Source organism: Camellia sinensis, chromosome 5 (assembly GCF_055761805.1).
Source record: "Camellia sinensis isolate YWXY chromosome 5, ASM5576180v1, whole genome shotgun sequence".
NCBI classification, from domain to species: Eukaryota; Viridiplantae; Streptophyta; class Magnoliopsida; order Ericales; family Theaceae; genus Camellia; species Camellia sinensis.
The window spans coordinates 23,845,869-23,990,047 of NC_138965.1; the positions used below are offsets into that span (position 1 = coordinate 23,845,869).

A 144,179-nucleotide genomic window follows, 5' to 3' on the forward strand; every position below is an offset into this window, starting at 1 on the left:
ACATCGTTTAGAGGATTTCTAACTATGCAAAGTATTTTTCGTGCTTGTACAATTATCAAATACCCTTGTGACCACTCATCTCCCTTACTCCTTGCAGCTCCCCATCTCTCTTGCTCACATGCCAACCTTTTTCCAAAAATCTTTAAACCCCATTTCGAATATGATCAATAGTTAATAATTGTAAACTTCAAAACATTTTGAGAACACTACCCGTAGCCTTGATGCAAGTGAAGATTAACAACTTCACTGACTCACTCTATAAACTCAATTAATTCTTCTAATTAACTCTTGTTGACTCATCAATTCCGGCATAGTCTTAACAACTCGGCTTAGCTCAATAACTAACCTCCACTTAGAGATTAATTACTGAACTAAGCTAAGTAACTCATTTGTACTTGTATCAGATCCATCCTAAGAAAATATAGTATTTTACATATATATATGTGTGTGTGTGTGTGCATGCGTGTGTGTGTAAGTTTTTGAATAACTTGCTTAACACTTTTGTGGGAGGTTGTGGAATAGAAATGGATTTGGAGTGACTATTGGTTTAATCATAATGAGATAAGGTGATATTTGAAAGATTGGATTGCGGTTTAGGTTGTTGCCATTACAATTCAGGGAGGAGAAAGGGTTGTTGTGGGGAATGAGAGATAGGCTAGGGGTAGATCGATAATACTAGTGTGGAGAGGAGTGTGGAAGAACATAGTGTATGGTTTTTTTTTGGTAGGTAAGTCTTAAATTTTAGGGTTTAATTTATTTTACTCCATTATGGTTTGGAATAGAAGCACTTTACCCCTTATAGTTCAAATATGGCCAGAAAGTTCAAATGTGATTTTGTACTAAAGTGCCACCGTTAGATTTTCATTCAAACTAACAAAAGGTTTGGTTTTCTAAAAAAATAAATTGAAATCAATACAAAATAAAGATAATTTTACCCCAATTTTCTTCAAACTTAAAATTAGATTAATATGTTAATTAAAATAAAATAAAATAAAATAAAATATAATTAAGGATTGATCTAAAATATAAAATATAGTTAAGAATTTATTTAAAATGTAATTAAATAAAAATGTAAAATAAATAATATTTAAAAATTGATCTAAAATATGACCAAATTAAAATTAAATTAAAATGTTGAAAAAAATAATAAATAATTAAGAATTTAGAATTAATTGTGATATAAAATATAATTAGATTAAAATTAGATTAAAAAGTAAGGAATTACAATCAATAATTAAATATCTAGGATCAATTGTGATCTAAAATATAATTAAATTAAAATTAGAATAAAAATTTAAGAATTACAATAAATAATTAAAAATTTATAAGTTTTGTAATTTAATTGAACTAATGTTAGACATTACAAAATATGTGTATGAGAGAAGAGAGAGAGAAAAAATATCAAAAAAAAGTATAGGATTTGAGAGTATTATAATCTTTTCACATTTATAGTTAATGGTATCAACGGCTGCACTTTGATCCAAAATCATATAGGGGTCATTACAACATATAACAATTTTTAGAGACCAAATGTTTTGGTCTTTAAAAGTGAATTTTGTTGCAAAATACATTTAAGGACTAATTTCTATCGTCATGAGGACAGTCACTAAAAAATCGTCTCAAAAAGTCAAAAACAAGGCTTTTAGCGACAATTTTGAAAATGTCACTAATAAATAGACTTTTAGGGACAAAATAATTTAGTTTCAAAATGGTTTATTTTTTGAGGCAAAAAATTTGGTCGTAAAAGGCTAATAATTCATCACTAATGTCTAATTTTCGTTGTTAAAAATATAATAACGATACTTTTCGCAACAAAAATATTTGGTCCTTAAAAAATAATTTTGTCCCTAAATTTTGGTCTCTAAAACCTTTTGTTTTTTTGTAGTGGGTTTTCTAGCTATATTTGAACAATAGAGGGATAAAGTACTTTTGCCTCAAACCAAAAGGAGGAAAAATGAATTTTACCCTAAGTTTTACAGCAAAAAATTATATATTACAATGAAACTCATTACATGCCTAAAAGGCAACACACCCTTAAAGAGAGGGACAACACTCCTAACTACTAACACACAACAAAATCTACTGAATGGATTTAAATAAGTTCAGATATAGAATACAACACTTAGACAAAATAGATTGCATATAATGTACTGTCCAATCACTCATTCACTCCAATAACACCAGCCAAGGTTTTAGAAAGCTAGTCCATGGTTTTGCTAACACTTAGCATATCTGCAACACACAGCAGCAATGCAACAACGGCTCGTCGGAGCTTCGGGATTACATCTCCAGCAAAAACTCCAATGAATAAGACACTATCAAAAATCTCTCTGTCACGTTTTTGTTAAAAGTTTTTATTGGTCTGTCATGTCCCAGCCCCCGAACCAAAACATGGTTCACTTGCTACTGTAGACGCGCCCGAACGTCCTGGGAAAATTCCGTTTTGTTCATTGGCTTACTATAGTTTGGACTCAATGTCACGGTTCTTAATTTGATCTTGCAAAGTGCAATGCGAGATTGATAAATCACCAAAGAGTCCAAATCCGGCAAATCGTTTTGAAAAACTGATTTTTAGAAAGAAGTGTCAAACATGGACTGCTTTGCCAGATACAGAGTCGCCACCTAAATATTTTATTTTTGGGAAATTTAGGAAACCCTGACTCGTGCCTAAGGCCACGTGTCCGTCATCACCAAAGTTGTCTCGGCTTGGGAACTTTGGTATGAGAGGGGAAGGTCATGCAATGAGCACCCCCGCTCGCCCGATCAAAGATTGGCCTTTACTAACATGATATCTTGTTTTTGAACACACATGTGCTCTTATTCTGGTTATTAACCTAGAATTACTATGTGATGCGCACAGCATACAAGTATAGACTGGATCGCCTATGTTGGAACAAAACATCTCATGTTTGTTTTTGAAAGCAATTTGCTACTCGCAAGTAGGCTAAAATGCGGATTTTGCCACCCTCAAGTGGGCTTAGAAAACATGGTGATTTGCCACTCTCAAGTGGGCTTAAAACTCGCAATCAATGAATTGTTCCAATTCAAGTAATCCAACCTTCACCCACAGACATTCAGGCAGTTGTATCACATAAGCAGTTAGCCTCATGACAAGCATGCTATCATGGCAGTCACTCACACACATGTAAGGATGCCAAAGTATAAACACTTACCGAGTACTCCGTGCCAAAACAAAGAACTAGTTAGTAATCAATGCATGATCCTAGTTCATGTTAAGATGGCTAATGCAACACATGTGAAATGCAATTAGCAATAGGCTCGGCTATCCTAAGATGGCATATGAAATGCAACAGTTGATACATGTATTCAAGTCGGAATTGAAATACAATGCAGTTAGTATGATACGCCGAACTTGGTGCATGCAAAACAGATGAATGAATGCGAACATGCGAGCATAAGAATGCTAATCAAAACATGACCTAGAACTAACCATCAAAAGCAGGTAAGTAAAAAGGAGAAAGACGTGGGGATGGAAGACATGCACACACTCACGCACACTTACTACAAAATTCGCCCTCTCGACGGAGGGTCCGAATGAATAATACAAAACCAACTATCTAATCTAAGCTAATCTAATTAAACTAGTTATTACACAACAGAATGAATAACAAGCTACAGCTAATTATTACACAACTCTAACTAATTAACAAATTAACTAAGTTAGGAATTAAATAAGCATATAAACTATATGATGTAGGCTGCCTCAACTCTGTTTTGGATGACAAAGGACGCATGCATGCTCGAGTCGCCTTGTTTGGAAATCCCTCGCGACGCCCCGACTTGCCTCTGTTTGCAATTGATCTCAGAACACTGCACAAAGCTCCAGAAGGCTGAAACTCCACCAAAGGAACCTTTGGGAAGGCTGCCGACCAGCTGTTGGCTTTGGAGACCACCTGTTGACCACTTTTTGTGGTGAAAACCAGAAAAAGTGGTCAGCTTGCCACTTTATTTGGTCGGTCGACCGGTTTTTGCTGTTAGTTTCTGGTTTTCTGCAACAGAGGGCAAGAAAGGGGCATGGCAAAGTATTTGCAACACATATATGCGCGACCACCCTCCCTATCATTACATAAGCTCAAGGGAGTGTATGTCTCGACCTTCGGGCCACCAATCACACATCTCGATGCATGATGGCCGAGAGACTGAATTGCGCAACTCAATATGGAATGAATGCACATATAAACACCTAAAGCCTAGAACTTCGTCATGTATAGTCAAGAGTGTCGGCGACCGGGAATCGAGGTACGTCTCATCACTTCGAGTATGAAACGTGCCTCATTTTTCGTGTTTGGGCTAACTCTTATCCCAAACACACTGCAACAAACATGTCATGCACAATGCGACCTCAAGTATGCAACCTAATGCGATACCACTTAGACATGCAAACATGCAAGGGATGGACATGCAAACATGCAACTAGCATATACAATGCTATGAATTACATGGCTTGCACAATGCTCATGACGCTTGCATACACAATGCACATGATAACTAACATGCATAATGCAATGAAAATGGCATGCACAAGTGCAATGGTCAATCATGTAACAGCATGGCATGCTCAATGCTACGAACTACATGACATACTCAATGCACAATGGACTTAAACCGAAATGAATAGGCCTCAGCCACGTCTAAATCAGCGGCCATTGATGATGAAATCAAGGCACCAAAACACACACAAACATGCACAATGCAAGGGCCCAAGCCTAAGGCACAAAACACAACTTTCCAAAAGCATTGAAGGGTGCAACATGGAATACAATGGCATGTGTACTAGCACTGAAATGGCATACAAAATGACTTCGAATCATGCAAACAACTCACGCAACGCATGTTGAAAGGTTCAAGTATCAAGAGCTAGTGAAGCACATTACACTAGAGACATGCAAGGCGATACTCAAATGACCAAACCAACGCCAAACAAACCTTATGCAGTCCAAAACAGTAGCAATATGAGTTGGGATGGTGGCTTTGAAAGGCACAAAAATGGGGCTCGTGCAATGGCTCACAAATAGGGCATAAAAGCATAACTCTAAAGAGCACTCAAAGAGTGGAAAAATATGGAAGTATGGAAGCCCTACATGCTCTGAAATAACGTTCCCGATGATGTCAAAACATGCAAATATCTCGAGTTAAGTATGCAAGAGACCTCAAAACTCAAAGCTAGTCAAGGCTACTACACAACAAGCATGCATGGAAAGCATCATTTGACCAAGAGGCCTCAAAACAAAGCTAAGGCCGCCCAAAATATGAACAAAACCATGTTGGAGCGAAGCCAAAATGTGCTAGAATAAAGAGCCAAAACATCATGCGAACCAAGGTAGTAAACAAGATTTACACTACAAGCATATGGAGCATGTGAGAGGCCACTAAACTAGCCAAAAATAGAGCCATGATATGTCAAATGATGACAAAAAAATCCACTGAAATGGAGCTAAAACATGCTAGATTGACATGCTAGATTGATCAGCCATAAATGGGAATACACTACACATATGAGAAGCATGCCAAGGGTGACCAAACCAACCATGGAAAGAGTCTATGCAGGCCCTAAAAGTCACCAAAAAGTGCCTGAACCAGGCCTTGAAAGTATGAAAATGTATGCTCCTTTGATAGGCCAAAATTGCAAGTAAACAAGGCAACAAGAGAGGGGATCACCCCTCTCTGATTTAGGACCTCAAAACCACATACTAACCATTGAAAATCCACTGGATTTCAGTGGCTAAAAGGCCAAGCAAGAACTAGCTCAAAGGCTCTAAGGCATGGCACAAAACAAGGCCAAACAAGGCATGCAAAAGGGTAGGAGACCCTCAGCACCCAAAAGGCCTTAAACAAACATGTTAAGTGCTCAAAAATGAAACTTTTTTTAGTTGAAAACAAAGCTCAAATAAGCATGCAAGTATGGCTAAGAGAATGATCAAAACAAAGCTTAAAAGGGGAGAAAAGAGATTACCCTTGAAGCTCAGCAAAACCAGCAAGTTTCTCAGCCAAAAACCAGCTTTTCAACCTCCAAGAAAGGTTCTCTAGGAGCCTTAGTTCAATGGTGGGGTGTGTGGTTAAGAGTTGTAGTATAAAGGTGAAGAACAACACTCCTTAAGGCACCAAATATAGAAATATAGAGGGAGATATATGCTTATGCCTTAGGCAAAATTCAAAACCTCAACCAAGGAGAGGGAGGCCCTCTCTTATAGAAAAAAAAAGGGTTCAATCTTCTTGGAGAAGCTAAACTTGGATGCAATCCCTCCATACACATGTATGGAGGATACAGTCTGTGCCATCCAGCTGGCACAGCTGGCATCCATTCAGTCTGATAAAACAGAGGGAAAGCTGCCGACCAGAAAAGGTGGTCGGCCTACTACTTTAAGTGGTCGGCCGACCACCCAAAGTGGTTTCCCAGGCAAAAAGGTGGTCGGCCAGGGGAATTGGTGGTCTCCATACTGAAAGCAAGCCAATGGTGGGGTGAGAAACCAGAAAATGTGGCCCAAAGACCAAGAAAACCAGTTTCCCGACTAGAATACCGGCTGGCAGAGAGAAAAGTGGTCTCCAAGGAAAAAGCTGGTCTCCCACCCTTGTATTACTTCCCAAACAAGGAAAGTAAGGTTTGTACCCCAGACAAACCGAAACGGATGCAAGACGAGGGTTCGAGAGGCAAGACGCGCGGCCAAGAGCCCCGAAAACCAGCTGTCGAGCATCAAAAGTGGCGTACGACCGCAAAAGTGGTCTCTCGGACCACAGTGTCCCTCTAGACAGAGGAAACGAGGTGTGTTCCAAAAACCGTGCCAAACGGAGAATGTTAAGCGGCCCTAAGCCGAGGTGCACGGCCGACGACTCCGAAAATCGAAAACTAGTCTCCAAATGGGAACAGTAGTCTACAACCACGAAAAGTAGCCTGCAACCACTGAGAGATGGTCTACAAGACCTCTCCCTCCCTCCGGGAAGAGAAAACAAGACTTGGTCCGTGGATCGAGTCAAAGTACAAAGGGTCCCGAGGTCCGGAGGCGAGGCTCTCAGCCAAGAACTCCGAAACCTCGAAACAAGCACAACATGCGCAATCACCGAGCGCTCAGTCGGTGACGTCTGAGTCTTAAGGTCGGTAAAAAATGGGGTGTCTACAGTTGCCCCTCTTTGACAGAACTCGAAAGTCATAAGTGACGGGAGTGAATGTCAAAGCCCAGAGACGACCCATTTTTGACAAGGCCAAAGACTTAGACAAACAAGTGAGATAACAATGACACGTACCCGCAGACAGGGGCAAAATGCAAAAGACATGCACAATGCCGGACATAACTTACGATCATGCAAAGAAAACTATATGAAGCAATTATACATAATAAATGCGACAGCTTAAGCGAATGAAAACAAATTGAACTACATTACATGCAGAAAGAATGTAAGAGAATTACACAATTCCCGCTACATTTCACACGGAGAATACAACACCGTCCGGTTCGTTTGGTCGCACCAGCTTCAAATGAACCGTACATACAATATCGTGCCTGTAAAAGAAAGAAACTCAACAAGTATAATATTCGTTAGAGATAAGTGTGACGCATAACAATGCGAGAAGGGGTGCATAACAATGCAACCTAAGTGTGACACATAACAATGCGAGAAGGGGTGCATGACAATGCAACCTAAGTGTGACGCATAATAATGCGAGAAGGGGTGCATAACAATGCAATCTAATTGTGACGGATAACAATGCGAGAAGGGGTGCATAACAATACAACCTAAGTGTAACGCATAACAATGCGAGAAGGGGTGCATAACAATGCAACCTAAGTGTGACGCATAACAATGCGAGAAAAGTGCAACTTCAATAATATGTTTGAAACATAATGCCGAATAAGGAAATACAAGCCTTAACGTGAGTGATTTAATCGGAACCTCCGATTTACCTCCCGGAGGGATCACAACGTATTCAAAAAGGATACACCTTGTTCTTGACGAGAAACGATGAGCCACGTATCGAAGAATTGAATTTGAAGTTCCCGCGGAGACAATTTCGTGTCGGAAAGTGTACTTTCTCGAGAGCCGAGGACTCCAATCATCACCAAAATACACAGGGAAAACAAAGGGACCTTGGAGACCATCCAGGAGGATGGCCGACCACCTAGGCTAGTGGTCGACCAGTTTTTGCTCACCAAGGTGGTCGGCCAGCTTGAAAAAACTGGTCGGTCGACCAGTTTACATAATCCGGGGCAATTTTGTCTTTTAAGGTTCGGATCTTTAAGTTCACTCATCCAAATCACTTTTGCTCACACCTCCAAGGCCAAAATCAGCTCCTTTTGCTCCCTAGACCCTTTTCTCTCTCAGATCTTCACTTTATACGCGTTTTCCAACGCCCCACGCGAAGTTGTTTCGCAAAAACTTTCGATTCTCATCGTTTTGAATCGATTAAAATTTGATTTCGGAGCTTCTTTCTCCATTTTCAACACTTGAGGTATGTTTGTCTCGAACTTTGGCACATTTTCTCAGGGGTTGACTTTTGTTGACTTTTTTCTTTCCTGAGAGTTGACTTTTGTTGACTTTTTGCGATTTTGGCTCATTTTTGCAAATTCCTTCGGATGGCGGATCACTTTCATCATGACGGAGGCTCTCCATATGCCGAGGGCGAACCAGACATTATGTCATTGCCTCCGAGAATTCGGCCTTTCGACCCGGAGAGGTACCACCCTCAGGAGCACGTCCTACCTCCTACCACCTTCTATCATTTTACCGACTTCGCGCAGCAAGCACCTGCGGACCTACTGCTACGAGAGCCAGAGTCTCATCTATCTCACCAGGCACGAGAGGTACATACTTCCTTTTACGTTTTCTGCAATGTATTTTGCATTTCCTGCACATTTCATGCCTTTGCAATGTATTTTATCTGCTCGTTCTGAACTCATTCATATGCACAGTACTGTTGCTTATTCTGGCATACGGCTCGCAAATAGCACAATATTGATTTGGCACGCAGCTTATTTAGGATATGATGCTGACTTGGCACACAGCTCACAGCATAATATTCTGTTAATTTGGCATACAGCCTACTCTGAACACACGGTTCATCCTGACCACACAGTTTATCTCGGGCCCACAGCATATTTTCGGGCACACAGCTCATTCTTCGGGTACATAGCTCACTTTTCGGGCACACAGCTCATTCTTTGGGCACACAGCTCATTTTCTGGGCACACAGCTCATTTTTCGGGCACACGGCTTGCCTTTCTGTTTGAACACACAGCTCACACATTTTATTTGCACGCGGCTCGTACTGGACGCACAGTATTTGATTTAATTTGCACACAGCTCATGCATCCCACTTTGAACACGCAGTTCATACCTTTCAATTCTGAACACACAGTCTATTTACTTCATTTCTGAACACACAGTTCATTTGCTTCATTTCTGAACACAGAATTCATTTGCTTCATTTGCACGCAACTCATTTTCATTTCTGAACACACAGCTCATTCACTTCATTTGCACGCAGCTCATACATTTCATCATGAAACTGAATACATCTGTTCATTCTGAACGCAGGTATCTTCCCGTTCCACACGGGGTTATGGGTCGATCCTTGTTAGGGAGTGGTATACGGAGCTCCTAGATGCTGTACGTCACATCGTGGATGAGGCAGGATTTGGACCTTTCTGCGCGGGGATATCACGTTATCCGGCGAGTAGGACCCTCATGGAGGCGCTTGTGGAGAGATGGTGGGACACCACCAACTTGTTCCACTTTTGAGCTACTGAGGACATAACGATGACCCCGTATGTCTTCTCTATGTTGACGGGCCTTGACGTGGCCGGCCGACCTGTCCCCTATGAAGCAGACATGGGCGAGTGGGAGGCGGCTTGGATTTATCTACTGGGAGCTCGCCCGTTGATAGACAGATCATCAGGTAGAGTCAGGTACACCTGGTTTTTTGAGCGATTCAGGAGGACTATGCCTGAGACTGTCGAGGAGATAGAGCAGTATGCCCGAGGTTTTTTGATGTTCCTCATCGGGACCACTCTGTTCTCCGATAGGGGGAACACAGTTGGACTTTATTTGCTCAGTGTTTTGGTAGACCTATCACAAGTCAGCCAGTATGATTGGGGTGGCGTTAGCCTCGCTACCCTTTACTGTTATATGAGCGCGACCTCCCGCAGGCGAGGGAACATAGTAGGTGGCTACTGGAGAGCCTGGGAGGTACATTCTGCCCTCTTGATTTACATTTCCGCTTTTCATTATCTGTACACTGCACACACGGCACACATTACATTTTGTACTCTGTATTCTACACTCAGCATTCTGTATTTTTCATATTCACATTCTGTACTCGGCATTCAGTTTTTTCAATATGTTTTGTGTTTTGACAGTCGCTGTCTTACCTTTCACAGCTATGGGTTTATGTATACTTTCCGACGCTGGCCCCTGAGCTCGAGGTGGAGGCACCTCTTGAGATCCCCTACTCTCGCAGATTTAAGGGTCGGTGTCCGCCGAGGACTCAGGAGACTTTGCCCTATCTCCGACAGTTCTTTGATACTGTACGGCCGACAAAGGTAATCCAAAACTCTGAGTTCGTCATGTTTTCAGCTTTGGTTCATCTTGCATATTTATGACATCTAATCAGTTTATGCACTTGTTATCCACAGATCTCTTGGCAGCCCTGGGCACCCTTGTCAGGAAATGCCCGGTTCCAATTCCCTGGGGCGTGGGCCTCTTCTCGATACAGGACTTTATTTGAGGGGCCCGTTGGCACGGCCTGGTTTCTGGGGGATCACTTCATGCGTCAGACGATGGGCAACCCTAATCAGGGTATCCCCTCAGCACCTCCAGAGGACATGCGGTCCACTGAGAGACTCACTCCCCAGGAGGTCGAGGAGCTCATGTTGGGTATTGATGCAGCTCTGCTGCTGGAGGAGAGAGAGTACGTGACCTACCACCGTACATACTTGATGCCTCCGCTGTCAGATGTCCGTGCCCCCAGGAGGAGGGCTGCTGACGTGCCTTCCTCGAGTCGCACCTGAGCTAGAGACATTCCTTCGACCAGTGGAGCAGGCACATCGACGGGTGATGCCCTCTACTTGCCAGTATGCCGGATGGCCAGATCTTCCGACCGGGCTGGCAGGTTGAGAGTATGGGACACCATACCAGATCCCGCTAGAGCCTCCGCGGCCAGATCATCGATACGTCAGTGACCCTGACTCACTACCGGTATGCTTCACATTTTTCATTCACCATTCAGATATATACTTAGACATTCATTTATTCACTGATGACTTGAACTTGCGTCTACAGCCTCCCAGAGAGTACACTGATGGGTTGCTCGAAGTGGTGGCCTCGCTCGAGGGCATGGTCCTGAGGAGGGAGACACTGTTGTTCATTGCCGGCATTTTGGTACTTTTCAATTTTCTTGCATTTATCATACTTCTGATGACATACTGAAATTGAATATTTCACTGCATTGGTTGACTGCATGTGTAGAGTACATCTGACACACACCACATTCATATACTGTATCTGCATGCACACACTCTATGTAGCATTCTTGCATCTGCATATGATATACAGACTAGCTAATGCACTGAAACTGTTCCTTTCAGGTCCCACCACTACAGTCCGGGCCATCCAGGCCTTCTCGAGGGGCTGGGAGAGGGGACTCAACTCGCAGCCGAGACAGGCGTAGAGCACCTATCAGAGATGATGAGGAGTCCAGCCAGGAGGAGGAGTCTGCGCATCCTCAGTCGGAGACATCCGCAAGCAGAGAGGAGGACTCTGGCTCCGGTTCTGAGAGTGGAGGTGATGATGGGGAGGGTTCCGAGGATGGCAGCTTCGATTCAGATGGTGGTGCTGGTGGAGGTGGTGCAGAGGCTGCTCAGCCGAAGAGGATGAAGAGAGCCTTCCGATCTTGAGCCTGACAACACTGATGCATACGTTCTTGCTTTATTTTCTTTTCTTTTTTTACTAGTAGTTGTAGCACATCAGTTTTAGGCAGTTTTATTTTCTTTAAAACTTGTACCCTATTGTAAAATGTTGTAACAAAAGAAGCTATGATGGAATGAAACAATTTTTTGTTCAAAAGTGTTGAATTTTGAATTCTTAGCATCGCATCGCATCATTTTGCACGAAAATGAGATTGAATGGAAATCGAGCATTGTACATTGCCAAGTCAGGTAATGAGCCAACATAACAAACTAAACAGCTTAACTTACTAAGAAACAACAAAACCTCAGCAAGTTTACAACTCGATAAGCAAAACTTGACAAAATGATAATCGGAGAGAAACAACTCGATAAGTAAACTCAGCAACTCGATAAGCAAAACTTAACAACTCGATAAATAAAGAGCGACAACTCGATAAACAAATAGCAACAACTCGATAAACAAACGCATTTTGGACAAACGGGACGACGGAACGCATCCCGAACAAAGGTAAACTCAGACTTTCAACACTCCCAACACATGGAAGAACCAGGAGCTCTCTTCTAGAGACTAGGAAAAGGCCAAAAACCAGTTTTTCTCCATGGCCGACCACCAAAAGTGGCTAGCCGACCAGTTTTTTGCTCAGTATGCCAGTTATGTGGTTGCTCGACCAGAAAAAGTGGTCGGCCGACCAGTTGGCATGGTGACCCCCAGATTTTTGACACTTGTCCCCCAAACAGTGCCTTATCCTCCATAAAAGTTCCAGCTTCGTGGTTCTCTCATTCCATCTCAGTTTTACATCAAAATGGAGGCATTTCTCATCCCAAATCTCAAAACTTGGATTGCTACCTTAGACGGCTCGAAAAAGTTGAACTTCCAAGGCTTCGGCATAAATGCACTATTCACGCTGAGTCGCACTCCGCTGCACCTTCTATTTCTCCATGCCGCGGCAAGGTTTTGGAACCCGGTAACACATGTCTTTAGTTTTGGCGGGCAAGAGATGTGTCCTACCAAGCTTTGATGGAATCCGAGTGCAATAAACAAATCTTGCCCCAGCTTCGCTTCGGCTATGCCCAAGCCTTAGGACGAATGTGTGGGCTCATTATGCATGACGCTCGGTCATTGATTTGTGACGGAATACTAGGCATTCCGAGTTTGATTCATCGGTTTTCCGATGCCCGTGACCGTGGTGACCATCATTGGCAGGGCTTTCTGCGACATGCGCTTTGCTTATGCATGCTGTCCCATTTCTTGCTTGCCCCAGGCTTGGGAGGGTTTAGCACTCGTTTGATCGAAGTTACCCAAGGCTTAAAAGAGGGCAAGAGCTACATTGCCATGACACTAGCCGAGACATTGATGGGCTTGGACGCTTTCCATCGCCGAGAGATGACCAGATTCGTGGGGAGGCCACTACTACTGCAGGTAATGTTTACCACCCTGTCTCACATATATATTGCTCACATCACTTGGCCCTCGGGCTCGATTTTTCTCTCAAAACCCTTTTCTCACTTTTCTCTCAACGTACACCTCTCTATTCTTTATTCTCTCATTTTCCATCCCTCCCCAGGTGTGGTTGATAGACAAGTTGCAGGATGTGGACTCTTGCCCAGCGTACTCAGCTCGCGGCTACTTCTTCCAGCAACGTCTAGTCGATGCCCTTGATGTGGGATGGTGGTTCGACTAGATGTGCAGTTTGTCTGCAGACCGTATTGCTTGGCGTTGTCCTTGGCTCAATCTACCGGCAATGAGCTATAGCATGTCCCGGCAGACCGGGATTCAGTTGATTGGCCTGACACACTGCGTGTTCTACTTTCCTTTCCGATTCCAGCGCCAGTTCGGCCATGATCAGATTTTCCCGACGAAGGGGATAGAGTACCCAGCTGCATTTCTGGTCTGAGGCGCACAGCTAGCTCGGTATGCCACGGCATGGAGGACAAGAGAGCTTCTGGCCCCCGCTCCTATTTTCAGTTGCATCCTCTCTGATGAGTGCTTAGATTGGCTCAATGAAGAGGCACAGATCGGGCCCAACTTGGCATCAGAGGCTTCTACCAGCTCTGGGAGGGGACGCAGGAACACCTGACTATGCCCCAGATTTATTTGCTTTTAATAAGAACTTTCAAGTTTTCTTTATGAATGTAATGAAAAGTAACTTCAATTTTGTATTCAAGAACAGGAGGACTCTGTATTGAAATCAATAAAATTGAAGGTTGTGGGTACTGAAAATTTTCCGTTTGGTCCAAAAATGGTCTAAGTTGTAAAAAGATTAATTTGAGCAAAATCAACTTTTATTAAAACTTTTCAAAACCATTTTCGATATGGATCAGAACTGGACATGCCTGAGATCTGTCACTGAGATGCACAACCCCGGATCCCAGCAACTGAAAAGTTGCCCCAAGTCTGAATAGCACTGCACCGGAGATCACGACCGAGCTTTTGAATACTGAATAGATAAAGATGACCAAGATGATCACATGGACAAAGTTGATCGGGGAAGTGTTTATGGCTGGACTTCAGAATGAAGTTGCCTACGTATCCTAAAAATGGGAATCAAGCCTTACGTAGTTCGGCCCAGGTTGACTCGTGTATTAACCCTCACCTTTTACGCTCTAACTTTTGCCAAGGCTGCCCTTTGCGGGTTTTCAACCTTGCGAGCTCAATTTTTATAATTTCAAATTTTTCTATGCTCTAACTTTTGCCTAGGTCGCCCTTTCGGGTTTTCGGCCTAGCGAGCCACTCAAGGGTAATATTTCTTCAACTTGTCCATGTTGATCGGCTGTGAGAACTCTAGGCCATCTAAGTCCATTAGAACGACAACTTCACCCGACCAAATAGACTTAATGACTTAATGATGTAGGGACCAGTCCAATTGGGTCTGAACTTGCCCCTGGGGTCATGGATGGGAGCTCGGTTGTCTTTGAGCACCAAATCTCCTTCCTTCAAATTCCTGGACTTAACTTTCTTGTTGAAAGCCCTGGCAATTCGTCGTTGATAACCTTGAACATGGTACAGTGCTTTCAGCCTTCTCTCATCAAAGAGCATGAGTTGCTCGAATCTGCTCTGCTACCAATCTGCCTCAGCTATCTGACACTCAGCTAGTACTCGTAATGACGGAACTTCAATTTCGATAGGTAGAACGACCTCCATCCCATAAACCAATGAATACGGAGTCACTCCGGTAGAAGTTCTAATTGACGTCCGGTAGCCCCACAGAGCAAATGGCAGTTTATCTGGCCAGTCCTGGTAGGTTTCCACCATCTTCTGCAGAATGTGTTTGATGTTCTTGTTGGCGGCCTCAACTGCTCCGTTAGTCTGCGGCCGATATGTGGATGACTTATGAAAAGCACATTGTATTTTCCAACAAGTCAATCACTTCCTTCTTGAAGTGGGAATCGTTATCTGAAATAATCTCGTTTGGGACCCCGTAGCGACAGATGATGTTGTTCCTGATGAACTTCGCAACATGTGAAGCCTTCAACACCGCATAAGATTGGGCCTCAACCCACTTTGTGAAATAGTCTATCGCGACCAGAATGAACTCATGCCCATTGGACCCCTTCGGAGTGACAGCCCCGATCACATCGATTTCCCAAACTGAAAATGGCCATGGCAAAGTCATATTGTACAACTTCGACAGTGGGATGTTCATGCGGTTTGCATGGATCTGACATTTGTGGCATCGCCGAACAAAGCCGATACAATCATCCTCTATGGTGGACCAATAGTAACCCTGTTTGAGGATTTTCCGGGCTAGCATCACCCCATTCATGTGCACTCCGCACTCTCCTCCATGGATGGCCTCCATAAGGCGCTTCGACTCTTCAGCCTCAACACACAGCTTATGCATTCCCAGATAACCTCTCTTATACAGTTTACCTCCGCAGATGATGAACTGAGTAGCCATTCTTCTGATTGCCCTTTTATCCTTGGCATTTGCCCCTGGTGGATATGCTTCTTTCTCTTGGAAGTTCCATACATCGTGATACCAGAGATTCTCATCTTGAACCTCATCTATGGCAGCAATCAGCTCGTAAGCTGGCACAAATTTATGGTCAATGATGATCGGACGCATCCGGACTCCAAAAGGGATGTCTATCGTGGAAGATAGAGTTGCTAGTGAATCTGCGAACCTGTTGTTCTCTCTTAACAGATGAGCGAAGTTCAGCTTCTCAAACCGAGGAATCAACAAGTCCAAGGTCTGATGGTAGATTCTCATCTTTTCTTCTTTGACTTTCTAGTCTCCTTTAGCTTGAGATACAACCAGGTTCGAGTCCCCGATGACGTCCAACCATTTTGCCCCTAGTTCTAGGGCGACTTCTAAACCAGCAATGCATGTTTCATACTCTGCTTCATTGTTCGAGACTTTGAACCGGAGTTTGAATGCTAGAGGTATACGGGAATTGTTGGGCACTATCAGTAACACCCCTATCCCATACCCGTATTGGTTTGGCGCTCCGTCAAAGTACATCGTCCAAAACTCTTCTTCAACATGCAGAATGGCCTCGTCTGGGAATAGGTACTCAACTGCTTCATCCCCTTCAACTGGGTGATCGGCTAGGAACTTCACTACCGCTCTCCCCTTCACTGACTTGCGCGTCACATACTTCAAATCGAATTCGAAAAGCAGAAGCAACCAACGAGCTAGCTTACCCGTAAGTACCAGTTTCTCGAAGAGATATTTGATGGGATCTAATCTTGAAACCAACATTACAGAGTGAGCTAACAGGTAGTGTCGCAGCTTCCTGGTAGCCCATACCAAGGCCAGACAAGCCTTCTCCAGCAGAGTGTAGCAGGTCTCGTGTTCCAGCATCTTCTTGCTCAAGTAGTAGATAGCTCTCTCCACCTTGTCCTCGGACTCCTGTGCAAGCATGCAGCCCATTGTAGTTTCAGTTACTGAAAGGTAAAAAATCAACGGTTTCCCCAGCTCAAGTGGTGACAACACAGGTGGATTCTGTAAATATTGTTTGATCTGTTCAAAAGCAGCTTGGCATCGGCTGTCCCATTGGAATTTCTTTCCTTTCTTCAGGAGGCCAAAGAGTGGTTCACAAGTCAAGGTTAATTTAGAAATAAACCGTCTTATGAATTACACTTTACCCAGAAAGCCTTGCACCTCCTTTTCAGTCCTCGGTGGTGGCATTTCTAAGACGGCCTTGATTTTGGAAGGGTCGACTTCGATACCTCTCTATATAATCAAGAACCCCAGCATTTTCCCTGCTGTAACACCAAACGTACATTTCTGAGGATTCAGCCGCAACCGAAATTCTCTGATCCTTTGGAAAAACTTTTGCAAGGCTGTGTAGTGGCCCTCTCTTTCTTTGGACTTGACAATCATGTCGTCCACGTACCTCAACCTCCTTGTGGATCATGTCGTGCAATATTGTGGTCGCAGTCCATTGATATGTAGCTCCAACATTCTTCAGCCCAAACGGCATCACCCTATAACAGTATGTCCCCCACGGGGTGGTAAAAGCAGTTTTCTCCCGATCTTCGGGTGCCATCACAATCTGATTATAGCCTGAAAAGCCATCCATAAATGAGAGCAATGCATGCCCCGCTGTGAAGTCCACTAACTCATCGATATGCGACAGAGGAAAGTCGTCCTTCGGACTGGCTTTGTTCAAATCTCTGAAATCCACACATACCCGGATCCTGCCATCTTTCTTCGGCACCGGAACTATATTGGCCAGCCAAGTCGGGTACTCAGATACCAGGAGGAACCCTGCGTCAATTTGCTTGGTGACCTCTTCTTTAATCTTGAGAGCCCAATCCGAGTGAATCCTTTTGAGTTTCTGTTTAACGGGTCGGGCCTCTAGGTCAAGAGGGATCCGGTGCTGTACAATCTCAGGATTGATTCCAGGTATGTCTTCGTAGGACCACGCGAAAACATCTTTGAAATCTTTTAATAAAGCGACTAAGCGCTCGCGCTCCTCCGAAGACAACGTGGACCCGATCTGGACCAGCCGCGGGTCCTTCTCAGTACCAACATTAACTGTAGTGATTTCATCAACCAAGGGTTTAACAAATCTCTCCTGCTCTTGATCAATTAATCGTTGTAAAACCGGAGGAATTTCTTCCTCGTCGTTTTCATCAAAATTTTGAATGTCCTGATTAATATAATAAATCAAAGGTACAGAAAAGTACTCAGAAACCACAGCCATTCCATTCTCATTAATCACTTCTAAATCGTCTGATTCCTCTGTTACAACAGACTCAAAAGAGAAAAAAAAAGACGACCTAGACAGGACTATGGCATCCGGGTTGTCACCCCCAGGAATACCGGACTCAGACTCAGACGAGTTGGAACCTGATTCCGACTCCACAAACTCGGTGGAATCAGATTCCGGCTCACTACCTGACCCGGTGCTGCTTGATAAAAATCCCTCCTCGTACTGCCAGATGAAAGAGGGTGCGATGGATGCATCCAAAATGTTTGAAGGTGGGCTCGCAACTAATTCATTCCCAATCATGGACACCGAGAAGTTATCCCCCAAGCACTTCTGTACGATCAGAGGATCTGAAAGTAGACAAGCCAGTGCTACCCCCATTTCAATCTCGGTGTTCTCAAAATCCACTTTCCCACACTGCTCAATCTCAGCTAGTGGGTTTGTTTGCTCCTCGGCAACATCATCCCCAGATAACTGCAGGTCAAAGAATATCTCAAACCCTGGCAAGCGACGCTTCTCTGCGTTCAACCATGGCTCTGGGAAGTCGCAGAATAGAAAATCCTCCCCCTCCCGGACAAAGCAACCGTTTAGGATACCCTGGATGGGTCGGTGCATTAACTCATAAGGTTTCCCCGCCTGCTTTGCTCTGGCTCTCCTAGCCATCTCCTTGCCTTTCCTCACCCAGTCCTCTTTGGTGTGCAGATAACCCAAACCAAAGGTATGTGGGTTGTGCGGCACTTCGGCCGATACTGCAATGCCCTTCCGGCCACTTCTTCCTAGTCCCATCCCAAGGATGTGCTGGAGTTTGTTCATGAGGTATACTGACTGAGCGTTGACATACAACCCTTCATCAACAGCTAAGATGTTCTGTACAACCCGGGCCACGGCTAGGGTAAAACCCGATAGGAACACATCCTCCGTGCCATGCTCGATTTCCAAAACCGGTGTAGACACTTCTGGCGGTAGATGGATTGACGAATTCCCAAAAACTATAGCCACCCCCTTCCTGTGAGGGTATTTCAACATCTGATGAAGAGTGGAAGAGACTGCCTTCACCTGGTGCAGCCACGGCCGCCCCAGGAGTAGATTGAAGGTTGCGAGAACGTCCAAGACATGAAAGTCAATCTCGCATTGTCCTGGACCAACCTGAGTCTGAATTTTCACAGTCCCCATGACCTCTCTGCTTGTATTATCATATGCCTTTATCACCTGGGCTATTGGCACAAAGTCCGCGGGCTTCAACCCGATTGCATATGCCGTCTTTGACGGGCACACGTTAATAGCGGATCCCGTGTCGACAAGAACCACCGATATCCATTTGTTTCTACACTCCACAGAGATGTAGAGAGGTTTGTTATGATTCGCGCCCTCAGGCGGTAGTTCCTTGTCGAAAAAGGTCAACATCGAGGAAGCCCCTCCCGAAAAAACCAATCCCACCAGTTGTTCAGGCGTAGTGTCTATTGAGAGTTTGGCCTTGTCCATTGCCGATAGGACAGCTTGTCTATGAACACGTGAAGCCATAAGCAGTCCCCAGATGGAGATGTCTGCTTGTATCTTTTTCAACTGCTTCAGCACGGCCTCTTCTTCAAGTAGCTTCTCTTTCTGCTTCTCCGACTCCTTGTCCTTCCCGGACGCCTCTGGTTGATCTAGGTGTGGGGGCTTGAAATACCACCCACTCCTAGTCATATGGTCAACTTCACCAATATACCAGGTATTATCCGGTTGATTGCTTCCCCAATCCTCGTCGGTGTGGGCAAGACATAGATCATTGTCTTCCCACCACATTCCATCGACAGCTGACAGACACGTGTCTAGCTCCGTTACAACTGTCCTTGTACCCACAGTACCTTCCGTCTATGTGCTCGCAGCACGCTTTGTTCTTGTGCTCACAGCACGTTCAATCCCCATAGGGGCTTTGGCCTTTCTAGCTCTCTTAGAATTTTCGATCCCTTCCCGTTCAAACTGCTTCAGTGCAGCCTGTTGTTCAACATCTCCTGTACTCAAAATACCCAAATCCCGAGCAAAATTCTTGGCACCGGCACTCTCCTGCGATGCATTCTGATTCCCGGCCCTTCCGGCCACAGCTGATGTCCTTGTCTCTGACAGGCCCTATTCTGGCTGCAATTCTTTAACAACATCTGGTTTGTCATCAAGCCACCCTGCAACTTTTGCTGACCCATCAAAATCAAACCAGTTGACTGTCATGTCTCATGGATCTTGTTCGTTGAAAAACTGAAGGGTAGCAATGTCCTCTTCCAGATCCGCTAAGTCATCTAGCCTATGATCAAGTCCATCTTCCCGTACTATGCAAACCTCCGCCCCCATCGGCAATTCCACATTCGGCCTAACCTGGTCCACTGACGTAATGTAGCCACCCGGATTGTATACCTCCTCGACAAAGCTACCAAATTCCTCAAACCCTGAATGACTAGTCCCACTTTCCTCTGAAGTTATCCCTGTTCTATCTTTGATAGTCACCACTATTGGTTCAGGTTGGGTTCGGGAGATATCCAACATGCACAAGTCAGTGCTGTCAGGAATGAACACCTCTGGCTTGGATAGGTGAGACGGGGTGATGTATGTACTAGGGTCGTATGACACAATCCCAGTTTGGATTGAGTTGATGCGTTTGGGAGGTGGAGCTTGGTTGTGTGGTGGGAGAGGGTTGGTTGTGACATTCGGTTTCTCCGGAGGCACGATCACCCTATTGTCAACAAGATCCTGAATCTCATGACGCAATCTATAGCACTGGTCGGTGTCATGACCATACTGTTAGTGAAATGCACAGTATTTAGCTGGGTTGTGGGAGGGGAAAAGTTTTTCTGGCAACGGCCGCGGCTCTAGGGGCTTCAAGTGCCCTTTCCTGATCAAAACCCCCAAAGCCTTGGACAAAGACATGTATAGTGAGGTGAAGGTTCTTTGGCCTCGAGGTGGGTACTTGGTTGTTTGTGAGTTACTTCCGGACGCGCCGGTGAATGGTGTAGCTGCAAAGGTTCTTAGGGTGGTGGTGGTGACCATGCTCACATCTGAAGCTCTGGCAGCTGCAACACTGCTTGTGCGTGCATTCGTACTGCGGTTGAAAGTCCTCATGGGCTGCTCTCTGTCATTGTCAATCAGATCCTGTTTCAAGGCGTCCTCGATTTGCACCCCAATCTCATATAGATCTCCAAAAGTGAGGAGGGGGAGGACGATCATCTTTTGCATGAGCTTGGGCTGGAGGTTGCGCACAACCATCCGTATTTGATCTTTGTCAATCGGCCTAATGGTCATCATCGAGGCTTTGGCCCTCCAGCGAGTCACAAAATCAGAGAAACTCTCCTTCGGCTCATGCCTAGTCGTCTTAAGATCACGGGTTGTAATCTCGATCTGTGTATTGTAGGAGTATTGAGCCACGAAGGCCTCAGCCATCTCTTCCTAATTCCTTTTAACGGAGTCTTCCAGTTTTGCATACCAAATAGCCGCTACACCTAATAGGGTCCGGCCAAATAGGGAAAGCTTATGCAATCTGGAGAGGCCCATCGGCCTTAAGATATCTAAAAACAGCTGTAGGTGCACCATGGGATCCCCAGACCCATCGAAACGGTCTATGTGTGGCATTTTAAATCGGTCCGGCAGAGTCACGGCTGAGTCGGTGTACCCATCCTCAATGTCCGGAATGGACTTCACACCCTGAGATTTCTTGAACAACTTTTCAAGCTTGCTCACTTTTAGCGTCGTGGGGTCCACCTCGAACTCAAAGGGAGAATCCGGCAGGTTGGTCTGTGCTTTGGGTGGTTGGGGTAGAATTGGGGGCGGAGCCGGCCCTGTTGGAGCGTCCGTATCATCCTGGACGTGTATTGTCTCCCCAGGTATGGGAATTCTTGGTGGAGGAGGAACCTGGTGTGAAGTAGATGCTCCGGCTTGCTGTTGTAGCCTGGTAATTAACTCTGCCTGTTGGGCCATGACTTCGGCCTGTTGTTTGGCAAATTCTTCTTGGCGGACAGTGTCTTGCTGCATGGTTTTCATACTTTCCTAGAGCTGACGCATCATCTCTTCCATTCCTGCCATACTGCCCTGATCTAACTGAACCACTGGTATATCTATCTCTGCAGTAGACTCAGAAATCTCAACCTGACTACTCAAGGACCACTGATCTGGCAACCGCGGTATTGATACACTGCGCCTTACTGACCTTCGCCTAACAACCGGGGGTAATGAATGGAACACTGGTTGTTCGTCTATTAGATCCTCAGATCGATGGAGTCTGCGACCTCTAGTCCAGAGTGCTTGGGGAATATATGCTTGGCCGGAAGCAATTGTGCTAAATTACCTAGCAAAAAGATAAATAAAGCATAATAAGGAAATAAACAACCAGAAAAACGGACAACATAACGGCTTAAATAAACACAACACACAGTTGGTTATGGCAACACACGGTTGGCAAGCTGAATATACTATTCTCAACTACTGATCATTGTTTCCAAACCACTGCCCCAAATCTGAATCTGATACCCGCGGATATAACTGATTCTTAAAACACTGATGCCCGCAGGCCTGATACCCAGACTTGAAAACTAATACATGCAACTTGTAGAGACACACTCTAAAAAGCACATAGCAAGCAAGTGAGAGCCAAAATACCCCTATGGAGGGGTAGGGTTTTCCTGTCCTAGTTTCGTCAAGAACTAGGGTTTGAAAAGCACAATGCGATTTGTCGATTCTTAATCTGATCTTGCAAAGTACAATGCGAGATTGATAAATCACCAAAGAGTCCAAATCCGGCAAATCGTTTTGAAAAACTGATTTTTAGAAAGAAGTGTCAAACATGGACTGCTTTGCCAGATATAGAGTCGCCACCTAAATATTTTATTTTTGAAAAATTTAGGAAACCCTAACTCGTGCCTAAGGCCACGTGTTCGTCATCACCAAAGTTGCCTCGGCTCGGGAACTTGGGTACGAGAGGGGAAGGTCATGCAATGAGCACCCCTGCTCGCCCAATCAAAGATCGGCCTTTACTAACATGATATCCTGTTTTTGAACACACATGTGCTCTTATTCCGGTTATTAACCTAGAATTACTATGTGATGCGCACAGCATACAAGTATAGACTAGATCGCCTAAGTTGGAACAAAACATCTCATGTTTGTTTTTGAAAGCGGTTTGCTACTCACAAGTAGGCTAAAATGCGGATTTTGCCACCCTCAAGTGGGCTTAGAAAACATGGTGATTTGCCACTCTCAAGTGGGCTTAAAACTCGCAATCAATGAATTGTTCTAATTCAAGTAATCCAACCTTCACCCACATGTATTTAGACAGTTGTATCACATAAGCAGTTACCCTCATGGCAAGCATGCTATCATGGCAGTCACTCACACACATACAAGGATGCTAAAGTATAAACACTTACTAAGTACTCCGTGCCAAAACAAAGAACTAACTAGTAATCAATGCATGATCCTAGTTCATGTTAAGATGGCTAATGCAGCACATGCGAAATGCAATTAGAAATAAGCTCGGCTATCCTAAGATGGCATATGAAATGCAACAGTTGATACATGTATTCAAGTCGGAATTGAAATACAATGCAGTTAGTATGATGCGCTGAGCCCGGTGCATACAAAACAGATGAATGAATGCGAACATGCGAGCATAAGAATGCTAATCAAAACATGACCTAGAACTAACCATCAAAAGCAAGTAAGTAAAAAGAAGAAAGACATGGGGTTGAAAGACATGCACACACTCACGCACACTTATTACAAAATTTTCCCTCTCAACGGAGGGTCTGAATGAATAATACAGAACCAATAGCTAATCTAAGCTACTCTAATTAAACTAGTTATTACACAACAGAATGAATAACAAGCTACAGTTAATTATTACACAACTCTAACTAATTAACAAATTAACTAAGTTAGGAATTAAATAAGCATATAAACTATATGATGTAGGCTGCCTCAGCTCTGTTTTGGATGACAAAGGACGCATGCATGCTTGAGTCGCCTTGTTTGGAAATCCCTCGCGACGCCCAGACTTGCCTCTGTTTGCAATTGATCTCAGAACACTGCACAAAGCTCCAGAAGGTTGAAACTCCACCAAGGGAACCTTTGGGAAGGCTGCCGACCAGCTGTTGGCTTTGGAGACCACCTGCCGACCACTTTTTGTGGTGAAAACCAGAAAAAGTGGTTGGCCTGCCACTTTATCTGGTCGGTCGACCAGTTTTTGCTACTGGTTTCTGGTTTTCTGCAACAGAAGGCAAGAAAGGGGCATGGCAAAGTATTTGCAACACATGTATGCGCGACCACCCTCCCTATCATTACATAAGCTCAAGGGAGTGTAGGTCTCGACCTTCGGGCCACTAATCACGTATCTCGATGCATGATGGCCGAGGGGCCGAATTGCGCAACTCAATATGGAATGAATGCACATATAAACACCTAAAGCCTAGAACTCCGTCATATATAGTCAAGAGTGTCGGCGATCGGGAATCGAGGTATGTCTCATCACTTCGAGAATGAAACGTGCCTCGTTTCCCGTGTTTGGGCTAACTCTTATCCCAAACACACTGCAGCAAACATGTCATGCACAATACGACCTCAAGTATGCAACCTAATGCAATACCACTTAGACATGCAAACATGCAAGGGATGGACATGCAAACATGCAACTAGCATACACAATGCTATGAATTACATGGCTTGCACAATGCTCATGACGCTTGCATACACAATGCACATGATAACTAACATGCATAATACAATGAAAATGGCATGCACAAGTGCAATGGTCAATCATGTAACAACATGGCATGCTCAATGCTACGAACTACATGACATACTCAATGCACAATGGACTTAAACCGAAATGAATAGGCCTCAGCCATGTCCAAATCAGCGGCCATTGATGATGAAATCAAGGCACCAAAACACACAGAAACATGCACAATGCAAGGGCCCCAGCCTAAGGCACAAAACACTACTTTCCAAAAGAATTGAAAGGATGCAACATGGAATACAATGGCATGTGTACCAGCACTGAAATGGCATACAAAATGACTTCGAATCATGCAAACAACTCACGCAACGCATGTTGAAAGGTTCAAGTATCAAGAGCTAGTGAAGCACATTACACTAGAGACATGCAAGGCGATACTCAAATGACCAAACCAACCCCAAACAGACCCTATGCAGCCCAAAACAGTAGCAAAATGAGTTGGGATGGTGGCTTTGAAAGGCACAAAAATGGGGCTCGTGCAATGGCTCACAAATAGGGCATAAAAGCATAACTCTAAAGAGCACTCAAAGAGTGGAAAAATATGGAAGTATGGAAGCCCTACATGCTCTGAAATAACGTTCCCGATGATGCCAAAACATGTAAATATCTTGAGTTAAGCATGCAAGAGACCTCAAAACTCAAAGCTAGTCAAGGCTACTACACAACAAGCATGCATGGAAAGCATCATTCGACCAAGAGGCCTCAAAACAAAACTAAGGCAGCCCAAAATATGAACAAAACCATGTTGGAGCGAAGCCAAAATGTGCTAGAATAAAAAGCCAAAACATCATGCGAACCAAGCTAGTAAACAAGATTTACACTACAAGCATATGGAGCATGTGAGAGGATACTAAACTAGCCAAAAATAGAGCCATGATATGTCAAATGATGACCAAAAACCCACTGAAATGGAGCTAAAACATGCCAGATTGACATGCTACCTTGATGAGCCATAAATGGGAATACACTACACATATGAGAAGCATGCCAAGGGTGACCAAACCAACCATGGACAGAGTCTATGCAGGCCCTAAAAGTCACCAAAAAGTGCCTGAACCAGGCCTTGAAAGTATGAAAATGTATGCTCCTTTGATAGGCCAAAATTACAAGTAAACAAGGCAACAAGAGAGGGGATCACCCCTCTCTGATTCAGGACCTCAAAACCACATACTAACCATTAAAAATCCACTAGATTTCAGTAGCTAAAAGGCCAAGCAAGAACTAGCTCAAAGGCCCTAAGGCATGGCACAAAACAAGGCCAAACAAGGCATGCAAAAGGGTAGGAGACCCTCAGCACCCAAAAGGCCTTAAACAAACATGTTAAGTGCTCAAAAATGAAACTTTTTTTAGATGAAAACAAAGCTCAAATAAGCATGCAAGTATGGCTAAGAGAATGATCAAGACAAAGCTTAAAAGGGGAGAAAAGATATTACCCTTGAAGCTCAGCAAAACCAGCAAGTTTCTCAGCCAAAAACCAGCTTTTCAACCTCCAAGAAAGGTTCTCTAAGAGCCTTAGTTCAATGGTGGGGTGTGTGGTTAAGAGTTGTAGTATAAAGGTAAAGAACAACACTCCTTAAGGCACCAAATATAGAAATATAGAGGGAGATATATGCTTATGCCTTAGGCAAAATTCAAAACCTCAACCAAGGAGAGGGAGGCCCTCTCTTATAGAAAAAAAAAGGGTTCAATCTTCTTGGAGAAGCTAAACTTGGATGCAATCCCTCTATACACTATGGAGGATACAGTCTGTGCCCTCCAGCTGGCACAGCTGGCATCCATTCAGTCTGATAAAACAGAGGGAAAGCTGCCGACCAGAAAAGGTGCTCGGCCTGCTACTTTAAGTGGTCGGCCGACCACCCAAAGTGGTTTCCCAGGCAAAAAGGGGGTCGACCAGGAGAATTGGTGGTCTCCACACTGAAAGCAAGCCAATGGTGGGGTGGGAAACCAGAAAATGTGGCCCAAAGACCAAGAAAACCAGTTTCCTGACCAGAATACCGGCTAGCGGGGAGAAAAGTGGTCTCCAAGGAAAAAGCTGGTCTCCCACCCTTGTATTATTTCCCAAAAAAGGAAAGTAAGGTTTGTACCCCAGACAAACCGAAACGGATGCAAGACGAGGGTTCAGGAGGCAAGACGCAAAAGTGGCGTACGACCGCAAAAGTGGTCTCTCAGACCACAGTGTCCCTCTAGACAGAGGAAACGAAGTGTGTTCCAAAAACCGTGCCAAACGGAGAATATTAAGCGGCCCCGAGCTGAGGCGCACGGCCGATGGCTTCGAAAATCGAAAACTAGTCTCCAAATGGGAACAGTAGTCTACAACCATGAAAAGTAGCTTGCGACCACTGAGAGATGGTCTACAAGACCTCTCCCTCCCTCCGGGAAGAGAAAACAAGACTTGGTCCGCGGATCGAGTCAAAGTACAAAGGGTCTCGAGGTCCGGAGGCGAGGCTCTCAGCCAAGAACTCTGAAACCTCGAAACAAGCACAACATGCGCAATCACCGAGCGCTCAGTCGATGACATCTAAGTCTTAAGGTCAGTCAAAAATGGGGTGTCTATAGCTACTAACTTCAATCATTGTCACTCAAGTAGAAAATCTCAATATAGCTTAAGTTAAAGCAGATTTCCAAAAACCTAATACCACCGGAAGGGTTTACTAGCCTATAAATCATATATGTGAAGTTGCAATAAGCACTACCACCTACTTTTCATCTCATCCAAGCACCACACTAAACTATGATGGTGCCACGCATGACACGCTATTATAAATAGCATCAACACCATAAATCAGGATAACATAATGAAGGTAGAGATAGGAACCACTGACAGTTAACTCAACAAACAAGCCTTTAAGAACTATATACCCTACCTTCAGCCATGAAGAGATCCAAAGCTAAAGGATAACAAAAAACAAAACACCCTAAAAGATAGATATATAATTATGAAGGTAAACACAAAAACAAAATCTCCCAAAAGATATTCAATGAAGCTCAAGGAGGAGCAGTGGGTTCTTTAAGGGAGAAGATTGTATGTGAGGGTTCAAGAATATTGTTGGAAAATTCGAAGGTCGCCGGAAAATTCGCCGGAATCTTCGAATGTCTGCCGGAAAATTTGAATGTCGCCGGAAATTTCAAATCTTCTATAAATGGTGAGAGACTTAGATTCTTTAACGGTCACTATTAGAAACACAATATCAAGAGATGGTGGAGGTAAGATATTTGGTGAAGAAGAAGCAAAGTAGTTAGAAAGAGAATAATGGCAAGGCTCTCCCATAGATCTCTCATTTTCACTCTCAAGGTAGATAATTGAAGAGGGAAATTAGTTATCTCCCAAAAATTCTCTCTCCAAAATCCATCCCTTGTAAACCTATGAGTGGGTGCTATTTATAGGCACTTCATGATAAATGATGGAGCCCATGTGCAAGGTACATGGGGAATATTTCTTCTAACTACCCTGTTCGAGAAAGTGACCTCTCGGAGGATAAGGAAAATCCCGAAGAGGAGATTAACCTCTCGGTGAACCTTTCTTCTTAGTCACACCTAACCAATGATCCCCAATCATCCCAAAGGGTTAGGAATAGTCACAGGGGACGCCTTGCCGTAAAAGGGTCAGGGGTAGTTCAAGAGAATGCCCTGCCGCAAATATTGTCGAGTCTTAGGGACCCCCTAGATCGTGCCACCTCGACCCAGGTATAGGCTAGTTTAACCGAAAAGTGAATTTATCTCCACTCACAGTCCTCGGGATCGAGTCCTTTGTTCGGACTCCATCACACCCATGGTTCTGGTACATAGATCTCTGAAGGCTCCGAGCCTGCAAGTGTTATGGGACTCATTAACGAAGCGACTTCTAGTTTGCGTTCGAATCCATTCGAAGACAAGTGTTTCGGATCTCTAGGTTTGTAGATTCGAACCCTTTCGAGTCTGAGCTTCAATAGGTCTCTGGGTTCATGGATTCGAACCCTTTCGAGATTAGAGCAATCTGGCCCATTCAATGATGATATCTCTGGGCCCACTAATTATATGCTTTCTGATTGGGCTTAATCAATTAGATGGGCTTGAGTTAACCTCTCTTACAAAGATAAGCTTGAAAACATCCCTTTTCTCTTATGGCAAGGGGCCTTGGAAGAACTTTAGAGAGAGAAGCTCTCAACCCTAGAGAGAGAACTTCTTTTGCCAAGTTCTCTCAATTTAGTGTATAGTTCTAGGTTATAGGTTCAGCATAATGTCTCCACCTATTCCGGGATTCCCAGGATTACCATTCATTACTCTATTAATATTTAGTTTAAGGAGAGGAAAAAGTGGACATTTTCATGGATAGGGATGACATGTCCAAATTTTGTGGGACAGTTGATGAAGGTATCGAAATGTAATTGAAAATATGAAATTTAAATTGTTGAAATTGAAATTGAAGAATTAAAATTAAATTTTTTACAAATATATATACCTATATAGTAAGAGAAGGAGAGAGAAACAAAGTAAGCATTTTTTTGTCCCTAAATCATCGTGTCTCTCGATACTAATATAGTTATAACTATATTATTCCATGTGAGAATCTCGACATAATTTATTAACTATGAGTACTTTAAAATAAGAGAACAATTTAGAAACAAAAAATCAATATTAGAAATATGGTGTAATTTAGAAGAGGAAGAGAAAAAAATTCAAAATTCAAACACAATTTTATCAAACTTTTTATACATCTAATATGGAACAATAATAGAAAATTCTTGAGGTTCCGCCTAAACTTAAACCTAAACCCTTGGTTACCAATACCCAAGAGCGAATGGAGCATGGGCCATATCCTCTTCAACTTTATCAAATTTTATCATTTATTTTAAAATAATTACTCAATGTTTATACAGTTTTAGACTTATTGAACCGAGCTAAACAATCAATTAACTGTTTAAATTTGGTTTGAAAACTTTAATGAACTCTGAATGTGTTTAAGATTGATTTAGTTATTAACAAACTGAATTCAAACAAGTTTTTAATGAGTCAAACACAAGTCGAGCTTAAACTTTTTAGTTCGTTTATCACCCCTAGTGAGAAGATTAATAGTTTTTTTTTTTTAAAATGGCAAATTACACTAATAGTTTCTTCATTTTGTCTATTGTATCATTTTGGTCTTTACACTTTCAATTAACTCAATTTTGACTCTTAATTTTAGATTTTGTGTCAATTTGGTTCAATTGATAATGATACTAGTTTTTTTTTTTTTTAATATAAAAAATTATCACTGGATTGGTTTAAGTTAACTCAATGAGTTGATTAAGTTTGTGATTTTGCCCTAAAGCATGACATATGCCATTTATGTACATATTTTTCATTAAAGAACACTAAGAGTTGTAATCAATTGGATCAAAATGAAACAAATTCATAAATTTATTATCAAAATTGAGTCAATTACAAATACAGAGACTACCGTCAAGTAGGGATGAGTAGCGGATATACCGATCTGTCTAAACCAACCGCACCTTACCAATCCGCCGTATTTTGGACAGATGCGTAATGACAAGCGGATGGTTACAGATTGATTTTTTTTATCCGCCTAGTTTTGGACAGATGGCGGATTTAAGATTCCTTTGGCCGCAACCAAACCGCCAAATCACGAGCACCCTTAGTAAATTTTCAATTTATTTATATATTTAGTTTGTGTTTCAATTGAAAAAGAGTTTAAATATTCTGTTGAAAAAGAGTTTTCAACTTGAATATATATTTTTTAATTAAAAAAAATAAATGTATTATTTATCTATATTTTTTGGTTTTTAAATCTAACTCTAAAAATAATAACTAAAAAAGATGATATATGCTGGTTGGTTTTTGTTTTTAAAAACAGATATAGATATAACAATATATAGGCATACAATCTCTACTACTACTTTGTTCATGATTTTGGTGGTTTGAATTGTTTTTATATTTTAAGAATCACATATTGTAAAACTTTATGTAGATAAGGCATGCTATGATTGTAATATGTGGATGAGGCATGCAGTGATTGTAATATTCTAAAATTTCAGACTTTCTTTCTTTGAATGAGGCATGCAGTGATTCTAATTATTTTTTAAGTCATTAACTGTAATACTTTTCTTTTTTTTTGAGGAAGTGCACATGTTGAATTATGTTGACAATTTGTAAAATTTTAAACCGCCAAACCGATTCGCATCCATCCGCCAATCAACTCAATCCACATCTGCCGAATTGGCGAATGGATGCAAGTTGATTTTCTCCAATCCACTATTTTGGAAGATAGATAGCGATTTGGAGGTTCCATGGTCGCAACCGACCCGTGCCCACCCCTACCGTCAAGTCAAATTTGTTTTTTTTGGGTTGTTTTGTAGTTTATAGTTTGTGTGTAGGGTTTCTTGTTTACCCCTTTAAGCTTTGTTGTATTTTATTTTATTTTATATGATATTCATTTTTCTTTTGGAAAAAAATAGTGAAACATCATCTTCAACTTTGTATAGTAAGAGTGGTTGAAGATCTTTTTTTTATTAACTAAAATTCCTTGATGAAATTTTTCTGTGATCATACGAGAGTAATTTAGGAATTTGTTTGTGAAATCAGATAAATTTCTTTGTGAAAATTAAAATTTCTCTATATCGAGTCATGCTAAATTTCTCTGAGTCAAATTTTCTCTGTAAAAATGTTGAGTGACCTTAACTACTATGAAAATATTATATATATTTATCTTATAAAATCTTAATATTAGGGTCATTAAAAACAATTCCCTTTTTTTTACGCTCCGTTTGTTTGGACGAAAAATATTTTATATGTATTTTTTGGAGGTTGGTACAGTGAAAAATAAAAGTTAATGTGTGTCTCAATTTCTGACCGCACTGCCAATCAAGCACTCAGTTGAAGAACACTGGTAGAATAGATTAAACCCGAACAACCTGTCAGAGAAAGAAGAGATTTCGGCGATAGTTCGTCCACCCGGAGGCACTCCGACGATCAAGTCAGTTATCTCTCACAGATAGAAAAACTGCTTAACTCACTATTCAGAATATAAAAAGCATACCTTAGACCCATGAGGGTGCCTCTGTTTTATAGCTAACACATACCTAATCCCAATAGAAGCCTAACTTCAATGGACTTTAGGATTACTGATAATCTTAGACTCCCAGTAGGATTAGGATAAACTCTCTTAGAGTCTTTATCTTTACCCAAACTGAAGTCTTCTCCCATTTTAGGACTCTTATCCCTTATCTACTTATCCCGGATTTCGGTATCTTCGTAAATAACCTCGGCCTAGCAGAGATCATCTCGGGGTCATGACCAGGACACGTGGTACCTCGATTGGCACTTCAGTGACACCTTGGCCGGCACTTCGGTGACACCTCGGCCACGTGTTGTCATTCAAAAATTATGTCCCCACAACTGCCCCCTAGGTTCTATTACTTCAGCATCCTGAGGTGATGGAACCTATATCATTCCTTCCTTTAATCATAACCCCGGTTTAACTTCAGCTGGTAAATTTTTCTTAAAGTTTCAACAAGTGTTAAACATGACTTTGGTTTAACTTCAACTTGTAAATTTTTCTTAAATTTCAACAAGTGTTAAACATGACCTCAGTTTAATTTCAACTTGTAATTTTTTTTAAAAAAATTTTAACAAGTGTTAAACTGATCTTGGCTTGAAAATTCTAACTCCCAAGCATCATTCTCCAGCCCTCTACATGGCTTTCACCTACTCATTTGTGGACCTTATATAAAAAGTCTTTAACTTAGGCTGAGCTTTTCTCTTCTCGGACTTAATCATCTAGGCCGAGATCTTGTCTTCTGGGATTCACGCCCGACCTCCCGCGAAGGCCGGTGAGAATGTCCCTTGGTCCCGCCATGCTGAGGAACTGCAGGAACCGTTTTCTGCCCCCCTTTCTGGGCACCTTTCTTGGCCGCTAGAATCGGCATATCTTGCAGCGGGAACGATGGCTGCATGACGTTGTTCTACATCAAGAAATTAACGACCGTTTGTAGGTCTGCCAATTTGTCCGTCATTCCCTTTATCTCGTCGTCCCTCCGCAGGCATCTATCTTTCCATACCTGGAGGTCGTCCTCGTTATAATACCCGCTATGGTCCGATTTCTTCGGTACGCCGCCCTCCTGGCCGATGTCATTTCCTCCGTGATTCTTATCACAAGTCTCTTCGTTGCAGTTGTCTTCTTCGACGTCAAGGTCAATATGTTTCCCACTTTCAATAGGGATGCCGTCCCTAACCTTCTCTTTCTGTCTGTCGTTGGCCATCTATTCTCCTTTCGTTCCCACTAACGGCGCCAAATTGTGTGTGTCAATTCCTGACCACTGCCAATCAAGCACTCAGCTGGAGAACACTGGTAGAATTGATTAAACCCGAACAACCTGTCACAGAAAGAAGAGATTCCGGCAGTGGTTCGTCCACCCGGGGGCACTCTGACGATCAAGTCAGTTATCTCTCACAGATAGCAAAACTGCTTAACTCACTATTCAGAATATAAAAAGCATACCTTAGACCCATGGGGGTGCCTCTCTTTTATAGCCAACACTTACCTAATCCCAATAGAAGCCTAACTTCAATGGACTTTAGGATTACTGATAATCTTGGACTCCCAATAGAATTAGGATAAACTCTTTTAGAGTCTTTATCTTTACCCAAATTGAAGTCTTCTCCCATTCTAGGACTCTTGTCCCTTATCCGCTTATCCCGGATTCCAGTATCTTCGCAGATAACCTCGGCCTAGCCGAGATCATCTCGGCGTCATGACCAGGACACGTGGCACCTCGGTTGATACTTCGGTGACACCTCAGCCACGTGTTGTCATTCAAAAATTATGTCCCTACAGTTAACATAAAATATTTTTTATGGTGAACAAAAAGCTAGTCTATTTGAGCAAAAACTATTTTATTTTTAAAATGTGAAAAATATTTTCCAAATTAAAATTTTAGCAATGTCATCACACTACCACTACAACTATCACCTCCACTGCCGAACCATCACCACCACTGTCACCGCCACAATCACTATCACCATCATCACCAGACCACCACTCCATCACCACCGAACATATAAAAAAAAATCATAAAAAATGTTTCTATTATGCTATGTTTGGTTGAGAGATTTGAGCAGAGATTTGGAAAGGAAAAAGAAAAAATTAGGTGAAATGTGAATAAAATATACCTATATTTTACCTAATTTCACACACTTTTTCCTTTCTCTTCCCAAACCCCTCAATCAAACACAACATTAGAAAATAATTTTCGTCTAAACAGAGCATTAATATAATTACATTTGAACTTTTCTTAAAAATATATAATTAAAAACCCAAAACAACTGCCAGTTTCAAAGTCACATTTTCAGTTGAACTGCTTCACAATGCACAGCGTCATTCTCGTAATTTTGCAGGAAGCCTCCAATTGAGAGAGAGGCGTAGTTGCGTTTGGTGTGAAATTATCAATTCTCTCTCTCTCTCTCTCTCTCTCTCTCTCTCTCTGTAGAGAGAGATTGTTCGCTTCTGAAAGATTTGTGTATATATACCTAGTGTGTATATGTCGATATTAGCTGTATAGAATTTCCCATATATGTATATACCATACAATTGAAAACAACATATAACCCACTAATTTCTTGTTTCGCATTTCCGGAGTCGTTCAGGTACTTTTCTTTCTCTCTCTCTCTCGCTCTACAACTTTTTGGAATCCAATTCCAAAATTATTGTACCTGTCTTTGATTATTATCTGATTTATTGCTCTCATACGATTGGTAATGATGAACTTTCTCTATCTAGATTATCGAAATGGAATTTGAATCGAATTAATCTATATGCTTTTGGGTTGATGTTATTCGGTGGCAAATTCAATTGGTTTTTTTTTTTGTTTGATTCTGTATTGATGATTTCTTTATTACACCTTCAAAATTACGTGATTTAGGGTTTAGGGTTTGCTCTGTTTTTTCTGTTTGATGACACAGATCGATGATGAGGGGTGATTGGTTATTACTATTATTATTATTGTTATTATTTTGAATAAAGCTTAAACAAGAAATGAACAAATTATGGAATGTTGAGATTTATGTGTTTTAATTTCATTAGATTTGATGAGTTAGAGGGACTCTTAAATGGTTCAGTTTGATTGACTATTGGTACTGTTCTTGTTTTGTGTGCAAGAGAAGATGGGGAGGGGAGGGAAGGTTGGGAACAAGCAACTTGGTAAGAGAAGAATTGGGTCTAAAGACAAGGGATCTGATAAATCGGAATCAGATGACGATTACACAGTTGGAGCAGATGAAGAATTTGAAGATTCTGAGGAGTATTGCTCTTCTTTAGCTAGAGAGGAATCAGAAGAGAGTTTAGATGAATTTCAAAAAGAAGAAGAAAAAGAGGATGCGGAGGAGGAGGTGAGGGTGGTTGGTAGGTCAAGATGGAGAAAGAGTTTTCCAGGTGCGAAGAAAAATGTGGTTGGGAAGGAACGCAAGAAAAGAAGGGTGGTTTCATATAAAGAAGAAAATGATGAGGATTACGAAGTTGAGGATGATGATGATGATGAATTTATGCCTGATGAAATTGATTTAGGTGATGATGAGGAGGAGTTGGCAGTTGAGAAGAAGAATAAGAAAGTAGGGAGGCCCTGTTTACAGGAAAAGGGTTTTGTCAAAGGGCGAAAGAGGAAGAGGAGTTCCAAGGTTATGAAAAAGCCTTTAAGAAAGAAACCTACCAAGAGCCGTGGGAAATTGGCTGCCAGTAATGATGTAGCATTCATAAAGAACCCAGTTGTGAAAGAAAGGAACAAGAAAATTTCCGGAACAAGGGAGAGGAGATTCATGGAAGATTCTGATTCAGATTTCGTGAGTTCTGTATCGTCTGATTTTGGGTATACTATGTCAGAAGAAGAGAAAGAACATGTGAGAGAGGCCAGTCAATTTTGCTTGAATTTGACTACTAGTTTGAGGAACTCATCTTCGCAAAAAATATTACAAGAAGAAGGGGTTTTGTGTCGACAAAGAAAAAGTCTGGGTAGAAAGGGTAAGGATAAGGTAGAGGATATGAAAAATGAAGCAGGAAAGCAAGTATGTGGGATCTGTTTGTCAGAACAAGGAAAGAAGACTGTTCAAGGAACATTAAATTGTTGCAGTCATTATTTTTGTTTTGCTTGCGTAATGGAGTGGTCAAAGGTCGAATCTCGTTGCCCTCTGTGCAAGCAAAGGTTCGTGACTATTAGTAAGCCCGCGAACTCAAACACGGAGTTTGATTTGAGGACCATGGTAGTACAAGTCCCGGAACGTGATCAGGTATCTTTGTGTGACCATATTTTCAAGATTTTTGTATCATAAAGAGGCCCCATTTTTTGTTTGATTCTCATTGAAGTATTTTATATCTACTTCATTTCCCTGATTGAAATGGTTTTTGCAAGTTGCAGGTTTATCGACCATCTGAAGAAGAATTTAGGGGTTATCTTGACCCATATGAAAATGTGATTTGTATTGAATGCCGGGAAGGTGGTCATGATGCTCTTATGTTACTTTGTGATCTCTGTGATTCACCGGCACATACTTATTGTGTTGGTCTTGGATGCGAAGTCCCAGAAGGTAATTGGTATTGCGAAGGCTGTAGACCAACTGCTCTTGGTTCCGCAAATCCACAAGCTCCGAATCCTATGCCTGTCCAAAGAACAATCAACGACTTGTCTGGACGATCATTTCCAAATGAGAATGTTAGGGAGGCTATAGACCTTAACACAATACCTGAAACAACATTGCCTCAGGTACTGCCTAGGGTTTTCTCATCTCCTAGACGTCCTGGTGGAGATTTTCAAGCTGCTTCTCCAGTATCAGGAGCAGGGGTAGGGGTATTAACTGTGTCAGAAAGACATAGAATACAGTATCAGATAAACCATCTACTTGGTAATAGAGTGAGCCAATTTGGCGGTAGAACTAATGGGATGTCAGCTACAACTTGGGGAAATAATATTTTGGAGTCTCAAATGGAGTGCGGTGGGGATGTATCATTTCAACCAGCAATAATGCAACAAATTTTAGCATCTCGTCAACATACCTTTTTCCAGGGAAGGTTACAGGACAATTTCACAACTTCATTCCAGAGTAGGGATATTTTTTCTGCAAGGTCGAGGCATTCAAGGGGTCAAGTAATTCAGGATCAAACTCCTACATCTGCTGCCGGACCTGCTGCGATCGGTGTGGGTATCAATTCAAGATTGGGTTACGAGCAACTCCATCCATGTAGCAGCAGATCAAGCATCAGTGACACTAACATGGCCCCGTATAGATATAGAGAGGTGAGTCACTTTTGATGAATAAAAAGGAACAAGTGCAATCAATAGTGGGAAGAAGCCATTTGAAATGCTTATACTCAGAAATGGATTTAGTTTTGTCATGTTAACTGTTTTTGTTTTCAACTGCATTGATGTTTGGAATTTCATAATAAATGACGTGGAATAAGGTGTAGTTACAAACATGACCACTAGTTGCATAGGTGAGGGATTGAGAGTGGTATTAGGTCGGCACGCAGTGCACGAAGCTTGCCTACACTCTTTCATAGACATAAGCACATTAGTGAGAATTCAGTACCGCAATTAGGCAGACTTTTATTAGGCAAGCTTATCTTTTAGAAACTGAAAGATGTTCTTTTTTAATGCATCTTGCATATAAATTTTGTCATGCGTGTGTGGAATAATATTAACATACACGAGCAGGTGTTTTTGATGCTAAAATTGCCCTAATTATTTTGTAGGGTACAATACCTTCAAGGACATTGCAAGGAACTCTACACACACCATTTTAGCTCTACGTGGCCTTGAGCATACTGGGGAAGAGAAATATGAATCATGAGGAATGGCAGGTGGACAGATGAGACTGATGATAAAGAGTTGCTGCTCATCTTGTTTCGATTTATTTGCAAGGCATGTGGTGAGGGAGATCATGGACACACAAGAGTGCCTTCATTGTTTTAAGGGTTGGATTGGGATTGAGATGGCTCCTTATTCTTTATTGCATAGGCAATTTTACTTCTTTTTTTTTTTGGCTAGGAATTAAGACAGAAGTTGTGGTTAAATTATTTACATGGATAAACAACTGGCACTGAAAATCAAACGCTCTTTGTTGTTTTACTTGATCAGTAAAAACAGTCGATTTTTGGCTATGGACATAGAAGAATTTTTCTTCCTGTTGATTCTCTCTTGACTTGTTAATGCAGTTAATTCACTGACCTTGAACATCAAAGTCTATTTATTTATTTGATTAATGAAAAGTGGGTGTTGTTATTGGATCAGCTTTAAGAGTTGGTAGGTACAAGTTCAATGCATGTGATAAAATCTGTGACGTGTAAAATTAGAGATTTGTGATTTTCTCAATTTTTATTTTTTTTAAATGAGAGAACATGGTAGTTGGAAACTGATACTGAAGTAGGAGGGGAGGATTCCCTTTTTTTTTTTTTTTTTTTTTTTTTTTTTTTAAATGTTCTTTGTGATGCACAGATTCAGAGACATACGAAACTTTTGATCATAGGGCTTTGTTTGGTTTGAATCTTCAATTTGTGAAGAAAAAAGAGAAATGATATTATACAGAGACTCTAAATGAATTGTTTAAGAATTTATTACTATTGTAATTCTCATTATTATTAGTAGTATATATGATCTTTTTAGGTTTTTGCATTGTAATTTTATGTTGGTAAGTTTCATTATTTAAGCAAGGAATTTAAGTCCAAACAGGCATCAGACAAATTGTTTAGTGCAACCCGCACAACGGTTTTTCATTTACTGTACATAGGAACTTTACGTTCTACAGTTTCCTCTTTTTGTTTTAACAATCTGTCAAAAGAAAATAGTTAAAAAGAGTCTCATCATGCATCAGGGATGAAACTCAAACTCGGATATCCAATCCAGAAAGTCCAGCTTTAACAAAGAAAATTCAATGCAGATTTAGGTTGGAAAGGAAGCAGAGCCATACGCAGTAATACGTTTTTGTTTTTTTTTTTTTGATCAATGAAATGAAGCATGAATTACAAAATAAAACAGAGTACAAGAGCCCGGTTTCCGCCTAACTACATACTAAACTCCACATACAGGGGCAACATAAATTACATTTATTACATCATCTTATTTTCTCATCTCACTTGTTTAATACATTTAACATATACTTCTACAAACAAGTAGTACAAGCTCTCATGCAGCTCTCCTCTAGGCTGCATATATTTGGAGGTTGACAAACCACGGTAGTAGCCCACATACAGACCTTCCTCATAAGTTGTCGTCAAGCATGGTGGACAGCAACAATCCTTGAACAAACTCAGATCTACTTGCCTTCTCCTTCTTATCCTTGATAGATAATGGAGAAGGATGGGCAACCCTGCAACCAAAATTCAATATTAGCTTCAGGAGAGAGAGAGAGATCTGACATGCAATCATAAGAAAAGGTATAATAATTTATTGATGCGTAACATATAATACACTCATTTACTTTCCTGGAAAAGAAAAACACTTTCTTTCTTGCTACATACTTCCTTTTTACTGTTATCCTTGAACAAATTGCTTTATTTTGGCAACACAACACAACTGCAACTGGAAGTCCTTGCATGCCATCTATTACTTTACATCTTCCCTTACATTTAATTTCCATTACTTTAGAATAATTGATGTTATTATGTAGGTAATTTAGAAATAATTTACACTCTGGTAATATTCAAAATAATAAATGTAGACGGTGACAAGCACACGAACTGAATTCAAGTTATTCTTATTCCATTGCCATATGCATATGCCTACACATGCACTCTTCTCTATGCAACTGTACCAGACTTGGAGGAAAAGACACTGAGAGGAGTAAATTACAGAACATGTCCTTTTTAGACTATATAGCGCAATACTACTATACGGAGTCAAATGTCAGGACATTGTGAATTAACACCTCCTTTAAATCCTTACAAGCCTAAGCATATACAATGCAATACCACCAATAACAATTCCAAAAGAACTGAAGCTCCCTTTACAAATACGGTGACATATAGACATCTTATGTTGATATGCCGGTCAACTCCAATCACCCCATGGAGCCAGATGGCACTATTATTGGTGTTAAAATGGTTCAATTGCCATACACCGACACAGAACCCTTTCTTATAAGTAGGTTGACGAAGCACTGCTGTCTTCCCTTTGAGCTCTCATGTTTTCCTTGGTGCACTATAACCAAACAACATCTCAATGTTGATAGATAATACTTTTAGAGGAATGCCATTAGACAAGATGATGACTTTCACAATTTCATACAAATGAGCACTAATAGCTCAAACACCCAAAGACTTTAACCCTGAACTCATAAAGGTCAATTACCAGAACACCTGTTTGCCATTTCACCGTAGGAGGAAAAGTTTTTCCAGCTTGGTCATAGGCAACCATCTCATTTATTACCTCAATGCATAACCTCTCCTCAACATCATCCTTGGAATATCTTGTTAGAATTTCCCATCTTTACCTTCACCTACTCCACTACACACTCCACTTCACCTACCTCTACTCCACTACACACTCCACTTCACCTAACCCACTATCACCTCCACTACACCTACTACCACATTACCTTCACCTACTCCACTACACACTCCACTTCACCTACCTCTACTCCACTACACACTCCACTTCACCTAACCCACTATCACCTCCACTACACCTACTACCACATTTTCTTCTATATATAGATTGTATAGGAATTGTAATTTATGCATCTTGTAATCTATCAATCAAGACATCAATCAATAATACATAAATTCTTACATGGTATCAGAGCAAGGTTAAGAATTTAATATTTTTTCGCTTCACCGGCGGGCGGCAACCTCGCCTTGGCCGCCCGCCGGACCTCAACCTAGTCCGCTAGAATTGTCTACTACATACCTACCTCCTCATCATATCTTCATAACATCTCATTCTCTCTCGGCCTCATAGTAGCCGTGATACTGCTCATACTTTTGGACAGCGGAGAGAACATCGTCTTTCTCGATCTTTCCGCCGACGCCGGTGGCGAGATCCAAGGCTCCGGCTTTCGACATCACTCTCCCCACTCTTGCTAACAAGCTTCTCAAATGCTTCCGGGCCATGTTCTTCTATGTACTTCTCAGCAGCAGTTAGAATGTCATCTGGCTTACTGAAGATGTCCTTCTTCCTTGGGACATACTAGACGTTAACAGTCTGCTGTGGGTTAAGAAAGAAAGGCCTCAAATAATGCTCATAAACATATGCAGCACCACTGATACTCTTTATGATGGTGGATATTTCAATGCCATTACAACACAGCACCTTGAAATTTATTTTATTTTATTTTCTTATCTCTCTTTCTGACCATTACAACACAGCACCAGCACACTTGTTCCCACCTTTCATCATGGTCTCCACTTTCTTTTTCTTTTTTTTATATTTATTTTAATCCATCTTTTTTGAAAACAAAACCAATATCACTTTTTTTTAATTCCTTAATTTATTTTAATAACATGAGTGGCCTCTCTTTTCCACCATCTCCCTCTTTTTCTACACAATATTTTTGTACCACCGCCCACTCCATGATTTCCATATTAATATTATTATTATTATTATTATTATTATTATTATTTTCACAAAAAAAAAAAAAAAAAAAAAAAAAAAAAATTCATTCCAGTTGATTTTTCTGCCTTACCACACCTACCATTCGAGTTTGCCAAACACACTTATTTTATTCATGTCAGGATCAACCCCGATCATAATTTTACACGAAAAAAAAAAAAAAAAAAAAAAAAAAACACACCCAACACCCACAGTGGGATTTTTCTTCTCTACTCTGCTGCAGATCTCTTCTTCTTTCCTCCGTCCTGGGCGGCCCTTGACGGTGTTGCCTCCGTGTTTCCTACGCCGCCGAGCACGTTCACTCCTCCATACTCCTCCACTGCAGCATACGGCGGACCTCCAAATCGGAACATCACAGTGGCCTTCCGCTTCAGCTCCTTATTTTCTGCTTTCAGCACACTTATCTCTGCTCGCGCATCCTTATACATGCGTTGGAGCAGAGCCAGCTGGGAATTTAAATGCTGCACCTCATTTGTCCTACTCTGCAGCCGGTTCGACAAATTTGTGACCGCCGTCATGGTTTCCACGCATGACTTCAGAGTATACTGATTAGCCTCAATATCAGTTTGCACCGCCATTTTTTGCTCCACCGACCGCATCGGAAAGTTCAATGGAGCAAAACCAGAGGTGTTTGGTTGAGGTTCACTGGCCACCGCACCAGTTATTTCTCTTGTGGGCTCGTTCAGTTCTGGAAAGAGCGTGAGCAGGTTCTGGGTAGCTGGACGGGAAGAAGAGGCCATGTTTTTGGGTTGCTAAGTGTTTCAGCGAAATAGCAATTTCAGACTGGTAATGTTCGGAAGGGTTGGTGACAGAATGGCAACAAAGTGTTCCACAGTTTCTCTCTCCGCAGAGGCAGAGTTTTTTCAGCGAAGGGTTGGTTTCAGAGGTTTCAGAATGGTATGCCTCAGCCTCAGCCTTCGTCTTGGTTAAATAGCCGAGGCAGCCACGCGTATCGCGCGCCTCTTGCCGCCCGACAAACTGGCACGCCTTTTCATGGCACATCTTTTGACAAAGTGGACACGCCTTTTGATGGCACGCCTTTTGATGGCACGCCTTTTGATGAATTGGGCACGCCTTTTGATGGCACGCCTTTTGACAAAATTGGGCACACCTTTTGAGGGTGCAACTTTTTAAGAGTCCGACAAGACTCTGTAAACTGTCCCGACATTGATTCCGGTTAGCTTCTACAAGGGTCCAGCAAGACTCCGTAAACTGTCACAACATTGTCTTCTACAACGGTCCGACATGACCCCATAAACTGTCTTCTACATCGGTCTGACACCACCATACAGTGTCCTCTACAACGTTATGACACCCCATACAGTGTCTTCACCAACGGTCTGACACGACCATACAGTGTCTCCTATCCTTTTTTATTTTTATGTATTTTCTTGTTTTGTTACTCTCTCCAAACTCAAGTTGGTTAGTTTCTCTCCTCCTTGAGTTTGCGGGGGGCTGTTAGAATTTCCCATCTTTACCTTCACCTACTCCACTACACACTCCACTTCACCTACCTCTACTCCACTACACACTCCACTTCACCTAACCCACTATCACCTCCACTACACCTACTACCACATTACCTTCACCTACTCCACTACACACTCCACTTCACCTACCTCTACTCCACTACACACTCCACTTCACCTAACCCACTATCACCTCCACTACACCTACTACCACATTTTCTTCTATATATAGATTGTATAGGAATTGTAATTTATGCATCTTGTAATCTATCAATCAAGACATCAATCAATAATACATAAATTCTTACATATCTTTAACATGGAATATGTTAGGGGTGCAACTTGGGCCGGCTCAACCCGAGCAACCCAAACTCAGCCCGAATTTTTTTAGGGCTTGGACAAGATATTTTCAAACTCGGTACGGGTTTGGACAAAAAGTCAGAATCCCGAATTAAATTTAGACGGGCTTTGGCAAAGACGTCAAACAACCCGAGCAACTCAAAACCCGAATTATACATATATAGATATATAAAAATATTAAATACACATAAATTATTAGCCATTACATGATATTAAAGTAATTTAGATTATTAAATTATATTGAATATATAGTATATATACAAATAACATAAAATCCTACTTCTTTTTTTATTTTTACTTATAAATTGTAAAGACTACCATAGCGATATCTCTCTTACATTATATAAATTATTTATTTTGATGGTATTAATGATTTTCTATAAAAAAAAAAATGTAAATAGAGTCAATTTTTAATAATTTAATAATGTAGCAGCAAAAAAACAATTGAAATCTGAAATTCATTTACAATTCGGACAACTTGGGTAATTCGGGCCGGGCATGGGCAGGCCTGAGCAGGTCTCTGTACAACTTGGGCTTGGACAACCTCCCAACCCAAACAAACCTGCCCGAGTTGCACCCATAGAATATGTACATCATCCTGAAAGTACACTCTTTATGGCATAGCTAGCATCTTTCTCTTCAACTAGGACTGCAAATAAGCAATAACCTTCATGAACAGTTTGAACTCTGCCTGTTTAGGCTCCTAAATATTTTACAAGAACAAGCGCTCATATTTGGCTTCAAAACTCGGTCATTGTAAGACTCTAACTAATGTTCCCAAGGTTGTGTAAGACTCTAGCTGATGTTCCAAAGCTCATGTGTGCTAGGTTTGACTGGTGATCAAATACAAAGAAGCCCATCTGCCCTATCACATGTCAATCTTTAACTAGGGGCATATCTTGACAAAGAAAATATAGTGAGGAAAACTTTATCCCAAGCCAACTAGACCATGTATATTTTCAAGCTCACATGAACTTGAGAGCATCTATCACTGCTTGAACTCTATCACTGCTTGAACTTATTCGAGAATGTATCCAGGGTTTCAAATTCTTTTAAATCTTTCTGTACAGTTGATGAAAGATCTCTTATATTTAAGTATTTTGGCTGGGAGTAATCATAATTCATAACTAAAAGGTTTTGCTGGCACAGCTCTCCTCTCTGGCTTTGATACCCAAGAATGGCTTTACTGTAGAGAACCAAAATTTATTGAGAGAAAAGAAGAAATTACACGAGGGTCTCCAATATAACCCTACCTCTGTGATGTGATCTCGAGGACCAACACCCTCCCCATTGCAATTAATCAAGTATGACACAACTTAAAAGGTCAAAACTACAAATCAGTATGGATTTAAGCACCTAACTATCATGCTTCAACTTGCCGTTCATGTCTTCCAAGGATTCCAAATTTAGTAGAAAATCGTACTAAATCTGTTCAAAGCTAGCTCGGACACCACAAAGACTTGCTCAACCAAGCTAGTTCAGACTTAATATTACATAACTACATTACTTTCTTCTTTTCTTAATTGAATTTGAGAGCTTTCTTCTCTTAGCACATGTCCATTCCAATATCCAGTAAATATGTTCAGCTCAAGTTGCTGGCTACAGAACACTTCACAGCTCAAGTTGTTGGCCTTTAGTAAAATTTTCAACTTTTTTTAGTGACTTCCTCTTCAAACCCCAAACCCCCAGCGCCGCTCCTCTCACCTCTTGGGAACCATTGATCAGCATAATATTTATATAAATTTTTACCAGTCGTGACCAGTTTGTTTGGCAAGGGAGAAACAAGAGCAACAAAAAATGTCTAAAAATTAAGTCAAGGAGAGTAGAGAAGTATCAAGACAAAATTGAAGCAATTGGGAAAAATATAGAATGGACTAAGATTCAAATTAACACAGAGACAAGTAGAATTCTCCTTTTAAAATATTTTCCACTTCTATGTATAGAAATATGGGGATAAATAAATTCTCTTTCCTCATATTGTTATCCTCTTCTTCTCTACCCTTTTAAGCAAAGAACAAAATAAGGTGTTACTCCAACTGTTTCTTTGCCCTGACAAAATCTAAACTAAAAAGGTCTCATATCACCTCAAAGGTTATCTTATAGCCTCATTTATAAATAATATTTTTATCTATTTAAGAAAATGTTGTCTTTTAGCCCCATTTATTTAAAAACATTCTAATTCCAGTATCTCTCCATAAACACAAAAATTGCATTGGCTCCTACTTTAGTCTTATCAATGCCATCAAAAGTCCCATCCCCTATTAGTCTAGTCATTTTATCATTTCTCTAGCAATTAATGCAGGAAGACAACAATATATGCCAAACCCTCTCACATCCAAAATTCTAAAAAAAAGTATGCCTGCTCACAGGTTGGGGAAGGGGTCGGGGTCAGGTGGATTGGTCTATTACCTGTCACCCAACCAAAAGTTGTTAGGTTGAGAAATGTCTAACCAAGGCCGAACAAACAATATTTTACTGTTTTGGGTCAATCTCCCCCTATATATATATATATATATATTTAACAAAACGGCGGCCTATTTCTGCTAGACTATTTCTAATGCCAAATTAACATAATATAAACCTCACTTCCTTAAATCTTATATCTACGCACAACCCAAATAATTACAAATTCCATAAACTCCAGCACAATTTACAATCAAACTAATAGAAAAACACAAGAGAATCAAATTTAAATCAGATACACAAGGAATGAGATTAATGTGAAATCATGGGATGTCAAAATAAATATGACAATGAAAAAGTAAATATGAAACGGGCCATGAATCATGCAATTCCTTCAAAGATGTAAACCTGCACATCCAAGAAAATTCAACATAAATTTCAGCAAAATGACAATGCACTAGCAATTAAGTGCATGGCCACTGTGTGCTCCTTTTTTCAATTTTTGGATGAGTGTAGTCTTATTTATGTTGCCATCTCATGCACTTTTCCCATTAGTATAATGCCTTGTGTATATGATTTGATGTTGACGCTCTCACGTTTTTCAAATAGTCTGATTGTAAATTATAATTGAATTGTGTAATTATTTGTGTTGTGTGTAGGTTTAAGATTACAGAAGTCAGGTTTTACATATTGTGTTGGCATCAGAAATAGTCTGGCAAAAATAGGCCCCTTTCGTTTTTAGAACCAAAAAAAAAAAAAAGAAGGGGAAATTGGCCCAAAAAAGTCCCAATACCATAAAGCCCAACCCGCCAAAATGAATTACCCGCTCGGCCAAATTCATTTTCAAATAACATTCTCACATCTTTGTTTGACCATTCTCATCCAATGGAACTTTCACTTAACATTGTCATGAGGACAATAATTCTTTTCCTATTCATTTAATACTTAGTTATTCCTCAATCTTGTTGGACTTCAACCATAATAAGCAATTATCTCCGATAAACTTCCAAAAAAAAAAAGATTCTCAATATCCAGTTAACCGTTTATATACAAAAACACACTAATCCAAATCTTAGCAAGTCCTTCAAAACCTTAAATTCTTCCATTAAAAATGTACCAAAAGCAATACTTGATTTTCATTCTAAAGTTGTCATTCTTTAAAAAAATGTTGTCTTATAGCATGTCTCAAATCTTTAATTTCCTTCAAAAGCAAAAGTTTCCATATTTGCTCCTAATTACCGTAAACTTGACGGAAAGGTAATCAAATCTCATAAATACATCACAAATTTCAATTTCACAAAAGCTTGCAATAGTTTCTTCCAACACAATTGTAATGAAACACAACCTGCAAGCATTTCTATGTAACTTTCAAACTTCAAACAATAAGATTATTGCATAAGGTATATTACAATAATGTCTATTGACAAGCAAGAGTAATTACAATCTATATTAGCTCAACTCAACAAGCCATAATTCCAATTTCTTCGGATCAGCTACATGGATCTAATTCTTTCAAAGGATGTTATTTGCAATCATATATATACTCAATGAAAAGTTAAATTTGACATATCCGTATGTTTTCTTATCATCTCAACAAATGTTCTCTTAGGTCTTCCTCTGTTGCCTTTACTACCCTCCACGTGAATCAAATCACTCCTTATAGATGCATTAATTGGTCTACAATGCACATGACCATAACATCTCAAACAAGTTTCCTTTATCTTTAATTGGTGTCATTTCTAAATTTCCTCCTAATAGATTCATTTCTTATCTTTTCTTATAACACTCGTCATCCATCTAGTGTGCGGCTGTGTGGTGGTGGCTGAAGTAGTGGCACCATGTATTGACGGGTAACTATAGCTAAAGTACAACTAGACCACCATTGCATCACCTTCCTCTACAATTGGACCTCCTCCACTACCAGACCACCACCATCTCTTTGATCTTACTTTCTCTTCTCCTCCTCCTTTGTTGAATCTTATTAAGGTTAGTGTTTGCAATTGTTTGGTGAGAGTAGTGGCGATGGAAAATGGAGCATTTTTGCATGTAACAAATTTGAATATTTAGGGTATTTTGGCGTTTTAAGTATAGATTTGAATGTCACTTACGTCAAGATAAGTTTTAAAAGGGCAAAAGTGGCAAACTGAAAAAAAAAATTGAGCTTACCTCAACTATTACCGTCCATCTCAGTAACCACTATCTCCAAAAAAAACAAAAACCCACAACCAGGGCCACACTATTACCAAACACCCAGCAACTGACCCATCTATCCACAAGCCCAGTCCAAAAAATTACTCAATTCAGCCCAATTGTCCAAGTCCCTTAACCACAAAGGGCCCACTTATTCTTATTTAAGCCCAACCCACTTTACTCTATCTATCCCAACTACATTATTTAAGCCCAATTATCCATAATCCAGTCAGGCTACCCATATACCCCAGGTCCCTTTAGGCCTTAGCCCTAATCTTAGCCCAGCCCACATCAGCAAATAAACATCCTTTATGCATCACACCATCCACTTCCGTACTACCATCAAAGCCAAGTGAAATTAGCTAGCTTGGATTGTATTCTCATACCACATGAAATCTACACGCCATAATGTCAAAGCTCACATCCTTACACCCCATTAAATTGCCGCCGCTACCTTTCTCAACCCACAACGCTTGCCAATCACCCTTGTGCACAACTTTGAGTCAGCTAGTGGTTCCTATTTGCTTCAAGAGGTACATATTTTCCTTTCAAAATTGCAGTTAATATTTTCTCTCATTGGGAACTATTAAAATTTGCAAGAGGTCCAATTTTGAATTTATTTTCCTCTTTTAAAACCATGGACTTTTTTAATCAAAATATGGAAACTATTCAAGCCCTTATGAACAACATTAGCAACACCTTGAATGCCATTGATAACAAACATGGTCACCATTAGCTACAACTTAATGCCAGTAGAAAATTTAATGCTCAAGGCCTACAAACAAAAGTTGATTTTGTCTTTTGACTCTACAATTACCCCTAACTTTTTACCTCATGTTGAGGATCCACTTGAGGGTGCCTAGGTGATCAATCTTTGACAACAAGATCCTAGTCTCTCTTATTACTTAGCTAAGGTTTTTTCCCCTTCAAATTGAAAAACACTAGTAATGACCCACGTAATATTGTTGATCAACTTATTCTTGGGTTAAGACTAGAAATTAATAAGGAGATGTTGACCTCATAAAGCACATTAGAAGGCGCATATCAAGATGATTTGGAGAATGAAATTTATTTGGAAGAAGAATTCTACTATAACAATTATTATGAAGTGACCAAAATGTAGAGCCCAAAATTGAATCACCACGTATTGTGCCCACTTGAAGCACCACATGTTGACTCCAAAATCATGTAAGATGAGAATTTAATCATTGATTCTTCTATTAACAAGCTTACTTTTGTGCTTTGGTACTACTTGACAGAGGCACTTTGAAGCCCCTAACTTTGTTTGATGGTATCTCTTCAAGAGTTGCTACTTTTTCACTGCAAGCTTGCATACTTGCATCATATCAGTCATCTAGTAAATATCTTATTGTGGATGGCATCACGAGTCGAAGCATCGATCTCATACATGGATCTTTCTCACATCACCTTGATAATGTATTCTGCTATTCACATGCTATCATACTTGAGGAAGTGCTTCATCAACATGATCTTGATTTCACGGAATAATATTTTGTAACTCTCCGGAGGAGAGTTTATGGAAACTACGGCCTTGTTTGGTTTGTTTTTTCGAAAAAATTTTGGGAAAAATTCTTTACAAACAAATTTTTCCCAAAAAAATCTCAAAATTTTGTTTGGTTACCTATTTTCTAAAATCACTCTCTCTCTCATACACATCAAATCAATCACTTTTTTTAAAACTCTCTCCTCAAAACAATTTTTCAAAACCATTTCTGAAAAAAGACAAACCAAACAAATTTTCGTACTTTTTATCTCAAAAACTACTCTACAAACACAAACCAAACACACCCTACATTTCTAAGAAGAAAGCATTGAGAAGCCACTTAAAGAGCTCAACACCAGGAAAAATGGGCTTAGAAAGCCTACTATTAAATGTTTTGAACCATCTTTTGCAAATTGCAACCATCCAAGTAATTTTCTTTTCGTAAATTCCAAAATCCCTTCTTTTTATGACCAAGAACCTGCTCGGGGCAGGCCCTGTTGGACCCACCTAGTGAGGTAAGCTCGGTGTGAACAGCCAATGCCCCAGGTATTGCACCTGTTAAGTTGGGAGATTGCACAAAATTTGTGGAGCAAACTCACTTGCCAATGATAATGGCCTCCAGGGAAAAAAATCATCTTTTCTATTGAGATAAGCTTGTAGTTTCCATAAACTTATTCAATCTGCAATGCAGCAAATCCAAGTATGCTCATTCCAAACAAGGGATTGGGACAATGCCTAATAAGGATCACATCATGGCCTTCAATAAGTTTGTGCAAAACCAGCAACTAAGGTACTCAAATATGAATTTTCAAAAAACAAAAATAATACATGGTAATGATTTCAGAAGCAGCCAAGCTTCTTCATAAAAATATCATTTTTGGGGTACCAGCAACTTGCTTTCTATGCTTTTTCTGGAAAAAAATAAAAAATAAAAAAATTCAGGAGAATCTGTTTTTGTTATTAACATAATTCATAAATTTTCACTTCTCAATCTCACACTTCAAACAGGGACGATGGCAATCAAGACAAACTCACCAAGTTTGAATGATATGGTGCTAGAGTATAAGCTTGGATGGACCAACCAAGTCACAAATGCCTCAAGTAGCAAGGCAGAGCTGGCGGCATTCAAGTGTGAGGCAGTGGCAGCCACCAGCAAGGTCACGAGTACCCTACCACATAGTATTCAAGATGGGCTCAAAAAAGGACCTGTGACAAGCCTTTCGCACCAACCCAAGGATGTAAAACTCGACTTTGATCAAGGATGGACTCTTGGTCACAAAAGGGAATCTACTTTTTTTCTTCCAAACCCTTTCTTTTTTCAGTATGCCACTCCGCAAGAAAGAAGTTTTTAAAAGATTGAGAATTGAAAACAAAACCACCACCTGGACACCCAAGGAAGGAAAATCCAACAGGCAAAGACAATGACTAAAGGGTACCATGAGGTGATTTAAGTCCTTTTAAACCAACTACCTTGAGTGGTACAATTATTAAAATGAACCAACTTAATATAATAGAACTAAGAGGACACCCAGCAAGCAAATGCAAGTCAATTAGGAATTTACTATTGTCCAAAAATCAGGAACTAGCTGACAAATATTACCCAGGTTTCTAGAAGACAAGCAACCAAAATCATAAAAGATTACATATTTGCCAAAAAAAGGAAAGAAGGTAAGAATGCCATTCCATACCTTTCTGAAACATTCTCATTTGTTCTTTTCTTGACAGAAATGGATTCAGCTGAAGGGTGCGACTGAACACTCCCAAAATCATCAACCATAGGCAATATAAACGACGACAACAATGGATCTGGAGCAGCATTGGTTGAAGAAACTATACAGGAAGACCCACCAAAAAGGGACTGCAGATTTCCTTCCCGCAATTCCCTTCTCAACAAAGAAAGTGTTGAATGGGATCCAACTTTACGAGATTTCCTCTTGCGTTGCATGTAACTTCTTGTCAAGGAATCCAGAGAATATAGTCATAGTCTCAATAAAGTTATGGTTTTAGTTAGTATTAAGAAAGCACATAAATAAATAAATAATTAAAAAAGTAAAAGTTTAGAATTTTTTTTTCTAAATGAGGACAGTCAACCAGACAAGTGTTTAGTTATTTAAAGTTATTTTCCGTGGACCTTAACTAAAAGAGCTCTTTAAATTGTAAAAAAAAAATGCAGAATTCAGGTAGAAAACTGAATGCAATCTCACACTCAAGCACTTTGAAAGAGACTCAAATGTTTGCAAGTAAAAGTCTTACACAGAAGTTATTCAGTAAAGATTCAATTGTTCTCCCCACACACATCAGATCTATAAATTTAGTTGCAAAATGAACTGATCCAAGAACAGTGAAAGGAAGGGTTCCAAAGCCCAATAAATTAATAATAGCAAAAAAACAACTAAAAGGATATCTTAAAAATATTTCCATGTTGCAAGGTTATATGAGCAACCATGTCAACCCCCACCCTCATTGCACAAACTGGACACACCTGCAAAGAAAGAACTTCTCTTATTATCTGTAAAAGAGCTTCAAAAAATCAAAAGAAGAAGAAGAAGTAGAAGAAGAAAACAAAAGAAAATCACCTACAAATAAGCTAAAACTTTTCATAACTGTTTAGCTACAAAAATATTGTATTTGAGCTTTTAATAAAAAAACCATAAGCCATCCACAATCCTGCCTTCTGCAAGGGGGTGATTTCAACTCAAATCAATTCAATTATTCTTCCAATTCCATAACAAACACCACAATTAAGCTTGAACTTCAAGAAGCCTACTTTTTTTTTTAGTTTTTTTTCCAAGGGACTGTGTAATTGCAGCAATCCATATTTATACAACAGCGAAAAGAAAGAAATTTTCATGCGAGTCCATCATCACCGATAAATCAAATTAGTGCTAGAAAGCCAGACTAACACTAAAGAAATGCAAAGAAATTTTCAAAACTCATGCTTAGACCCACAAACTCTGAAAAGACACTTGGGTCGTTTGGCAACTCAATATTTTAGCCAAAAAGCTAAAAAATCACTAAAAAAACAACAAATTTTCAATTCTTACCAAAAAAAAAAGTCAAAGAATCCTTCCATTAACTTTATTTTTCGCACCTTTTTTCATAAGGGGGGGGGGGGGGGGAATCATTCCCAAAGATATTATTTTTTCAACTCATATTTTAGCCCAAAAAAAACTAAAAAGCCACTAAAACAACCACTTCCCAAACGGGGCCTAAGCACAAGGAGAACCAAAACTAACGAAATATAAAGAAAATTGAAACCCAAAAGGCAAGCAGTCCATACAAAATTAAAAATTAAAAATTTTAAACTTGCATATTTAACTAATGTAACATGTAAAGGCCGATCATCAGTATAAAAAAAAAAGGAGAACAATACCCCATTCTTCGCCTCTACAGGATGCTCATCATCGATATGACAACACAATCCCACAATATCGAAATACTCTGAACAGAATGGGCAAGGAAACTCCTCTCTTATATCATCATCTCCATCGATTTCTTCAAACCCCATGAACATATCTACACATACAACAATCCCGTTAAAATAAGGTAAACAAACATACCCAATCATGTATTATATCAAGGACCTTATGCAGATTGAATTGAGCATTTAGAGCTTACCAGATCGCGATTGAAGAGCAAGTTGATAACGCTTTGAGGCAGAAGAGAGACGAGCACTCCACGAAACAGCGTCCATGGCTTGTTTTACTTGGAAATTTGAGATTGGTTATGAAAAATCGAAGTTGTTTTTAAGCGCCAATTGATTTTTTTAGGGTTTTCAGGAGATTAACTCGATCGTTGATGTCAGAAGCGAGAGACGAGAAACCCTAGAAATGGTTACGCGATTAGAGATGAGGGAGCTGTAGGTCTTGTTCCCGAGGAGAAAGATGAGGTGCGACCGTGTGAGATGGGGAGCTACCGCGGGTGGAAGGAAAGAGTTGGCTGTCTTGCTAATCCCTTTTATATTTTTTCTTTTTGTCTTTTTTTAAGATTTTTTTTTTTAATTTATGATATTAAAATTTTATAAAATAAAAAATAGAAAAATGCTTGGCAGCACTAATTAGTGCTCCCACTAATTAGGTGGCAGTGGGTCCCGTCATTAATGATGTGATGTTTTGGTCTTGAAGTTGTATTTTTTTTTTTTTTACTTTTTCAATGCATTAGTGCTATTAGTGGTGATGTTTTTAGTGAGATGAATCATTGTTGATAAAAAATATATATTTTCTTAATAATTTATGTTTTTTAATATGTTTATGGAAAATTTGATACAGAAAAATTTACTCTTGATATATAAAAATTTTAATTTTCACAAATTTCAAAATTTCTTTAATATAACCACTGAAATTTTTTTATCAAAAGGGCTTAATTATTAAAAAAATGTATATTAAACATTTGTTATTATTCAAAGTTGGAAATGATTGTTTTATAAATTTTACATTTTTTTTTAACAAAAATATTTAAATGTGTGACAATTATGTTATTTTTATTAATTAAATTCCATCCATTTTTCATTGATTAGTTAACATTATTCAATTCATTTCATACAATAATTTAGTACTACAAAATCTTACATTCTCATGAAATAAAATTATTAATTACAAAAATAGTTGTTGCTATGTTAGAAACACAAAATTCGATTGTACCGACAACTAGGGCTGCAAATTAACAGAGCCGTTCATGAACAGGCTCGAGCTCGGCTCGGTAAGAGCTCATTCGAACTCGGTTCGTTAGATTTTTTCTGCGTTCGAGCTCGAACTCGTTAAATTTTTAATAAACAAGCCCAAACATTCTAAAATTCGGCTTGTTAGCTGGCTCGTTTAATATTTATTATTTATATATTAAATAATATAAAAATATGTATAAAAAATAAGAGAAATATGCTATTTATATATTTAAAAAATATAAATGTAAATAATAGTTAACTATAGATAGTACATTTACATAATAGTGATAGTAGATATTATTATTTTAGTAAAATATGAACTTTTTTTTAGTATGTTTATATATATTGTATATATAATTGTATAATCAAAGTTTTAATTGTAACTTTAGTCTCACATGTAGGTATGAATTTATAATTTTTTTTGCTCGTTAAGGCTCGTGAACAGGCTCGAGCTCGAGTCGAGCTTAAGTCAACTCGGCTTGAGCTCGGTTCGTTAATTTTTTATTCAACTCGAGTTCGAGTTCGTTAAAATCTTAATAAACAAGCCCAAACATACTAAGGCTCGGCTCGGCTCGGCTCATCTCGTTTGCAGCCCTACCGACAACCTAAGAAGTCCTCCCCAGTCAACCCATACCCACAATTTTTTCCAAGTCCAGAGAAGAAAAGAGCGAACAGAGAGAGAGAGATGGTGGGTGCGTTTGGTTTGTATTTTGAGATAAATTTTTAAAAATAATTTGAGGAGAAAATTAATTTTTTTTTATTTTTTGGTTATATATTTTGAAAATAGTTTTGAAGTTTGGGAACTTTAAATGATTTAATATTTTGTTGTAGTTAAGTAAATGTGTGTGTGAGAAAAAAATGATTAATTAATGTATATGAGAGATAAAGTGATTTTTTTAAAAAAAATTAAAAAAAAAATCAACCAAACAAAATTTTAGAATTTTTTTTCAAAAATTATATTTTGAGAGTTAAACCAAACCAGACTGGAGTTCTTGTTGCTTTATTACTGCTGGAGAGTTCTTCGTTGCTACTGAAAATTTTAGGTAGTGTTTGATTAAGTTTTTTAAATATGATTTGAAAATAGAGTTGCATTTTGAGTTTGTGAGTTTTAAAATTATGATTTGAGTGTGAATAATTTGTTTGATTATGAGTTTTGAAAAAAGTTTTGAAGAGAGTTTTGAGTTTTTGAAATTAGAAAAGTTATTTAATTCAAAAATTTGCAAGTCATAACTAAACACACAATCCAAAATTCTATTCAAAACTCATATAAAAATTTAAAAATATCTAAAAATATTCTTTATTTACAATATAAAAATAACATGTGCCCATGAAATAAAAAACCGAACATTATTCCGATCAATCAGCTTAGACGTCTCAAAAGTAAATATAAAGTTATAATTTAAAAGTTCAAAACAAATACCACACTCAAATGAGTGGATGGAAAAGTGTTTGAAACACAACTACCCCGTTTGGGGACTTACCTTTTTAGCCAAAAAGTCAAAAAGTTACCTTTTTAGCCAAAAAGCCAACAACTCATACAAAAAAGTCAAAGATTCTCTTTTCTCTCTACTTTTTGTAATTAGCCAAAAAGTCATCCCAAATATATAAGTTTTTTTTACCTATTTTTTTAGCCAAATAGCCAAAAAGTTACTAAATTAGCCTGTTTTCAAACCCTAAGCTTTCTGTGTATACATAATGGTATAATTGTAAATATTTGAAAAAGGTATGAATATTTTAATAAATTAGAAGACCCACTGCATAAACGGTGAATCAGAGGTGGCTATTTGGCTGATTCTTGTAATCAGATTTTTTTTCCTACTAAAAAAAGCTGATATATAAGCTTAAGTTGTTTTTTAGAATATGTGTCATTTTGGGGAACATAGTAAAAAGTCACGTTTTTAGATATTTTGTCAAAAAATATGGTTGTTAAAAACGGCAGAAAAGTTATTTGACAAGTGCCAAAAACGCAGCCATAAAATTACAAATTAGGACCTATGAAAAAAAATAAAAAAATAAATCTGTTATGTTGGGTAAGGGTATTTTGGCCATTGTAATTTGATTTGACACCATAAATAAATGTTAAACTAAAAAGCAAAATGCCAACTTTTTACCAACTTCCCAAATCACTTCCAAAAAAACCAAAAAGGTTGGTAAAAAGCCAAAAGTCAATTTTTTATCAATTTCTCAAAATAATGGAACAAAAAGTCCAATTTAACGGAGCAAATAATTTTAGTAATTTTTTTATCTTTTCATAAAAAGATGTGAAAAAAAATGATAGAATAATTTATATAACTTTTTGATTAAAATATATAATTACCAAACAAAACCTTATAAGTTGAGTGAAAAAATTCACACCAAACACTTCCTTCAACTTGTAACAAGGACATCCAATTATTTGTTTTTAAATATGCTTAAGTTGTTTTGCAGAATATATAACAAGTAGTCAAATTTAACTTTTTAGAAGCTAAAAAATCTATAAGTTGGGTGAAAAAATCCACACCAAACACTCCCTTAAACTCAGTTCAAAAAAACACTCCCTTTAACTTGTAACAAGGACATCCAATTATTTGTTTTTAATGTTTATTTTATATTTACAGTAATTAAATTATGTATGAAGACTTTTATATTTTAAAATTTTCATATGATTTGATAATTGTGAATATTATAAAATAAAAAATTTAAAATAGTTGCGGTTATTGTATTATATTTAAGAATTTGAATATGAATTTAAAAAAAAATAGAAAAAATGTGGCTGAATCATGAATTTGTGTAGAAGTTTTAGAAAGAAAAAGGAAGAAGTATTTGAAATATGAATCATTCATGAATTTGAGTTGGAAAGGAAAAAAAATATTTTCAATTTCTTACCAAAATTTAAAATTTTTCATAATTTTTTTATAGATAAATTACCCTTTTTCCTTTTATATTTGGTAATTTTTTGGCTTTGGCCCTTAATATTTTAAGTTTTTCCTAATTTGTTCTAAAAGTTAATTTATATATAAAATTAGACAGAAAATGACATTGAAAATCATTTGGTATAAAAATATTTTATTATATAACTCGCACCTTTAACACAAATACAAATTTAATATAATAACATATTTTATATTATGTGATAGTTAAAGTGATATTTTTTGTATAATTTTCAACAAAAAATAACTTTACGCGTAAATTAAAAAAAAAATTGAAATATAAAGACTAAAGTAGATAAAAGTAAAATTTTAAAAATTACCAAACATAAAAGAAGATAATATATATATATATATTTATTTTTATGTGACTTAACAATTATGAATGCTCCGAAAATAGAAAAGGTTTTTTTTTTTTTTTTGACATGTAAAAACAGAACAACAGTTTTGCAGAAAATTATAAAATAATTTCAGAATATCACGTGGTTAAATTCTATCTGCAATCACTATTTATTATGTTTTTTAATTACTCAATACAAATAATTAATACTATATCTTGGGGGTGTTTGTTCTAGATTATTTAACCCAACTTATAGTTTTTAGCTTAAGAAAAGCAAAAGCAAATTGTTTGTTAGACTTTTATCAGCTTAAACTTAAACTTGTATCAGCTTTTTCCGTAGGACAAATACGTTGAATTTGAGAAGCTGCTCCAAGGTGCTTCAAATTTTTAGCTTAAGCGGAAAAGGGTCAAAATTACTTAAATGCCCTTCACTAATTTGAAGTATTACCAAATTATCATTGTACAAACCACAAAGATATCACTATTCACTCTGAGAAAGAGAGAGATAGGCGATTTCCAGTGAAGCTCTCTCTCTCTGTTTGCCGTTGTGCCTTTCTTCTCTCTCTCTCTCTCTCCGATTTCCAGTGATTTTCGGTCGTATCGCCGCCATCGCACTCAACCACCACTGCGATGTCTTTCTCTTTCTCTCATACTCTTTCTACAACCGGTGCAATCACCATGATCGTCAACGCAATCTGCCATCATTCAAACCCTCAAGACCAGATCGCGACAACAAGCTCCTCAGATCTAGGGTTTTTGGTGGTGGTGGTGGAGGAGATGGATAAGTTGAGAGAGGGCATCTTGCAGACCATCGACAGTGGCGACGACTCCTCAGATCTAGGGTTTTGCAAAATTGTAATGAAAAAAAAGAAAAAAATATAATTTATTTCAATTAACTTCCATTTTATTTTTAAAAAAATATTTCAATTAATATTGAAATAAAATTGTGCAATTTATATCCATTAAATAAATTACACAATTTATTTCACAATTATTGATATAAATTGCACAATTGCACAATTTAAATAAAGAAATAAATTGCACAATTTTATTTCAATTAATATTGATATCAATTTATTTATTTTAAATAACTTCTATTAAAAGAATTTTATAACATAAAATTATTTTGTATTGTAATAAAAAAAAAACCGTTCCTAATTGATATTAATGAAAAAAAAATGAAATAACTTCAATTAAATGGGAAAAAAAAATGAAATAACAATTGTTGTAATGAAATGTATCAATTTTTATATTAATTGATACTAATTATATTAACTTCATTAATGAAATATTTTTTTTATAAATTTAAAACGAAGAAAATGAAAAAATGACAATTTTTATATGTTATAAAGGACAAAAAAGAGATTACATAATAAAAAGTTATTTTACAACTTATTCAACAAAAAATTACATGACAGTCTCTGATTAAAGTCATAATCTATAATCTGTTAAGTTATAATTTATAATGTGTTTTAAAAGCTACACCAGACACCCTTTTCTACCAATTATACTATCATAAAGTATTATATAAATGTATTCTCAAAGTACTGAATAATCACTTAATTTTAGCCCCACGAAGGACCCACAGACTGGGGGTGTTTGGATTTTTTTTTTAAAAATTTTTTGGGCTAAAATGTATTAAAAATTTTAAAAATTTAAAATAATTAATAAAATAAAATATCACATTAAATTCATAATTATTTTAATTTTTTTTCATAAATATTATATTTAATTATAAAAAAATTTAACATTTTTTTTTTTAAACACAAGACAAACTAAAATCTAGTCAAATAACCAACTCCCCGAGCCATTAAAGTGGACCCCACCCAACACCCAGAGCTAAAATAACCCCCGCAGTGGCCGCTCTCCAACTTCACCGGCACTGTCACCCTCCCCAGATCTCCGACCAATCACAATTCTTTTTTCTCACTGCTCTTTCTTTTCTTCATCACCACCATTCGCTTCTCAATCAACAAACCCCAGCTTTTCTGAACATATTTGGACCTAACTAACGATGACAATTCGATTTTTTACCAGATCGTTTTCAGATCTACACAGAATACTTGGTGTTGGTTTTTGACTTTTGGTGTTTTGGATCAAAAATGGCGTCGAGGAATCGGACAATCTTGTATAGGAAGTACAGAGATGCACTGAAGAGCGTTCGTGTTCCTTCGGGTTCTTCCACGTCCTTTTCATCTCCCTCCTCGAATTCTGGAGGCCCTGTGATCGAATTGTCGACCTCTTCGCTTCTTAATCCCAATCGCTCTTATGCTCCTCTCAGTACAGAGGATCCCGGAGCCTCCAGGTACATCTCTCTCTCTCTCTCTCTCTCTCTCTCTATGTATATATGCACATATTTGTATCTACCTGTCGCATTCATGTATGCATACTAGACGGTGTGAACAATCGATGGGCGCGCTATCAAAATTAACCAATTGAATGTAGAAGAAAGAAAAGAACATTTGTCGAAATTTGGAATTCAAAATCAAACTATGAGTGTACAGGGGCAATTTGGGGATGAAAAAAAGTGACAATTCACACCAAAATGAGTTGTGGGCTTTATATAATAGTATAGATTGTGCATTTGAGTTTCCGTCTTTTGCAATTGATATTGTTAGAGTGGATGAAACTAATGGATTAATCACCAGTAAATTAGAATTATTGGGAGAAGTACTCGTGTCAAAAGAGTTGAATATTTGTAAATTAAAATTAAACACATGAAATGTAGTTTTAGTAGCAATAGAAGTATAAATAGTGACGAAGTAAAGATTGAAAATTAAACATATAAACAAAAAAAGTGAACATTTTCATTACCTACGTTGATTATTAATAATGATCAAGATGTTAGAGGATTGGAACAAAAAGTTTATAAAACAGTTGTAAGACCAATGATGTTTTGCAAGACAAAATGTGAGGCAATGAAAAACAAAATGTTCATAAACAGAGTATAGCTGAGATGAGGGTAAGACTAGAAAAGAATTAATTAGAATTGGATTTATTCGTGAAATGTTAGGAGTAGTATTGATTGAAGATAAGTTGAGAGAGTATATGCTAAGATGAGTTGGTCATGTTCAATGAAGATAGGTAAATTCAATTGTAGAGTGATATGATCATTGTAAATGGAAATGTTAAGGGAAGGGAAAGACATAAACTAACATGGGATGTGGTGGTAAAAAAAAGGATACTCCCTCCGTCCCAAAATATTAGTCCCTTATTCCATTTTTCATTGTCCCAAAATATTAGTCCCTCTTCAAAAATCAAGTACAAAAATAATGTAAATTTCCTATTTTGCCCTTCTTTTAAATTAATAAACAATATAAAAAGTACAATTATGACATTGATATTCCCTAAAAATGTACTATCAAAAGGGTAATTTTGGAAAATCAACTTTTTTCAAATGCAATAATTGTACTACCAAAAAAAGTTAGATTCCCCAAAAGGGACCATTATTTTGGGACGGAGGGAGTATTAATTTATTTAATATAACAGAGAATATAGTCATTCACAAAATGGAATGAAGAAAATGCTCCATGTAGCCGATCCCACCTGATTAGGACATAAGGTTTAACTTGGGCTTCTATCTTATTCATTGACAATGTGTCTTTGTGGTTGTTCTTGTATCCTTTTACATAATTACTTAGGTTTGGATGATTGATTGGGATTGGTTTGTCTATACTGAAAGGAGAGGATGCTAAGAGTACACAACATGATGCAAGGTGTGCCAACTTGGATGAATGGGTGGCATAAGGGAATGCAAGGTGTGGTAACTTGGATGTATGGGTCAATAAGGGAATGAGATGGTAAGTTTGAAGAGATGGTTTTGGTTGGTTGAAAGTAAGGAGATGTTTGAAAAGTCATGGAAGGTATGGCGATACTGATACAATATGGCGTATGAAGCATGATGATAGGTATCTTGGCATAAGAAGTTGATACATTTGGAGGTCGAAGAAGTTGACCAGGGGTAGTTGCAGATTTACATAGAGCATGAAGGGGGTACCTCCCCAAACCAAACCAAACCAAACCAAGCCTTGTGTCCCAATCAAATGGGGTCGGCTTCATGAATCTTTTTTCTTTATTCAGCTCTATCAAGAGCTATATGCTCTAGTAAAATTAAATAAATTTATATATTTTATCACTATTGCATCCCATGTTAACTTATTTCTTCCCCTCCCCTAGTATTCGTTGTACATAACCAAACCATCTTAACATGTTCTCTCTTAATTTATCTTCAATAGGTGCTACTCCTCCCATTTCATGGATATATTCATTTTAAATTCTATCTTTTCTGTGCTACCACACATCTATCCAAGCATTTCTCATCTCAACTAAACACATTTTATGCACTTGTTGTTTCTTAGTTGCCCAACACTCTAGGCCCCCTCTATTAAAAAATTGCACCTTTTCTTTTATTTATAGAAAACCTTTCTGATTTGCTCTCCTCAAAATTTCTATATGCTCACTCTAGATCATTTTCAGGCCCTAATTTTTTCTCTTTTTTTTTTTCAAAAAAAATCTTGCAATTTGGTCCTTTGAAATGTTTATTTCAAGTGAAGCCCCTTCTATTTTTAAAATATAGTATTTATATTTTGTCTTGAAGTTTTGTGGAGTAAAATAATTTGTAGAACATTTCTTCTCTTACCAAAATGCTATTTCTCTGTATACTTATAGTCCTCCCTTGTTCTTCTCAAGCAGCAAATACAGTTTCCTTTTATCAATCCACCTCAATTCCTTCATTGGCAGTAATATGGTTTCTTCTCTGATTGGTTTATCAAGATTTGTAGATTGTTGTAATTCTGCAATGCAGCTTCCTAAACCAGATTTAATGCTTCATCAATTATCCTTGATAAGCATACACTGAATACCTCTGAAACAGCTCTGTAGTTGCATCTCTCTCTCTCTCTCTCTCTCTTGTCGATGAAGTTGTTTGCACTGTTGAACATAATTGTGTGTAAACTAAGATCACAAAAATCAAATAAAAAAGGACAACTCTAAACCTATACACACCTGAAACATCTAAACAATAACATACTGAAATCTCTAAACCAAATAAATGAAATATGAGGAAGAAGGGGAAGAGAAAAAAACAATCCTTTGCATACTAAAGACTATAACTCATTGCAGCTGCAAGCCTGCAATTTTAGGAGTAAGTATTATGACTGATTTAGGGCCCTAGGAGTCAATTAAGGTAAGCCAAGGACCTTAAACTATAGTTTTCTCTTTAGATTAATTTCTTGGCTCTGCCACTGAGAGGTGGAGGAAAATACAATGATCAGAAATATAACTCTTTATTGTTGTCTCACATTTTAGATCACCATGCCTTTCATCACGATCCGGGCACAGTTATGCTTGCCAACCTCAACACACATTTCCATCAATGTGCATCATCCAACTATACTTATCTTGTTTTATCACCATATTGTCACCATCCAATCTAAGTCCCCCATTGTTTCCATGCAAACTTCATTCATCCCACTCTTTCACCCCCCATCACGTCTTTCATCATGCTATTATCTTCAGTACTACGTTTATAATACTGCAATCACCTCAAGTACCCAATTATTTAACATCTCTTCTCTCAGATGAATGTTTGAAGCTTTAGAGCCTCTTGCTTCAATTCTCTCTCTCTCTCTCTCTCTCTCTCAGAGTTTTTGGGGAATTGTAAATTCCTGTAGAGATATAGTGATATAGCTGTTGATCTATTATTGGTGTACCGGATCATCTCATCTGGTTTTGGTGTTTTTTCTAATACAATTTACTTTTTTGAAAAGAAAAAAAAAAAAAAAAGTTGTTGTTTTAACACTATAAATTAAAGCAGTAGAATAGAATGTTGTGCTCCAAAAGTGGCTCATCAATACCCTAATTACAGTGTCAGATCTCAATAAATGAAAACAGGTTGTTTAGTGGGCTTTCTGATTATGTGGAACTGTCTCCTTTTATTTTTACTTTGTATGCACTCTCGTTCTGTAATAAGGAAGTGTATGGATTTCTCCCTGGTTAGAGTCAAATATTTGGTTGTTTGCTGCAGTAGAGGTGCACTGACAGTGGGTCTACCTCCTGCTTGGGTCGATGTGTCTGAAGAAATAGCAGCAAATGTGCAACGTGTGCGGGTGAAAATAGGTGAGCTATCCAAGGCTCATGCCAAGGCTTTAATGCCCTCATTTGGAGATGGTAAAGAAGATCAATGCAGAATTGAGGCTCTTACTCAGGAGATAACTGGTCTTTTAAAAAAATCAGAGAAGAGATTACAGAGACTCTCTGCTGGCGGGCCTACTGAGGATTCAAATATTAGGAAAAATGTGCAGGTATGACTTGGTAGCTGCTGGTCATAATGTTGCCTTTGGTACAACTTGTTACTTGTTACAGTATGATAAACTTTGACTTTCTTTGAGAATTTATTTTTGTGCTAAAGGTTTGTCACTTTTTTTCTAATAAATGCTTCAATGGTTCATTAAGATCCCCCCTCTCCTGCCACTAAAAATCACTACACCTGCGGGCTTAATTTTTTTCCTTGCAGTAAGGAATTTTCGTACTTAATAAAGACATTTACTCTGATTTTTTTGTTCAACTTGAATGGTTGAACGGTTGCCTTTCACTGATTGCTCCCCCTTTAATGCAGTTTGGCATCTATACTATATAAAGGTTTATAGGCATCTGGTTGTTCATTTTTCTTTCCACCTTTTCAGTGATAATGGGAAATCAGGCAAAAGGTCATCTTTTCTCTTTTGTTGAACTGTTGCTCTCATGCTGGGAAATTTCCATTTAACTTTATCAAAGTTAATGATTGCAGAAAGTTTTATCGTTTGTTGTCCTAAGCTGGGGTGATTTCTAGAGTTGTGCATGATGACATTTATTATGTTCTGTCAGCTTGTATCTCCTCAAAAGATGGGTGATTCTGATAAGCTGTTTCAATGTTTCCTTTCCAGCGCTCTCTCGCCACTGACCTGCAGAGCCTTTCGATGGAACTTCGCAAGAAACAGTCAACTTATTTGAAACGCCTGCGGCAACAGAAAGAGGTCTGCACATAATTTTTCTATTCCATTTTTCTGATAACAGAGTTTATTAGGACCATGTTTTGGCTTTGTACTTTACAGCTTAATGTGACACATTTCTCTTCTTTCTGGCATTTGGAATTGCTTTGCCTTGCATGATTTACCCCGCTGGTTTACCATGCTCTGCTTTTGTTAATTTGTCAGGAAGTGGATGCCTGCAAACTTTTTCTAATATTGCCTTGTGATGTAGGGTCCCGAACCAGATGGGGTAGACATAGAAATGAACTTAAATGGATATAATTCCCGAAGAGAAGATGACGAATTTGATGACATAGTAAGCTGATTTTCTACTTCCCATGTGTAATACTTTATCTCTTTCTTCATATGTATGTACATATAAAATTATGAATACATGCATGATATGGAGAATCTACTGAATTTACTGCTTGATCAGCAAGATGAATCAAATTGTTAATGTAGACTACATGGGTCAGAAATCCATGATATGAAGATTTTTGCAATAATTTTTTTGGGGTTTTATTAAGAATTAAAGCATTATATAGTTAAGTAGCGAGCTACGTTTTTTTTTAACAACAAACTGTTTAATGGGTACTTTTTTGTTCCTTGGTCAGTATTGTTGGGTAATTGAACAGTCCATCTTTAAATAGGCTTGGGTGGGTTTGATTGATCTGGGGTTCTAATCTGATCAGACCCAACCTGATGGGCTTGCCCATTATCGGCCATGCAGAGAGACTCAAGCATGAAGTACACCAAATCAAGTCCAGCCTGAGCCCAACTTATGAACTCTAGTTGCCTGAATATGTCACAATCTTCAATAGAAGATCCAGATCTGGAAAAAGGAAAAACCATGGACTAATGGATTGATTAAAAAACTTCAAGAAATTAGTTAATGCTCGTAACATGCCCTATATATATGTACATATTGCTAACTCATACATGAATGCACATACACGTGCATGCACACACATACAGAGTGGACTTGAAAAGAAGTTGGATAAAGTTTGAAGTTCTTTGCTACCGTTGAAAGACTTGCGGTGGTTGCTAGTAGTAGGAGGAACACTTGATGCAACACAATGTAGCTTTTTAAATTAGAATTTAAATTTCTAAATAAATCGTATGTATCAGAAGAAAACAAAGGAAATTATATTTTTATAGGATATGCTTAAACACAAATACGCATATAGACCAGGCTCCGGTTAGCCACTATCTCTGCCAGGCTTGCCCAAATTCAATTCGGGATGAGGTCACACACACACACAGAGCCTGAGCCCTAGCCTGGTCTGATTTTTGAAAGAACATGTCCAATCCTGGAAAAAGGTCTGTCTGGGTTCAGGCTGTTCGGGTTCAATCAGCGTAACGTGCAGCCCTACTCATACATAGAAGGGATTCTAGATTGTGAACAAATACTTGGATTTCACATTTTTTATTTTTTTGTTATTTTGGTGTTTGAGCAAAGCATATCTTCCCGACTGGGTTGTGATTGCTGATTGAATTCTTGAAATCGAAGTGACTCTAGAAACTGCGTTTTGTGTGGCTTGCGTGTACATTTGTTCCCTTTTCTTCTTTAGGTCTTGGGGTTGGCTGGAATGGGGTGGCTTATTGTGACAAACTTTTGGGAGGTTTCTCGTCCCTTCATCAATATTAAACTTTGACATACACAAATTTAAAAAAAAATATATTCCCAGCGTAGCTTTAACATTATTCTTGCAAATTATTTATTAGGGGTTTAATGAGCATCAAATGGCTAAACTAAGGAAAAGTGAGGCATTCACCGCAGAAAGGGAGAGAGAGATACAGCAGGTAAGTGAAAGCTCTTGCATCACTGTAATGCTTTCATTTTCAGTTGGCCAAATGAATTTTTAATTTCTTTTCTTCCTTGTTTTGGTTTTGGTATTGGTAGGTTGTGGAATCAGTAAATGACCTTGCTCAGATTATGAAGGATCTATCAGTGCTCATCATTGACCAGGTTAGAAATTATGCATCCTTTCTATTGGATCAGGAACTTCCTCAAAGATTTTAAGGTCACAAACTGAATTTATGCTTCCAAACAGGGCACTATTGTTGATAGGATAGATTACAACATTCAGAATGTTGCAGCATCAGTCGAGGAGGGCTTTAAACAGCTGCAGAAGGTCCTCTTCTCCTCCTCTTTTCACCATTGTATATAATTGTATGTTAAAATTTCTGCTAAGTTCTTGTTCCCCTCACTCTCTCATATTATTTCCCGTGGCAATGTTGTGTCGGGCGTCATTGGTATTTACAGGCAGAGAGAACACAGAAACAAGGGGGGATGGTGAAGTGTGCTACAATTCTCATTATCATGTGCTTCGTTATGTTGGTCCTCTTAATTCTCAAGGAAATATTTTTGTGATTGGGAAACACACTTCTTTATAAATCTTGCTTCAAGTGTTTGTTTGTGAGATTCTTCTCTTCAAATTTAACATGCCGAGACATGCTGGCACACGTCCTTCATTTTGGAAGAACGGGGGATTTTGAATTGCCCCAGGTAGATACACTAGATTAATTTTCTTCTTCTTCAAATTTTTTATTACATTCAAAATTTACATGCCGGTGTATTACTTGTGACTACTATGGGTCCATGTATAGAGCATTTATTGTAATTTGGCTAAGTGAGGAGGGTCTTTTGCCGATAGACCGGGTGTGAATTCATTAGAATTACCCCAACCCCAGGTGACTTTGTTATTTTGTCACAAATGCTCATTTTTATGAGGCGATAAACTTAAATATTTTGTATTCTTTCTTGAAATAAAATGGAATGTTATCCTATTTTAGGAGCTCAAATTCACCGGCACATTGTATACAAGGAAATTTCTGTCATTTCAGATTGTTGGATGCTTTTCAATGTTAAGTTTGACTTCAAATATCAGTGACTGCTATTTCTGGTAAATGTTGAGTTGATTATTTCAAATTTTGTCACAATCAGATCCTGCATATGACTTCAATTCTGTTCTTAGATCTGTTTCGTAATAAGATAGAATTGGGTTGCACAGGTGTGTAGGTAGGTATGAACTACGGGTGCACAAAATAGTCGGAGTAAACCGAAGAACCAAACCAATTTGACCTCTCTGGACTGGGTTGGCTCGGTTTCTGAGCACTGGTTCAGCTCTGGGACTTCAAACTTGTCAACTCGGATTGGATTTGTTCTTTGTTCAAGCCTCGTCTAAGACCATCTCCAACGCTTCACCAAACCTGTCATCAAATTTGAAATTTGGTGAAAAAAGCACTGTTTGAAGCTCCAACGGTTTCAACAAATTGATATCAAATCGAGAATTCACCAAACGTTTCACCAAAGTGAGGACAGGCTTCGCATTTCACCAAAACACTATGCATGACCGTTGGGGGAGACGAACCGGTCGACCAGCCGGTTGACCGGCCGATTGATCAACCGGTCGACCACCAAAAGATTTAAACAGTTCAAAAAAAAAGTTCAAACAGTTAAAAAAAAAAAAAATTCTTTACCGGTCGACCACCACAGGGTTCAAACAGTTCAAAAAAAAAAAAATCCTCTTACTGGTCAACCAGACCAACCGGTTGTCCCCGGAGCAAATTTGATAAAAAGTGAAGCATTGGAGCTAGTGGTATCAAATTGAGGATAGCATCATTTTTTTCATCGGATTTGATGACAAAAGAAGTTCAGGGTTGGAGATGCTCTAAACTGAATCAACTTAAAAATTGAACCTATATATATTAGGAAAATTTAGTTAACATTCTTCTATTGAACCATAGCTTAATGAAAATGATAGTTCAATTTATTTTACTTCATAAACCTCCTAAAGAAGACGTACATAATTGTGCAAGCACGAAGTTAAATATCCTTTTTTTTTGGACAATATTGACAGAGTAACAAATTACTGTAAACTAGAATAACATGTTTTTGTGAGACAGCGTAACATGTTATTATCAAACAGAATAACATGTTATTGTATACATTAATTTCGGCAATAATAATTTTTTTTTTTAAGAATTTCGTAATCGACATAGATTTTATTTGATAGATCTTGATGAGAGAATTCTAAAAATATTAATTTTTTAAAAAATTAACATCTAGATCAAAAGTTATATTATTTTAAAATTTAATATTTTGATAATAATGGTATGTGTTGGACTTTTTAAGGAAATTTTTTTACAATTACATTAAAATTTTATTATGTGGAGATTTTGACCAAATCCTCCTATATATTATATAAAATTTTATTTACATTGACATGTTTTCACCTAATTAATCTATTGCAGTAAACTTTATTTCATATTGGTCAAAGGAAAGTAGACGAACGAAATACTAGAAACTTGGGTTGGATTTTACATGAGTTGATTTTATTTGTATCGATTGTGTTTAACCTTAAGTTGGACTTTACTACAATATTCGTAATTGTTGGCATATATTAATATTATTATTATTTATTTGTGTTATGCTTAAATATTAAAAATTTATTTATTTTAATTATATATTATTGATTGATTTACTTATCTTTAGTATAATGGCATAAAATTCAATTTATTGACTAAAAAAACTTTAGCTCATTTAATAAATATATTTCTCAATAAAAAGCCTATTTTAGTCACCTTAAAAAATCTTTAGAAAAAAAAAATTAAGAATATATGAAATAAACATTTTTTAACATTAATTTTCTTTGTATGTATATTTTTAGCCAACAAACCTAATTTTTAACTAATTTCCAAAAGAAGCCCTTAAGATTGTATAACTTGCTAAAAGATATATTAGATAAATTTGAAAACTATCCAATATTTCTAGAGTACCATGTGTTCATATTCATTCACTAATTATTATACACTTATCTTCTCATGTTACTTAATTACCCGATACAAAATCATGAGTTCTATTTTTTCTACCAATTATAACACCTTAAAACACCACATAATCATACCCTAAGGTCATGTTTGTTTGGGTGGACATGAGCTTGGGATTGGACTAATAGTCCAATAAAATTACTAATCCGATGTTTGATTAAACAATTGAAGTACGGACTAATTATTTTAAACTTCACTATTAGTTAAGATAGGATACATAATCCAACGAATTCGTAATCCCAAGACTATTAGTCATGAGAATGCTAATTCAGTCCGCCCAAACAAACATGACCAAAAATAATCAATAACTACTTGATAAATTTTCGATCACATCACATGTGACATAGCGATATGTTAATACCTCATACAATCTTCGCATTTTTGTACAGGTACTCATGTATGGGTACGGAGTCTATGTGATGTGAGTATATAATAATGAATAGAAAATGAGATATAAAATACACACAATTTCTAGTAGCGATGGGTTTCCAAATTACTATAATATATTATTTAATGAATAATACTTGTACGGTAAGCTCTCGTAGCTCAGTTGGTTAGAGCACCCGTTTAGTAAGCGGGAGGTCTTGAGTTCGACTCTCAACGAGAGCATATTTCTTATGTGTTTTTCATTAAAAGAAAAGGAATTATTTATAAAAAAAAACTAATCTAATTTAATAATCATAACAATACGGTTCCTAGAATTTCAAACACTGAAATTCTTAAACAATTTTTATTTTTCTGTTTTGAATTATTTTTTGTTGTTTCTTCTTTTACATATACAATATAGCTCTCATATTAATATTGGCTTTTCAATGCTAATAATTTAAACTTTTGGAACCGAGTAACCACTTCCAAATGAAATAGTTATGCTTAGCAAACTTAAATTTTCTTCCATTGCATACACACGGCATACTTAATTTACTAATCTCTGCCACTCTTGTGTCTAAATGAGTTAATAAAATATAGAGTTTAAATTCATATAAAATGTAAAAATGCTAAATTTATGATGAGAGATGTATACGAACAATTGTGGAACATTGAAGATAAGAAAGCTCATCAATTCATGACATTCAAACCACCCAGGATATGTGTCAAATTACTACTTTATTACATATCTATTGTGAACCACATAACATATTAAAAATCTCAAAATATATAAAATTTTAACGCATAATTGTGTCATTGAAAGTGCATTAGAGGTATGTGACAAGAATTTTAAAAATAGATAATCCTGTATGATTACACTAATAGCAAAACTGAATTTGTAACACCACTCACTAAGTGTGCGTACCGGATTTCGCACTAGATGAAAGTGGATCGGGGCCATGCACTCGGTTGGACTATCCAAGGACTGAGGTTCCTGCCACAGGAAGCACCGTTACAGCTGCCCGGCCAGGGTTGGTCGGATAACCCCTCCAGTGTGGGAATTAGCGATCGGAGAAGAAGTGTAAAGAGAGTTGTAGTTTTACTTCGAATTGTTCAGTTACCTTCCATGTGAAGTTCATGTTGTACATATAGTGTTCCTTACTTGCTTCTCAAGGTGGGTTCACGGAGCTTAGATGCTGCCAGGTGTCCTTTTAGCATTGCTCAGGGTGGGGGACCACCTGGTAGTTGTCATTGAACGCATATACTCATTGTAGTCATGCTGATAACAAACCACATTCCTTTGGTTTAACAACTTCCGTGATTCTAAGTGTAGGGGACCAGCTGAGGTGGCAATTTGCACATGCACACATTCATAACTTCCACGTTTCCCTGCGAGGTTTCCTCAGCTCGGTACCGATGCGCCTCAGCTCGGTATCATTATGCCTTGTCTCGGCCTTTTACAGGATCATTCGTGGAGATGGGCTGATCTTATTTGGATATCTTCGTATGAGCTCGGCCTATTTTCTGTTCGACCCAAAGGTTCAGTTTCACAGCTCGACCTAGCCCAGCACTACGGCTGGACTAGCCTTTCCACTGCGGGTTGGGCCCAAGTGCTTGAGGACTTGGGTAGACTGTTGATCATGAAGTTGGGCTCAATTGGTTTGCCTATATACTCATCCAGCCCACTTGGATTCAGACTTCAGTGGATTGGGCTGGCCCAAGGCTTGGACTGACCCAAGGCTTGGACCCGACCCATTTCATATTTAGCCCCTTCATTTGCCCCCTAGCTCACGCTAAGGTTCCCCTTGGGTGGAGCTATTGTTCTGTTTCTCAAGCGACGTGTTGTTTCGGTTGTTTCTCAGTTCGGCCTTGGTGACGATTCAATCCTGACACACAATCCCTGCATGCGTCCTTTCATGGTGACACGTGGCGATGTGAAATAAGTGTGCAGGGATAGTGCGTCGATTCCATACAGAAGGTCGTGCTCCGTGTACCTGCGCGCCGGTTAGTGCAATTAATGCTCTGGCTGTCAATACAAATCCCTTTGTCTGCTTTTTCGTTCCTCTAGAGAGTTTCAAAGAGAGAGAAATAACTTTTCTCGTTCCTCTGAACCAGTCTCTTTGGTGCCCTGCTCAGACTTTTTTGCCGCAGATCTTGCTCTACTACCACTGTTCTAATCTCTGTAAGTCCTCTTGTGATTTTTCTTCTCTTGCCTCTTTTTGTCTTAATCATCTTGTTTGGCCCACTCGCTGTCTGTGTTCTATACTCTGTTATCTGAGTCCTACCTCTGTCCCATTAGGTTTGTTGAATGGGGAAGTTCCGTTCACTGGTTGATATCCCCGAGGCCATGGCTATGTTCCGCCTGGACTACAATATTCCCAACGACGTTACCTTTTCGTTGATGAAAGTGGACGCCAAGCGTATGGGCACGAGGAATACCGTCGCTTTTCCCATCGCGGCCATAGTCGAAGGAGGGGTTTGGTTTCCTCTTGACCCGTTGGTATGCCGATTTTTGCATCAAGTCCAGTTAACCCCAATGCAAGTATCTGTGAACCTTTTTCATGTTGTTTGTGGCGCATCTGCCCTCAATAGAAGATTGGGTTTGAACCTTGACATATGGGATATCTTAGGTTGTTATACTCTTTCTCATAACAAAGACCACAGCACGTATTACTTGCGTGTTCGCTCATTTGATTGCCATTTGGTTACTGGGTTGCCTGATTCGGATAAACACAACGATGATTTCTTACAAGTTGGTGGAAACTAAGAGTTCCCCGTCGGAACTGAGTTTCAGTTTGAGAGGATGCCCCAAAAAGACGGCTACCCAGGTTCGGGCCTCTCCTTCTAATGCCTTTTGTACTTCTTACTTTATTTTGGATGTTGCTCTGGTGGATCACTTCTTTTTTTTTTGCAGAGGCCTCTCGTTTCCAACGAAGACTGAACCGAGAGAACGCTGAAGCCATAAAAGCGGCCTTGAGGTATAAAAAGAGATCTGCACCCTAGTTATTGGAATACCAGTTTACTTACCGTTCCATTATTCCAAAGAAGGCGAGGCTCGCTGCTGCCATTATGGATTCTGATACCGAGACCGACACGTTTCTCACTCCTTTGGTCACGAACCGTCGCAGGAGTCAAGGTGTACTTTTTGAGAAAGCGCCCTCCCCTGCCTCCAGTTTCGCAGGGGGCGGGTCTGTGGCGAAGAGAAGGGTGTTGGTGGATTTAGAGGCCGAGGCTTTCGGAGCCTCCGATGCATTGGAAACCCCTTTGGAAAAGACCGAGGCGAAGAGCCTCATGGAAGTAAAGATGGAGGTGGGAGCTTCTAGGACCCCTGCGACTGCTACCGAGCCCTCAGCTTCGGTCACTACGCGAGCCAAAAAGAGAAGAAGAGAGGCTGGCAAAGCAGTGGTGGGGGAAGCTTCTGAGGATCCTACTGAGGATGAGACTTTTGAGAAATGGGAGCCGCCAATGTCGTATGAGGGAAGGCCCATTTCCACTTCTGATTCAGTTGTCGCTTCACAAGATTTTGCCTTTGATTTGACTAAGTTTTTGTTGTTGCCAGTTGACATGGCTAACCATAATGGGCCCCGTGATATTCCAATCCTGAAGGGGACCTTTCAGATGATGACTGCTGTAAGTGTTTTCTCGTTTTACTTGTCTTCATTGTTGTATTGTTGTCTCATTTTCTCTTAATTCTTCGTTGTCCTTTGCAGTGTATCCAGAGAATGCATCTGTCCATTACCCGTGCTGAAGAGCTAGAAAAGGCCGTGCTAGAGGCCGCAATGAACGCTGAGAGACTGACGGTAAGCTTGGAGACAGAGAAGGAAGGACGCCGAACTGCGGAGAGGGAAACATTTCGTTTGAACAAGATTGTCGCTTCAGCTAAAAAATCGAAGGAGGCTGCTATTGGGACACAGGCTCAACTCGAGGGGAAGGTGGCCGAACTAGAGGCCGTTATTGCCACGATGGCTGCCAGCGTTCTACGCTGGAAGCCAAACACTGGCAACAGGATTGGGATGAAGCTGGGGTTGCCTACAAGGAAGAGGTGCTAGTGCTGCGAGACAAGCTCTTCCTAAAGGGTTGGACGAGTGCTTTGGCTGCTGCGCTGGTTCCTGAAAGCTTTTCCCTGTTTCAGGATGCCCCCGTTCTTTCAAGGTCTTTGGGTTCGAAGACTGTTTCCATCCCTGCTATCCTTCCAGCCGAAGTTTTCCCAGAAGCTGATACTGCAAACAAGACCCAGGACAGTAATGTTGTCGCTGAAACGATGGATGTTGAAGGGATTGAAACCCTGGGGACCAAAGCGTAGGGGATGTGGTTAAGGAGGCTTCTACTTCTCAGGAAGTTGGAGCTGCCTCTACTTGTCCTCCCGCAGACGGCCTGGACAAAATTGTTGATGCTGCTCTTGAGTTGCCCTCTGTTAATGAAAATTGATGTTGAAAGGATTTGAACTTTTTGCTTTTCTGTTTTGATGTATTGTGGCTCGGTCTCCATGACGAGCTTTCTTTCTGCACTTGCCAAGACAATTTTTCTTTTCTCTTTTGTTTTCTTTGCTGCTAGTTATGGGGCCATTTGCGCCTTTTGTTGGATGGTAGAATTTTCTCTTTGACCTTGCAATTCGATGCTGTTTGGCTTTTATGTCTGAATGTTTTCTATACTGCCTACCCCCGCCTGAGCACTATTGGGACCTCGGGGCCGAATAGATGCTCGGTCTGGTTCTGTACTGCTTTCAAATGGATGCTCTGTTTGATTCTGTACTGCTTGCCCCCGGCTGAGCGTTGTTGGGGCCTCGGGGCTAAACTGATGCTCGGTGTGGCTTTGAACTGTTTGGCCCCGGTCGAGACTGTTAGGACCTCGGGGCCGAACTGATGCTTAGTGTGGCTAACGGATATGTGGTATGGCTATGCTTGAGTTCGTAAGTGGGTTTTACTTAGGTCCAGGTTGGTTCTTCTAAAAAATAATTGTTTGCCCCCACCTGGAGCTAAGTAAGATCGGCACTGAAGATTGTGCCCTTGGGTAGAACTGCTTAAGTCTGTTGCAACTTTGATAGCATAAGAGCATTTGAATGCGATAAAGGCATGAAGATGTGTCTTACTCAAGTCCAGGTTGGTTTTGAAAAAACAATTGTTTGCCCCCACCTGGAGTTGAGTAAGACTAATGCTGGAAGTTTACTCTTGACAAAACCTGGTCATGCTTTTTCCAACTCTGCTTGTTTGAGTCAGTACTGAAGTGTTGACGTATTGGTACTTAAGGAGTTCTGTGTATTCAAAGACGTTTACTTAAGATATATTAGTGTGGTTTCCACCAAGCAATTCCACTTGGCTAAAGTCCAATTTAGTTGCCAAACATTATTCCACCAAGTAATACCACTTAGCATGTTTGAGTGCTAACCAAATTCATATTCCGTCCAGTCGTTCTGAAACTAAGTCCATTTGGGTGAAGACCAAAGTTGATTCCGTTTGATAAACATCAAAGCTAATTCCGTTTGGTGAGGACCAAAGCTAGTTCCATTTGATAAACATCAAAGCTAATTCCGTTTGGTGAGGACCAAAGCTAGTTCCGTTTGATAAACATCAAAGCTAATTCTGTTTGGTAAGAACCAAAGCTAATTCCGCTTGATAAGCATCAAAGCTAATTCCGTTTGGTAAGAACCAAGGCTAATTCCGTTTGATAAACATCAAAGCTAATTACAAGAATTTGATAAATTTGAAAGAAGTGGAGAAGCATTTGCATTGGTCAACAGTTAAATGCCTTTACATTCTGATAGAGAAGGTAGGGGATAATTCTATTGATAGTATTTCTTGAGATTTGCTATATTCCAGGGTCGAGGTATGGCTCTTCCTTTCAGATCCTCTAGGTAGTAAGCTCCGTTTCCAATAGCGACTGTGACTTTGTACAGGCCCTCCCAGTTAGGCCCAAGTTTGCCCTCGCCTGGTACCCTTTTATGGTCCATAACTTTCCTCAAAACCAGTTCCCCAGGTGTAAATTGTCTTAGGAAAACTTTTTGATTGAAACTTCTGATGAGCTGCTGCTGATACGCTTCAAGTCTGATCAGCGCTGCTTCTCTTCGGCCCTCTGCCATATCTAGTGCTTGTGCAATAGCTTCCTCGTTACTGGAGCTCTCAAATAATTCAGACCGAAGGGTTAGGAGACCTACTTCGAGTGGGATGATGGTCTCCATTCCATAAGTTAGGGAGTAAGGTGTTTCCCCCGTCGAACGTCGTGTTATGGTTCGGTAGGCCCATGATACGTGGGGTAACTCTTCAACCCATTTGCCTTTTGCATGTTCAAGCCGCTTCTTTACTCCGTTGATGATGGTTTTGTTTGACGCTTCTGCCTGTCCATTACTCTATGGGTACCTTGGAGAGGAGTTCCTATACTCGATTCTGAGGTCGGCACAAAACTTTCCGAAGACCTTACCATCGAACTGTGTTCCATTATCCGCAATTAGTATCCACAGAATGCCAAACGCACCACCACATTCCTCAAAACAAACTGCTTTGTGTCTGCCTCTTTGATACTTGCCAGCGCCTCAACTTCAACCCACTTAGTGAAATAGTCGGTTGCAGCAATGAAGAATCGCATGTTCCCAGTGCCTCGCGCCAATGGTCCGACAATATACTGACCCCATTACGCAAAGGGCCATGGGCTGGTAAGTGAAGTGAGAGTTTTGGCTGGCTGATGAATGAGCGGAGCAAACCTCTAACATTTGTTACATTTCTGTACGTACTGCTGAGCATCTTGTTGCATCCGTGGCCACCAATACCCGTGAGTGAGGGCTCGGTGCGCCAGCGACCTTCCGCCAACGTGGCATCCACAAATCCCATCGTGAATTTCGTAGAAAACATTCTCGACCAGATTTGGATGCACACATAGAAGATAAGGGCCGAGATAGGAGCGTCTGTATAGCTTCCCGAATAGTGAGATCCAAAACCGAGCTGACTTGTGTCTGATTTTGTTGGTTTCCTTTTTGTCTTCGGGGAGAGTACTAGATTTTAGAAAAGCAAATATTGGATCCATCCAGCTCGGCTCTAAGTTGTTACAGAGGACTGGAGATGCAATACTTGGTTCTGGCACAAAGTCAACCCAAACTTTTCTGGCATCCTTTGTATCCACTGATGAGCTGAGGCATGCCAGAGCATCAGCGTGGCTGTTTTTGTCCCGACTGATTCGTTCCACTCGTATGGATTGAAATTTTCTGAGCAGATCCTTGGCCTTGCCTATGTACATAGCCATTCTTTCATCTCGTGATTCATAGACCCCAAAAAGCTGGTTTACCACTAGTTGTGAATCACTGAAAACAAGAAGTTGTTCTGCACTGAAGTGTTCGGTGCTACGTAAGCCAGTCAATAACGCTGCGTACTCGGCCTCGTTGTTTGAAGCCTTTCAACCGAGCCTGAGAGCCTGTTCCCAGATAAACCCTTCTGGTGAAATAAGTACTACTCCTGCCCCTGAGCCTCGGTTATTGGATGATCCATCAACATAGAGCTGCTAGATGATTCCAATAAAGAGTTTCCATGCTTCCGAAGCACAGGGTTTTACCTGTTCGGTGGTGCATGGCACCTGTGCCAAACTCGGATCCCCCAGTTCGGTACTCTGGATGAGAGCAAATTCTGCGACAAAGTTCGCTAAGACCTAAGCCTTAATTGCTGTCCTGGGTTGATACCGAATGTCAAACTCACCAAGTTCTACCGCCCACTTTGCTGTTCGGCCAGAGAAATCGGCTCAGCTGAACACAGATCTGAGGAGGAATTCAGTGAGGACGTTAATGGTATGCCTCTGGAAGTAATGTTGTAATTTTCTCGAAGCGATAAGCAGCGCGTAAGCTAACTTTTCCAATGGTAGATACCGTGTCTCGGCGTCTAGTAAAGTCTTGCTAACGTAGTATACAGGCCTCTGTTCCTTGTTAACTTCTCGAATTAACACTGCCCTTACGGCATGATCCGAGACTGCTAGATAGAGGTACAGCTCCTCTCCTGGCTCTAGAGTGGATAGTAGAGGAGGTGTGTTGAGGTATCTTTTGGGACTCTACAATGCTTCGGTACATTCGCTATTCCATTCAAATGCTGTCTTTTTCCTCAAAAGCTAGAATAAGGGCTTCATCCGATCTGAGGATTTGCTAATAAACCGATTCAGTGCGGCCGCCATTCCGGCTAGTTTCTGTAGCTCCTGATTGCTCCTGAAGCCAGGAGTTTTTCAACTTCGGCAATTACTGCTTCGGTGTGCTCGACTGAGGATCTCCGATTTTTTTGCACAGTGGGCCGAGCTGAAGGGTTGACGTTGAGCTTGTGGCAAGCAAATTCTAGGTCCAACCCTGGAGTATCATATGCTGACCATGCGAATACCTCCATATTTTCCCTCAGCAGTTCCAGCAGCTAAAGTTTCTCATCAGCGCCTAGCGAGGTACCGATAAGGAAGTATTTTTCTAGGTCGTCTTCTTTTACCAAGACTTTCTCCAAATCCTCTACCATCTTTTCCTCTGGGGTTCCCCCTACATCTTCCAAGACTGGCTGTTCGGCCACTTCTACCGTATGTACCCGATTACAGAGCTGCTTTGCCTTTAATGCTGCCATGAAGCAATGTTTGGACGCAACTTGATCCCCTGAGATCTACTCTACTCCATGTTCCGTTGGGAAACGGATGAGCTGGTGGTAGGTTGAAGGGACTGCCTCCATTTGATGAATCCATGGGCGGCCAAGTATGGCGTTGTAAGGAGATGGTGTATTAATAACCAAGAACTCTATCTGGAGGGTTTTTGTTCCCGCCACGACTGGCAATACTATTCTGCCAAGCGGCCATTCTGGTTGTGAATTGAAACTGACCAACAGGGCTGTCACTGGGGTGAGGTGCTGCTCGGAGAGACCAAGCTTTCTGAACAAATCATAATACAATATGTCTGCTGCACTGCCTTGATCTACTAGGACTCGTTTTATGTCAAATCGTTTCCCAATTCCCACAGTTATAATCAGTGCATCAGTATGTGGGTGTTGTATGCCTTCTAAATCTTTGCTAGTAAATGAAACAATGCACAAGGGGGATTTAGGTATTGTACGTACCTTTTTCGATGCAGGCTCCACTAACACGACCCTCTGAATTTGCACAGCCTTAGTGATCTCTTCTTTCAGTGCCTCATCAGATTCCTGAGTCGCTGTTCCATGGATCACATTTATTATCAACCGAGGTGGGTGCTCGACATTCGGTTCTAGTGGCGGGTTCCCCAGTTCGGTCACTTCCTTATCCTGATCAATGCAAACCCTTAGGTGCCCGGCTGCCACTAGATCTTCCAAGTGTTGCTTCAGTGCTCTGCAGTTCTGAGTCATGTGCCCCCTGTCTTGGTGGTAGGTGCATCTGAGCTTCTGATTGCGCCGAGCTGGATCTACCAACATTTTCGGCAGCTAAACAAAGAAGGGCTCTCTCTTGATCTTTTCCAGGATTCGATAGATTGGCTCTTTGATACAGTCACAACGGCTTCGTGGGATTTGGACTTATTCACTTCATTCACTGTAATCCCTCGGTGTTGTAGACACCCAATTTTTGACCGTCCTCAAGACTTAGACGTCATCGTTTGAACACTCGATGATCACCTATGTTTGTGTTCGTCTTGAGTTCTTGGAGGTTTCGGCTACGCGCCTTGCCTCAAGACCTCTCGACTTGTTTGTTTTGTGTTTGGTTTTGCACCAAACACTTGTTGTTTTGCTTCTGAGGGTGGGAAATAGCTTGTTGGCCATCCCCACACCTCACTGGCCATGGCCTGAGGCCATCGGCCCTGTTTTCTTCCTACTGGCCAAAAGTGTTGGCCGGTCGGCAATGTTTTTGGTCGGCTGGCCATTGTTTTGATCAATCGGCCACTTTTTCTGGCCGAGACCTTTTCTTGAGGAGGTTTGAACCTTTTGAACCCTTGTTTTAGCTTCTTGAGGAAGTTTGAACCTTTTGAACCCTTGGTTTTAGCTTCTTGAGGAAGCTTGAACCTTTTGAATCTTTGTTTTAGCTTCTCCAAGAAGCTTGGACCTTTTTAACTTCTCCAAGAAGCTTGACCCTTTTGTTTTGGCTTCGTAGAGAAGCTTGAACCCTTTGCTTAGCTTCTTGAGGAAGCTTGACCCCTTTGCTCTAGCTTTCTTAAGAAGCTTGGCCCTTTTGCTATAAGCTTCTAAGAGAAGCTTGACCCCTTTGCTGAGAAGCTTGGACCTTTGTTCCTCTATAAAAGAAGAGATCCTCTTCCATTGCAAGGGTTGAAAAAAAAATGGTCTAAGGCACAAGAGTTGTATCTCTCTCTATCTCCATATTTTGAGCTCCAAAAGTGTTGGTTCTTGACCCCTTTGCACCACACCTCATAGCCACACACCTCCACCATTCATCTAAGGTCCTTGGAGGCCAATTTCAGAGGTTGAAAGTCTAATTTTTTGGTCTCAAAGCTGCTGGTTTTGCTGGAACTACAAGGGTAACACACTTTACCTATTTTGGTCTTTATTTTGCTTCATCTTTTATCCATACTTGCAAGAATTTTCGAGCTTTGTCATAAACTGAAAAAAGTCTTATTTTGAGCTCATTTTGAAGTTTGTTTCAGACCACTTTTGTGTTTGGGGTTGTCTACCCCCTCTTAGGCCATGTTTGGCCTCATTTTTGTGTTGGATTTCAGTGGTGGGGATGATGTTTTGAGGTCCTAAGAAGGAGAGGGCCATTCCCTCTCCTTATTGTCTTGTTTACTTGCATTTTTGACCTTACAAAGGAGCCTATATTTGCATGCATCCCAAGCTTGGTTCAGGCCCTTTTTGGTGAGTTTTAGGACCTGCATAAGCTCTCTCCAGAGCTGGTTTTGCCATATTAGATGTTCTTCTTGCGTGTGTAGAACAACTCATTTCATGGCCTTTCAAATGAGCACCTCATTCTTGCATGTATTAGACACATTTTAGTGGGTATTTGGTCATATTTTGGCATGCCACGAATCTGTTTTTGGCAGGTTTGGTGGTCTCTCATATGCTCCATATGCTTGTAGTGTAAACCATGCTTACTAGCTTACATTGCATGTTATTTTGGCGAACAATGCTACAAACCCCCAGTGATGTGGCGCGGCCTCATTGGCTGAAAAAAAAAAAACAATTTTTTTTCCGCCCAATCAGGGCCCTACACGCATGTCCCCCAGTACCCCGACTAGGGGTCGGAGGCATTTTCTTATTTTGGCCCTCTATTCTAGCATATTTTGGCCATGCCTTAAACTTATTTTGTGCATGTTTTGGACTGCCTTAGCTCTATTTTTATGTCCCATGGTCGAATGGTACTTGCCATGTATGCTTGTAGTGTAATAGCCATGCCTAGTCTTGAGTTTTGAAGCCTATTGCATGCTTATATTGAGGTGTTTGCATATTTTGGCATCACTGGGTATGATATTTCAGAGCTTATACTTGTGCCATACTCCCATGTTTTCCATGCTTTAAGTGCTATTGAGAGTTGTTCTTGTATGCCATGTTACAATGTGTTGTGCATGTTATGTTGTTAGCATTGTGTATGCCATGTCACTCCTTGCATTGTGTATGCTAGGTGGTTAGTTGCATTGAGCATGCCATAGTTCATATAGCATTGTGTGTGCCATATAGTCCATAGCATTGTGTATGCTAGGTTATATGTTTGCATATTTAGGTTGTATGCATATTGCATATTGCTTGCTAGCATACTCATTTTGCATTAGTTTGTTTACATGCTTAGGTTGCATAGCATTGAGCATGCATCCCTTGCCTCTTGATCAATCATGATAGAGGTTGGAGCCTTTTATGTGTTTTGTACATTTCATTCCATATTGAATTGCACACTTGACTCTTTAGTCATCATGCATGGAAATGCGTGATTGGTGGCGTGAGAGTCGAGTACCATACTCCCTTGAGTCTTAAACATGATAGGAAGGGTGGTTGTGCATACATTGCTTTGAAAATGCATTGCCATGCTCTGTTTTCCCTCTGCTGTTGTCAAATAGAATTCTGTAGGAAGAGATGGCCGGTCGGCCATCTTCAGTGCCAGCCGGCTATCCATTATTGGTCGAGAGCCTCACAACTGGTCGATGACCACTTTTCCATGGCCGGTGACCATTCCTCTTAGCCGGTGACCTCCCATAGTGTTCAGGGAGTGTTCCAGAACCGACCTTGGGACTCATGCAATTTTCAAAGTCATAAAGCAGTACAAACAGAGGCAACTGTGGCATAGCGATGGATTTCTTAGTGGAGCCGAGCATGCACACATTCATCCCTCTTCCTGAGGCTATTTTACTACTTTCAGTAGCTTAATTAATTTGTCAATTAGTTAGGTGGTTTTGTAATTAATTAATTAGCTTGTTAGTTGATTAATTTGTATTATTCATTCAGTCCCTCCGAGAGAGGGCAAATTCTGTAATAAGCGTGCGTGTGTGTGATGCATGTCTTCCAACCCCCACTTCTTTCTCCCTTTTATTTACTAGCTTATGATGGTTAGTTTAGGGCATGTTTCAATTAGCATACTTATGCTCACATGTTTGCATTCATTTATCTGTCTTGCATGCACCGGGCTCGGCACATCATGCTAACTGCATTGTATTTCAATTCTAAATTAAATACATGTTATCTGTTGCATCTTATATGCCATCTTAGAGTAGCCGAGCCTATCTTAAGTTGCATTTTTGCATGTGTTGCATTAGGCATCTCAGCATAGTTAGGATTCATGCATGATTTCTAATTAGTTTCTCTTTTGGCTTGGAGTACTCGGTAAGCTTTTATGCTTTAGCATCCTTGCATGTGTGTGAGTGACTACCATGATAGCATGCTTACCATGAGGCTATGCCCTTATGTGATATAACTACCTGAATGCCTGTGGGTGAAGGTTGGGTTGCTTGAGTTAGAATAATTCGTCGAAACCCGTATTTTAGCCTACTTACGAGTAGCAAACTTCAATCTATTTTTTAAAACAAACGGATATACGATGCTTTGTTCCAACTTAGGTAATCCAGTCTATACTTGTATGCTGTGCGCATCACATAGTAATTCTAGGCTAATAAACCGGAATAAGAGCATATAATATTTTCAAAAAATCGATATCATAGTTAGTAGAGGCCGATCTTTGATCGGGCGAGCGGGGGTGCTCATAGCTGACCTTCCCCAATCGTACCCAAGTTCCCGAGCTGAGGTAACTTTGGTGATGACGGACACGTGGCCTTAGGCAACGAGTTAGGGTTTCCTAAATTCTCCCAAAATAAATATTTAGGTGGCGACTCTGTATCTGGCAAAGGAGTCCATGTTTGGCACTTCTTTCTAAAAAATCTGTTTTCCAAAAACGATTTGTCGGATTTGGACTATTTGGTGATTTATCAATCTTGCATTGCACTTTGCAAGATCAGATTAGGAATCGTGACAATTTGAGTCCGAATTGTAGTGAGCCCCAATGAACAAAACGGGATCTTTCCTGGGATGTTCGGGGACATCTACAGGTGTTCTCCTCGATCTGGCGTCTTTTGTGCCGAGCTGTTTGTTCTGCTGATGCTTCCTCGATAGGGATCTGATCGTCCTCGAGGCGAGCGTATTGCTCAATCCTGACACGCAAATTTTTCAAAGTTGTTGCCGGTGCTTGGTAAGTGATTGTCTCAGCTTACTTTCCGAGCGCAGACCATGTTTGAAGGACATAACGGCCATCTATTCGCTGCACACATTTTCCTCCAGGTCATTGTACTCTTTCCAGTACCTCCTAGCATAATTGCGCAGCGTTTCCGACTCCTTTGGGATCTTAGTGTTTTAGATGAACCTGGCTAGGAACTCTTCGGAGAGCTGCTTCCAGCCATGGATCGATCCAGCAGGGAGACGATCGAACCATCGAAGTCCTGTTTCTCCCAAGCTAGATGGGAAGACTTTACACATCAGTGCCTCATCTCGGTTCCATAGGGACATCATCTGTCTATAATGGCTAATATGTGTCAGCAGGTCCGACTTCCCGTCGTATGAAGTAAACTTTGGTGGGGTGAATTTCTTTGGAGGTCTCATGGTCTCAATCTCTGGGGAGAATGGCGAAGAGACGTGCCTGTCCAACGCTCGGTGTTCTCTCTGGTGAACGGTACGGTCTAGGTGATCCCGATGTTGTTCGTTCTGCCTATTGCCAATCAACCAAGTACGAAGGTCTTGAGGAGGGTATTCAGTTTGTTGGCTAACTGTCTTCTGCTTCTTGGCCCTTCTCCGGCGTGACCCACGAGTGTGACTGCTTGCTGCCTCACTCTGTACCGGGATAGGCTGGCTTTGTTGCCCAGACTCATTCCTGGGGAACTTCTTCACTGGTGGTTCTCTGGATGAGCTCCTCCGTCGCAAACGAGAGGGCTCCACTTCCGTCTTCTTTTCCGTCAGATCGCCCAATACCCTCTTAAGTTGGGCTTTCAACTCCTGTATCTGCATCCCCATGGAGTCTATGATTCGATCTCTATAATCCTTTTCCAAAAGAAAGTGATGAGAAGAACCGCCAGCGAAGGGTAATCGATGCTCGACGGATTCAGGGGTTCGATTATTGTTTCTAGTTTGTTCCTCCGGGACTGTTGGGAGTGCCAAACCTTTGTCCTTCGTCTTCTCCGTCTGTGGAGTATGTGTCGAAGGTGGAATGTCCTCAATCCCCATCGCCGGAACTGAGTGCAGAGCTCAGAGATGAAGTGGTCCACGTTCACCGCACCAATTGTGCGTCTCGGATTCCGCACTAGATGAAAGTGGATTGGGGCCCTGCATTCGGTTAGACTATCCAGGGACTGAGGTTCCTGCCACAGGAAGCACCGTTAGAGCTGCCCGGCTGAGGTTGGCCGAATAACCCCTCCGATGTGGGAATTAACGATCGGAGAAGAAGTGTAAAGAGAGTTGTAGTTTTACTTGGAATTGTTCAGTTACCTTCCATGTAAAGCTCATGTTGTACATATAGTGTTCCTTGCTTGCTTCTCAAGGTGGGTTCATGGAGCTTGGATGTTGCCAGGTGTCCTTTTAGCATTAATCAGGGTGAGGGACCACCTGGTAGTTGTCATTGAACGCATATACTCATTGTAGTCATGCTGATAACAAACTACATTCCTTTGGTTCAACAACTTCCGTGATTCTAGGTGTAGGGGACCAGCTGAGGTGGCAACTTGCACATGCACACATTCACAACTTCCACGTTTCCCTGCGAGGTTTCCTCAGCTCAGTACCGATGCGCCTCAGCTCGGCATCATTATGTCTTGTCTCGGCCTTTTACAGGATCATTCGTGGAGATGGGCTGATCCTATTTGGATATCTTCGTACGAGCTTGGCCTATTTTCTGTTCGGCCCAAAGGTTCAGTTTTGCAGCTCGGTCCAACCCAGCACTACGGCTGGACTAGCCTTTCCACTACGGGTTGGGCCCAAGTGCTTAAGGACTTAGGTGGACTGTTGATCATGAAGTTGGGCTCAATTGGTTTGCCTATATACTCATCCAGCCCCTTTGGATTCGGACTTCAGTGGATTGGGCTGGCCCAAGGCTTAGACCCAACCCATTTCACATTTAGCCTGTTCACTAAGCTTGGCTTTGAGTTTTCAAATACAGATTTTGAGTTTTTTATTTTTTGTGTTTTGTTATCTTTATTGAACTTTTTTTTAATATATTTTAGTCGATTTATTTTTTTAACATAAATACATCTAAAAAGTAAAATATTTTCTTTAAAAAATTTAATAATACAAAAAATATGATGTCTTGAATTGTATTTTTTTGTATTTAGGGTTGGTTTGAGATGTTCTAAAAAAGTGCACTTTTTGACTTATTGGCTTATATGGGTTAGGTTTGGGTTGGGTTTGATGTGATGTGTTAGAGAGATGATGTGATTTAAATAAGATGATGTGACTTAAATAGGATAATGACTTTTTGACTTTTTGTATTATTTAGTAGATGCCAAACTTGGCCTTAGTGACTTTTTAAAAATATTTTTTTATAAATATTTTACTTTTTAAATATATTTAAATTAGGTGCATTAAAAAGTAAATAAATTTAACTAAAATATTAAAAAAAGTTCACTTAGAGCATCTCCAACGGTGAACCTTTTTTTTCATCAAATCTGATAAAAAAAGGGTGATTTTCTCAATTTGGTATTACTTCCTCCAACGGTTGCATCAAAATAATACTGGCTGGGGACAATCGGTGGGACGACCGGCCGGTCGACCGGTAAGGTGAAGAATTTTTTTTTTCTTAACCTGTTTGAACCTTTTGGACCCTGTTTGAACCTACTTATTTGAAAGGAGCTGGTCGACCGGTGGCCCCATCTCCAATGTTCCTGCACAGTAAAATGGTGAAACCTTACACGTATTTTTAGTTTGATGAAATTTTTGCTTTATTCTCAGTTTGATATCAGTTTGGTGAAATCATTGGAGAGGAAAAATGTGGCTTTTTTTTATCAAATTTAAATTGCTGAGTCTGATGCAACGTTGAAGATGGTCTTAGAACACAAATATGTGAAAAATTTAAAAATTATATTTAAAAAGTCAAAATCAAATAGAGTGACTGTCTTCAACACCAACACGATCTTCCTTTTCCAACTTTATTTTTTTTATTTCTTCTTGATTGCAACTTATTCAATGGGGGTTGGTTTCCTTTTATTCTACTTTCCATTTTTTTTTTTTTGTGTGTGAAATTATTTTTCCTTTCTAGAGGGACCAAGAGATTGGATCTCGCCCTAAGAAAAATGCTCGGCCCTATAAAATGAAAATTTTCTTCATCTGAAATGCTTTGAGTAAACTGTTTGAGAACACCATGTGCTTGAACTTTGAACCTGTACAAAAAGAGAATGTTGCATTTGAATTAATTATCCAATATTTTGAATCATATAAAATCGAATCAGCAAGAATCAATATTTTCACATAGTAATGAAAGTAAAGTTGCCTATTTACGACATCTCATAAACTTTACTATAAGCAAGACCATTATATGTTTCAGATATCGCATTTTGTTTAAATTATAAATATACAAGTAGACAAAACAAAATTATATCTTTAAAAATCAATTAATTGTCATATTGAAACCTCGACATGCGGAAGAAACAAATTGAATTTTTAATTGCTGAACTTTGAATTTCAATTTTCGAATTAAATTACCAGTATTATGTTTCAAATTCTAAAATATAAAGACATTAAATTATCAACTTTTTTGCTTTTTCTGAAATTCGAACCACGGACCTTCTACTTTGTACACATTTACTAACACACTCCCTCCACTATGCCACCACAAGATCACATGAATATATATGCAATATATATTATTTATATAGTATATTGACCCGTATTAATTTAAAACTATATATATAAATATAATTATTTTTATTCAATATTAATTTATGTAAAAAATAAATTAATTATTAAAAAAAAAGAGAGCCACTTTTGGCGACTAAAGTTTTTTTTAGTCGCCAAAAACCTTAGTTTTGGCTACTACCAATAATTTAGTTGCTAAAAAAATTAATTTCCATTTAAAAATAACCACTTTCGGCGACTAAACTGATTTTTAGTCGCCAAAACCGCCACTTTTGCTGACTAAACTCAATTTTAGTCGCCAATTGTCCACTTTTAGCTACTAAAAATTTTTTAGTAGGCAAAAACCTTTACATTTGGCTACAACATTTTTTTTGTCGGTAAAACACCTACAATCGGCGACCAAACCATTTTTTAGTCGCCAAAGCCTATACTTTTGGCTACTAATCTTTTTTAGTCGCCAAAAACCTTCACCTTTGGCTACTAAAATTGTTTTCGTCACTAAAACCCATGCAATCAGCGACTAATCTGATTTTTAGTCGCCAATAAGTACACATTTGGCTACTAAACTGTTTTAGTCGCTAAAAGTCTTCACTTTTGGCTAATAATTCAATTTTGGTCGCCAAAAGTCTTCACTTTTGGCTAATAATTCAATTTTGGTCACCAAAAGTCTTCACTTTTGGCTACTAATTCAATTTTAGTCGCCAATTGTCCTACTTTCAGCGACGAAATTTACATTTTTGGTCGCCAAAACTGCTTTTTGTTGTAGTGGTGATTTCATGGTGCATTATAAACACAGATTTTAATCAAATTTATAACACGTCAAAGTAAAGTTTGCTAATGGACACTATGAAATTTGACATGCTTTTAACAATTCAAATTTGTATAATGAGTACTTAATTCATATACATGTACTTCCAGAAAATAAAATATGTTTTACTGCATAAATAATATATAGCCTAAATGCCTCACAATAATAAATACAAAGAGAATAGTGGGAAATGTGATACAAAAGGTAGTTCACAAATAGGTAAATTAAAAAAGAAAAGAAAAAGACTCCTAGACCCAAAGGCAGAACAAAATGAATTCATTTTAACTAAAATTTTTAATCAAATAAAAAAACTATTTGTTTATATGATATATTAATTTAGGCAATTTTCACCCATATTTCCAATTTTTATAAACTCATCCAAATTTAGAATTTCTAAATTACCCGGATTCAAACTCTATCAAATGTGATTTTATTCTTTGAATTTGGTATTTTTTTTTTTTTGGTTTTGTTTAAACATTCTGCCAAATCAATCAAAATGTACAAACAATAAATTCTTCAGGTTAATATTCTAACCTGCTTCATGATTTCAATCCAAGTATATCCCTCTTGACTTTCTTTTATTATTATTATTATTTAAGATATGCAACGTGCCATTCTCTTAAACTCATATTCGAGTTCTTAATCCCATTGTGAATAGATGGTACAAGTAATGCATCTATAATCTCATTGGGGAAGAAATCCAAAACAAATGCATTAATGAACAATAAATTTGAATTTAAAAGAGAAGCAAAACTAACCGTTAAGAAACACACCGCCGACAACCACCTCCGATCACAATGAATGTTTGTACAAGTCATACTGAGCCCAAACCCAGTCGAGGGGGCACGGTCGGTTCGAGTCTAGCCGAAGCCAAGGCTTGCCACCGCCACTCCAGTGAAGTAGGCTAGTTGGACCAGGGTGCATATCTCTGCAACTACCATTTGCATTGTCTCCTCCAAGCCCATGTTGATTCCACCTGTGCTCCACTGGTGCCACGTGTCCGGCGAAAACCAGCAAAAATGGTGGAAGTGATCCAAGCTCATAGATCCTATGATCCCTCTGAATTTCCATCCACCTTTCAATCTTTTTTGTGTACCCATTTTGCCTCCATTTCACCAGATCAATTATCATCACCCCTGAATTTTAATTTTAATTTTAATTCTAATTTAGCTGATAAAGTTCCTTCAAAACATTAAGTAAAAGAAAGCGGTCACAAACTGAAATTGTAGACCTTACACTATAGACATGTGGATCCCACATTCCTGGAGCCGACACAACATTATAATTTCAATGTCACTTGTCAATTTTTATCATTTATATTGAATAATTTGATAAAAGTAATTTAAATTTCACTAATAGATCAGAAGCATATTTATATATATTAACATATAGTATAAAAGTACGCAAGCATTGAAAAAAAATAATCACACCAATAGTCTTCAATACTCAACAAAGTCACTCAATTACAGATTGTAATGAGGTCATACCTGTAGTCTAAAAACTCTAAACAAATTGCAGTGAGGTCAATCTTTATAAAAGTGATTTCAATTGATCTAAATATATATTTTTAATATTTTTTAAATTTTTTTTAAGATCAATTCAATCCCACCCTTACACAATAATATATGTGGAGCCGCCAGTGGTTATGTGTCTGCATCTGTGACCAGTTTCTACATGTGTAATTTAACTATATTTTTAAAGTGAAAAATTGAATAGACAATCACCAATGCACCTGTATTGAAGTAACATGGTTTCCGGCCATTGAATGTCTTTGAAAATCGGTTCTCCGACCAAAAATTGGTGGTGAAGTATTTAGTAAAGTTTGTGTGGCAGTATTCAGGCACTCCGATCGCTCTTGTATCAAGATTTGTCATCCATAGCTTTGATATATCATCAACCACCACCAAATCAGAATCCAAGTATATAACTTTTTGGACACTAGGCTCAAGAAGATGAGCCAAGTAGTTTCTCGCATAATTCAATGGTTGTTCTAGTGGTTGCCTCACTGAAGATGAAATTCTATGCCTCATAATCTTGGGGTCAAAAATGTAAATTTTGAATGTCAATGATGGAAAGATTGATTTTAGGAGAGATTGATAAAGATCCGTGTCAGTGTTAGAGTCAGAGTCAACGATGAAATGGAAAAAGATGTTTTTAGGACATAGAGAGTGGTGGAGAATGGAATGGACGGCTGCGATGGTGCCACGGAGATATGCAACATCAAGAGTCATAGCAATGTGTATCGAAGAAGTTTGATGAGACTCACATTGGATTGCATTATTCTTGAATGCTCTTGTTGATTTTTTGTATGAGAATTGGTGAATTGAATTGTGGGTGATCAAGAGAAGTGATGATGATCTTATTGCTTCCGCTGGTGGAAATGAATGTAGAGATGGGAAGAGAAAGATGATCGCCATTGATGCCACGAGGAAGCTTGAGAGTTTGAAGACTGAAGAAGGCATGGTGTGTTTTCCTTTTGGTTTTTTTGATCTTGATAGGTTTGGACAACCAATTTGAGATTTATATAACTAGCAAAATCTCCATTGTGATTGCAATGTTTGGCTTTGCATTGGGATGCATTGTTGATGGGGGGTATTACGGAGGGTGTGGATGGAGAGTCTAACCCCCAAACTAAAAGATAAACAAATATATATGCAGCTCAATTATTATAGACTATGGGTTTTGTGGGTTTATTTTTTTTTTTTTTTTAATCATACAAGTATGTGACATAACAAATTGCATTGCTCCCTTTTTTTCTTGGTGGAAATATTATGAAGAACTAACTATTTATGATATGTAGTTGCATATATAAAGACTTTTACTTTAAACCTCATTAAAAGTGTAGTTAGGGATTTTTTGTTATAATATATGACGTGGTTAGGCCTACAAAGGTCATAGCCCACTATGAATAATCCAAGCCCATTACTTAGAGCCCAACACATAACCCAACTGATGAGATCCTGAACAGCTAGAAGCCAATATGGCACAAAGAACCAATGATATTCAGACAAGTGGCAGGTAAACGACAAGCCACATCAGCAACAAAGATCTGCAAAGTTATTGCCACTGTACATCGCCATTAATGCAACCCATCACAGCATTTATTACGACAACACCTCTCCGCCAGAACAGCACCCCCTCACCCTGAACAAGGTAAGTTACAGCATAGACTTTCGGCCAAGGTGACAGGTCAGAAGGGATGGCGAAATGATTACCAAAGGATATAAGCAGACGTTGAAGACAAGAAGAAAGTTAAGTTTTCTATCTCCCATTCCTATCTCTACATTTTACTCCTCTCTTTCTAACTTGCTCGTCGGAGGGTTCGTTGGGTGACTCCCCGTTCCCCGTTGAACTCCTGTGCAGGTTCTCAGGTGGGCTTGGCCATTCAGATATTGGTTGGAGAAGCGTGGACCAGTCCGACCCATTTCCTCTAGAACCCGTTGTATCGTAACTGTATCATCAGTGTTAAGTTTTCTATCTCCCATTCCTATCTCTACATTCTACTCCTCTCTCTCTAACTTGCTCGTTGGAGGGTTCGCTGGGGGACTCCCCGTTCCCCGTTGAACCCCTGTGCAGGTTCTCAGGTGGGCTTGGCCATTCAGATATCGGTTGGAGAAACGTAGACCAGTCCGACCCATTCCCTCTAGAACCCGTTGTATCGTAACTATATCATCAATATATATATAATCATTTAATTTGAAAATTTTGTATCTCTTTCTACCAAAATTTTCCGATCTTAGTTTACTACATTTGGTCTAGATTCATGTAAGAATTACAAACTCCAGTATTTTTAAATAATGTAAAATAATATTTACACAAAGATTCAAAGGTTAAGGAAAGTGAATTCTAAGATAACAAACTCAGATGTGTTGGATTTAGCTCTCACTTATGTCTTTTGAGCTTAATCAATATCTCTTATTTACAGGTAATTACAAATATCTTGAATTTATTTTTGTAGGAATAGACCTAAAAATACTTTGCTTTCAAGAGGTTTCTAGTCATAAAATTAAAATAAATTAAAATTGATGGTAGGCCTCCAAATGATGCCATTTTGCACATGACAAACCAACTCCAACCAAATAAGCAGCCATAGAAGTCAAAGAAGAGTTTATGCTTTAAAAACTAAATAAATTGTAGTGTGAGTCTTCAAGCATGTGGCAAATGTTATTAGGACACCTACATATTAATGGGACATGTTATAATCTTTTTAGTGCAAGTTTGCCACATAGAAAAATATTACTACACCTCATTTAAATAAATTTTTCACTGATTTAAGATTTCTACAATATTATTTGTGATTGGTTTTTTGAGGTATTGTCCTAACTAAATGTAACATTTTTTATTGTCAAAAGTAGGGTATGCCATCTCATAGATTTCATAAAGTTTTCTTAGTAGGCTTTAAGCAATGAGCTAAATAGTTTAATGATTAATCCATCTTTGGTGAAAAGAATGAAAAGCAAAAACAAAAACAAAACTTTTCCCGTGCTTTTTTGGAGTATGAGAGTGGCGACAAATGTAAGAAAACTTTCTTGTATTTTACATATCAACAAGATAAATTGACTTTCAATATCTTGTTAAAAAAAAATTATCATAAAAATAGCCAATTGTTAAAAAAAAATGATAATAAATTATTTTTTACTTCACTTTCTAACAAGTTGACTTCCCATCATTTTTTTTTTCCCATTATAATCAAATGGACTCTAATGCATGGTTTTTTCGTAGATAATTTTATGTTAAACAATGCTTATTCAACTACAGGAATTTGATTTAGTTGACAGACGTATCAGATATGATATTAGAGCTTGTTTGGATAGTGACTATTTTAGTTGACTTTTTAATTTTTTATAAAAGAAATGTGTAAAAAAGTAGAGAGAGTAATTTAATTGGGTATTTCTCATCTTATTGCTTGGAGTTCAATTTTTCATACCTCATTTCCCTTCCTATCAATTACAGAACAAAAAATCAAAAAATAAAAAACTACATGCTTAAGGTTGTGTTTAGTTAAAAGATTTGATGGGAGAAATGGAAAGGGAAAAAGAAATAGAAAGAAAAAGGGAAAGAATTGATAAGATTCGAATTGAAAAGCTATGTTTGGTTGAGTTAGTAAATAGAGAAAGAAAAAAAAGAATCTAACATTACTGAACCCAAACAACAAAAAGTGAAATTTGATTTTCCTCTCACTGTCTTTTTTTTTTCTATGCTCTCTATGATAACTAAACAAAAAGTAGAATTATATTTTATTTTTTATTTTTATTTTTATTTTTCTTATCAAATCCTTCGATCAAATATAGTCGGAGTATTAATGCACTCCTTCCCCACGTAGAACAGGCTGTTGCTTACATGCCATTGTGGGCGCATGGGGTTAGCAAGTCTACAATAAAGATCACATTGCCTTTTAAAAAAATAATAAATAAATAAAAATCATCAATCAAGTTAAGAGTTTACTCTGCCAAACAAACTTCAAGAATAATATGCTTTTAATGATCAAAAAGTAAAAGATTACAGGTCAATTTCTCATCAACAGCAGGAGAGAGAGAGAGAGAGAGAGAAAGAGCATTCACTACCATAACACAAGTCAATAAGAATGATACGAAATATATTCTTTACCCATCACAATTGATATCAAAGTTACAATATTGGAAATTATATGCCAGCTTTTGAAAATGATTTTTTTCAGGTGATGTACCATTTAGCTAGCTAGGTGCAATGATGAAGATGAAAGTGCTATTTTTTAAAACTATGTTTGATTTGCGTGTAGAATTGGGTTAGATTACTTGACACGAAATTATTTCAATGAGAGCATTTTAATCTAAAGGTTCCACTCTGTAGGAGAGGGTTCAAGAAAAAAAGTTGGAAAATTCGAAAATCTTCGAAGATCCTTGAAGAACAATTTCGAATTCTCTAGAATATGATGAGAGACTTAGATTCTTCAATAATCTCAACTTAGGAACACAACAACAAAGGAGATGATGGAGATAAGAGATTGGGTGAAGAAGAAGGCAAAATGGCTAGAGAATAGAATAATGGCAAGGCTCTCCCATGGATCTCCCACTTTCACTCTCAAGGTTGATAATGGAGAAGGGAAATTAGTTCTTTCCCAAGAGTTCAAAAATCTCCAAAATCCATCCCTTGTAAAGTTATGGGTGGGTGCTATTTATAGGCACCTCATGATGTAGGATGGAGCCCATGTGCAAGGCACATGGGGGATATTCTCTCTAACCACCTTGTCCGAGGAGGTGACTTCTCCGAGGAGGTGACTTCTCCGAGGATGAGAAAACCCCGAAGAGGAGATCAATCCCTCGGCGAACCCTTCTTCTTAGCCACACCTAACCAATGATCCCCAATCATCCCAAAGGGTTAGGGGTAGTCCCAGAGGACGTCCTGCCGCAAAATATTGCCGAGTCTCATGGACCCCCCGAGGTCGTGCCACCTCGACCCGGGTATAGGCTAGTTTAACCGAAGAGTGAATTTATCTCCACTCACCGTCCTCGGGATCGGGTCCTTTATTCGAACTCCATTACGCCCATGGTTCTGGTGCGTAGATCCCGGAAAGCTCCGAGCCCGCAAGTGTTCTAGGACTCATTAACGGAGCGACTTCTAGATTGCGTTTGAATCCGTTCGAAGCCAAGTATTTCGGACCTCTAGGTTCGTGGATCCGAACCCTTTCGAGTCCGAGTGCCTCGGATCTCTAGGCTTGCTTAATACCCTTTCGAGTCCGGGCCCGAGTAAGTCTCTAGGTTCGTGGATCCGAACCCTTTCGAGGCTTAGAGCCATTTAGCCCGTTTGATGGTGATAAATTCGGGCCCATCAATCTTGGACTATTGGGCCTAATTAATTTAATGGGCTCAAATTAGCCCCTCTTACATTTGCCCCTTGCGTGTATGAGAAATTTTAAATTTCTCAGACATGCATACTGTCATTTCTTCGACCCTGTTTCGCATCACGTTCCCCCCAAAAAAAACATTTTGTCACGACAGAGTCTATGGATAAAGTTGATGACGCACTTCAATTTACAGAAAAAATTGACAAGCAAAAATTTTATTTTTTTGTACTCTTTTTTTTTTTTTTTTTTTTTGAGAAAATATAGATGTATATATTTTTTAACCAAAGAATAAAGAAGCATTTTTTTTTTCGTTGTTTGGCACACAGCAGATCAATTACCTATATATACATTATTAGAATATACTAATGGAATATTCAAAGATAATGCTCCCTTTTTTTTTTTTTTTTAATTAAAGAAAGGCTCGAAAACCCTATTCTATACACTTTATCTTTTTCTTGCGCAGCCGCCACAGGCACAGACCCAATTCGTCTTCTTCAACAGGCACAAACCCAGCTCCTTTCTTCCTCTCCAAGAAGACTTCATTCTGGACTGCTAAAGGCCACCGACGTGCTCGTCTTCTTCAACAAACTACACTGCTTCCATTCACACAGACCTCCATCACAGCTTCCATCAACGCCGCCGAAGACCCAGCTACTGTCACGGCAGGCCAGCACCAGCACCAGCTTGCAGCAACGCCAAGAAGGCTTCATTCCAGCACAGACCCAGCTCCTTTCTTCCTCAAGATGGTTCTGCTGCTGCAATACCGTGACTGCTGCTGTTTGTTCACTGCCCACTGTTACAATCATCGAAGACCACACAAGCCACCACCGCCGGCCTTCGTGAGAGTCACTGTTGGCGCTGACCATGACGCACTCTCAACGCGTCGCTGGTCGGTCCAGCCGCCTGAAATTCCTTTGACTGATTTGGCTCTCGAAATATCAGTGCTCACGCTGCTGTCAACCTGTCTTGGCTGTCCCCGACGTTGGCTCTACCAATCTCGTTCTTTATTTCTTCAGGCTATGGCTAAGTTTTGTCTCATACATCCAATCTATGAGAAAACTCAAATCCCTCTCACTCTTGATTTCTCTGATTTCAAACATACTCTTCTTCTTATGATTTTTGATCCGTGAGCAAACATTTTTGTGAAATCCATTTTTGAACTTCTTATTTGTATAAACTCTGATTTATAAATTTTTGAATAATGTAACCCATAAATTTCTGCTGTTACACATCTTGATGAAGAGATCTTGATTTTTTTTTTGTGTGAATATTGGAATAATCAATGTTGAATCCTTGCTAATTTTATTGAAGAAATCTAGCTTTGTTGTCTTGAATCTGTGCCGATAATTTTGACAATAATTATGACATACATACAGGTCTGATGTTGAACCCTTCGAGCGCCACCGTCGGCTTCTGCGCGAACCCACCACGGCGCTGCTCTGTGCATGACCACCTCAACTCATGCGGCTTGTCTGTCTCGTGCCCAACCGCAACTGACCAGTGATGACCACGCCGCCCACTCAACGTGGCGTCGGTCTGTCGATATGCCTTCTCGCCCACTGAAATCCATCACTGTTAGCCGTGATCTGCCAACGCCGACCATACCACCGATTCAACGTGGTGTCGGTCTGCCTAGTTGTTCCAGTGCTTTGCCTTCGTCTTCGGTTGTTCAACGCGAACCACACGTCGCCCACTCAACGCGATGTGTGGTTTTGCCTAACGCCATCCAGCTCGTTAGTCTCACAGCTGTTCAACGCGAACCACACGTCGCCCACTCAACGCGATGTGTGGTTTTGCCTAACACCATCCAGCTCGTTAGTCTCACAGCCCGGCGCTATTTTTTCGGAGTTTGAATCTCGGTTTTTGCATACTCACTGGATTCGGCCGTGATTAATCAATGTGGACCACATCGCTGACTCAACGCGGCGTCAGTTTGCCTATCTCCTTTCTCGCCCACTGTTTCATCCGCCATTCTCGACCTACGCCGCTTTTGGTCATGATTCTCTTCATTGCTTCTATAAGTATGTGAGTAAGTATTTTTGAAACTTCTGAACTTGAGATAATCCCCACTCTTATTGAATCTTGATTTGCATGAGAAATGTAATCCTGAAATTCATATTTTGGAGCTTGACCTTGTGTTGATAAATCTAACATGGATAGGGTATTAATGTGGCAAATGAAGGATTGGTGTTGTTACTGAAAATTTTGTTAGACTTGCTCGTCTTGAAATTTGTAGAATAAATAAATGTTGTTGCAAAAGAAATCCGAGAAAATAAGTCCGTCATACTGTATATAAATCTTGTTGTCGAATGATTGATCGTTGTGGCTCCAAGAATCTTAAGCAGACCATTATTATTTGTTGATGTTGCCCCATTCTGATAATGCTTGAATCATATTCTGAACTCAATATTGCTCATCTCATTTGTCAGTTTTATTATTTCAGGAAAATAAATTTTTGTGTGAAATCCACGACCTCGAGGCCTTCAGAATCTTCACTAATGAGAGCAAGGGCTGTTCCTCGGAAGTCCGAACAAAAGCAAGACTGTCCCTCGGGCGTCCGAAGGTAGCACACACCCTACTTTGGCAAGAAAGATTCCTCTAGAAGATAACCGAGTCTACCAAGCTTGCACCAACAGAAGTAAAGATTGTCTCCCAGAAGTCCGAGCAGAAGCAAGGCTGTCCCTCTGACGTTCGAGCAGAAACAAGGTTCTCCCTCAGAAGTCCGAGCAGAAACAAGGCTGTCCTTCAGAAGTTTGAGCAGAAATAAGGCTGTCCCTCGGAAGTCCGAGTGGATGTGCACTTCTACTTCGGCAGCTAATGGAAGCAAAGGCTATCCCTCGGGAGTTCGAGTAAGAGTCCACTCTACTTTGAAAAGAAAGATCCTCGGAGCTCGTATTGATGAAATCAAGGGCTGTTCTTCGGACCCGCACAAATGAGAGCAAGAGTTGTCCCTCGGAAGGCTCTCCCTCAGAAGTCCGAGTAGGAGTATACTCTATTTCAACAAGAAAGATCCTTGAAGCTTGAACTGACAGAAGTAAGGGCTATTCTTCAGAAGTTGAAGTGGGAACACACACTCTGCTTCAATAAGAAAGTCCCTCGAAGCTTGCATTGATGGAAGTGAGGGCTATTCTTCAGAAGTCCGAGTGGGAGCACACACTCTACTTCAGCAAGAAAGACCCTCAAAGCTTGCATTGATGGAAGCCATGGCTGCTCTTCGGAGGTCCGAGTGGAAGTACACTTCTATTGTGTCAAGAAAACTCCCTTCAAGTTGGTAACTGAGTCTACTATTCCTCTTTCTTCTTTGAGGGGCAACAAAAAATTGAAAACTGTTTCAAGCAACATAACACAATGAAGATATACAATGTAGAGAAAATAACTTCTAATGGAGATACATAATATGGAGGAAATAAATTTCTTCATAACATAAGAAAGATAGAACTTCTTGGACAATGTAGTAAATGCAAACTGTAAATGTCATAGATAGACTTCTTCCACGGAATGTTGAAATTTGCCCCTAGAGTTGCAAGATCATTTGGAAAGCTTTCACCAGCTGCTCGGGTTGTGGCCATCATGCACCATCATAGCCATGCCTTTGGATCTTTCTGTACAGACTGATGTCCACATCCCCGCAAGACTTTTCATAGATCTGTTGTAGTCGGAAACTCGCTTCTTGTTGGCCAACACACCGGGCTAGGAATCCGGTACCCCCTCGGAAGTAAAGTTCACCTTGAATAATTGTGAATTGGGTAAGCTTGGCCATAGTCAGTTTTCCAACTTTGCTTCTGAGTTGTTCGAGGACTTCTCCTCTCCAGTCCTCTGGAAGGTCTTTGTCTTCGGGTATTATTGAAGGTTCTGTTCTCTTCTTGATAACAATTGTTGCCTCTTCCTCTGGAATGTCAACTCTTGCCCCTAATGTAGCGGGGGCGTCTGAAAACTTGTTGTCGGAACGAGGCACATGCTCTATTTCGACCTTCTGAAATTTGTCAAGAAGCCTTTGGACTGTTGTTCGATATGTGGCCAAGGCAGGCTCCTTTAAGACGAACTTTCCTGAAACTTGCTTCACTATCAGTTTTGAGTCCCCCTGGATCTGAATCTTCTTGATACTGTGCTTCTCAACTGCTATCAAGCCTAAAATAAGAGCCTCATACTCGACTTCGTTATTCGAATAATGGAAATCCAGTTTATAAGACAAATATAACTTTTCCCCACTTTTGCTTGTAAGGACTATCCCGGTTCCTCCTTTTCCTCCGGCTGCTGCTCCGTCAAAGCTCAATGTCCAAAAGCTTTCCTCGGAAGCCATAGCTGCATGCACCTCTCCTCTTAATTCTTCATTCACTGATTCGTAGTCACCACTTGGAATTTGAGCAAGAAGGTCAGCTAAGGCTTGGCTTTTAATCGCCTTGGGGGCTACACATGTGATCTCAAATTCACCCAGTGCTAACAACCATCTTGCCACCTTCCCGGTTATAGCAGGCCTGCTGATGAGGTATCGGATTGGATTACTCCTAGTAACAATCTGAATTGGATGTGCTAAGAAGTAATGTCTGAGCTTTTGGGCGGTAAATACCAAAGCTAAGCAATGTCTCTCTATCGGAGTATATCGGACTTCTGCTCCTCGAATCTTCTGGCTGATGTAATACACCGGGCGTTCTGCTCCATCTACATCTTGGACCAATAATGCCCCTATGGACTTTGGAGTTGAAGTTAAGTACAACATTAGAGGGACCCCGGGCTACGAGGCTATCATGGTCTGAGGCGAGGTCAAGGCCGCCTTGATTCTCTTGAAGGCCTTTTGGTGTTTCTGGTTCCACTTGAACTTGGCATCTCCTTTTAACAATGAGCCAAAAGGGGCAGAGATCTCTGCAAGTGCTGGGATAAACCTCTGAATATAAGACACCTTCCCGAGGAACTTCTTTAACTCCTTCTAAGAATGCGGGGGAGGCATTGCTCTGATAGATTTGACCTTGTCTTCATCTGCCTCGATACCATGCCTATGTACAAGAAACCCGAGGAACTTCCTGGCCGTCACCCCGAAAGCACATTTGAGAGGATTCATTCTCATTTTGAACTTCTGGCACTTCTTGAATACCTTCTCAAGGTCTCGGAGATGGTCTTCTTCTTTCTTGGATTTCCCCACTAGATCATCAACATAATCTTCCACCTCATGATGGATCATGTCATGAAAGATTGCAGTCATAGCCCTTTGGTAAGTTGCACCGGCATTCTTGAGTCCGAAAGGCATGACTGTATAGAAGAAGTTTCCGAGAGGTGTTCTAAAAGCAGTCTTTTCTGCGTCCTCTTCAGCCATCTTAATCTGATTGTATCCACTGAATCCATCCATGAATGAGAACATCTGGTGTCCCGAGGTAGTATCTACGAGGGTGTCGATGTGAGGAAGAGGGAATTCATCCTTCGGGCAAGATTTGTTCAAATCTCGAAAGTCTACACATACTCTGATTTGGCCATTCTTCTTCTTTACTGGCACGATGTTTGCTAACCACGTGGGGTACTGTATTGGCCGGATGAAACCAGCCTGTTGAAGTTTTTCAATCTCCTCCTTAATCTTCTCTTCGAGATCTGGATGATATTTTCGAGCAGCTTGCTTAATTGGCTTGGAGTTTGGGAACACATCAAGATAGTGGGAGACTAGGTCAGGATCTAGTCCGGGCATTTCCTTATATGACCAAGCAAACACATCTGAGTATCGGCTTATCAACTTTAACAACTGTTCCCGCTTCTCTGGGCTAAGGCTCGAACTTACGAATACCGGCCTCGGTGCATCTTGTCCATCACTCAAATCTATTTCAATAAGTTGTTCGGGCTGAGGCTTCGGCCCATCTTGCATGCATTCTGGAGCCACTTCAGGCTTTATTACTATATCATTGTCAGGAGGCTCTTCTTTTGACTCGGAGTCGGTGACTGAAGAAACCGACTCCCCGCACCTTCATAAATAGTACACCATCTTGCCTCCTTCTCGAACTTTCATCACCTTCCGAGGAATAGGCGGACTTTCTGGTCTAGACATCGCCCGCTTACTTGATTCTGCCATCGGCTCTTTGTCATCTTTGATATCCTCCCAACGAGGAATTTTGACCCCTCGAGGCTTAGAGGTGGTGGGAACTTCTTCGACAGCCAGTTCGGTGAAGTAGATGGCATCAGAATAATGAGCTTCATGGATCTCGAAAGGCCTTTCTGTAGCCTGAATTGTCACCGTCTTCTTTCCCCATTTAGCCTTAACACACTGATGATAACTTGATGGCACAGCCCCGTATCTATGCATCCAAGTCCTCCCTAGAATGATGTGATAATTTGCCTCAGAATCGATAATATGGAACTTGGTGGCCGAGCGAATTTCTCCAACGGCTAAATCAACTGTTACGCATCCGATAGTAACTCTCCTTTCTCCACCGAAGCCAGTGATGACTATCGGCTGCTTCACAATGCGTTCTTCAGAGATTCCGGCTTTTTCTAGAGTAGCGCGAGTCATAATGTTGATAGAGGCTCCACTATCTAGAAAGGCCCTTTTGAACTCAACCCCGTTAATAAAAACAGTCACATAAAGCGGGCGATTGTGAGAAAAAGGATACTTTCGATCAGCCTCGGAGAAAGTAATGGCACTAGATTGCTCTTTTGCCTTCCTCGGGATAGACCCCTCAGTCGACATGCATTCCTCATGGTGTGCCTCGGCTATATTAATGATAGACTTGGTGATTTCCGTTCTTGCCTCCCTGGAAAGTCCAAGCTGGTCAAAGAACTGCTTGAACTTTACACAGTCTTGCAGGGTTTTGACATAGTGATCCGGATCTTTTTCCACTCTTGGAGGCTCGTAGTTAACCATCTCCTCGGTCTCCTCAAAATAAGATGCCACATAAACATGGTGTCCTCCTCTTTCATAGTATTCTTCTCCTCCTTCTGGATCAAAGGGATCTTCGCCATGAGTCATAAATGTTCTGCCCTCTGGATCGAGAGCACTTCCATAGTAAACTTGCTCACCCTCTGGCTCGAGGATGTCGTCCAGATAACAATCATCGTCACCGAGATTGGCGATAGCCTCGATCATCGGGCCTTCATAAGCTATCATAGCAACATTCTTGCCCTTGTCTCGGTGTTGAGGATATGGTTGTTCTCGGATGTCTTGAGTCCCTTGCTTTTTGAACCTCAATTCGTCTGCCTCGACTTTATCTCTGAAGATTTTCCTGAGAGTCCAACACTTTTCTGTCGGATGTTTCAATGTACGATGGTAGACACAGAATTCAGGGCTCTCACGGTCCTTTTTTGATGGCATTTCTTCAACATAAGGCAATTTTAACTCTCCGTCAGCCACCCATTCCTTAACTAGAGCTTTCACTTCCTCGATTTCACATGGATAAGAAACATTCCCCTTTTCACCATTATATTGCTTTCTCTTCTGGCCTCTATGACCTCCTCCTTGTGAATTTCGGGTATCTGGGGCAGAGGCAACAGCAACAATAGGTCCACGAGACGATTTGAAACTAGTCTTGTAACTGGCCTTAAATCTGGACTCCTGAGCCTGAGGAATGCTAATGTTCCGAGCTGCTTCTATTAATGCCGAGAAGGTGGGTAGCTTGTGATTAACTAGAAACATTTTGTACCTGCTCAATGCCCCTTCTAGACAGATTTGAACCAGATAACTCTCCTCAACTGCTTCATGACAATCTACGGCCTTGTCCTGAAACCTTTTGACGTAGTCAAGGATGTCTTCACTTTCTTGTTGCTTCTCTTTACACAATGTAAGTGTGGTCACCTTCTCCGTTACTTGAAAGAACTTGGAGTGGAATTTGTTAACCATTTCCTCCCAACTTCGGACAGAGTTTGGGGCCAAATTAACATACCAACTATATGCTCGGTTGGTGAGGGACTTAGAGAATTCTCTCAGTCGGAGGACATGGTTTGAACCATGAATACCCAGAGTCTCGATGAATCGCACAACATGTTCTCGGGCATTTCCTTGTTTGCCGTCGAACTTGATGAACTTCGGCACTGTATACCCCTCAGGGTATGGATAGCTTAGCATCTCAATAGGGTAAGGCGGCTTGATGTCTGGATCAGGCAAAGAGGGTAAGGTCCTCTTGCCCCGTTCGAGATCGAACATGGCCTGCACATCGGCGAGAGTGAGAAACTGTTGAGGGAGAGAGTTTGATGGTGGTATTCCCGGGACTTGGCTTGTGGACCCGAAGACTGAACTAGGGGCGACTTGGCCATTCTGGTGCTGCGAATTCATCATTGGTGAGGACATTTGACAATATTAGCCATCAGCGCCTATAGACAAGCCAGTTGGTGATGGGACATTGAATTGAGGCCCGTAAAGTCCACCGTACGGCGCCGCTATACCGGGTTGTGCTTGCAGATTTGTTGTTGGCACCAAAGGAGGCCCGCTTGGTGCTTGGGTAACATTTACTGGTGGCGTAACAAGATTAGGTACGGGCAGAGCTTCTTTTTGCGCCATCATGCTCCTTATATTTTCCTGGACACCAACAGTCGCCGGAGCACCATTCATTACACCAGAGACTCCCCTAGTCACCATTGGATCTTGGCTTGGCACGCCATGGAGCCCGGGCATGGGCAAACTGCCGCCGCCTACTGTGGTTTGAGCATGTGTTACTGTGGCCGTGTTGCCATGAGCCATAGGCTGATTGGGGCCTACTTCTCCTTGGATTTGATTTTGCGCTCCGGCGGGAATAACTCCACCACCAGTTTGATTTCCGTTTGGCGCTGGTGCAAAGTTAGAACTCATCACCAACATGGTGTGAGTGAGATTCTGAAGAGTGGTAAGAATCTCCTGCTGAGTATTTTGGAGTCCTTGAATGGCCTCCAGCAAAAGTGGTTGATCTGGAGCCATGGTTCTGTCATCACCACCATTAGAGGATCCTTGTTGGTGAACTTCATCTTCTTCCGCCATCCTTGTTGGAGTTGTGTGGATTCCAGATCTCGTTGAGACCATTAACCAATCCGCCTCCCCAGCAGAGTCGCCAAAATGTAGGAGAGGGTTCAAGAAAAAGAGTTGGAAAATTCGAAGATCTTCGAAGATCCTTGAAGAACAACTTCGAATTCTCTAGAATATGATGAGAGGCTTAGATTCTTCAATAATCTCAACTTAGGAACACAACAACAAAGGAGATGATGGAGATAAGAGATTGGGTGAAGAAGAAGGCAAAATCGCTAGAGAATAGAATAATGGCAAGGCTCTCCCATGGATCTCCCACTTTCACTCTCAAGGTTGATAATGGAGAAGGGAAATTAGTTCTTTCCCAAGAGTTCAAAAATCTCCAAAATCCATCCCTTGTAAAGCTATGGGTGGGTGCTATTTATAGGCACCTCATGATGTAGGATGGAGCCCATGTGCAAGGCACATGGGGGATATTCTCTCTAACCACCTTGTCCGAGGAGGTGACCTCTCCGAGGAGGTGACTTCTCCGAGGATGAGAAAACCCCAAAGAGGAGATCAATCCCTCGGCGAACCCTTCTTCTTAGCCACACCTAACCAATGATCGCCAATCATCCCAAAGGGTCAGGGGTAGTCCCAGAGGACGTCCTGCCGCAAAATATTGCCGAGTCTCATGGACCCCCCGAGGTCGTGCCACATCGACCCGGGTATAGGCTAGTTTAACCGAAGAGTGAATTTATCTCCACTCACCGTCCTCGGGATCGGGTCCTTTATTCGAACTCCATTACGCCCATGGTTCTGGTGCGTAGATCCCGGAAAGCTCCGAGCCCGCAAGTGTTCTGGGACTCATTAACGGAGCGACTTCTAGATTGCGTTTGAATCCGTTCGAAGCCAAGTAATTCGGACCTCTAGGTTCGTGGATCCGAACCCTTTCGAGTCCGAGTGCCTCGGATCTCTAGGCTTGCTTAATACCCTTTCGAGTTCGGGCCCGAGTAAGTCTCTAGGTTCGTGGATCCGAACCCTTTCGAGGCTTAGAGCCATTTAGCCCGTTTGATGGTGATAAATTCGGGCCCATCAATCTTGGACTATTGGGCCTAATTAATTTAATGGGCTCAAATTAGCCCCTCTTACACACTCTTAACGTAAATTATCCCATCATATACCTACATATTATCATCACAACTATTGAACATTTTACAACTACTACTTTCTTGTCACAAATGTATGGACCTCAAAAATACTGCAAGCAACAACTTAATTAACCATCACAAATAATGAGCTTTTGCGACGGTTGCCGTTGCAAATAATCCAAAGCAAAAACATTACTTTCTAGTAGTGATATATACTCATTCTAAGTATTGATGTTCATAATTTTTGGATAGATGGGAGCATTTTTAACAAATGTTTAAAATTACACCTAATGATCCACTTGGAGGCATCAAATGTTTATGTTCAATCAAAAGAATAGCTAATGACTTGGACTTTCAAAAGAAATAGCTCAAGACTTATTAGACTTGACAACTTGAAAATTTCTTTGTGAATCAACCTCTGCTACAAGTTTAAACACATTTAGGTTCTTCAAATCATAGATTTGAGTAAAGATTTAAAAAAGAAAAAAAAAGTGATAATAATGTGAATGAAATATAAGCTGAATTTTTTTATATTTTCCTTTAGGTGTATTAGTGAGAAGTCTATTTATGAGGAGATACGACATTAGGTCCAAGAATTAATCTCTTTTGGTAATAAAAATACGTCAGAAAATTGGTTGGAAAATTTACCGATAACAACTGGTGGTGGTAAGGTGGACAAATAGGTGACATTGGATACATGGGTGAACATATAGATGTCATGTGTACATATAGGTGACATTTGGACAAATATATGGATAAATAGGAGACACGTATACGAATAGGTGACATTTGAATAAATTAAAAAAAAAAAAATGAATAGATAGGTATTCCTTTGGACAAATAGATGTCCTTTTGGCTCCAAAAAATTACAGCTATTAGGCCAAAAGTTCAAAAATGAATCCGTGGTTTGAGTGCCATTTTTCTTTTCTTTTTCAAATCTCTATTCAAATTTATTATTTAAACGCAACGTTATAGTATGTTTGAATTTTGAATTTATTAAAAAAAATTAAGAAAAAAGAACATAGAAATAAACTAGATGCTAATTTTTCACTATTTTTTCTTTTTCCATTTTTTATTTCTCTATAAATTCAAAATCCACACACAATCTTACATCATAGGAAGGTCAAGAAGGTTAGTCTAAATAATTGGAAAGTCTCAAGCATGATTGCAATTATTTTTTATTTACTATATTAATGTTCTTGTTTAGGTCTCATTTTCTAATATGGTTCCAATAGACTTGGCAAAACTGATTTGATGTGTGATATAATTAGTCTATATATTATTCAAGCAGGTACCTTCCACAAATTGAAACGAGAAATTATTTAATACTTCTCGAGTACTATTCTATTTTATTTATAGGTTGACATCTAATTAGTTATCTCTTAAAACTCTAACACAAAAGTAATAAGTCCTATAATTTAAACTAACAACTACTATATTGCAGTATCACTAGGATTTGTTCCAAGAACATTGAATAATTTCTCAATTGAAACTTTCAACAATTCTTTCACAACCTTTTGCCCAATTAATTGGACAAATAAATAATAATAATCTCTAATGTAATGAAATAATGGATTTTATAAACAAGAAGAGCTATATTCAACTATCAAAGTTGGATTGGTATACAAACAATGAAGGTCAACTCACTAAAAAGGAACTGGTCAACCTGTTACTCATGTCTTTGTTTACATTTTTTTTTCCAGTGCCATCTAATTCTTAAAAAAAATAAACAAAATAAAAAATAAAAAATTGATTTATGTATTTTTTGGATCCTTAGACCTAGTTTGGCAATTTTTTTAATTTGTTTTTGTTTTTTAAGCTTTTTTAGGATAAAATCGTTGCTAAAAAGTTTATGCTATAAAAAAGTTAGGGTAAATTACACTCACCTCCCTTGAGTTTTAAACAAAAAATAATAATAATTAATCTCACACTTTTTGTTGGAAATGGTTAATTTTTCCTCAAGTTCGGTCTATTTTTAGGTGGGCCCCGAGTGTCGTTTTACTCGGGTTAAAGTGGTAACGCGTTCTATGCCGCGTTGTGATTCACGTGGTATATTTGGTTGCTCAAAACCATTACCGAGTGAATGGGAAATTGAAGCCAAAGTGTGCTCCATGAAAATGGAGTTTTGGTGGAAATTCCTTAAGGTTGTAAATTGGCTTGTCCCACATTGATTTGGTGGGAGGTTTTGAAAGGGTTTATAAGGCTTAGGGTGAGATACTTGGGGTGTGCCCCAAGGGGTACCCAAGTGTTTTAGAGGGAGAGGTTATGGGCAAAATGGGCTAGACCCATTGGACCCAAAAATCACCACACGCGCGCCGCCGTCCGTCCGTCCGGTCGGTCGGGCGGGCTGGGCTGGGCTTGGGCGCGGGTGCGTGTGCGTGGTGTGTGGTTGGGCTTCTAATCTTTTTGGGCCAAAAACATTTGAATTTAATTTTATTTTTTATTAAAATAAAATCCATAATTCAAATTAAATTGGTTTGGATTTTTTGTTCATCCAAACAGGGCCCTTCCCGGTTTCAAACAGAAATAACCTGTTTTGGAAATAGTGCACACCCAAACAGGGCCCTTCCCGGTTTCAAACAGAAATAAACTGTTTTGGAATTAATGCACACCCAAACAGGGCCCTTCCCGTTTTGCTATCTGTTTGAATTCAAATCCAACAGGTATCATACCTGTTCAATTCAAAACCAAGAGTTACATACCTGTTTAATTCAAAATGAAGAGCCACCTTCACATCTATAAATAGGACCACCCTCATTTGATGTTTTGCATTCAGAAATTTCGTATTTCACTTCTATTTTCTATTCTTCATCTTGCTGCATTTTATTTTCAAAAGAAAGAGTGTAAACACTTAGTGTGTTCGTAAGGCAAACAATTAGTAGTGCTGCTATTGTTTGTGGAAGATCATTTCATCCTGGGAGATAGACGTCCGAATTCTGAAAGCACCGTGGAGAGGACGAATCTGTCTTAAGGACACAGTGTTAAACACTGGACTTGATCAGAAAAATAATTCGAAGAAATTAAATCAAGTAAGTTATTTAATTACTTTCAGTGTTGTTTTTATTTGTTTATTTATTCAGATTTTAATTTTGTTTTTTGTAACAAAATAAAATCTGTTTTGTTTTTTTATTTATTTATTTTTATTTCGAGTTTGATTTTTGTAATCAAACATATTCTCTCCTTTACTCTATTTCTTTTATTCTTGTTGTTGTTTTGTACACAACAGAATTAAATCCTTTTAAATACAGTGAAGATTGACCAACAATCTTAAGACAGACTCCTTTTTGGGTATCTTCATTGTATTTAATTTTCTGTGTTTTCAAATTAATATTCTGGTTGGAAAAACAAATAGTGATTTATGCTATTTGACAGATAGTAGTAATATACTGTCTCTTTTCTTTGACAACTACTAGTAGTACGATACTGGTGTCATTAACAATTCAGAATATTATTTGGTATTACAGAAAATTCTTGTGATATTTTATTTTTCAAGTTTTAGTAACAAGGAAAATAAAATTATTTTGTTGTTATAATTATTTTCTGGTTTTAGTAACTAGAAAATTAATTTGTGTTTTAATATTTTCTGATTTTTGTAATCAGAGATTATGGCTACTACAACTGAAACTGCATCTGGCAGTGGTACTCCTATTGTTACACCTACATCGGTCCCTATCCAGAACCATGTTCATGTACCAATCAATCATGGAGAAAAACCGGAAAAATTTAATGGTACCGAGTTTAAGAGATGGCAGCAGAAGATGCTGTTCTATCTTACAACTCTTAATTTGGCCCGGTTTCTCCATGAAGAGGCTCCAGCACTTAAAGAGGGTGAAAGTGATCGGCAAGTTGTTGCCGCTGTAGATGCTTGGAAACATTCAGATTTCCTATGCAGAAACTACATCCTAAATGGCCTTGACAATATGCTGTATAATGTATACAGTCCTCTGAAAACAGCAAAAGAATTGTGGGATTCTTTGGAGAAGAAATACAAGACAGAAGATGCCGGCACGAAGAAATTTGTCGTCGGTAAATTTCTGGACTTTGTTATGGTAGACTCCCAAACGGTAATATCTCAAGTTCAAAGTTTTCAAATAATTTTGCATGATATTCATTCAGAAGGTATGTCTCTTAGCGAGTCATTCCAAGTCGCAGCTTTAGTGGAAAAGTTACCACCGGCTTGGAAAGATTTCAAAAATTATTTAAAACATAAACGCAAAGAGATGACTATGGATGAATTGATTGTAAGGTTAAGAATTGAAGAAGATAACCGAAAGGCTGAAAAGAGGAATGGGAAAAATCCCATTGAGTCCAAGGCAAATGTGGTTGAACAAGTTCATAAACCACATAACAAAAAGAGGAAGTTTACTGGAGATGGTCCTAAACAAGGCGATAGTAGCAAGAAGTTCAAAGGAAAATGCTATAACTGTGGCAAAACTGGACATCGAGCTTCTGACTGCCGCCGCCCTAAAAAGAATCATGGAAGTACAAGTAAGAAGACCACCAATCAGGCCAATGTAACAGAATTGGATTACATCTCTGACGGAGTGAATGACATCAATCTCTCTGCTGTGGTGTCTGAGGCTAACTTGGTTGGAAATTCCAAAGAGTGGTGGGTTGACACTGGAGCAACTCGTCACATATGTGCGGACAAGAAGATGTTCACTACCTACAATGAGGCTGCAAATGGTGAACAACTTTTCATGGGAAATTCTTCTACTTCTGCTGTGGCTGGACAAGGGAAAGTAATCTTGAAGATGACATCAGGGAAAGAACTGACCCTCAACAACGTACTACATGTACCTGACATCCGGAAGAATTTAGTTTCTGGGTCTTTGTTAAGTAAAAATGGTTTTAGGCTTGTATTTGAGTCTGATAAGTTTGTATTAACAAAGAGTGGTATGTATGTTGGTAAGGGATACATGAGTGATGGTCTCTTTAAGTTAAATGTAATGACAGTTGTACCGAAAGTTGCTATGAATAAGAATAACACATCTTTTGTTTATATTCTTGAGTCAAATTTATGGCATGGTAGATTAGGACATGTGAATTTTGATGCTTTGCGTAGATTAATTGGTTTAGATTTTATACCAAAGTTTGAAATTAATCCTAATCATAAATGTGAAATTTGTGTAGAAGCGAAACTAACTAAGACTCCATTTAAATCGGTTGAAAGAAAAACCGAACCTCTAGAATTAATTCACACTGATGTATGTGATTTAAAGTTTATTCAAACTAGAGGTGGCAAAAAGTATTTCATAACATTTATCGATGATTGCACAAGATATTGTTATGTTTATTTACTTAGAAGTAAAGATGAAGCCTTAGAAATGTTTAAACTCTACAAAACAGAAGTTGAAAATCAACTTGGTAAAACCATTAAAATGGTTAGAAGTGATAGGGGTGGTGAATATGATGCACCATTAAATGAATTTTGTGCACAACATGGCATTATTCACCAAACTACAGCCCCTTATTCTCCACAGCAAAATGGAATTGCTGAAAGGAAGAATAGAACTCTAAAAGAAATGATGAATGCCATGTTACTAAGTTCAGGCTTACCACAGAACTTGTGGGGGGAAGCAATATTGTCTGCTAATTATGTTCTTAATAGAATACCCCACAAGAAAACCAAAAGCATTCCTTATGAATTGTGGAAAGGTCGACCACCTTCCTACAAATACTTAAAAGTGTGGGGGTGTTTGGCAAAAGTTGAAGTACCTGTTCCTAAAAAGACTAAAATTGGACCAAAAACAGTAGATTGTGTGTTTATTGGTTATGCTCAGCATAGTAGTGCATATCGGTTTCTGACTTATAAATCAGATATACCTGATATAAATGTGAACACTATTATAGAGTCAAGGAATGCTGTGTTTTTTGAACATGTCTTTCCTTACAAGAAAGGACAGGAATTAAGTTCACAGAAAAGAACTTATGATTGTACACAAAGTCAAGAGACTAATGACAATCAAACACAAGAGACTAGTAATAGTCTCGACCAACAGGATTTAACTAATAATGAACCAAGACGAAGTAAAAGAGCGAGAACATCAAAATCCTTTGGTCCAGATTTTCTGACATACTTGTTAGAAAATGAACCTCAAAGCTTTAAGGCAGCAATGACAGGTCCTGAAGCACCTTTGTGGAAAGAGGCTGTTAATAATGAAATTGAATCCATTATGCAAAATCATACTTGGGAATTGGTGGATCTTCCACCAGGTTCTAAACCTCTTGGATATAAATGGATATTCAAGAGAAAAATGAAAGCAGATGGTTCAATTGACAAGTATAAAGCAAGACTTGTTGTTAAAGGTTACAGACAAAAGGAAGGTCTGGACTATTTTGACACATATTCCCCTGTGACAAGAATAACATCCATTCGCATGCTTATTGCTATAGCAGCGTTGTTTAATTTAGAAATACATCAAATGGATGTTAAGACAGCTTTCTTAAACGGTGATCTAAATGAAGAGATCTATATGGAACAACCCGAAGGGTTTGTAGTATCAGGACAAGAAAAGAAAGTTTGTCGACTTGTAAAATCCCTTTATGGATTAAAACAAGCACCTAAGCAATGGCATGAAAAATTTGATCATGCAATGCTTACTAATGGGTTTAAGATAAACGAATGTGACAAATGCGTCTATGTTAAAAACACTGACCAAGGATATGTCATAGTTTGTCTTTATGTGGATGACATGCTTATCATTGGAAGCAGTCAAAACATGATCAAATCAACTAAGCAGATGCTTAACAAAAGATTTGATATGAAAGATATGGGGGTCGCAGATGTTATATTAGGAATGAAAATTACTAAAACATCTGACGGATATGCATTATCTCAATCTCATTATATTGAGAAAATTCTTGATAAATTTATCAAGGATGATTTGAATTTAGCTAGAACACCTGTAGACATCAGTCTTTATTTATCGAAAAATAAAGGTGATGCAGTGTCTCAGTTAAAATACTCCCAAATCATTGGAAGCCTAATGTACCTAATGAATTGTACTCGTCCTGATATAGCTTATGCTATAAGTAAATTGAGTAGGTACACTAGTAACCCTGGAGAAGACCATTGGAAAGCGATCATTCGAGTTCTTAGATATCTAAGATTTACTCGTGATCATGGTTTGAACTTTACTCGATATCCAGCAGTACTCGAAGGTTATTGTGATGCCAATTGGATATCGGATACTAAAGATTCAAAATCCACTAGTGGATATGTCTTTACTCTAGGAGGCGCTGCTGTTTCTTGGAAGTCCACGAAACAAACGTGCATCGCACGATCCACAATGGAATCCGAGTTCATTGCTTTAGACAAAGCAGGTGAAGAAGCAGAATGGCTTCGTCATTTCTTAGAAGACATTCCAATGTGGCCAAAACCTGTGCCGGCTATTTGCATTCATTGTGATAGTCAATCTGCAATAGGCAGGGCACAGAATCATATGTATAATGGTAAGTCACGACATATTCGTCGTCGACATAATACCGTAAGGCAATTGTTGTCAAACGGAATAATCTCAATAGATTATATAAAATCTAAAGAGAATATTGCGGATCCGTTAACAAAAGGTTTGACAAAAGAGCTAGTGTATAGTTCATCGAAGGGGATGGGATTAAAGCCTATTACATAAGAGTCGTCATAATGGTAACCCTACTTATATGACTGGAGATCCCAAGAACTAAGTTCAAAGGGACAACTAAGTTATGTATGGCTCGCCAGAAATCACCAAGGGATTAAAATTCCTACCCATTCCTATGGTGAGAGTGATATCTGCAACATATGTTGTCTGCAGGGGTATAAGGATAAGCTTTGCTTTTAATGATTACTTATATCTTGATTAAGGCATAAAATCAAGACGAGTATAAAGAGATACTCACAATAAGAATCACCTATATGAGTGTTGAACTGGGGCCGGTTCTATGAGAATACAAAGGCTAAATTCTCTAGAAACACTTATGAAAACCAGGCGCGTTCAAGGCCAAAATGAACACAACAGTGAGAACCACGATGTGTTAGAGGATATTTTGTGTGAAATCTATTGTCTTGGCTTACACAAACGGCTGAACAATTCAAGGCATCGCGTCCATTGGTTAGCCAGTAAGTCCGATAGGTTATCACTAGGGAAGGTTCAAAGCCGAAAACTACCTATCCTGATGCAAGATATTTTCGACTTATACTCTTTCGTTAAAGTCTGCATATTGTTGCATTTCCGTTGTCATCAAATTCCATTCATGTGGGGGATTGTTGGAAATGGTTAATTTTTCCTCAAGTTCGGTCTATTTTTAGGTGGGCCCCGAGTGTCGTTTTACTCGGGTTAAAGTGGTAACGCGTTCTATGCTGCGTTGTGATTCACGTGGTATATTTGGTTGCTCAAAACCATTACCGAGTGAATGGGAAATTAAAGCCAAAGTGTGCTCCATGAAAATGGAGTTTTGGTGGAAATTCCTTAAGGTTGTAAATTGGCTTGTCCCACATTGATTTGGTGGGAGGTTTTGAAAGGGTTTATAAGGCTTAGGGTGAGATACTTGGGGTGTGCCCCAAGGGGTACCCAAGTGTTTTAGAGGGAGAGGTTATGGGCAAAATGGGCTAGACCCATTGGACCCAAAAATCACCACACACGCGCGCGCGCGCCGCCGCCGCCGTCCGTCCGGTCGGTCGGGCGGGCTGGGCTGGGCTTGGGCGCGGGTGCGTGGTGTGTGGTTGGGTTGGGCTTCTAATCTTTTTGGGCCAAAAACATTTGAATTTAATTTTATTTTTTATTAAAATAAAATCCATAATTCAAATTAAATTGGTTTGGATTTTTTGTTCATCCAAACAGGGCCCTTCCCGGTTTCAAACAGAAATAACCTGTTTTGGAAATAGTGCACACCCAAACAGGGCCCTTCCCGGTTTCAAACAGAAATAAACTGTTTTGGAATTAATGCACACCCAAACAGGGCCCTTCCCGTTTTGCTATCTGTTTGAATTCAAATCCAACAGGTATCATACCTGTTCAATTCAAAACCAAGAGTTACATACCTGTTTAATTCAAAATGAAGAGCCACCTTCACATCTATAAATAGGACCACCCTCATTTGATGTTTTGCATTCAGAAATTTCGTATTTCACTTCTATTTTCTATTCTTCATCTTGCTGCATTTTATTTTCAAAAGAAAGAGTGTAAACACTTAGTGTGTTCGTAAGGCAAACAATTAGTAGTGCTGCTATTGTTTGTGGAAGATCATTTCATCCTGGGAGATAGACGTCCGAATTCTGAAAGCACCGTGGAGAGGACGAATCTGTCTTAAGGACACAGTGTTAAACACTGGACTTGATCAGAAAAATAATTCGAAGAAATTAAATCAAGTAAGTTATTTAATTACTTTCAGTGTTGTTTTTATTTGTTTATTTATTCAGATTTTAATTTTGTTTTTTGTAACAAAATAAAATCTGTTTTGTTTTTTATTTATTTATTTTTATTTCGAGTTTGATTTTTGTAATCAAACATATTCTCTCCTTTACTCTATTTCTTTTATTCTTGTTGTTGTTTTGTACACAACAGAATTAAATCCTTTTAAATACAGTGAAGATTGACCAACACTTTTGACATAATTACGCTGACATTTCTTGAGGTTTTAATTTACATAATAATTGGATCATTTTTCATTAACAATTTGATATTATTATCTCTTATCTACTAAAATATATATTTATCTTTGTTTATTTTAATATTTATCCACTATTTGTATTAAGTTTAATCAATATAATCTTACTAAAAGGGATGTCAGTGTAATGAACAAATTACAATTTTTTTAAACTTCGGGGGAAGTAAGCATAATTTATCCAAAAAATTACTTTTTCGTTATTGGGAAAGCTTACGTGGAATTTTGATTTTTTTGTTTCTTAATAAGCTTTTTTATTGAATTTTTAGGGTGGGTCTTGTTTAAAAAAGCGTTTTTTCTTTTTCCCCACCTAAATCAATAAAAAGTGTTTTTTTAGTAATAACCAAACAGAGTCACAAAGAAACTGGTTTAACTTAGGTTAATATTTAAGTTAATTAATCAATAACATGTTGATTTATTGATGCAAGTATCTATAATTGTGTTTTAATCACAAGACTATGCCATCATTAAAACTTTTAACAATTATCAACATGTGCATTGTGCTTACATTCTATATATATGTTAACAGGCTAAAAGAATACAATGTGTGACATCTTTTTCAAATCTTGATATTGTAAGAAATGGTTTGGAAAATTGGTTTGGAAAAACACAGATTTTTTATAAAAATTTTGGCCTAATTTTTAGGCGGGATCCATGTGTTAAAATTGGTGGGTCCATGTGGCAACATGTTCTTTGTCGCATAACGATTCACGTCGTATATTTGGTTGTTCAAAATTATTATCGGGTGAATGAAAAATAGATGCCAAAATAAGCCTCATGAAAATGATGTTTTGGTTAAGTTTCCATAAAGGATGGAGCTAAGATTTGTCCCACATTGCTTTGGTGGGCAAACTTAGTGTGGATTTATAAGCCTTGGGTTTGTATTTTAAGGAGGACCCTAAGGGGTACCCAAATTTTGTGGAAGGATGAGGTTATGAGCTAGATCTATTAGACCCAAAACAAACACGTGCGCCACCGTTCATTCTATCGGGCGGGTTGGGCTTGGGCACAGGTGCATGGTTATGAGGTTGGGTTGGGCTTATCTGGTTCAATACTTTATCTTTTTTGGGTAAAAAATATTTGAATTTTATTTTTTCTAAAATTAAATTCTTACTGTTTGGAATTTGAATTTCAATCTGAATTGACCCCAACATTTCTGAATGTTGGCAATTTGGTCCAATGCTCCTATTCCTCCAAATCGAACATGTTCTTACCTGTTTAAATTCAATCTGAACAGGTTTTATCTATTCAAATATGTCGGAACAGGTTTTTACCTATTCAACTTTGTCATGAACAGGTTTTATACCTGTTGAAATCTGTTATGAAAAGTCACCAGTTCTCCTATAAATAGTCAGTCTCTCATTTGGATTTTGCAATCAATTCTTGCTTCTGCTATTGCTTTCTACATTTTGCTGCATTTATTTTTTTTGTGAGAAACAGTATATACACAAAGTGTGTTCGTTGTGCGAACAGTTTGTAGTGCTACTAATGTTCATTGTAGATCATTTCATCCTGGGAGATAGACGTCTAAAATCTGTGAGCACCCTAGAGAGGATGAATCTGTCTTAACGAAACAGTGTTGAACACTGGACTTGATCTAAATATCTGAGAAAATAATACTGTAAGTGATTAGTTTTCTTTTCTGTTTTTATTTTATTTTTTCATATTCTGTTTTGTTTCTGTAGCAAAATAAGAATCTTTTTTTTTTGGTTTTTTATATTATGTTTTGTTTTTTTTATAAAGAAACAGACTCTCTCCTTTCTTAATCCATTCTTCAAATACAATGAAGATTGACTAATAGATATCACAATTGCTCAACTAATTAAATTGACTTATAAATGAATACAAATAATGATTGTTATTCAAAGATTAGCATAAGAAAGGAACTATTTTTTGGCAAAATTGTAAAAACTTCATTCATGAAGGTGAAAATTACATTGAATTTTTGGATTAAAAAATAAAATGAGAGAGAACAACTACAACTGCAACCAAAATTCACAACATAAACAAATAATTAGGCTGCTGTGGGGATATATTTTTTGAGTACCAATACGTGGCTAAGGTGACGCCGACGTGTCAGCCGAGGTGCCATGTGTCTTGGTCATGACACCGAGGTTATCTCAGCGAGGCCGAGGTTACCTCCGAAGATATCGGAATCCGAGATAAGCAGATAAGGCACAAGAGTCCTAGAAAGGAGGAAGACTACAGTTGGGAAAGGATAAGATTCTTAGAGAGTTTATCCTAATCCTACTAAGAGTCCAAGATTAGCAGTAATCCTAAGTCCATTAGAGATAGGCTTCTATTGGGACTAGGATTGAGTTTGCTATAAAAGAGAGGCACCCCCATGGGTTTAAGGTACGTAATTTTATATTCTGAATAGTGAGATTTACACTATTGATTATCTTTGAGAGATATACTGACTTGATCGTCAGAGTGCCCCGGATGGACGAACCACCGCCGGAATCTTCTCTTTCTGTTGTAGGTTAGCCAGGTGTCATCTATTTTGCCAGTGTTCTCCAGCTGAATACTGAGTTGGGCAGTGTGATCGGAAAATCATTTACACAATTTGGCGTCGTCTGTGGGAAAGAAAAAAGAATAGATGGCCAGTAACGGACAGAAGGAAAAGATTGGGGACGACACTCCTGCTGGGAGTGGGAGACCTATTGACCTTGATATCGAAGGAGACGAATGCAACATAGAAACTCGTGACCAGAATCACGGAGTGAAAGACGTCGACCAGACTGGCAACGCACCAAAGAAACTAGATCGAAGTGGCTATTACAACGAGAATGATCTCCAGGTATGGAAGGATAGGTGCTTGCGGAGGGACGAAGAGGTAAAAGAGATGGCAAACAAATTGGCAGACCTGCAGTCGGTCGTCAATTTCATGATGCAAAATAACGTCATGTAGCCACCGTTCCCACTGCAGGACACGCCGATTCCAGCGGTCAACGCCCAGAAGGGAGGGCAGAAAACAATCCCCGTAGCCCTTCAGCACAACGGGAGCGAAAGATACTCTCACCGACCTTCTAGGGAAGTCGGACGAAGAGAGTCAAAAAGAAAAGAATCACGGAGGACGCATCGTACAAAGGAGGCAGACCCCAAAGGACATCGGCATGTTTAGGGGCAGACACTGTGCTTCGACACAACTCATGGAGAAGGGTCGAAAAGGACTCACCACGAAGTTGAAAGTAATGCACCAAAAAGACTGAAAGCAGGAGAAAGCCAAGCTCCTGGGTGAACAAAGGAGGACTTAAGAGATTACCTCAAGAGGAAGCAACAGAATGCCGACGCCGAGGTAACCTCCCTAGATAAGCCGAGGACACCATTCTCGGTAGAATTGGACAGGTTTGAGGCACCGAAGAGATTCAGTATGTCGAGGTTTCAAATATACGATGGTAAGTCAGACCCCAACTTCTACGTCGGACTATATTTGAACTCAATGGCATTGTATAGTGGGAACAAGCCGTTGCTCTGCAAAGTATTCCCCTCATCTTTCGGGGAGATTGCATCAGATTGGTTCCACAAATTACCAAAGGGAAGCGTGAAGACTTGGGAAGGCCTGGCCGAGATATTTGTGGCCAGGTTCGTCACAAACAAGCTGCAGCCATTAAGGGTAGATGCATTGATGGCTCTGAAAATCAGCAAGAATGAAGGCCTTAGGGCCTATGCAAAAAGATACTATAAGGTGTTCAACCGAATACCCGAATGCAATCAAGAGGTGGCGGTCGTATCTTCAAGAATGGCCTGAAAGACAACTGTCCACTACGAAAGTCTTTAGCAAAGACATTGCCCAAAAGTATGGAAGAGCTCATAGCGAGAATTGAGAAGTATGCCAGAGCCGAAGAAGACACGTCGGGGACTAAAGAGATAAAACAAGAGAAAGGAAATGGCTCACCGAAGCGAGGCCGAGGTAACAATGGATCAAGCAAACAAGAAACAGAATTGAGGGCCACACAGGTAGTAACAACTGTGTTCCGAATCCTGATTTCCAAAGTCCTGGAGCGGATTTGAAACCAACCCTATTTCAGAACACCAGCGAAGGCACCAGAAGAGTTTATGGGAAGGAACGTTGGCAGACATTGTGCTTACCACAATGAAGATGGGCACACGACTCAGGGTTGTAGAGCCCTGAAAACACACTTAGAAGAACTGGTGAGGCAAGGCCATCTGAGAGACCTCGTCGATGAGGCCAGAACAAGGGAAGAACATGCAAGATTGCCTCAGGCGCCAGCAGCTCCGTCTCCCCCAGCACCACAACCTCAAGCAGAAGGACCTCGGGTAGTCAATGTGATTTACTCGAAGGTCAACGAGAACGAAATTAGGGGGGAGACCCAGAAGGTGAAGCACCTGCAACATGTGTACCAAGTCGGGGAGAAGAGACATCGGGCAGAAGAGTGCCAAGGACCAGTAGTGTCCTTTTCGGAAGCCGACCTTGAGATGGCGCAGCATCCGCATAATGACGCCTTGGTAGTATCCCTCCAGGTTGGGGAGTGCCAAGTAAAACGCATCCTGATTGACCAAGGCAGCTCTTGCGACATCATGTACGTTCGATGTTACAAGGAGCTCGGCCTTCACCCAGACGACATGGAGCAATCCAATAGCCCAATGGTCGGGTTCAATGGAACGCCAACATAGCCACTGGGAACAACTAGCTTGAAGGTACAGGCAGGCACTAGGAAGATAACAACAGAGTTCACCGTAATTGACACACCTTCCCCTTACAACATCATTTTGGGAAGGCCATGGTTGCATGCAATGAGGGCTGTTCCTTCAACTTTACATCAACTATTGCGGTTCCCAACAGAGTGTGGGATTGAGGAAGTTAGAGGAGATCAGCTGCAGGCAAAAAAATGCTCCATGGCAGTGATGAAATCCACCTGCAGCATTCGAGAACCAAAAAAGGTAGAGATCGAAGACGAGGACATAGAGGTCCTAGAAGATGTCGGCAATGAGCCAGCCGAGAAGAGTGAAGAAGCATTTAAGAAAATCCTCGTCCAGGAAGGGGATGAAGAACGCTTCTTTCTTCTCGGCTCGGGTTTAGCCGAAGAAGAGAAAAAAGAATTGGAAGCTTTTTTAAGAGCAAACATTGAGGTGTTCGCGTGGACGCCTTACGAAATGCCAGGCATCGACCCCAAGGTCACTTGCCATAAGCTGAACGTTGACAGGTCGGCCAAACCTGTAATTCAACGAGCAAGAAGACCGATGTTGGTACACGTCGAAGCAGTTGAAGAAGAAGTAGACAAACTTCTCGAGGCCAGGGCCATCCGAGAGGTAAATTACCCGACATGGTTATCAAACACAGTAGTGGTGAAGAAGAAGAACGGTAAATGGAGGGTCTGTGTAGACTTTACCAGTTTAAACAAAGCCTGTCCCAAAGACAGCTTTTCTCTACCCAAGATTGACTAGCTGGTAGACGCCACTTCAGGGCATGGAAGGATGAGCTTCCTGGATGCATACAGGGGGTACCATCAGATAGCCATGTACCCCCCAGATGAAGAGAAGACTGCGTTTATCACCCCCAAAGGACTATACTGCTACAGAGTGATGCCTTTCGGGCTGAAAAACGCAGGAGCAACTTACCAAAGATTGGTAACCAAGATGTTCAAACACCTGATTGGCGAAATGGTAGAAGTGTACATTGACGACATGGTCGTAAAGACCAAGGAACCTGAAGGTCATCTGGCTGACCTGAAAGCAGTCTTCGACATCCTTAAGACATATCGGCTCCGACTCAATGGAGCAAAGTGTGCATTTGGAGTAGGATCTGGTAAGTTTTTGGGATACCTGGTGACTAGAAGGGGCATAGAGGCCAGCCCAGATCAGATCAAGGCCATACTGGATTTGAAGAGCCCGACGCTGGCAAAACAGGTGCAAATGCTAACTGGAAGGGCCGCAGCCCTGAATAGGTTCATCAGTAGAAGTTCAGACAAATGCAAACCTTTCTTCAACTTAGTGAAGAAAGCCACGGACTTCCTATGGATCGAGGAGTGCGAAGCCGCTTTGGCTAACCTGAAGAAGTACTTGACCACAGCTCCAGTTCTTTCAAATCTAGAACCTAGAGAGGAGCTATTCCTGTACTTAGCGGTTTCAGAACACGCAGTGAGCGCAGTGGTAATCCGAGAAGAAAAAGGGGAGCAAAGGGCTGTTTACTATGTAAGCAAAACCTTGGCCGATGCAGAAACAAGGTATCTACCCTTAGAGAAATTGGCATTGGCTTTGGTAATGGTTTCAAAGAAGTTGAACCATTACTTCCAGTCCCATAAAATTATGGTGCTAACAGAACACCCCTTGAAGTCCTTACTGCAACAAAGAGACCTGACAGGAAGAATAGCCAGGTGGGCAGTCACCCTAGGCCAGTATGACTTCGAGTACAGGCCAAGAACAGCAATCAAAGGCTAGGTTCTAGCCGACTTTGTGGCCGAGTTCATGCCAGAATCCATCGAACATCGGGCTCCGTTGAGCCAGGGTGAACGATGTCCAAACAAGCAAGGAGCAGCTCAACTAAAGGCGAAAGAACAAAGAAAAGAGGAAAGACTCAGACCCTGCAGCATTTACATCGGCGACTCCTTTCAACTGTTCGTTGATGAGAGTTCAAACCGACAGGGAGCGGGGGCAGGAGTAGTGCTAATATCTCCAGAAGGACAGATAGTGGAACAGTCCATTCGTTTGGGGTTCAAAGCCTCAAACAACGAAGCAGAATACGAAGCACTCATTGCAGGGCTGAGGCTGGCAGCAGCAGTGCAAGCAGATGAGGTAATAGTTTTTTATGATTCACACCTGATAGTTAACCAGACAACATGCGAGTTTGCAGCCCGAGATGAACGAATGTCGGCCTACGCAAAGGAGGTCATCAGGTTGTCAGCCTTGTTTCAGAACTGCCGACTACTTTAGGTAAGCTGAGATGATAACAGCCACACTGATGCGTTGGCCAACTTAGCTAGTGCGGTACAACCTGGAAAAGCAAGGACCATAATGGTTGATTACTTGTCGGGCCCCAGCATCGAACCACTGACCACAGAGCGCGAAGCGATGTGTGTGGACATGAGACCAAGCTGGATGGATGCAATTGTTACATTCCTGAAAGAAGGAAAGCTGTCAGACGACCACAAGGAGGCACACAAGATCAGATTGAAGTCGGCAAGATTCAGTCTGACAGCAGAAGGACACCTTTACAGAAGATCTTTTATTGGACCCCTTTTGAGGTGTGTACATCCTTTACAAGTGGAAGATTTTTTATATAAAATTCATGAAGAAATTTATGGAAGCCACTCTAGAGGGAGATCACTTGCCCATAGGGCCATTACCCAGGGGTATTGGTGGCTCTACATGCAAAAAGACGCAGAAGCATATGTGAAGAAATGTGAAAAGTGCCAGAGATTCGCACCACTGATACACCAACTAGCAGCAGACCTGAACCCTGTATCCAGTCCTTGGCCATTTGCCCAATAGGGCATGGATCTCGTTGGGCAACTACCCCAAGCAACTGGGCAAAGGAAGTACTTGCTGGTGGCAACTGATTATTTCACTAAGTGGATAGAAGCTGAACCCCTTGCCAAAATCTGAGATGTGGATGTAAAGAAATTCATTTGAAAAAATATCATCACCAGATTTGGGATTTTAAGAGCAATAGTTGCAGACAATGGAACACAATTTGACAGTAAGCTAATTAAGAGCTTCTGTGCAAAGTTCAAGATCAAGAATTACTTTTCAACACCAATCTTTTCCCAAAGCAATGGACAAGCAGAAGCATCCAACAAAGTAATTCTGGACAGGATAAAAAAGAGGCTGCAGGCAGCAAAAGGAAAGTAGGTGGACGAGCTGCCCACCATGCTCTGGGCATATCGGACTATGCCGAGAAGATCAACAGGGGAATCCCCCTTTGCCATGGCTTATGGCACAGAAGTAGTTATTCCGCTGGAGGTCGGCATCCCAAGAATCAGAACCTAGGGAGTAGAGAACGGAACTAATGATGTACTCTTAGCCCGAGATCTGGATCTTCTAGCAGAACGAAGGGAGAAAGTTACGATTCAGCTCGCAGCGTACCAGCAGCAGCTTGCCCGAGCTTATAACAAGAGGGTTAACCCAAGAGAGTTCCAAGTCGGCGACCTGGTCTTGAAAAAGTCGTCGACAACAAAAAGGATCCCAGAGAGGGAAGCTTGGCCCAAATTGGGAAGGACCCTCCAGAATAATCTCGGTACTGGGTAATGGGGCTTATCGGCTTGAAGATAATGAGGGCAAAGAGTTGCCAAGGCCTTGGAACACTTGCAATTTGAAATTTTCTATCATTAGAATTCCTTTGTTTTTTTATTTTTTTTGTCATCTGCCGAAGTAAATAAATAAAGATTCAGCTTGGTTTTCTTTTCAAGATACTTGACATTGTCTCTAGAATACATGTATAATGAGAATCCAAGTAGAACTTAGGTTCACATAAGGGGACAGAGAGAGGCGAAATCATTGTTTAACACTTGTTGAAATTTGTGGACAGTTTACAAGTTGAAGTTAAACCGAAATCATTGTTTAACATTTGTTGAAATTTGTGGACAGTTTACAGTTGAAGTTAAACCGAAATCATTGTTTAACATTTGTTGAAATTTGTGAACAGTTTACAAGTTGAAGTTAAACCGAAATCATTGTTTAACACTTGTTGAAATTTGTGGACAATTTACAAGTTGAAGTTAAACCGAAATCGTTGTTTAACACTTGTTGAAATTTGTGGACAATTAACAAGTTGAAGTTAAACCGAAATCATTGTTGAGCACTTGTTGAAATTTATGGACAATTTACAAATTGAAGTTAAACCGAAATCATTGCTTGAACACTTGTTGAAATTTATGGACAATTTACAAGTTAAAGTTAAGCCAAGGTTAAACACTTGTTGAAATTTTATGAAAAAATTTACAAGATGAAACCAAGGTTATGCCAAGAAAAGTACTTGGGTACTTGTCGAGGTAAAACATCAGTTTGTATAACCGAGGTGTGTCACCCCGAGAAGATTGCACGAGGATTGAAGTATATGTTAAAGATATGCAAAAATATTCCAAGTATGGAGGCATACAAAGCAAGCATGCAAGCATTCAAAAGCAAAAGAGTTGTTGTATTAAAAATACATCGGCAATGTGAAGAAGTTTACAGTACTTAAAAAAAAAGAAAAACAAAGTACAGGAAAAGAAGGGAAAAACATAAGGCTAAGACTCCTCAGCAGTAGGAGTTGGTTGAGTTTGAAGTTCAAACGATTGTTGGGAAGATATCTCAGCAGCCTTATCCGCCACGGGCTCGGCGTCAATTTCTGCAAGAGTTTTATCCAGGCTCTTGCCGGCAAGGGGAACGACGATCGATGTCCTCTCAGCCGCAGCATCTTTTGGGACCTCTTCACCCTCCTCATCTTGAGTCAAGTCCAGGACTTGCCCATTCAGAGAAGGGGACTTGGTCCCAGTAGTCTCCTTTGATCTCCTTACCAAAACTTCCTCCTCGGTCTCATCCTCAGAATCAGATTCGTTGTCAGATTGACTGGGAGGTGGAGTTGGAGGGAATGGCAAGGGAATGGCATCGGCGTTCCTCAAGGAGGAGTCCTCAGGGACATCAAGTTTTTTCAGCACAGTCATCCAACCAAGGGAGAAACCCTTGTTGCATGCTTGCTTGACTTGCTTTTCATAGGCCTCCATGACATCGGCCATGCCCTGGGCATACGCCTTCTCGTCGGCGTCCTTGATTTCGGCCTCTTTGGTGGCCAAGGCGTCTTGAAGCTCTTTTTGGGCCTGGGCCACTTAATCCTCAGCCTCCTTCAGCTGGGCTTGAAGGACTTTGTTTATCGCCTTAGTAGCACTAACCTTCTCTTCAGCTTCGTCTTTTGCTTTAATAGTGACCTCGGTCTGGTCCTTTAAGGTCTTCATCTTGGATTGTAAATTTTTATTGGTTTTTTGAAGGCTGGAGACCTCCATCTTTTTTTCGGCTAGCTTCTCACGGTTCTCAAAAGATTGAACTGAGAAAGAATGGACGTGCTGGATAGCCTGAAAGTAAACAGAATAAAAGTTGTTAGAAAAAATTACAAGTATGGAAAGAACAAAACAAAAGAAGAAGTTGCCAGATAAAGATACTTACTTGAACGGAACGTTGAAGCATCAGAACGTAATTTTCATACTCGCTCAACTCGGCGTTTCGGTCAAGATCGCCGGGGAGAAGCAGAGTAGTACTGAGGGCTACGCCGACGTTAATGTCCTCAGTGCTATCATTGGCCATGACAGACTTATCTTCCAGAATGATTGCGGGGGCCTAGGGGGCATCAGGCTTTTTAGACCCCGAGGTCGTTGCAGAAGATGACCTCGGCCTTTTGGATTTGGTAGATTTGGATGGAAGTGTTTCAGCGGACCTCTTTGCAGGGACAAAGGCAGTTTTCTCACTCGGAGCCAGTTTGGAAATTGGCAAGGTATCCTCAGAATCGATCTGAGGCGCCTTTGCCTTTGGCTGAGCCTTTTTGATTCGTTTTGGCTTTGAAGGAGGCTGGGTTTGTGTTGGCTGAGCGTCAACGTCAGAAGGAATGCTGGCTGAGAGATCTTTAGCAACCGGTTTTTGGTGGCCCATCTCAGCAGCAAGAACAAGTCGTCGACGACGTTTTCGTTGAGATGGTGGAATCAGGTATGGAGCCAAGGTTGAAGGTTGCTCAGCTGGATCAAAGGTTGATCCTTGGTCTGTCCGAGATGTGGACGCGGCTTGTGGAGTTGTGGCAGATGGTGGAGAAAGGCTTTTCTTCTTCTTTTTTGGGACGTCGGGGAGAGCTGACTTGTAAGTGAGGATAAAATTGAGAAGCAGAGGGGCCTTCCGCTTGTGAACTGGTAAATTTAGTAGTTTCTTTAAGTCTTTGCTGGGAAAGAAAGACTGACGGAAGCCCTTTGGTGGCTGAGGAAGAACTACAAAACAGAAAAAAGCATAGACATTAGAACAGAATGTTGAAAACTTTATACAAGAAATTAAGAAAAATGTGTAAAGGGTGGCCCTTACCAGCTCCTTCCCCGAAAACTATACGACTTAAGGGATAAAGATGGAGGTCATCGTTTTGCTGAAACTCCCAGTTTCCCGAGACGATGAAGTAATCATCCCCCGCTCCCTTGTTGGAATCAGGGAGCTCGGCAATGATTTTGTATTCAGTGGACCTCGGTTTAAGGTAATAAATATGACATTTTTCCGATTTCAGGCGACACATGGTATAACAGTACTGGAAATCGGCAAGAGTTATTCTAGCACTCTCTTGTTTGGCTAAAGCTATGGTACCGTTAATAACTCGGTAAGAGTTGATGGCAAGTTGCATTGGGTTTAACTTATAGAAATGAAGGATTTGATGGAAAAAATGGTCAAGTGAAAACCTAAGTCCACACTCAATAAACGCAACCACTGGGAAAGGCATGAGGTTTTCATCGGGCATGATAGAGTCATCCTCCCCAGCCAACCTCAGATGAACATCGGCCGGGATTTCGAACTCCTGCCTAAAGTTCCATAATTTTTCCGGGGTGTTTACCCTATGTTCCCACATACCCATGACGTCGGCTTAAATGGAGATATTGGATTTCAAGAAGAAGTATTTTTGGAGGGTTTAAAGGACCTCGGCTAAAAATCTACAAATATGCTATGATAAGGGTTTGTATGGATCTAGAAGGAATTCGTTTCAGTTTTTCCTAGAAATTGTGGGTTCTACAAACAACTCCCAAACCTAAAGCTATGGAGATGAAGATTGAAGGAACGAATCTGGAAAACAGAAAAACAGGGATCCGTTTCAAAAACAAGAATGGTGATAAAGACATCAAGAAATCAAGACAAAAAGATTGCACAAGTGTATCAGGCCAAGAACAGTGGCAGAAAGCAACAGGCATGTGAACAGTGCAAGTGTTCAAGACATGGACAAAGAGCAAAATTATGAAATAAACATGTTCAGATACATGATTCGCAAATCAAATATTCGAGTAAAACAGCAATGGCGACTAAATGATAAAACCGAATTTCATGGAACACAACAAGAACTGAAAACCAAGAGGAATGATGACTTACCAGAGAAAAGAAGCCGATGCTTGAGATCGCCGAAGTCAGAAGAACGGCGGCGGTAAAACAGATTGGCAAGAACCACGCCGGAAGAGGTGAACGGTAGCGATGGCAGAGCTTCAGAGCTTGGAAAAATGGAGGATTAGAGGAAGCTAGAGAGAGAAAGAGTTTTGAATAAAGGCAATGTAAAGTGAAAAAAACGAAAGGGGGAAACAAGTTTTGTTAAAAACTTTAAATGGCGGCAAAAGAGGGCAATTAATGCGCCTGGAACAGCGAATGCGTCAGACGGCGCATGTAGGCGCAAAACGACTTATAAGCGTGTCCAGAGTACGATCCAGTAAGGAGAAAACACGTGGCTAAACGGTTGAGTTGTTATGTATAACAACTCATACGCGTGAAGAAGCTCTTGGAATTTTTGATCTCTGAAAAAGACATATCAGCCCATGATGATGATCTCGGCTAAGCCGATGTACTGGCAGGAAGGAATGATATAGGTTCCATCACCTCAGAATACCGAGGTAATAAAACCTAGGGGCAGTTGTGGGGATATTTTTCTGAGTACCAACACGTGGCTAAGCTGACGCCGACGTGTCAGCCGAGGTGCCACGTGTCCTGGTCATGACGCCGAGGTTATCTCAACGAGGCCAAGGTTACCTCCGAAGATATCGGAATTCGAGATAAGCGGATAAGGCACAAGAGTCCTAGAAAGGGGGAAGACTACAGTTGGGAAAGGATAAGACTCTTAGAGAGTTTATCCTAATCCTACTGGGAGTCCAAGATTAGCAGTAATCCTAAGTCCATTAGAGATAGGCTTCTATTGGAACTAGGATTGAGTTTGCTATAAAAAAGAGGCACCCCCATGGGTTTAAGGTACGTAATTTTATATTCTGAACAGTGAGATTTGCACTATTGATTATCTTTGAGAGATATACTGACTTGATCGTCGGAGTGCCCCCCGGTGGACGAACCACTGCCGGAATCTTCTTTTTCTGTTGCAAGTTAGCCAAGTGTCATCTATTCTGCCAGTGTTCTCCAGCTGAATACTGAGTTGGGTAGTGTGATCAGAAAATCACTCACACAGCTGCGATTGGATCATAGATTTAGTTAGGGATTTAGAAAGGAAAGAAGTGGGTAAAATGTAAATGAAATATAGTTACATTTCACTTATATTTTCCATTTTCGTTTACAAATTTTTATCCAAATTCATGGTCAAAATACAACCTTAAGGCTAGAAAACACAAATTAACAGTAAAGAACAAGGAAAAGAAACACAAATTACTTAAGTGTGAAATAAAAATTTCTGCTTAGTGATTTCAGTTTGAAAAGGTAATTAGGAATTACTTTCTCATTTCAATTTATTCCAAACAATGAAATTATGAAATTTGAAATCACATTTGTATTTCTCTCTCAAGATTCATGCCATCTATCAATATTTTCAGTGACACTTTTCTAGGTTTAAAACAATAAGATGGTTGCTTTGGTAGAACATAATGACAAAAAATAAAAATAAAAATAAAAATAAAAAATCATATAACCTACTTTATTTTATTGAAATACAAGACTTTTGTCTCGTTTGTCAACTATATATTTTAGTCAAAAAGTCACTATAAATTGTCACATCACTCTCTATTTTTCTATACATTTTTTCGTAAGAAACTAAAAAGTTACTAAATAATTTATTCCCAAACGAGACCTTAGGGCCTATTTTGAATGGATGTGAATTTGAAATGTATAGGTTTGACATTGATTATTTAAAGAGAATAACTCAAATTTAGATTTGATTATGTACCTATGGATTTTAAAATTGAATTAAATAGTTGTTATAGTGATGAATTTGAAATATCTATAACGAAGTATTTATTTAAAATCACACTACGGAATCACTTCCAACTACAATGATCTTACAAAAATACTTCTCTTTTACCTCAACATATCTTATTTTATAATTTATCTCCACAGATAACCATTAACTCTAATGTTTTATTCTCAAATCCCTTGATTTGAAATATACATCCATCCAAATTGATTTTGGTTATGAAATTCTAATGTGTCGGGTTATCAACAAAGTGACCTTGGTTTTGAGATTCTATGATGTTTTGTTATGGACGAAAGTGATATTAGTATTGGTGAAAATATCAGAAAAATTATATTTTTTTTGATAAATAATGCAAAGAAAATGAGATACAAATAGATCAAGCTGAGACACGAATATCTCGTTTTCTTTAAGGAGATCAAGTCCACTGCGTTAGGAAGAACCCAAATACCGATGCAGCAGTTACAAAACTATGACTTGTTCCCTCCAGGATACAACAGCCCGACCACTTGTCGTATGGCTCAAACCAACTTTACACAAGATGGTGAATTGAAAACTCCACCAAGAAAAACATCCTTCATTGCTAGTAATCTCTCTAGTATAAACAATAGTTAGTGTGTTGGTGTAGAAAAGAGTAGATGAGATGAACTATTTATAGGCTACTAGGACCTTACAAAATACACCAAAAAATAATAAAGACCATGAACCTAGAGAAAATGGAGAGTCTCCAAAAAATTAACTCACCACCAAGTCCATGAACGTAATTAATCTCCATTCATGAACAAGACAAAAGGTCACCAAAATAATGAATCTCCATTCATGAATAAGATGAGATTCATGAACAAGACAAAAAAAGATTCATGAACAAAATATATAAATAAATAAATAAAAAATATTAAAATAGTCTAAAAATTAGTTAGAAGACTTTTGTGATATTTTCCTTATGTGGTCTCTAACTTTTACCTAAATCTAATAAAAATTTGAATAAAACTTCATTTGATAAAGAGTATTTTATTGGCTAAACTCAAATTTAAGTAAAAATTTAGTGAGAGAAACATAAATTTAAAAGTTAATGTATCCCCACAAATAGTCTTTAAAAATTTAAGCAAATGGGTTATGTGAAATTTTAGGGTAAATTACAAATACATCCCATGAGGTTTGCTTAAAATACTAATTGTTTCTTGTGGTTTGAAAAATTACAAATATCTCATTGTTAGAATTTTTTATTTAACAGAATTAATTGAAAAAGTAAAATTTTTAACTATTCACCTATACAATAATAAAATTATCTGAATTATTAATTGAAATAAAATTTTAACATTATTAATAATTGTTAATTAACTTGATAATTTATTAATAAAATGACCTATTTGTTATGAAATTAAAAATCATAGGGAGACAAAATATAATTTCTAGAACCACAGGAATAATTTATAATTTAAGTAAATCTCAAGAGGTATATTTGTAATTTATCCGAAAGTTTAATATTAAGTTTACCTCCGGGAAAGCCAAATTTTGAAATAAGGTTCGGAAACAATTTGCAGAAATTATTTTTCAACTGAAACTAGTTGTTGCGGAAGGGCATATGAGCTAGGGGTGAGCAGCGGATATATCGATCCGCCAAAACCGACCGAACCGAACCGATCCGTCGCATTTTGGACGGATCTGTGATGACGAGCGGACGGTTGCGGATTGATTTTCTCCAATCCGCCTATTTGGCGGACGGATGGCGGATTTGAGGTTCCTTTGGCCGCAATCGAACCGCCAAACTGAGAGCACCCTTAGTAATTTATAAGACTTTGTAATTTTAATTTGTTTAAATATTTTGTTTGTGTTTTCAATTGAAAAAGAGTTTAAATATTCTGTTGAAAAAAATTTTCAACTTGAATATATTTTTTGAATTAAAAAAAATAAACGTATTATTTATCTATATTTTTTGATTTTTAAATCTAACTCTAAAAGTAATAAATAGAAAATATGATATATGCTGATTGGTTTTTGTTTTCAAAAACATATATAAATGTAACAATACAGAGACATACAATCTCTACTATTACTCTGTTCATGGTTTTGGTGGTTTGAATTATTTTTATATTTTAAGAACTACAGATTGTAATATTTTATGTGGATGAGGTATGCTGTGATTGTAATATGTGGATGAGGCATGCAATGATTGTGATATTCTAAAGTTTCAAACTTTCTTTCTTTGGATGATGCATGCGGTAATTGTAATACTTTTTTAAGTCATTGACTGTAATACTTTTTTTTTTTGTTTGTCTTGAGGAAGTGCACAAGTTGAATTATGTTGAAAATTTATAAAATTTTAAACCGCCAAACTGATTCGCATCCATCCGCCAAACCACCTATCCGCTCAATCCACATCCGCCGGATTGGCAGACGGATGCGGATTGATTTTCTCCAATCTGCCAATCTGGCGGACGGATAGCGGATTGAAGGTTCCGTGGCCGCAACCGACCCGCGCCCATCCCTAATATGGGCAAAATGAGTTCTACAAATTAATGAGGGCAAAAATAACAGTTTTATAGGAGAAAATTTTTATTTCACAATTTATTTAAACAAAGCTGCTTAAATCAATAATCTAACATCAACACCAAACAAATTAACAATTACTGCTCAAAGTACTAATTTTAATTTGTTAAGTTAAAATTAAAGGAGAATTCTTTTATTATTTATTATTTTTTTATTTTTTCAAGTTGAACTTTTAGACTTTTAAATACGAGCATTGTGAAGACTTAGAGATAGGGTGCGGGAGCTTCTCTCTCTAGAGATTTTCGGTGTCCCTCTAGCAACTTATCGATCTTTTTTTGGCAAGTTCCATAAACACTTTCATAGTATAAATTTGAATTTTTTTATGTATAGGAAGTGGGGTTTGAAAGCTTCTCTCATTCTTTTTCAAAATTTTTTAGAATTTCAATATCCACAATCACCCTTTCATCTCTTCACCCTTTTCTCTTTACTGTTGCAAGTGTTCTTGAGCTTTAGTTACCAATTGGTTTCATTAGTAACATGTGTGTGTCAATTTCCAACCACACTGCCAATTAAGCACTCAGCCGGAGAACACTGGCAGAATAGATTAAGCCTGAACGATCTGCCACAAAAAGAAGAGATTCCGGCGGTGGTTCGTCCACCCGAGGGCACTCCGACGATCAAGTCAGTTATCTCTCAAAGATAGCAAAAGTGTTTAACTCACTATTCAGAGCATAAAAAGCATACCTTAGACCCATGAGGGTGCCTCTCTTTTATAGCCAACACAAACCTAGTCCCAATAGAAGCCTAGCTTCAATGGACCTAGGATTACTACTAATCTTGGACTCCCAGTAGGATTGGGATAAACTCTCTAAGAGTCTTATCTTTACCCAAACTGAAGTCCTCTCTCATTTTAGGACTCTTGTCTCTTATCCGCTTATCTCGAATTTCGGTATGTTCGCAGATAACCTCGGCCTAGTCGAGATGATTTCGGCGTCATGACCAGGACACGTGGCATCTCGGTTGGCACTTCGGTGACACCTCGGCCACATGTTGTCATTCAAAAATTATGTCCCCACAACTGCCCCCTAGGTTCTATTACCTCGGCATCCTGAGATGATGGAACCTATATCATTTCTTCCATTTTGCACGTCGGCTAAGCTTGCTTGTCCTTTATTACCGAGGTCACCATTCATTGGCTCAATACGACCAAGACTTAGTCTGTTTTCATCAATGCTTCAGAACAAATAATCAAGTCAGTTCAAAATTATTTAGTCGAGATCATCCTCCTTGCCGAGGTCTTGCTCCATTAAATTAAGAACTCCAAGAGTTTCATCACGTGTATGAGCTGTCACGCACAATAAATCAACCGTTTGTAGCCACGCGTCTTTCCCTCACTGGACCGTACTTGACACGCGTCTTTAAGTTGCCTTGCGTCTGCGTGCGCGGTCTGACAAGTACGTCGTCCTAGGTACCATAATTGCCATTTTGCCGCCATTTCGTGGTTTTGATCAAAAAACCTTGCTCTCTCCGTCTTTTCACTTTTGCATCACTGTCTTCGTTTTCAAATTTTTCTCTCTCTAACATTCATCTCCCAAATCCTCCATTTTCGTTCTTTGAAGCTTTTTGTAACTTCTCCATTCTTCTCCTCCGGGGAGGTTTTTGCTGCACTTTTTGCTTATTTTCCACCGTTTGACACCGGCATCCTTCACTCCGGTTGTACTTTCCTCGGTAAGCCACTGTTCCTTTTTAATTTCTTGTTTCACGTTTTATTGCCTCTGTTTATTAGTCACGTTTGAACATATTCATATGCTCCCATTCCTGTTTGTGCTTTAAATTTCATCCTTTGTATACTTAAAACATATGTTGTTTCACCGGTTTCTGGGTATACACATGTATCCACACACGTTGCTTATTTTGCCACTATTCATGGCCTTGCACCCTTGCACACACTCTGTCACAGTGTTTTTGACAGAGCATCACCATTCTTGATTCTGAATCTTTATTTTTGTTTTTTTTTTCCTGTGTTTTCTCCAAATTCTTGCCTTTAAACTTTTTCCTACATAGACTTAGGTTTGAGATTTGTCATAGAACGTACAAACTTTAGGAAAAACTGAAACAAACTTCACTTTAGATCCCAAAAAATCTTTACCCCAACATTGATTTAGGTTTTAGCCGAGGTCCTTCAAACCCCTACAAAACACTTCTTTCTGAATCCCAACACTTTTCCCTTAAACCGACATCATGGGTATGCGGAGGTATAGGGTAAACACCCCAACTAAGTTAGAATATTTTAGGCAGGAGTTTTCCATTCATGTCGACGTCCATCTCTGGTTGGCTGGGGAGGATGACTTCATCATGCCCACAGTCGACTCCATGCTGTAGACACCCCATTTTTGACCGACCTTAAGACTCGGACGTCATTGACTGAGCGCTTGGTGATGGTGTATATTGTGCTCGTTCTGAGGTTACAGAGTCTCAACTGAGAGCCTTGCCTCCGGACTTCGGGACTCTTTTGTGCTTCGCCTCGGTTTGCGAACCAGGTTCTGTTTTCTCTTCCCGAAGGGAGGGAGAGGTCTCGTAGACCATCTCTCAATGGCCGTAGGCTACGTTTCGTGGTCGTAAGCCATTGTTCTCGTTTGGAGACCAGTTTTTGATTTTCGGAGCCGTCGGCCGTGCGCCTCGGTTCGGGACCGCTTAACTTTCTCCGTTTTCTCCGATTTTTGGCACACACCTTGTTTCCTCTCCCTAGAGGGACACTGTGGCCCGGGAGACCACCTTCGTGGTCGCATGCCACTTCCGGTGCTTGATAGTCAGCTTTTGGGGTACCCGGCTGTGCGTTTTGACCCCCGAACCCTCGTTTTGCATCGGTGTGGGTTCATTTTTGGCATGGACCCTATTTTCATTATTAGGAACGTGGTACAATGGTGGGGGAGACCACATTTTCTTCTTGGAGACCACCTTTCTCTTCGCCGCCTGGTTCTCTTGTTAGAGAACTGGTCTCCCTCACTTTTGAGCCACATTTACTGGTCTCCCACCATACCACTGGCTTTGTTTCAGTGTGGAGACCACCAATTACCCTTGGAGACCAACTTTCTCCTTGGAGACCACTTTTCTCTCTCCTCCAGCCAGTTTTCTTGTCGGGAAACTGGTCTCCCTCACTTTTGGGCCACAATTACTGGTCTCCCATATCACCACTGAGTTGTATTCACCTGGGAGACCACCAATATGGGCTGCCGACCACCTAGTTTTGAGTTGGACCTTTTGACCTGGCTGGCCGATCACAAAAATTGGCTGGCCGACCACCTGGCCTGGTCGGCCGGCCACTTGAACTGGTCGGCCTACTCCCTACTGTTTTGTCTTCCTGAGTTGCTTCTAGCTGTGCTAGTTGGGAAGCATTTGCTGCATCCTCCATACACGTGTATGGAGGATGTTTCATCTTGCTTCCAAGCTTCCAAGAGAAGCTTTAGACCTCTTTGGCTATAAGAGAGACCCTCTCCTATATTAGCAAGGGTTCAGAACTTGGTGAGAGCATACACCATATATCTCTCTTTGTCTTTCCCTTTAAATTTCAAAGAGTGAAGTTCTTGCCCTCCTTTGCACACCACCTCACAACCTAACCTCTCCATCATCCATCTAAGCACCTTGGAGCTTATTTTCAAAGGCTAAGGAGTTGCTGTTTTGATCCAGAAGCTGCTGGAGTTATTGGCTACAAGGGTAACACTCTTATTCCTTTTTTGGTCCTTATTTTTCTTCATATCTTAGCTATATTTTCATGCATATTTGGGCTTTGTCATAAACTAAAAAAGGTCTTATTTTGAGCTCCTCTTGAAGTTTGTTTAAGGTCATTTTTCTGTTGGGGGTCATCTACCCCCTTGCATGCTTGTTTTCATCTTGTTTTGAGCCATGCATCTAGGCCTTTGAAGTGAGCTTTGTTTGGCCTTCTAGCCACTGAAATCCAGTGAATTTTCAGTGGCTAACATGCTGTTTTGAGCCTCAAAATTAGAGAGGGGTGACTCTCTCACCCCTTGTCTTGTTTACTAGCTTTCTTGGCCTAACAAAGGAGCCCGTATTTGCATGTTTTCAAGCCATGTTTCAGGCTATTATTTGTGAGTTTTATGACCTGCATAACCTCTGTCCAGAGGTGATTTTGCCATGTTAAGTGTCCATCTTTTATTTGTAGAGTAACCCTCTTCATAGCCTTTCAAAGGAGCCTTCACTTGCATGCTTCCTAGCCCCATTTCCGGCCCTTTTTGATGAGTTTTAGGGCCCTCATAACCTCTGTCCAGAGGTTGTTTTTCCATTTTTGATGTCTATCTTGCATGTGTAGAGTAACCCCTTGCATAGCCTTTCAAAGGAGCACCTCATTCTAGCATTTGTTGACTGAGTTCCAGTGAGTTTTTGGTCATATTTTGGCATGCCATGTTTCTGTTTTTGGCTGGTTTGGTAGTCCTTCACATGCTTCATATAGTTGTAGTGTAAGTCATGGTTCACTAGCTTGTTTTGCATGATGTTTTGGCCGCTTTTCCTAGCATATTTTGACCTTGCCTTAAACTGATTTTGTGCATGTTTTGGACTGCCTTAACTCTGTTTCTGGGTCTCATGGTCGAATGATGCTTGTTTTGCATGCTTGTAGTTCAATATCTATGCTTAACTTTGAGTTTGAGGTCCATCGCATGCATATACTGAGGTGCTTTCATGTTTTGGGGCCATTGCACATCATATTTCAGAGCCTATATGCATGCCATATTCCCATGATTTTCACTCTTTAAGTGCATTAGAGAGTCGGGTTTGTATGCCTCATTTACCGACCATTGCATGGGCTTCATTTGAATGCATTCCGAGCCATCGTTTTAGACCAATTTCCCACTATCTTGGACCTGCCTAGGGTCTGTTTGGGGTTGATTTTGCCATTTGCGCATTGCTTTGTATACCTCTAGTGTGGCGCACTTCACTAGTTTCGGTATTCGGGCCATCTAGTATGCATCGGGTGAAGTGTTTGCACGATTCGGGACCATTGTGCATCATATTTCAGAGCTGGATCATGTGCCATTCTATGCCATATTTCATCCTTTGCCATGCTTTGTTAGAATTGCATGTTGTGCCTTAGGATCAGTTCTTTGCATTCGTGCATGTCTGCATGTATTTCGGTTGTCTCATTTTCATCATATGGCCACTGATTTGAGTGTGGCTGAGGTCTACTCATATTGGTTTAAGTCCACCTTGCATTGTGTATGTCATTTGGTTCATGTTGTTACATGTTTGACCATCGCATTGTGTATGCTTTGATTATGCCTTTGTGTATGTCCATCTTCGTATGTCTGCATTGTTTATGCCATTTAGCTCATGTGCATTGTGTATACCATTTTAGTCCATAGCATTGCGTATGCTAATTGCATGCGTGCATATCATCCCTCGTATGCCAACATGACTTGGTTGCATTGCATTTAGGGTTGCATGTTAGTCGCATTGTGTATGCCATGTCATCGCATTGTGTTTGGAGTAGGGTTAGCCCAAACACGGGAAACGAGGGATGTTTCGTACTCAAAGTAATGAAACGTGTCTCAATTCCCGGTCGCCGACACTCCGGATTACCCATGATGGAGTTTGGACCTTGTTGTGTTTATATGTGCATTCATTTCATATTGAGTCGTGCAAATTTGCCTCCTCGGCCATCACGCATCGAGATGCGTGATTTGTGACACGAGGATCGAGGTCTACACTGCCTAGAGCTTGTGCAATGACGGGAGAGTGGTCATGCATACATATGTGAAAATACTTTGCCATGCCCCTTTCTTGCTCTCTGTTGCAGCAAATCAGAAACCAACAGCAAAAACTGGTCAACAACCTTCTGGAGTTTTGTACAGCATTCTGGGATCAATTGCAAATAGGGGCGAATTGGGGCATCGCGAGGAATTTCCCGACGAGGCAGCTCGAGCATGCATGCATCTTTCATCATTCGGAACAGAGCTAAGGCGGTCCATTTAGCCTGTATGCTAATTTATTTTCTTTCGTAGTTAATTTGTTGATTAATTAGGGTTTTGTAATATTTAATTAGCTAGAGCAGTTAATTATTTATTCGGACTGTATTATTTATTCGGACCCTCCGAGCGAGGGCACAATTGTAATAAGTGTGCGTGTGTGCGATGTATGTCTTCCAACCCCACGTCTTTCTCCCTTTTATTTACTAGCTTATGATGGTTAGTTTAGGGCATGTTTTAATTAGCATACTTATGTTCGCATGTTTGCATTCATTCATCTATCTTGCATGCACCGGGCTCGGCGCATCATACTAACTGCATTGTATTTCAATTCCGAGTTGAATACGTGTATCAGTTGTTGCATTTCATATGCCATTTTTAGAATAGCGGAGCCTATCTTAGTTGCATTCTTGCATGTGTTGCATTAGGCATCTCAGCATAGTTAGGATTCATACATGTTTTCTAATTAGCTTCTTTCTTTGGCTTGGAGTACTCGGTAAGTATTTATGCTTTAGCATCCTTGCATGCGTGTGAGTGACTGCCATGATAGCATGCTTACCATGAGGCTATTTGCTTATGTGATATAACTGTCTGAATGCTTGTGGGTGAAGGTTGGGTTATTTGAATTGGAACAATTCATTGATTGCGAGTTTTAAGCCCACTAGATAGTGGCAGATCACCATGTTTTTCTAAGCCCACTTAAGGGTGGCAAAATCCGCATTTTAGCCTACTCGCGAGTAGCAAACCACTTTCAAAAAACGAACAGGAAATGTTTTGTTCCAACTTAGGCGATCCAGCCTATACTTGTATGCTGCGCGCATCACATAGAAATTCTAGGCTAATAAACCAGAATAAGAACACATATGTTTTTAAAACTCGATATAATGGTTAGTAAAGGCCGATCTTTGATCGGGCGAGCGGGGGTGCTCATAGCTAACCTTCCCCAATCGTACCCAAGTTCCCGAGCCGAGGCAACTTTGGTGATGACGGACATGTGGCCTTAGGCAACGAGTTAGGGTCTCTTAAATTTCTTGAAAATAAAACATTTATGTGGCGACTCTGTATCTGGGAAAGCAGTCCATGTTTGACACTTCTTTCTAAAAATCAGTTTCCAAAACGATTTGCCGGATTTGGACTCTTTGGTGATTTATCAATCTCACATCGCACATTGTGAGATCAGATTAAGAACCGTGACATTGGAGTCCTGAACTGTAGTGAGCCCAAATGAACAAAACGGGATTTCTCTCCCGGGACGTTCGGGGACGTCTACACATGCCCTTCCCAGTTGTAGCTTTTATAGAATGTGGGCTTAGGCTCCCTCTCAACATCCTTTTTCAGGAAGTCCTCCATTACTACAAATTGAACCCAATGCAGCTCGCCATAAACTCTTATCGAGTTATCAACGGCATAATAGCCTTAGCCAAAAAAGAGAACACTAGGGTAACTTTAGCCGACATCCAATACTGCTACACCATGTGTGGCCTCAAGTTAGAAAAAAGCTACATCTACTACCTCAAACCGAGGTCCACCGAATACAAACTTGTTGCCGACCTCCCAGACTCCAACAAGGAAGCCGGGGACGATTACTTCAATGCCTCGGGCAACTGGGAGTTCGCTCCAGAGGAGGACCTTCACCTCTACTCTCTTAGCCGAATAGTATTTGTAGAGGGTAATGCTAAGAGCCAAGTGTTACATTTTTTCCAAGTCTTTAATACTTTGTTCTTTCTATATGTTCTAACGTCTGTTTTTCCTTGCAGTTCTTCCACAGCCACCCAAGGGCTTTCGCAAGTCCTTTTTTCCCAGCAAGGACCTCAAAAAGCTGTTTGATTTGCCAGTTGAGCGACGTAGAGCTCCTTTGCTACTCAACTTCATTCCGAATTACAGGTCGGTTCTTCCCGACGTTCCGAAAAGCAAATCTCCTTCTTCTGCCATAACTCCTCCAACAGTTTCATCATCTCGGCCAGATCAAGGGTCAACCTCCGATCTAGCAGAGCAACCATCGACCTCGGCTCCACAACTAATCCCTCCATCCCAACCCAAACGCCGATGCCGAACTGAAATTACTGTTAAGATGGGTCGCAAGAAAACAGTTGCAGACGATTTTCTGACCGACATCCCCGACACTGTCGACGCTTAACCATCACAATCCTAGCCTTAACCAAAGCCAAAGTCCAACAGACTGAAGAAGACCCGGCCTAAGGCAACGGTGACTCAGATTGACACTAAGGATACCTTGCCAATTTCAAAATTGGCCGAGAGCGAGAAAATCTCCTCTGCTACCGAGAAGAGGCCCGCCGAGGCCAAGCCATCCAAATCAACTCGGTCGAAGAGGCTGAGGTCCGAGTCTACTACAGCCTCGGGGTCTATGAGATCTGATGCCCCTTGGGCCCCTTCAGTCGCCATCGAGGACAAGCCGGTACGGGGTGGCGACAACGCGATTGACCTCGAAGTCGGCGTTGCCCTCTCCACGGCTTTGCTCCTTCCCAACGATCTCAACTGTAACACCGAAATGAGCGAATATGAAAATTTCGCACTAATGCTGCAACATTCCGTACAAGTAAGCCCCTAACACTTAGTACTTTACTTTCTTTATTTCTCATACTTAGGAAATTTTATTGACTTTTGTCTTGTCCATTTCTTCTTAGGCGATTCAGCATGGCCACTCCTTTTCGATGCAGGCTTTTGCCATCAACAAGGAGTTGGTAAATAAAACCAAGGAGGCTGCAAGTTTGCAGAAGGCCCTTAACAAGGCTGAGGCCAAGGTGAAGACTTTAACAGACCAGGCCGAGGAAGCAAAAAAAGCTAAAAATGAGGCCAAGGAAAAAGTAGATGCTGCTGAGGCTATTGCCAAGGTCTCCGAGGCCGAGAAGAAAGAAGTAGAGACAAAGATAGCCGAGGCCCAAAAAGAACTCCAGGATGCCTTGGCCACAAAAGAGGACGAGATCAAGGCCGCCGACGAAAAAGCGTACGCCGAGGGAGAGGCTGACCTTAAGGAGGACTACAAAAAACAAGTGACGCAGGCATGCAACAAGGGTTTCACCCTTGGTTGGATGGCTGCCCTCAAGAAGCTAGATGTCCCTGAGGACTCCCCCGTCAAGAATGCTGGCGACCTCCCCCTGCCATTCTCCCCTACTCCAAGCTAACCCGAAGACGATTCTGAGTCCGAGGAGGAAGCTTTGGTCAAGAAGAAGAAGGAAACTGCTGGGGCCAAGTCCCCTACTCTGAATGAGCAAGTCGTGGACTTGTCTCAGGATGAGGATAGTTGTAGACACCCCATTTTTGACCGTCCTCAAGAGTTAGACGTCATCGTTTGAACACTCCATGATCATCCATGTTCGTGTTCGTCTTGAGTTCTCAGAGGTTTCGGTCGCGCTCCATGCCTCAAGACCTCTCGACTTGTTTGTTTTGTGTTTGGTTTTGCACCAAACACTTGTTGTTTTGCTTCTGAGGGTGGGAAGAGGCATGTTAGCCATCCCTGAAACCCACCGGCTGTGGCATGATGCCACTGGCCTTGCCATTTTGCTACCGACCAAATGTTTGGTCGGTCGGCACTTATGTTGGTGTATCGGCTCTTTGTGTGGGTCGACCGACCATTTATTTGGCTGATTGACTCCTTTTCTGGCCGATACCTCCTTTTTGCCTCTTTGAGGCATGGTGCATGCCAGCTGTGCCAGCTGGAGTGCACGAACTTGTCCTCTACCCTTTTGGTATAGCTTATTGGGGAAGCTTGGACCTTTGTCTTAGCTTCCTCAAGAAGCTTGGACACCTGTCTCAGCTTCCTAAGGAAGCCTTGGCCCCTTTGCCTTAGCTTCTTTAGGAAGCCTTGACTGCTTTTGATAGCTTCTCTTGGAAGCTTAAGCCTCCATCTTGCTCTATATAAGGAGACCTTCCCTCTCCTTTGTGAGGTTGAACAAAAAAACCAGACCTAATACATATATATCTGATATATACACCTTCTCTCTATATATCTCCCTCTCTCTCTTCATTTGTGTGTGTTAGAGAGCCAAAAAGTGTAGTTTGTTCTTAGTTTTGCACTAGAACACCTAATATTACACCATACTTCGACTTGGGAGGTGTTGAGAGGTTGTTCTTGGAGTTTTGAGCTGGTTTTGATCATAAGGAAGAGGCTGAGGTTGCTGTTCTTCAAGTGTTCTTCAAGGGTAACACTATTTGCTTTATATTCCCCAATCTTGCACTAGTTTTTAACCCACTTTGCATGCTGTTTTAGACTTTGTGTATAACTTGAAAAAGTCTTGTATTTGCATGCTTAAGATCTTTCATTAAGGTCATTTTGTTGTTTGGGGTCGACCTCCCCCTCTTAGGCCTTGTTTGGCTCTTTTTGTGCTCTCTTTGTTTAGCTTTGAATACTATTGTGTTTTGGCCTTCTCACCACTGAAATCCAGTGGATTTTCAGTGGTGATGAAGAGGGTTTGAGGTCTTGCATAGGGGAGGGACACCCCTCTCCCTTTGTCTTTCTTTTGTTTGTATTTTTGACTCATAAGGGTAGCATGTATGCTTAGTTGCTTTTGGCTTCATTTCAGAGGTTTTTGGGTGTTATTGGGTCATATTACATCTCTTTTTTTGGTCGGATTTATGCCCCTTTGCATGCATAATATACTTGCTTTGCATTCCTCCTCTTTGCCTAGAAATGCATCTTGCCTTTAAGACCATCATGCATGCATGTTCTTGCCTAACTTTGTGAAGTTCTTGGTCATATTTCATCATGCTTAAGGTCTGTTAGGAACTGATTTGATCATATTTGCCATGTTTAGTATAACCTCTTTGCATTTTGGCTTGTGAGCCTTTAGTGTGTAAGTCATGAGCATGCTTGAGTCGGGTTGTTTTAGTGATTTGGAATCATTTCTCATACCATTTCAGTCCCTAATCCATGCTTGTATGCTTGCATTCATCATCCCTTTCATGCCTTGAAGTGTTGTTCTTTTATGCCTTGAAATAGGTCTTAAATGCATGCCTCTTGGTTTGTGTCCCTTAGCTACCATATCAGTGGGTTTTGGAGGTCCTTTTTGCATGCTAAAACTTTGTTTTGTATTGAAAAGTTCATGCCATGTTTGCTTGGGGTAGGTGTTGAGTAATGCCCTCTTTCGTGCCCTTGAATGCCTTCTATCTTACACCCATCCCCTAACATGTTTTGGCATCATTCTTCGCATGCTTTTCAGAGTTTAACATGAGCGTTTAATGTCCATGTATATCACCTTTGAGTGTTCTTGAGAGTAGCCTTCCATGCTTGGGTTTTTGGCTCATTGGTGTGCATGTTTGCATGAGCACTTGTCCATCATTTTTGGCACTTTTGGCCACTGTCTTGGGGTGTGGCAGAGGCCTCCCATTTCAGTTTATGACCACCCTTGTATATAGTTTCATACTTAACATATTACATGTTGCATTCCATTAGTTGCATTCTTGCATTATGTCTTGTTTGCATGTTTGCATATTGTCTAGTTAGTTGCATCACATAGTCTTATTGCATGCTTGATATGTTCATGTTTAGCTTGCATGAATAGGTAGCATGGCATTGCATTAGGTGCATTACTTTGCATTGTATATGGCATACGTCACATTACGTTTTGTTTGGTTTGGGGTGTCAAACCAAGTATGAGGATTGAGAAGTGTTCGTACTTGAAGTGACAAAACACGTTTCAATCCTCGGTCGCCAATGCCCTTGATCTCAACATGATAGGGCATTGGCACTCATTTGTTTTGTTGCATGCATTTACATTGATTGGCAAACTTGGTATCTTAGGCCATCATGCATTGGAATGCGTGATTGGTGGCTCGAGTACCAAGGGCCACACTCCCTTGAATCCATAACATGATTGAAAGAGTGGCCATGCACACATTTGCTTGAAAATTTCATGCCATACACTGCTTGCCCTCTGCTGCTGTCAACTGCTGGATTCTGTAGGAATAAATGGCCGACCGGCCATCTCTAGTGCCGGCCGGCCAGCAGTGTCCAGCCGATGACACCATCTTTGGTCGATAAGCCTGTTCCCATGGCCGGTGACCTTTTGTTCTGGTCGGTGGCACTCCACAGCACTCAGAAGGAAGCTCAAGGCAGTTCTGGAGACTTTCATAATTTTTAAAGGGGTGAGGCAATGTAAACAGAGGCAACAGTGGCATGGTACCAGGTTTTCAGGCAAGGTGGATTGAGCATGCATTATCCACGCATCCCGAGGCAGGGCTGCGACCACCTTCCTTCTACATTTAATTTGTTAAATAATTAGAAATTATGTAATAATTAATTTAGTAGTATTCCTTTGGTTGTGTAATATTTATTTGGACCCTCCGAGCGAGGGTAATTGTGTAATAAGTGTGGGTGCGTGTGTGCATGTCTTCCAACTTCCATTTCTTTCTCCATTTTACTTGCATGCTTTGATGGTTAGTGTTAGGGCACGTTTAATTTAGCATACCTTATGCTGTGCATGCGTGCATCATTCATCAGTCTTGCATGTACCAAGCTCGGCGCATCAGGCTAACTGCATAGTATTTTGAATTCCAAACTTGAATACGTGCATCAAAATTGTTGTATTTCACATGTCATCCTTAGATTAGCCGAGCCTATTCTAATGACATTTAGTATGCGATGCATTAGCCATTTTTAAACTAGGATCATGCATGATTACTGACTAGTTCATTGTTTTGGCACGGAGTACGATGTAAGTATTTATGCTTTAGCATCTCGCATGAATGTGAATGTTAACATGACAGCATGCCTACCATGCAGCTATATGCTTACATGATATTACTGCCTGAATGCCTGTGGGTGAAGGTTGGATTATTTGAGTTGGAACAACTCATTGAAATCCGTGTTTTAGCCTACTCGTGAGTAGCAAATTTCAAATCATTTTCAAACAAACGGATATGCGATGCTTTGTTCCAAATTAGGCGATCTAGTCTATACTTGTTTTGATGTGCGCATCACGTAGTAAATCTAGGCTAATAATCGGAATAAGAACGCATAATGTTTTCAAAACTAGATATCATGGTTAGTAGAGGCCGATCTTCGGATCGGGCGAGAGGGGGTGCTCATAGCTGACATTCCCCAATCGCATCCAAGTTTCGGAGCCGAGGCAACTTTGGTGATGACTGTAGACACCCCATTTTTGACCGTCCTCAAGACTTGGACGTCACCGTTTGAACACTCGGTGATTATCCATGTTTGTGTTCGTTTGGAGTTCCCGGAGGTCTCGGCTCGCGCGCCTTGCCTCAGGATCTCCGAACTTCATTGTTTAGTGTTTGGTTTCACACCAAACACTTGTGTTTTGCCTTTGAGAGGCAGGATAGGGCTTGTAGACCATCCCCACCCACCACCGGCAGTGGCTAGAGGCCACCGGCTGGTTTTTGCTGCCACCGGCAATGTATATTGCCGGCCGGCACTATTTGTTGTCGGTCAGCACTTTTTAGTGCCGACCGGCACTCTTTTTGGCCAAGATGGCATTTTTGGCCGGCCGATTACTGTGCATCTGCTTTTGCAGATATTTTAAGACAGCTGTCTTGCTTTTGCTCCCCTCCATACACGTGTATGGAGGGATCTCCCTCTTATGAAGCTTATCTTGTAAGCTTTACAAGACAAGAAGTGCCATATAGAGAGAGGTTGGTCCCTTGGCTAGAGAGGTTAGAGACTTGAGATATTTTGAGGGCCTAGACAGCCATTGTTAAGCTCTGGTTTTAGGGTTTGAGTTAGATACACATCCTATATCTCTTTCCCTCTCTTTTGTGCTCTAGGTGTTTTGTGTCTTACTATTGCACACACAGACCTAGTGTTTCACCTTCCTCTTGGAACTAAGGTTCTAAGGGACTGATTTTGAAGTTTTGGTGTTGGATTCAAGCCAAAGGAGGCCATTGGAGCACAATTTGTGAAGGGGTCTTCAAGGGTGAGAACCTAGTCT

The 144,179-nt window shown here is 40.0% G+C and overlaps 6 protein-coding genes, 1 long non-coding RNA gene and 1 other non-coding gene across 10 annotated transcripts; 4 read left to right on the forward strand and 4 right to left on the reverse strand.

Moving 5' to 3' along the window:
* The first annotated feature begins 34,107 nt into the window (after positions 1–34,107).
* Positions 34,108–37,972, forward strand: LOC114287247 (uncharacterized). 2 transcript variants are annotated; one of them, XM_028230525.2, is made up of 4 exons: positions 34,108–34,449; positions 34,966–36,081; positions 36,210–37,085; positions 37,541–37,972. In XM_028230525.2, exons 2-4 carry the CDS (start codon positions 34,966–34,968, stop codon positions 37,589–37,591), a joined length of 2,043 nt encoding a protein of 680 aa, XP_028086326.2. In that variant the 5' UTR covers positions 34,108–34,449; the 3' UTR covers positions 37,592–37,972. The 2 variants fall into 2 exon arrangements, with proteins under 2 accessions (XP_028086326.2, XP_082724522.1); XM_082868396.1 differs by having other exon boundaries at positions 34,189–34,449; positions 34,961–36,081.
* A 793-nt stretch (positions 37,973–38,765) lies between these two features.
* Positions 38,766–53,275, reverse strand: LOC114287245 (protein DEHYDRATION-INDUCED 19 homolog 3). Its single transcript, XM_082868397.1, has 5 exons — positions 52,938–53,275; positions 52,693–52,835; positions 51,722–51,801; positions 51,008–51,262; positions 38,766–39,153 (listed from the first exon to the last, which is right to left on the reverse strand). Exons 1-5 carry the CDS (start codon positions 53,011–53,013, stop codon positions 39,045–39,047), a joined length of 663 nt encoding a protein of 220 aa, XP_082724523.1. The 5' UTR covers positions 53,014–53,275; the 3' UTR covers positions 38,766–39,044.
* Positions 53,276–59,013: 5,738 nt separating this feature from the next.
* On the forward strand, positions 59,014–67,037 carry LOC114287244 (tlg2p-like protein a). 2 transcript variants are annotated; one of them, XM_028230521.2, is made up of 8 exons: positions 59,014–59,530; positions 63,251–63,527; positions 64,149–64,238; positions 64,465–64,548; positions 65,958–66,035; positions 66,136–66,201; positions 66,287–66,367; positions 66,499–67,037. In XM_028230521.2, the coding sequence occupies exons 1-8, from the start codon at positions 59,328–59,330 to the stop codon at positions 66,604–66,606; spliced, it is 987 nt and encodes a 328-aa protein (XP_028086322.2). In that variant the 5' UTR covers positions 59,014–59,327; the 3' UTR covers positions 66,607–67,037. The 2 variants fall into 2 exon arrangements, with proteins under 2 accessions (XP_028086322.2, XP_028086323.2); XM_028230522.2 differs by having other exon boundaries at positions 59,095–59,530; positions 63,254–63,527.
* Positions 67,038–69,600: 2,563 nt separating this feature from the next.
* Positions 69,601–69,674, forward strand: TRNAT-AGU (transfer RNA threonine (anticodon AGU)). Its single transcript has one exon. It is a non-coding gene; the product is annotated as a tRNA-Thr (tRNA).
* Positions 69,675–75,210: 5,536 nt separating this feature from the next.
* Positions 75,211–77,998, reverse strand: LOC145791267 (uncharacterized). The gene is made up of 2 exons (XM_082871611.1): positions 77,870–77,998; positions 75,211–75,762 (listed from the first exon to the last, which is right to left on the reverse strand). Exons 1-2 carry the CDS (start codon positions 77,996–77,998, stop codon positions 75,211–75,213), a joined length of 681 nt encoding a protein of 226 aa, XP_082727737.1.
* Positions 77,999–78,034: 36 nt separating this feature from the next.
* On the reverse strand, positions 78,035–78,811 carry LOC114287236 (uncharacterized). Its single transcript, XM_028230512.2, has one exon. The coding sequence runs from the start codon at positions 78,809–78,811 to the stop codon at positions 78,035–78,037; it is 777 nt and encodes a 258-aa protein (XP_028086313.2).
* Positions 78,812–85,862: 7,051 nt separating this feature from the next.
* On the reverse strand, positions 85,863–90,093 carry LOC114287221 (putative galacturonosyltransferase-like 6). The gene is made up of 3 exons (XM_028230504.2): positions 89,194–90,093; positions 88,220–88,597; positions 85,863–86,178 (listed from the first exon to the last, which is right to left on the reverse strand). Exons 1-2 carry the CDS (start codon positions 89,921–89,923, stop codon positions 88,254–88,256), a joined length of 1,074 nt encoding a protein of 357 aa, XP_028086305.2. The 5' UTR covers positions 89,924–90,093; the 3' UTR covers positions 85,863–86,178; positions 88,220–88,253.
* A 4,563-nt stretch (positions 90,094–94,656) lies between these two features.
* Positions 94,657–96,834, forward strand: LOC145790491 (uncharacterized). Its single transcript, XR_014329241.1, has 2 exons — positions 94,657–96,313; positions 96,728–96,834. It is a non-coding gene; the product is annotated as an uncharacterized LOC145790491 (long non-coding RNA).
* Positions 96,835–144,179: the final 47,345 nt, after the last annotated feature.

Bases quoted from the DNA above. Each gene is read 5' to 3' on its own strand.
- LOC114287236 (XM_028230512.2), bottom strand. From the start codon at position 78,811: ATGTTGGTAGATCCAGCTCGGCGCAATCAGAAGCTCAGATGCACCTAC.
- LOC114287244 (XM_028230521.2), top strand. From the start codon at position 59,328: ATGGCGTCGAGGAATCGGACAATCTTGTATAGGAAGTACAGAGATGCA. The intron at 59,531-63,250 runs GTACATCTCTCT...TGTTTGCTGCAG, and splicing joins GAGGATCCCGGAGCCTCCAG to TAGAGGTGCACTGACAGTGG. The intron at 64,549-65,957 runs GTAAGCTGATTT...ATTATTTATTAG, and splicing joins ATGACGAATTTGATGACATA to GGGTTTAATGAGCATCAAAT.
- LOC114287221 (XM_028230504.2), bottom strand. From the start codon at position 89,923: ATGCCTTCTTCAGTCTTCAAACTCTCAAGCTTCCTCGTGGCATCAATG. The intron at 88,598-89,193 runs GTGCATTGGTGA...ATTAAAATTCAG, and splicing joins ACCATGTTACTTCAATACAG to GGGTGATGATAATTGATCTG.
- LOC145791267 (XM_082871611.1), bottom strand. From the start codon at position 77,998: ATGGCAGCATTAAAGGCAAAGCAGCTCTGTAATCGGGTACATACGGTA. The intron at 75,763-77,869 runs GTAAAAGAAGAC...AGTAATGGACAG, and splicing joins AGGATTTGGAGAAAGTCTTG to GCAGAAGCGTCAAACAAAAC.
- LOC114287247 (XM_028230525.2), top strand. From the start codon at position 34,966: ATGGGGAGGGGAGGGAAGGTTGGGAACAAGCAACTTGGTAAGAGAAGA. The intron at 36,082-36,209 runs GTATCTTTGTGT...TGCAAGTTGCAG, and splicing joins AAGTCCCGGAACGTGATCAG to GTTTATCGACCATCTGAAGA. The intron at 37,086-37,540 runs GTGAGTCACTTT...ATTATTTTGTAG, and splicing joins CCCCGTATAGATATAGAGAG to GGTACAATACCTTCAAGGAC.
- LOC114287245 (XM_082868397.1), bottom strand. From the start codon at position 53,013: ATGGACGCTGTTTCGTGGAGTGCTCGTCTCTCTTCTGCCTCAAAGCGT. The intron at 52,836-52,937 runs GTAAGCTCTAAA...TTGTATGTGTAG, and splicing joins TGCTCTTCAATCGCGATCTG to ATATGTTCATGGGGTTTGAA. The intron at 39,154-51,007 runs GTATGGAATGGC...TTTTGGTTGCAG, and splicing joins AATGAGAATGTTTCAGAAAG to GGTTGCCCATCCTTCTCCAT.